Source organism: Gouania willdenowi, chromosome 10 (assembly GCF_900634775.1).
Source record: "Gouania willdenowi chromosome 10, fGouWil2.1, whole genome shotgun sequence".
NCBI classification, from domain to species: domain Eukaryota; kingdom Metazoa; phylum Chordata; class Actinopteri; order Blenniiformes; family Gobiesocidae; genus Gouania; species Gouania willdenowi.
In genome coordinates, this window is record NC_041053.1 from 22573652 (window position 1) to 22706874 (window position 133223).

At 38.5% G+C, this 133223-nt stretch overlaps 3 protein-coding genes across 6 annotated transcripts; 2 read left to right on the forward strand and 1 right to left on the reverse strand.

The window, feature by feature from the left end:
* The first annotated feature begins 11805 nt into the window (after nt 1–11805).
* Nucleotides 11806–26277, forward strand: synpo (synaptopodin). Of its 4 annotated transcripts, none has more exons than XM_028459755.1 (4): nt 11806–11865; nt 14908–16018; nt 20349–22408; nt 24439–26277. In XM_028459755.1, the coding sequence occupies exons 2-4, from the start codon at nt 15856–15858 to the stop codon at nt 25762–25764; spliced, it is 3549 nt and encodes a 1182-aa protein (XP_028315556.1). In that variant the 5' UTR covers nt 11806–11865; nt 14908–15855; the 3' UTR covers nt 25765–26277. The 4 variants fall into 4 exon arrangements, with proteins under 4 accessions (XP_028315556.1, XP_028315555.1, XP_028315558.1 ...); XM_028459754.1 differs by having other exon boundaries at nt 11816–11962; XM_028459757.1 differs by lacking the exons at nt 11806–11865; nt 14908–16018 and adding an exon at nt 17474–17703 and having other exon boundaries at nt 20265–22408.
* A 7608-nt stretch (nt 26278–33885) lies between these two features.
* Nucleotides 33886–56020, forward strand: tspan17 (tetraspanin 17). Its single transcript, XM_028460418.1, has 8 exons — nt 33886–34466; nt 45085–45135; nt 47717–47863; nt 48549–48719; nt 49176–49301; nt 49553–49600; nt 54339–54458; nt 55359–56020. Exons 1-8 carry the CDS (start codon nt 34380–34382, stop codon nt 55422–55424), a joined length of 816 nt encoding a protein of 271 aa, XP_028316219.1. The 5' UTR covers nt 33886–34379; the 3' UTR covers nt 55425–56020.
* Nucleotides 56021–86556: 30536 nt separating this feature from the next.
* mchr2b (melanin concentrating hormone receptor 2b) lies at nt 86557–93945 on the reverse strand. The gene is made up of 2 exons (XM_028460009.1): nt 93331–93945; nt 86557–88382 (listed from the first exon to the last, which is right to left on the reverse strand). Exons 1-2 carry the CDS (start codon nt 93732–93734, stop codon nt 87743–87745), a joined length of 1044 nt encoding a protein of 347 aa, XP_028315810.1. The 5' UTR covers nt 93735–93945; the 3' UTR covers nt 86557–87742.
* Between the last annotated feature and the right edge of the window lie 39278 nt (nt 93946–133223).

Here is a 133223-nt window from a genome sequence, read left to right on the forward strand (position 1 = left end):
TATCTACAGCCACAGCAGTTGTCAGCAATAGCTGAAAACAATCATCTAAACTAAAGTGTAATTCCAACCATCCATCCATTTTCTGCTGGTGCCCATCTCTGGCTCACTATGGGCGTTAGGCTGGGGTACACCCTGGACAGGGTGCCAGTCTATTGCAGGGCAACACAGACAGACAACCATTCAAACTCACATTCACTTTGGACTTTGACTTTAGAGACTCCAATCAACCTAACAGTCATGTTTTTGGATTGTGGGAGGACCCGGAGGAAACCCAATTTGTTACAATAAATCTAAATTACTCTATTATTAGTTAATTTCTAAATAAAAATAACCTATATTAATGATGCCATGACCTCGTAGGCCCTTTTTTCTTCACATAGTCTGCCTATATAGCAAGAAATGACTCTGGAGAATTATTTCCATTATTAAAGCCAATCAGAGAAGTAGATGGACACAGCTTTGTGGTTTTAGGCCCTAAAAGATGTTGCTCAGGTCTATAATGTACCATCATTCAACCTATTGACACAAGTTTAATATTTGCTTTGACACCATATATTCTGTCAATCACACCATTGTGTGAATTACCGTCTGTCTCTGCGCACACATGGGCGTGTCTTACTGCTACCACGGTAACAGCCATAATCAAGGCATTTTTTAAATTTCCCTCCTAGTAGCAGGTCAGCAGAAAGCAGGGGTTTAGTTAGTCTTTAAGTGGGCCACAGATTTTAGATGGGGAAAAAAAGAGCAAATTCAATTAATGTGCCCTGGTTTGCACTTCCACCTATAAATTATATCTATAAAGCAAGAATTTCTGTCTGTATGTGTGTTCCTCCTCAAATATCTCTGTGAATCAGGCTCAGATTGACCTGAGACTTTCAACATGGCTGCTGCTTGGTTCAAAGGTGTGCAACTTCGGATTTGTTTGGACTGTAATGATACCGTTATTATTTCATAAAATTGTCCTAGTGGACAATTTGGCCAGGTTAGAGGCAGCCTGTGGGTGCACCAGAGCCAATCACTCTGTGGGCAGTGGGGCAGAGGGCGGATAGTGTCCGGCCGGGGGCAACCTGTCCCAGGCGGAGGCACCGTGGCGGCCCGGGCCTGGGGCGCCGTTCGTCAGCAGGTGTGTGTGTGTGTGTGTGTTTGTGTTTACTTCAGAATTAAATTTGCATGAGGAATTGAGTGTTTACAAGGTCAGTTCAAAGATGATTTAACTTTTATTCTGAATTAAAGAGGAATTAAAGCTCCCATGTAACCATCCATGAAAAAGCTACTTAACCTCTCACTTTTCTATTGCAAGACTTACTTGCTACAGGCACTGCACTAGTAATACTTAAATCAGGGAAACTTAAATTCCCCTGATTTGAGGAATTTTGGAAAATTTCTTGGAATAATTTGAGAAAAATATGCCAGATTTTGGAGAAAGCAAGAATTCTTTCCACAATTTGAGATTAAAAATGACTTCTGTCATGTGATATCATAACTAGAAAACTGAGCTCTGCAAGTATTGTGAATTTAATTGAATTTGTGTATTTGGAGGGCCTGAGATATCTACAAACCTATTAGTTTGTTTTTACAAAATGTTAAATGTTTTTTTCAGTCATTTTTACCTTTGACCGGACCGAATTTGATGTTCTAAAGTGCCGGATTTGACCCCTGGGCCTTGAGTTTGACAGTGTGTCTAAAAGGGCATTTTTTTTTACCATTTAACACAATCAGTTGCGTGACAATCAATACTTCAACATATTGTCCGGTTGCAGGTAGATTCTTCATTTATCTGCATATCACAATAAAATAAGCTTTCTTCAATTTATAGCATTCCGGAGATTTTTACTTTCTTGTTATTTATTGCGGTTCTGTTCTGCGTGAGAGAGTGCTAACTGTGGAGAGGATCATCACATGGGGCTATTGTCACTGTTGGCAGATCAGCTCATCTTGTAATCACACTGAGTGAAATGGGTCGATGGTACTGGAAGGGCTGCAATAAAGAAAAATCTGCTGAGCTTTTTTCATATTGGGCTTAATTAATGCAAACCAGCTAAAAAAAAACCCAAACCACGCTAAGTCATCAAAGTATTAACATTGTAAACTGTGCATCCTCTGGCTTTTCTATTAATTATATTAAAAATATATTAAGACTTTATACAAAATTGCTCAGGGGTAATGCACATGTTTAATTCTAGCTTTGATGTTCTGACATCTTTACTGTTCTGCAGCACTCTTGTAGCTTTCATGAAGAACTTTTTAGCTGCACTTGGAAACAAACATATTTCTTTTCCATTATTACCATATTTTGATCAATGAGAAGCAACAAAGCAACACTAACAAATGCTGGCAAATGATCAAATTAGCATTTGTACTCTGGCTGTGTGTTTATTTTGGTGTGTGGTTTTAAAATAAAAGACTTTTCTTCACACAGAGGACTGTTATGCTCGACATATTATTCTGCTTTAGCACTATTCTGTGACTGTGGCACATAATGAGCCACTGCATCACATCTTTTTCTGTCTTCAGTTTGGCAGAAAAACGTTCCTCTACATTTAGATCTATGAGCGTCTGAGCTGCCTTCAGCATTCAGAGCCATCGCCAGACTCACCGGTGTGATTCTGGAAGTGATGATGTCATCGCTGGTTCATGTTCATTTCACAAGGGAGGTATAAAGCCAGCTATTTCCCTTTGTCAAACCACAAGCTCCTTTTCCTTTTGCCTGCAGACTAAACATGCTCTCTGCAAGAAAGTCACATATTTGCATTCATGCTCACCAGTTAACCCAACAGTCAAGCTTTAACAACACACTTGAATGTCTCACTGCACACACGTCAAATCAGCCAAGCAGACAAAAATGCGAACTGCATAGTATTTGAATGGACAGCATTTCCAATTTGCTTCTCATCTGCCAGTTTGTAGAGCGCTTCGTCTGCGGGCACTTTTACAATTCCTGAAGCCTAAACTCTATGTGACTCTGCAGCTGTGACTCTTGCTCTCATTATCATAAAATAACCCAAGGGCACGCAAAAGAAGCTCAAGGGAAAGCAGATCTGACTCTTTATTCAAATGTCCAAACTTTGGTTCAATTATGAAACATTTTCTTTCACACGATATTTTACCCCAAAATTGGCCTTTTTTCCTGTGGTAAAGGGAAAGGGAAAGAAGTCACACATATCATTAGAAAAAGTAATGAGAGCCTGTGGAAGCTTGTTGTGCTTGTTTATAACATTCTTGCTTCTGCTGTTAAGATTTCCTTCTCCTGTCTGGAGAAGTACAAATCAAGAGTGCTGCACATTGTGACTTTCACACAAAAGAAAACACAAAAACAGTATTCGACAGTTCGTCTGAACATTATTTCTTCCTCAGTCATTAAATGGGACAAAAGCTTTTGGGAAACTTGGGAACTTTGTGGAATGAAGCGTGGAAAGACCCTATGATTGTCCAGGTGGGTGGGTGTAACGGTCGTGGATGAGGGGTTTTCTTTAGGCATGGCTAAGTTTTCCATTACAAATTGTAGCAGGTGAAAAAACATTGTTTTCCTAAAATCTTACTGTAAATGGCCTGTTCCTGAAACCATGTGCTGAGCAGATTGGGTCAAAGTCGACTGATGTTCAAAGGCAACTTTAAGCACTTTGGCTTCAGGAATGACTTCTTCTTCCAAACAACAACAAATAACTTTACTTTGACTGGAAAATAAACTTGCAGATCACTAACAGTGTGCTGAGTGACGCTGCTTTCGTTGGTGAACCAACTTTGTTACGTTTCATGTGCTTTCCAAACCTTATCCTTTGTACTGTTGTACTTTAACTGATGCAGCAAATGTCACATCCAAACATTAAATACAAGAAAATTCTGATGAATGTGCTTGTAGACTGTTCCATGCAGTGACATAAAATGGACGTGTGATGATATATTGCAAAATCTGCATCTGGTACAGATTTGTGCTGAGAAGATTTAACCTCAAAATTTAACACACATAAACATTCAGATGAAAATGCAGCAGTGTAAGCCAATTTTAAACCAGGGGGATTAAAAAGAAAGCAAAATCTGCACCATGAGTGTACATTTTGGTTAAAAAATAGTTTGGTCTGAGTTTGTTTTGCAGGTCAGAGGTGTAAAGAGTACTGATATATCTTACTCAAGTAGAAGTACAAGTAAGTCATACATAAAATACTAAAGTACAAGTAAAAAGTACCTATATTAAATAGTACTCAAAGTAAAAGTTACTAATTACTTTCACTCCCCATGTTTATTTTTGGCAATAAATCTTGCCACGGTTCCCTTGCGTACAGTAAACATCTCATGTAAAAATTAAAAAGGAAAAGATGAAATCTTGCACAATTGAAACTTCATTTATTTTCCATAAAGGCATCTGTATAAAATAAATGGTTTGTTAAAATGTCAAAATCTTTTTAAAATAAAATAACACCAGTGAATTAAATGCAAAATAAAATACAATAAAATGCTGTAAGTATAGCTAAATTTATGAACTCTAAAACTGAGGAAAAAATGCATTTAATGCTGTTTTGGCGCAGTGCATTACGTGTAATCTGGTTGGTCAGCTATGATGTGATGCATTTCATTGTTGTCTGGTTATTTCATTTTTTTGTAGTTTCACAATATCTGTTGATCATTTTAAAACAAAATAAATAATTATTTACTCAGTAATGGTTGGGTGTAGAGTACTTGTAATCAGTTACTTTCACCTCTGCTGCAGGTATTGTTTGGTCTTTTTCTTTCAGTGAAAGGAATTCATCAATGCATTAAAAAAAAAAAGAAAGGCATTGACATTAAGACAGTCTGATCATTTTCATGCTCCCATCTTTTTGCAATTATTGTGGGGATAACCTCTTTTAGTTCAATTGGGGCAGTGCAACATTGCACCGTGCAAAGTTAATTGTCCGTTTGTTCAGTGTGGAGGGATATCTTTGAGATCATTTGAGCACAGATTGTGATGAACCGGGCTTGTTTTGCAACCAATAAATAAACGTGAGTGTTGGAATAATATCCATTTTCTGTAGCAATTGCTTTTGCCTTTAAGAACCAGGATTTTAACAAGCTCATCATTCAGAGTACAAGCTCACAGATGCTTCCTGCTGTCCTCATGGCTATTGAAAATGAGAAATGGCTCTGAACTGAGCTACCTAATGTATCACAAGCCAACACTTTCAAAGTAAAAAAAAAATTGCTGTATCAATATATCCTCTATTGGCTCAGGAATGGGGGTGAAAAGTTCTGCCCAGATCTTCAGGTTTAGATTAAGCCCAGTGAAAACAGTTATCTGTATTTCACACCACATCCCACCAAGGCTTAAATTCACAGTTGTACAAGTTTCTCTCCCAGTAATGGATTTCCCTTTTTCCTTAGTAAATTAATTGGTCATGGCTGCTCTCTTTTTCATAAAGTGCCAAAGACTGTGCACCTAGATCTGCTCTGAGTTTAGTTTGGAAACCAGTGAAACAGACAATGAAGGAGCAGTAGATGTAAGCACATGTTCCAAAGTGAAGGGCAACAATTGAAAATGTCGCCTCACTTCGTTTCACAAGAAGCTTTGGAATTACTTTTTAAGGGTAACCTTTTAAACCTGGAACCTCAGCACTGCTTCCAGTTTGACATCTGATAAAAGTTGCGTGCGAGCTTTACACCGTGTCAAAACTTTCCTCTGTGAAGGAAAGATGTGAGATCACTTTTTCCTCTGTGTTAAGACATTCTAGGTTCTATTTCTGCGACTTTTGTATGCCTTTTACCACCGCACAAACCATTATTGAATAAGGCAGTGGTGAGCACACCAATTAGAGAAAACCACAAAGTGAGTTCAGAGCGCCTTCAAGACTATTCGGGACACGCATTTTAATTAAAACCACACTGTCATTATATGGACATCTTCTTCTTGATTTGATTCACTTTTGCTGTGAATTACTCTTACTTTGATAGATCTGTCACAAATCCAATAAAGAATTTATCTGCAGCTTTTTGTATGTCAAGCAGTTTGTGGACAGCTCACAGGGGTCCTCATTAGAAATCTGTCGTGTCTCGTGTCTTTCTAATAACCATTTCTCCCACCTGCTGTGAAGCAGAGCAATCACAGTATGTGTGGCTCCCTTTAATACTTTTCTCTTTAATGGAAATGTTATTCATTTGCCAGAATCAGTGGGATCTACTGCAGCCCAGTGAAAGGCCATTAAACCTGTGGAGTGACGGTGATGAGCAAAACATACTGTAGGGCCTTACCGTGAATGTGAACCGCAGAGACACCAACTGCAGAATGACTCACTGATCTGGCAACGCTTCAGGCAGTGCGTGGCCACTGAAATGTCACTTCAGCTCTCTGCTCTGTAATCACATCTATCTCTGTGGATGAGCGTCAGGTTTTACCATGTGTTCGGACTGGAATATACCAAAATATGGATCACTTCTATTTGTTGTGGGGATTTATGGAGACAAAACCAGATCCAAGGATGAAAAGTGATCAGGGTTTCACTACAAATCTGATCTCTCATAGATATAAAGGTGTAAATAGCTCAGTTTCCTTTACAGATTTTCACAAAATGAAAGTGATATTTCTAAATGTCAACAATGTTGCTTTTTGAACATGTTTCCATTGAACATTGTTTTGGACAGGAGCCGTAACTCCCATAAAATCTCATCCCCCGAGACTTTGCTAAAGGATGACGGACGCTCAAAACCTTTGTTGTTTCACCTCAAATGTGGCAGTAATAATTTTAAGTATAATGTTAAGAAATGTCCCAGTCTCTTCTTCTGTCTACACACACAGCACCATGTTTTCTCAAAGAGAAGTGGTCATGTGACCGGGTACGTCACGTCATGTGACCAGATATGTCACGTTCTGTGATGTGTTTTAGTGGAAAATGTGTTTCCATAGCACATGGGACGGCGGTAGCTCAGTCCGTAGGGACATGGGTTGAGAACTAGAGGGTCGCTGGTTCAAGTCCTGGTGCTGACCAGAAAACTCAAGTTGTTCTGGTAACTAGAGAGGTGCCAGGGCACCTCTTGAGCACTGCCAAGGTGCCCTTGAGTAATGCTGCTCTGGTGTGCTCCATTCATTGTAAAAGCATCCCCACTTTGACAGCTCTCCATCAATGCAGTCCTGTTTGTGCATGTGTGCGAGAAGCATGTCCCTAAAAATAATGTGTAAAAAGTTTTTTACGATATTTAATGGAAACACAGCCAAAGATGTTGAAGTCACCATGTGCAAAGACCTACCTCCCCGCTGCTCTCTTGCCCTGCCTCCAAACTTTCCAAAGTCCCTCCCTCAGAGGAGCTACCAAGCTAACGTTAGTCCGACAGCAACATCACAGTAATATAACATGCGCTGTTAAAAGCATATTACTGCAGCGCTTCTCTCTATGTGCACACACCTCAGCAGCAGCAGCAACAACACAGTGTCACTTACAGCACCCACACAAAGGCTGCTGCGCACACATGAACAACACATGCACTACAGAGTTCTAGTGTAACAATTACAAATCAAACAATGTAAATTAAGCAGCAGTAATTACTTTTCTAGCAGAAAAGTCGCTAATTCCATCTTCTACTCCTCCAGACCATATACTGTAAAAAAGTCAGCGCTCCAGCCCCGGAAAAAGGGCGGGGACTGTGAACAACAGCTGTCAGACAGTCCATCAAACATATCCTGGCTCTGATTGGTTGTTTTTGCTTGGTCGCGGTGCATTCTGGCAATCTGCCAAAGGCAGCAGGGGGAACTCAATGAGCCTGTTTTTTCACACAAACTACTAGTTTCATGTGAAGCTGTCTTTACATAGTGACAGCTTTAGCAAATATGACAAAAAGTCACTTTTATAAGAGTTGCAGACTGCACCTTTAATGAGGTGTTAGTAAGTGCATAGCAACTATTGGAGCCAATCTATGCTAATGGAGCTTTAGGTCACTCTTACCAAAAGAGGTGACCATCGAAGCTGCAAATCTCGAAAAAAAAGGTTCTGGAATGACTATTTACTTCCCACTATCTAATGCTCATAATAACATCATTGGACATTACTGCTTTTCCAGATGTGTGTTAGAATATCTCAGGAAATCTTGTAACAGTAAGTTACTCCCAGGTGAGAGGTTAAGTCTTTCACCAGTGGCTGATTTTCACAGAGGAACCCATAACAAGACAAAGACATAACTGAGCCAACAAAGCCTTCTGTGTACTGAGAATGAATATAAGTCTGCAGAATGGAAAGACAGATTCAACCTAGTCTCTTAATTCAGACTAACAGTGAGACAGAGTTTCCCACAGCTTGAAGAAGGAGGTACGAAGGTAGGAATTTAATTGCTTCCAGACCTGAATCCAAAATGGAGGCAGTGGGGCTTAGAAATGGGAAAAGCACTAGCAGTATGCATGTACAGACCAGGAGATGTTAGATGGAGATGCATCAAATTATTCCAAGTCAACTTGCTATGTTTGACGTGCGAAATTAATTTTGGCAAAAGCGCGAGCATTGAGCATTTCCATCAGTCGGAGCGCCAACGCATCTCTGGTGAAAGAATGAATTGTTCAAATTTAGGTCAGATGATGACAGAACAGAAGCCTGGGATCAGCTTGGGACACTGGGGCCGGATGTCAGCAAAGTGTTGATGGCACCATTAATGGTAAATTCAGTCTGAGCTCACCACACCTTTAGAAAAACATGTGGTTCATTGGTAAAGCTTTTCAGCAACTTTAACTTACTTACCAACATTTTAACCTGAGTTTTCTCTTGGCATATTGCCTTGGATAAAGAATCCAAAAAGGGCAACAAATAGTCTGTGTTAGCCTTCTCATGTTTTGGGACAGTGAACCATTCTGTCCTTCTTTCCATCACATCCATGGTGAGATCAGGCTGCTAAGCACAAAAGCATTTGGGCAAAAATTGGCAGAAGAGGCGTAAATATCACCTCAACTATATCGGCAAGCTTGAACTTATTTAACACGAAAAGATGCCCAGCTTTTGTTGCTTGGATCTTAATGACTATAATTGAAATGAAATTATGTCGCAGCAACAGTGCACACATGTATCAAAGGTGGATTTGCAGGGGGAAAAAATACTTGAGCTACACAGTACACACCCATTTCCCTTATTTCTTTAACACTTGACTGCGTTACCATGATTAAGAAGTTACAGCGCTGGATGGCATTCCATTGAATTTGGTAATGTCCTGTTCAGATTATAACCTGCACTGCTTGTCAAATGTTTGTAGCCATTGTTGTGTGGTGCTGCACACCATGATGAAGAGAATCACAGATTCCAGGTTCACTCAGTACATTGAAACCCTGCTCTGTTCTTTGCGACCACTGATCAGATATCCAGCAGAACACACTTCTTCTCCTTCTTCCCCCATATTGATTGTTTTAAAAGCTGTTGCCATGTGAACTCTGATGTGTTTGATTATAGATAATAAGAGGAATTATAACATTAGAACATCACAAATCTAAACCAGGTGAGGTCGCACTAAGAAAATGGCAATCATCTGCAATTATTCTTGAGAGTCTCATTTTGGAGCAGCACTTTGCCAAGAGCATTTGAGATTAGATTTGTCTTTTGCATTAATGGCTTTGTTTTGAACTTTGCACCAACATAACCAACGGATCGTGTTTTTTTGCTCAGAATATGTATCAGTGCTTTATGGACTTTCCAAAGTATGTTCATTCTGCTGCATGTTCCCATTCTGCACATTAGCACAAACGATTCAAAATTATCATGAAATTGCACTTCAGAGTCCCTACCTAGCCTTTGGAAGTTAATCAGACTACAGAATGTCTGAGTTGGACTTGTACCATGGAGTATATTTACTTGGAATCGGGTGTATCAACCGTTGCCAAGCTTTAATCTGAGCATGCTTTCACTTAAAAATGCATCCAATTGGCAAGCCAGTGCTCTGACTTTGTAAAAAACAGACTTTTTCTAAAAATGTGGCTTACAGTAGTACACATCATCCAACCACAAGTGGACACACCCTGATGTTGCCAGGCTTTACTCATCTCAGCCTCAGACCATGCACTATGTTCTCTGAGGAGGTGTATGAGAAACACAGATGTCTGATTGACTGAAAATCAACAGTGGAACTGGTGCAACCCATGGGTGCATCATAACCTGCACAGTTTCTTTGAAGATACAGGACAGAGCTGACTGTGACTGGCTCATCCTACAATCACCGATGACGTCTTCCTCGCACACACACAGAGATCCAAATGTCTCTCTCTGTGCATATAGCAATGCCTTTGAACATCGTCGCGGCTGTATTCCATTACATCCTGAAGGATGTAGTGAAAGTTGGTATGACAAGCAGAGAAGCCAAGTGCATGATTTTAATCAGTTAAGGCCTCAGCCATGGTAAGCACGTTATAACTTCTGTGGATGAATCCAAACCAGATCACTTGGAAAATTCCTCGATGCTCCCTTTGCTGAGAATGGGTCTCTCATGAAGGAATGTGCGCTAGCATTTCCCCCAGCCTCTGGTCTCCCTCCCACACAAAGCTGCCCTACAGACACTAATGCCAGAGGAGTCAAGTCAGACAGGCCTCTGGAAAAGAGAGCAGAAAAAGGGGGAAAAAAGAGAGGGAGAGGATAGAGACAGACGCCGGCATGGGGTCCTACATGTATGCATGTCAGTAAAAGCTGGGTCAAACTAGAGAGCATGAAGAAATAAAGGAGGATGAAGGACAAAAACAGAAATAAGATGAATTGAGAGAGACAATAGGAAAAAAAGGGCAAATCAATCTTTCCTGGGGTGACAGATGTGAGAGGAAGAAGAGGAATAAAGTGATGGAAGACAAGAAGTAGTAGCGCCTTGAGGTGATGGATTGTCTGGGCTGTTTGACAAGATGATCCATCCAAAGAAGGGAGGTGGTGAAAAAAATGTTCAGGCTTGACAGATGACACACTCGCCAACATTTCTGAATTCATCGCAGATCCTGAATGGATTTTTTTTTTTTTTTGTTAGTTTAACATCTGATCTGAATAGATCTTCAAAGTAGGTGTCTGGTTTTCGGTAAACTTCACGTGACCTGCCTTCTTTTAGATCTGGTAGACCACAAACAAAACAACTGCTCTATTAAATAAAGTTAGCTTGTTCTTTGGCTGAAGGTGATTAAAACGGTGCTTCTGAAGCTTGACGGCTGTTTGTTCACACAGAGACTATAGCTTTATATTAAAACCTTAAAACTGCATTATCGTTGTTAATTCATCCAAGAAATTATTGGTCTAGTCATAAAATGTAATGAGCTATGACCAAGCATATGCTAGAATTAATTTATGGTGCTGTCGAATATTTTTTAATCCTTTTTTGGGCCAAAAGATTGTCATTATTGTAATCATGTTTAGAATATAATTTGCTTCAACAAAACAAAACAAAAAAAATAAAAAAAAGTAATTAATTGCTTCAAGTTTCATGAAACTCTAGAGTACTGCAGGATTTTTCAATCAAACATTTTTTCCTTCTTCTTAAATCCAACACATAGATCTTTAACTTTTTATTTTCATGCTTGCTTTTCTTCTTTTGTCTCATTTGTGGATGGCGGGAAAACGGGTCAGAGACAGAAAAAAGTAAGAAAGAGACAGACGAGAACACTGTGGGGCCCATTGGTCTCTCAACATCCCTGTGCTGAATATGAAAATATATTATAGCATAATGTGTTCAGTATGCAAGCTTGAAGAAAACCATATGAAAAAATCCCAGACAAAGAGTCCTCTGTGTTCCAACTGACCCCCACCCTCCACCATCCTTCGTCTGACTCGAGCGAGAGAGGAGAGAGAGAGGTTAAAAAAAAATTGGGGTGGGGGGAGTTGTGTGTGTGTGTGTGCCAGAGAAACTGAAAAAGGGACAGTACACACCCTCACTCTGCCTCACGCAGCCGGACCCACCGGAGTGCAGGTGAGCACCAACAATAACCGAACAGGAAGAAGCATTCAAAGCTATGGGAGTTTTATCTGTGGCTGCTGAACTGTGATCACGTTTATCTGTAAATGGGGTAAGGCTCTATCTTTGTTTGGAGAAAAAGAGAGAGAGAGCAAAAGAAGTTAAAGGAATGCAGTGCAGCAGAAGGGAAACTTTATCTTTAGATGAAAATGACAAACATCTGTGTGTGTTGCTGCTGATGTTTCCTGCTGGTCCAGATTGTAGAAAGTCTATCTTCCAACAGTCAGAGCTGAAGTTTGCTGCTATACAGCTTTATGGTCATTAATATTAAAACTACTTGTTTTGACTGTGTGGAACCTGCTGTGAAGTCAGGTTATATAGACTTGTAGTGTTCTCTGTAACATTAGAGAGTGTATCTAATTTAAGTCCTACCTTGTGACTGTTCATGTATAAGTAATTGTTTCCTGTTAACACAACAGGTGAGGCCCATTAGGTTCTCAGCAGGGGAGTGTTCAGCTGTTTCTTCAGCTAAGAACATTTTAGTAAATGATGCTCTTTTAAAGCTCCTTTATCTTGGGGTGAACACAATGCTGTTCTGTAAATAATTTATTAAGTATTCGTTAAAAAAGTGCTTGTAGGCTTTTTTTCTTTGATGTGTAACTGTTTTCAGATGATGACTCTGATTCTCCCTTTTGGCTCGAGATCACACGCAGCCTCCCTCAAGTATTTATCTTAGCTTCTTGAAGTTCTCCACCTGTGACTGTGCACACGGAGCAGACACTTCATTACAATGTTTTCACTACAGGATTTATGGCTGCACTTACTGGAACTTCTGAAAAAGAGCGAAGGCAAACAGAGCGAGACACTGTGTGTATCATCAGAGGCTGTGCTTTGCAACGTTTTGGATGTCACTCATCATCCTGCACAAGCTGAGGCATGTTAGGCAGCACGGTCTTATGAGGAGCTGCGAAACAGGAATGCCAATTGTCTAGAAGGCTACGAGGGAAAATGGACAAACCCTGCAAAAGACTCATTAGCGAAAAATCACCAAAAAAAATCCTCATATAGGACATATTTCAGCTCTGCTGGGGGTTAAATCCTAAATAGTTGCCATTGACTATTGTGCCTTATTATGAGCTCAGTAACTAATACACTTTCAGTAGGTGGAATGCACGCTCCCCTTACATCCACACATCCCACATACCTCCCTGCATGTGTGCCCAGGGCTACTGATGATGTACAGATGCCAGACCTGAGGTGAAAGTGCACACTAGATATAAATCATCAAATACATGCTTTGTACAAGATGGCTATTGATGCAAAATTTGTAATAAATGTGCAAGAAACAATGACCGCGAGGGATAAATAAGTGATTATGGTTTGAATGCATGCCAGAACGTTCTCTTTTTTTTTGGGGGGGGGGGGGGGGTCGTGTGCTTGTCATCACTATTAGAGGTATGCAGAGATTAAGCAAAGACTCATACACATATCACAAGATAATACACAGGACCTCCGTGATTACACATGGTGGCACGAAAAAGAAATACATAAGAGAGGGAGCTCAGATGAACAGGTGGAAACTGTAAAATACACTTTACTGTTATCAGAGGTGGTGGTATTAGTCGAGTCAAAGTGACACCAGAACTTTGGAGACTGGAAAATGAGAGAATTTGATCTATAAGTCTCAAAAACACAGAAGTAAACCTCAAAAACGTTTTAGATGTGCTAGATTGACTTGAAGTTTCAAAATTGCAATGATGTGATCTAATTAAAGCAATGAATAAAATATTGATCTGTAGAGATTATATTCTTTTAAAACACATGATGTCACATACTAAGTTGGAATCTCTGTTGCAGGCGAAATGACGATCACACATCTGCTTTCTGTCTGGCAGCTAATAAACACATGTACGTCAGATCAGTTAAAGCAATCAAGTCACATTAACATCCTGTTAACAAAGACTTCTTTGGAAAGATGTTCTGATTTGTTTTCTTTAAGCATGTTTGTGTTTCCTCAAATCTGAGATCAGAGTGAAAGATCTCGAAGGAAAAAAATCCAACTATTTTCTCCAAATTTACCACATTTGTCGTCACCTGGAGGAAGAATTGTTGTTGATGTTTGAATAAAAACATACATTTAAATCAGATCCAAACACAAATCCCACATCTGCTGTAATCAAAGAGGTATTGTCACCCTCTAGAAACAATATAGGTTCTTATCTTCTGTGACTGGACACGATCACAGCAGCTAAAGCTAAACTGTAAAGGCTTTTTGTTTCCTTACAGCAGCGCTTTGTCTGGGCTGATTGTTTTTTGTTGACCAATGAGCAGACCGTCCTGACTCAGCTGGTCTTTTGTCGATCGACATCACACAAAGTCTTGCAGAAGGGGGAGTGCTGCACACCTTTATACGCCAGTGCTTAGCCTCCGAGGAATTTTTGGAGAAGGAATTCAAAAAAATAATAATTATATGTGTGGTTCAAGGCCAAGACCTCCCATTCCTGAGGGCTACAGTAGTGAGTCGGAAAGAAAGACAAACACAGCAGTGGTGAGAGATGAGAGGCAAGTCTGATCAAGGTCAAGGTATACGCAGACATGGTTTATCATTACAGTCTCTTGTTAGCTTTGAAGTAGGAACATGAAACCATTGATCTATTCAATACTTTACAGAGCAGGTCTTTACAGTACAGAGACGTCAGAGTTCACCCTTTTCTCCACATTTTACATTTATATTTCCCTCCTTAGATGGTTAATTCGACTTGCTTTGGCTTTAAATAATTGAAACCTTTGACATACACGTGCTTGTTAGATGGAGTTAATGTTTATCTAATGTCTTACGCGAGCCAACAAATTTAGTAAACAAACTAATTTCCTGGGAAACTGCCAGTCCTGTTCCCTAGCAAACAATAACACATGTTTATATGAAGGGCCCTGATTGAGGAAATGTAGGCAGTTTAAAAATGTTTCCCATCAAAAGGAAAGCAAAAATGATTGCTTTTATAACTTAATTTATATGCTATCTTGTGTTTGACTTTCTGCATCTCTCCTTTATTACAGGTGCTCAAGGACCAAAAGTGACTGCAGAAACTTTTTGAATGAAGTGCTGCACCCCATCATACCCAAGTGTGATTCTCTATCTAAAAAACAACAGTATGGATGGTAAAATTAGAGAAAAACAAAATAACCTAAGCTAGAACTTCGTAGAACATCAGAGTCTTAGGACCATTCAGCTTTCAGAAGCCATATCTGGTCTTAATACGGGAGATGTAACCCAGTACTCCAAAGTAAAGCAACTCTAATCAAAGGCCTTTTGAACTTTGCATACAATCCAGATGGATAAATGACCTTTCCAGAGTGAAATGTTGTTCCTTTAACCGCAGGAAGCCACCAAATTTGAAGTTCCCCTTCACGTCACTGAAGAGTTATGATCTCTAAGATAAGGAGCAGATTTTTTCAAAGAAAAATAATCTGCAGGCAGGAGATTGGGTTGCAGACAAAAAGCATGATTTTGGAGCCCAAAATAGAAAACAGAGGAAAAAAAACATCTGGGAAAGGAAAGTGGGAGTATTAGTGCAATGTGAACAGCGTGTACTGGACAATCTTTTCTGCCAAAACCTTTATTTTTATTTTTTGCTTGGCTTTTATGGGAAATTATCCAAAGCATATCAGAGCTGTCCCTCATGGGAGGTCCCGTTAGTCAGAGAACAACACTTGAAGAGAGTAAAGTTGAAGAAAGTCAGATCTGTTTTCCAGCGGATTTCAGCTGACTACAGCACGGCATTTGGATAGGTTGCTGCTTAAAAGGTGAACCACGAATTGAAGAAGCACCATGAAAACTAAAGAGGTACTTCCCAGCTCATCTCAACAATTTTTCTGAAACTAAGCAGAAAGTAGAGAGCTGTTATCTCATCGCGGCAGAGATCAACCTGACCTGAACCATACATGGACACTCCTCACTCCTGAGGGCTTTCTTTACAGTGACAGAAACATCTCCTTTGAGTTGTGATGGAGAAAGGTCATACGTCTCTCAGGAGAGGGCTGAGCTGGAGTCCTGGAAGACAGAGAAAATATCTCCAGCCAGGACAAGACGCTCACACCCTTGAGACAGAAGAGATTGCATCATGGGAGAGGACGGGATTTGACAAAGAGCACACAAGCCGTAAAACAAGTAAGTGTTAGTTTGTCTGGCTCTATCGGCCATTATTACAAGAGTCTAGGAAATCATACAGAAAATGACTTTACATGCATTTTTAGTTTAGATTATGGTTTTGAACCCCAGTGTATCATTATAACAGAAAGGGACTGTAAGCAGAAGGAAAACAGTGCGTACTTGTCACTGCACCCTTAAAAAGCGAGACACTCTTTTTCACATCTGTTTCCATGCTGAAAAAATACTGCTGCGATGGAAAAACTTGCATGAATCATTGCTTAAAAACGTTCTAAAAATACAACAAAACCACTGAAAGTGACAGGCTAAGTTGTGGGACACGCTGTTTGAAAATATATTCAGGCTTTTACATCTGTTTTTACAGCTGTTCAAACCCACAGAGGATTGAAATAAAAGAGTTAAAAAACATAAAAAAATAAAAATAAATTGTGGTAAATGAAGGTCAATAATCGGGGTGATGGTAAATTTGTCAGATTGAAGCAAGCAAAAAGATATTAGTAAATATAGCAGAAAGGTCACTGTCATCAAATACCTGTTCCTACCTTCTTCACGATCCTGCCCTATCACTCATTAATCTGCAATTAGTTTCCTCTGATGGTCGCGCTTTCAACTTGAAAAACACACATGTTTAGATTAAATTTAAACACCTTCTGCTGGTATCTTTCATAAAAGTAATGATAGCCACAGCCAAGCTTTCACCTCTGAGTGTTTGTTTTTATTTTTATTCCTCCCATGAGATGCAATGAGAATCTCATTGGGTCTGGTAAGATCCCAGGACCTCTGTTAATCCCTGTTTTTCCATACCGCTCTGCACATCACCCACAGGGGTCGGTGCTGTCATCGCAACTCACAGCCATCACTCGGAGAAAGATAACATCCGACAGGGTAATCTGACCTTTGATATACAAATGCTGGGTTGCCCCCCCTGACCTAAATCCTGCTGCTGTGGGGGGAATTTTCCCTGTCTGCTTTTACCCACACAGAGACGAGAGCATGGGTTAAAAGGGCAAAAATGAAAGTTAGAAGTGAGGGGGACAGGTTTTGATTCAGAGGCATCACAATCCAGGACAGGAAATGTAGGTTCAAAGAGACTATAGACGTTTGGTTGAAGGGAATGTACATCGAATACAGGCATACTCTGATCAACGTAGGAGGTAATTTGCTCTTGGCTTAGCAAACTCATTGATCTTTTCCACATCAACATAACGGGGCTTCACTTTAAAGATTGCAACAAGGATTAGACACTTCACTTACCACCAGTGGGCATTAGAGAGAGATCAGCAGCTCAATACTTAGCATTGATTGGACACTTCTTAAGAACTCTTCAGATCAAGTGTAGACTGAACAGCTTCTGTGGTGTCAGACATACTGTTTTTCTCCAATGGCCGTGTGTTGAAACTACATAAAGCCTGTAAGGCTGGAGGTGGTGTAGGGTTGAAATAGTTAAAACAAAGCAGAGGGCTGGATGGCAGACAGCACAGCCTCCAGCTACAGACCTCCTCCCTTCTCTCTCTCTCTCTCTCTCTCTCACTATGTGTGCCTGGCCGGACAGAGCAGAAAAAGAAATCTGATCTGGTGTCTCACTCTAGAAAGGGGGGTGTGTGAAGCCGTCAGACACAGTTTAATTGAAAACTCTTGTGGAAGTACTTCTAAACCTTGGAGCTCTGAGTTTTGACATAAAAAAGGTAAGGGCACCACTAAGGATGTGAAGGAGCGCCAAGGCTTCTCTCGACTCTCCGGTTATTGAAGTGATGACTCAAGATTGGTGATATCAGCTAACAATGTTCCACTAGATGAGTTTTTAAGGCAAAGGACGTTCAACATGAACCTAAACTTCACTTGGTTTGTCAATTTCACCTGAGTTTTTTTGTCATCAGTTCACCGCATGAAGTAAAGATTATCAATCAGTGTTGCATATGAACCTAAATATTTTGTTTTTTCCCTATAGTTCGCTAAATCAAGATTCCTACCGGTTCAGTGAATTATATTCTCGGTAGGAAAAACAATAAATGTGACTTATTTTAACTCTGACAAAGCTATAATGATGATGCTCCGATGATAAGAATATTTCAAATATATTTAATAAATCCTTTATTATGTAAAAATGTGTTTAATAGCAACAAACCAAAAATAAGTTTAACTAGTTAACGTGGTTTTCTTCATTTAACCAGTTCGAATCCAAGATTTGGAATACAATGTATAGATGGAAGTTAATTGTTGTAAGTTATAAATCAGACTTCTAAAAATTGTGAACTAAATGGTTGTTAGGCCTGAGTAAACTTGAATAGACCTCATTATATATATCATGTTATTTTGTGTCGTTAAGCTACACTTTTGTCTGTTTTGTTGACGTAAGCAAACATTTTTGCACTTCTTAAGTTAAGACATTGGCACAGCCTGATCTTCACTCTCATTAGCAATTGATTTCTTTAAAGTTTATTAAATATAAAAAGCAAAAAATTAATAGAAAATGTGTTTCTTTCATAGCAGTCTGCAGTCTTTTTAGACTCTGTATGCAGCTGCCTCGCTTGGCCGAGACTCACATGGAAAGAAGACTTTGTCACTGTGGAATTTTCCAGAAGGAAATTAAAAATTTCAAGAAAATCAAGACTGCCAAGCTCCATTAAAAAAAAGTCTAACTTATTTACTTTACAGTTGTAAATTAAGTTGAAAATTACATGATGATAATGATGATGATGCAAAGTGTAACAAACATGACACATTTACTATTGCAACACATCACTTGTATCGTAGTCAATGATGGGTTTTGCACCTGTGTTATGTGATTACACAACTGACCTACAACATAGATGCTTTGTGTAAGTCATTTTATTTCCAAGGCTGGATGCTTCAATATTGTCCCATAGAATGGATTATGAACAGTAATGAGCTAATAAAACTCTTCTCATGGTTCTGTGATAATGTTCCCACTCATATTGATGACAGTGACAAAAGGCATTGACTGTACATAAGTGCCTGGTTGATAAGTTGGTTCAGTTTGCTATAAATGAGGTGATTTATGTTTGTGCCAATAGTGGATAGAGCTGCTTGTTTAAAGGAAGGTGTGATAATGCTTTTATCCTTGTTATGCTGTCACGTATATGTAACGCACTTGAAATATCTCTACTAGGTGACAGGTGGAGTGATTTAACTGAGTCAATACCGATGCATTTTCTTGCAGACTGAGCCTTCATCGCCAACAGAATGATCATCTTGTGATAGCAATGCAAGATGTATATTCTTAATGGACAGTTCGTTATAGACTGCAATTATATCATATTCCATTGGAAAATTGGCTGAGCTTGTGTAAAAGGATTTGAGTGCCCACACATAAGGAAGTTAATTCCTACAGGGGCAAACCTAAAGTCTGTAAAATTAATGAAAGATGTAAGATAATAAGTTTTTTTTTTTATTTGGGAGTTAATATGCAATTCTTGGAAAACGTGCATGCATCATGAGTTCTGAAGAACGCCGTACAAATGACTGACTTGCTTATAGTTGTTGTAATTGGCACATCATTTCATCAAATATTGTCTGGAATCTTCACTTTGCTTGATGAATGACGAAGCATGACTTTGCCAGCTGTCTGAAAATATATCCCTGGGGGATATTAGATATCTGCAATCAGTCAAAATAACGATAGTGGAATGAATAATCTATCAGATGAGTCATCGTAATGACATATTATTCTCCATTAGATTTTCCATCACGAAGCCCCAGAAAACAGATCTACACCATTAACGAAGCAGAAAACTCAAAGCCACATTTATGTCCTTGTTTGCTGCTTTTCAAAATCACCCCTAAACACTTTGTTACAAAGATATAATTTAATAAGTGTTGAAGCTTTAGCGTTGGACATAAAATCACAGGCAAACCATAGTTTTGCTGGAATGGCAGACAGGGAGTTTTCTCAGTGGCGATGGAATGCTTAAGGGAGGGACTGCTGCAGCTGGCAGAGGAAATAGCTGTCCAGCCTAAAGGAGGCTCCGAAAACAAACTTTCTTTTTTAAGACGAGTGAATTTTATCACATTTTCAGAAAACTGTAAACCAGGGAAACGGCATGAAACCATTTACTGATAGAATGGAACTGAAAACTTACTCACCAAATGTATTTCAAAGTTTGCATACACCTCCTCATCAATTCAATGGCTCAAGGTTTTTTTAATCAAATGCCAACAAAATCTTTTTTTTTTCATGTTTAATTCCACATACTAAAAGTTTTTGTTTGTGTTTTTCTTGACAAAGGTTCTAATTGTCTTGTCAGTTTACAAGAAGAACAAAGAACAGTGTCATCAAACAATCTAAATGAAGTTCTTTCTTGTTCCTCAGACCTGACCAGAAGTGCCAGTGTATCAGAGAAGGAGTTTAAGGAGGCCAGAATCAGGAGTCAAATCATTGCAGCACAGCTCACCATTCCTTCCAGCTCCAACTCAAGGGGTGTTCAGCTATTCAACAGACGCAAGCAAAGAGTGAATGCCTTCATGCTTGAAAGTTGCGGAGAGGAGACAGACGAAGCCAAAGTTGAGGTTTTGAAAAGGGAGCCTTTCTCTAACAAATCGACATGGGCAGAGAGGAGCACTGAGGAAAAGAACACTGAGCTGAACTTTAGAAACAGTGCGACGAAGCTGCACTTTTCACCAGCAACAAGTGAACATTCAATAGGAAATATAATGGAAGAAACTAGAAATGATGCCTTTAAAGAAGACAGTGTGAGAGACAGTGTTATTCAAGAGAGGCACTTCCTGCCTGTCAAAGAAGAGGAGGAGGAGGAGGAGGAGGCTGGAGATGAAGATGAGAAGTTGGAGCACAATGTGACGCATGAAATTCCGTCAGAAAGTAGTAACTCTAATCTGATGGTGAGGGAGCATGCTGGAAGCAATGCAGAGATAAATTGGAGTCACACTGGGTTTGTTCCGGCTGGAAATCAGCTTAATGACTGTCACAGTACCTCTGGACCTCAAATAGTCTCTTCACCAACATCCAAGCAGTCTCCTGCCACCACAAATCGAACTGCGAGGCCCTTTTTCTCACCACCTCCAGTATGCTCTCCTGAGGTGGTCAGTCCAGTCACAGAGATCCCCCCTCCTCCTTCTTACTCCACTCCTCCTCTCCCAGCTTTTACCATTCCACAACCTGTAACGTTCTCACCACCTCCACCTCCATCCTATCCAACACCTCCTCTTCCTGCCTTTAAGAGTCTGCCCCCAGAGACATGTTGCTCCTGTCCACCTCCTCTATCTCCATCCATGTCAACTTCCTCTGCTCCACCATCCCAGTTCTCTGTTTCCCACTATCCACCTATGCCTCAATATGGGCCCCCCACTGCCCCAAGGCCTTCAACTTTTGTTCCTCAACCAACAGCTGAGAAAAAGATGACAACATCAATCAAAACAGGAATTCTTGAGCAAAGTGCTGCAAAGAGAACAAATAAAAAGTCAATGTTCACATTCAAAGAGAAGCCAGTACTGGCACCAAATCCTGAGCTGCTGTCATTGGTACAAGGAGTTGATGAAAAGAAAAAACCTGGACAACGTTCTGTGCCGGAGCCATCATCTGAAGAAGAATTATTGGCTCTGGGTGCAGAGGCCTCCAACTTCCTCACCAAGGAGGAAGACATGCTTGAAGAAGCAAGAGCTCCAGAGTGGGCCTCCTGCCTTAAAAGCTCCAGGACACGGCCGCGCACAGAGCACCGGCCAGAGCACACCCTTACCAATGTGTCAGGAAAAGGGGCGGAGTTATTTGCCAAGCGCCAGTCCAGGATGGAAAAATATGTTATTGAAAAGCAGAATTCAGCACAACTCAGGTCACCTTCCCCTACTATGTCTTTGCCACCATCTTGGGTTTATCCATCAAACATGCCTGGTAGGGTAAAGGCCATTGCCAAAAACTCAGACATGAGTGCTCAGCTTTCACAAAACCTAAAGGCCCAACAAATTTCAAAACAAAATCCCAGACAAAAAGCTGCAGTGCCAGAGCCTGCCCCGGAACCTCCTCCATTAGAGAACGGCTGCTCTAAGATTGAGATGGATCTATCGAGGCACCGGCCTTACCAGCTGAACTCTTCCCTCTTCATCCTCAACCCAGTCAAGGATCCCCTCAGTACTTTACCCAAAGGAGCACCGCAGGCCCGGAACTTGCACCCCACCCAACCCTTAACCAGAAAAACTTCTTTACCCAACAACGCCACTTCTTTCTTCAAATGCATGTCTCCGCAAATGCCTGTTTGCCCCGCCGGAGTACCAGAGCATCCATTTGGTTCTGCCTCCAGTCATCCAAGGATCAGCTCTCCATTGTCCGCCTTCCCTCCAGAGCGAGTGTCCTCTCCACGGTCGGGAGCCCAGGCACCAAGGCCAACATTTTCTGCCAAGAAAGCTGGTATTGCACTGCAGGTGTGGAGACCTTTTCTGTACTAGTTTTAGCAATTGAGTTTACTTCAGAGAATGTATTATTTTGAAGATATTTAACACATGGTTAAAAAAGACTCAAGCAGGGCTAAAATCTACAGTTTGTGAGACTCTCTGTTCACACTGTGCCTTTTCCTCTTGTGCCTCTTACTTGCCTTATTTAACATTGGAAATCAAGTGGAAACTGTCCTTTTATTCACACACTGACAGATGCATGATGAAATCATTTGACTTGGAATTGAAATAGTTTATTTTAAGATTTAGTAAGTGATTGAATTGCACGTACTAAAGGATTTAAAAGGTATAATAATTTGTTTATGACATCCAGACAGGCTTTATTATGCTGTGAAATTAGATGCACAATTTTGAGTGATCAAAATAAGCACCATTTCCCAAAAGAAATGAAGCACGTAAGCCTATTTTTAGTGCATTACAAAAACAATGTGAAATAACCACGCACACTTTTCCTATTTTGCACCAGACTAGCTCTACTTCACCAAGCACTTTAACAGATTGCTTTGCATCTGCTTTATGATCTACCATTTGCAATTAAACGCTGTTCAGTAGTGTAAAAGTTGATGCATGAGAACGCTTTTTATGTCTTTATGACTTCAGGGCAGGTTAGTATTCTACTTTCCAGTGCGTTCTACCTAAATACATAGTGTCTGCTTTGAGGCATTGGTGTCTCCATCTGGCTGACTTTAACCAGTTTGTGCGCTGACATGCAGAAATTTTGTCATTTAAACATGACTCCCTGTTGTTTTAACCAACAACCCTGTCTGTTTCAATGTAACCTCTGAATTCATGACTACTTTCTGCTGTTATGTTTGTGTGACTGAATCAACTTTCTCCTATTAAAGCTTTATTCTATATCTGTTGACTTCTTTCTTCTTCTTTTTCATTTCCTGTCTACACTTTCTTCCTTCAAAAATGGTAAATTTGACCACAGCTAGCTTTAAGTTCTTAAAAACCACTTTGAACCACTTTTTTAAGAATATTCCATTTTTGCTCTTGATTGTCCCAGACAAAAATGACTTGATGTTATCCTGAGAAGAGGTAGGCAGTCCTTCATTAGCGTAGACATGAGATGGTATGTCAGTGCTGCTTCAGTCAAGAAACTTCATATCCCTGCAAAGGTTACGCACCACAGGAGAGCAGGATGACAGTAACCTGAGAGAGTTACTAAACACTGGGCTCTCTTTAGCAGGACTAGAACAGGTGATGACCTGGATCACTCTGTAGCTCAAAATGAACACATACCCTCAATCTTTTCAAAATGATTTCATTTATTGTCAAAATTTGACATTTTACCTTTATCTGTTTGTTGATCTGGCTGTTAGTGTATATAAGGCAATTTTACATGTTTATATGGTTTAAACTGTGTTAATTTCTCAAATATTTTCAGCATTGCTCAAAATTACAAAAGAAAAGGCAAAAATATTAACTATGATGCATTATTAGGCTTGTGTGCAGTGTGCACTGCTGCATTAAATAGATATGTAAAATAACCCCCACCCAACACACACATGCACGCACGCACAGTCAGACAAATAGATGTATTCAGCCTGAAAATTATATGGTTACACTTTTCAAAAATGATAAACAGATTTAAACAGAGTCAAATAATTCAATAATGCTGTAAAAATTCATTAATTAAAGTGAATTTGTTTTCACTCATGACTCAAGACTCGTCTTGAATTGTCTTGAGTTAAAAAAAAATACCAAAAACTTCAACCTTCAAGAAGTTTTATTTTAACGATTCATAGATAAAATGTCGACTTTGTTGCTTTTAATGTACATTGAACCAATGTTGTGTTGTTTAGTGTGACAAAAAAGTAGAGTACATTTGTATCTACTAGTAGGTTATAAGGCATGACCAACTCAAGCAAATGCTGAGGGGATGAAATCCAACCTTTGAGTTATTAAAAGGAAGATTAATTTAGTTGAGAGCTGAATGCTCATCATGTTGCACATTGACCTTTTCTGACTTTTTACACATTGTCATAATCCAACAGACACCCAAGGATTTCCTCACTAATGACACTGCCAGTGAGACATCCAGGATAACCAGAACTCCCAGCCTCACCAGACACATCAGCAGCAAAGAAGACTCGACCACTGCCTCCTGGACCTCCAGCCTTCAGAGAAACCGACCTTCAACCACAGCCTCTTGCTCCATACGCTCAGTCTCATCCCCTATTACCTCTGCCAATAGTACGAGTTGCCAATCTCCTGTAATCAATCAGAATATCAAGGTTTCCTCCCCTACCTCTACTCTGTCCTCCAGACCTTTCCAAACACCTACTTCCCCATCTCCATGTTCTCCAATTTGGGGTTCAAAATGTCAATCCCCATTGGTGGGCCCACCTCCCACCAGCTCCTCCACGCTACCTTTCAGGCCTTTTCAAACTCATGATGCGACTTCCCAAATTTCTTCTTCTTCGAGTAAAAGATGTCCATCCCCGATGTTAAACCGGAACACTAAGTCACCCACTGCTATCTCTTTCTCTACTTCTAGACCATTTCAAACAGCTTCCTCCCCATGTTCTCCTCTTCCTTGGGAATCAAGGTGTCTGTCACCGTCACTGAATCAGAATGTACACCCTAATGTTTCCCCCTTGCCTACATCCAGACGTCCCCAAACATTTGTAACTTCTTCAGCACGCTCGCCATCTCCATGGGGATCGAGATGCCAGTCTCCCGTTGCTAACCAAAACACCCAGTTTTCCAGTATGTCTGTTTTTACATCCAACGCCTCCCAAACATTACCCACTTCCCCTGTCTCTCCCACATGGAGCTCACGCTCACTGTCACCTTCAGTCTTTCAGACTACTTTGTCTTTTCCTGTCACTAAACCTCTGTACACATCATCTGTTACATCTCCTACACATACAACCAAAGACAGTCGCTGTATGTCTCCTGATGCTAATGGCCAAGATTCCAAAGCTAACCATCGGCTCCTGGCCAAAAACATCATCAATGCAGCAAAACGCAAGAACAGTCCCTCCCCTGGTGCACTTAGCAATCGCAGCCTCCCCATATCACCTCTGGGGAATTCTCAACCCGGCTTTGACAGTCAAAAACCACCCATCAGCCCTTACCATTCGCGAGCTCTTGGAGTCCAGTCCCCCACTTTTACAAGTCCCCCTCCCACTCCCAGTCAGAGAACTTGTTCCCCTGCGAGGCTCTACAACACTCGCTCTCTAACAGACTCCGATGCCTCGGTGGAGTCTGAGGACTCGGGCCTCCGCTCACCTGGCCTGCGCTCCTACAACACCTCTCCTCGCGGCTGGGGGGGAAGTTTTCGGGTGAAGAGAAGCACCATCTCTACTGACTTGTGAGGGTGATGCTAAATGTTACGCAGGTTTTCTAAAGTTGTCAAATCATTTTTAAAAATGTTGTCATCAAATCATTGAAACTCAAGCCACCTTTGAACTTTTAGGACTTTTTAAAATCTTGAACAAATTAAAGTAATTTTTATCTATTAGACAAACAAAAACAAGGTTGTATTTTTTTTTTTTTTACAAAACACTATTTTCTATACAAGTTATAAAAAAAGAGAACTTACATTCAAGAAAAGTAAGGCAAGGCAAGACAAGGCAAATTTATTTGTATAGCACATTTCATACACAAGGCAATTCAATGTGCTTTACTTGATTAAAAAGTGCAACAGAAAACAATAAACTTTGTATGAAATCAACAATAAGATAATTAAAAATCTTCCTTTCAGTCATAAGCAGTAGAGAAAAAAACTTGCATTTTAAAATGCTCACATTGGATGCTGACTTCAGATGGCAGTTTGTTCCACTTCTTTGCAGCATAACAACTAAAAGCAGCGTCACCATGTTTGCTGTGAATTCTGGGTTCCACTATCTGACCTGTGTCCATAGATCTGAGAGATCTGCTGGGTTCATACCTGACTAACATCTCACTGATATATTCTGGGCCAAACCCATTCACAGATTTATACACCAGCAGCAGAACTTTAAAGTCTATGCTGAGGCTGACTGGGAGCCAGTGTAAAGACTGGAATAATGTGCTCTGACCTCTTTGTTCTGGATAAGACCCGTTCTGAACCAACTGTAGCCGTTAATCATAGGCAGTTGCGATCCATATGGTTTCTGTATCAACATACCAACATTCTATCAGTACATAGCACCCTTTATTGGCCAGTTTAGGTCACGTGATAGGTCAGTCATTGGCCAGTTTAGGTCGCCTGACTGAGACTAAACCTTACCCTAAACCTAACCCTAACCATAAAAAATGTTACAATATTGGGTTATAATCTAACCCTAAGACGCTACGTACATATACTTCTGTAACTGTACCAATAGTACCGGGGGTTGTCCGTACGGCAACCGTACAAATAGACACTTTCTTAAACATATGAATGAAAATTTTCAGCTTCACAAAATTGTGTTTACAAAAAAACTAAGGGTGCTGTAATCAGGGTTCTTTACTGACCCGTGAAAGTTGTACTAGCCAATCCCAATTATAGATTACCAATTACATGATAAATTAGCAATTGGGCCTTTAAATTTGTCATGAGCACTGTTTATCAGTGATGTATTATTTTGAATTGACAACTTTCTTTAATGGCAGACAACTTGCGACTCTATTCTTGAACAACTTGAAACAGACTGTGCTTGGTTATTGACCAAAGTGTCACATGCATTCAACAATATATAGCTACCAAAGAAGGCAATCAAATTTAACGTAAAAAAAAAAAAAAAAAAAACTAAAAGGCCTGCTGAAATTGAATTCAACTTGAAAGGCTACATCAATTACAGCAAAAAGGGTTTAGACAAATGACCCTTTGAAGTCAGTCAGCCCTAACTTTTCTCTTCATTTAACACAAAAGTGACACAGTTATACCTCTGTATCTATAACCTAATCTCACTTTGGACAGAGCTATGGTTCACGTCTCTGAACAGTTGTAAAACAATGTGTCTTCTAGCCGCTATAACGCCAGTGATGCTGCGCTGTACCAGGCATCACTCTGCTGTTAGGCGAGTCCCGCTACAGTGCAGTCTACTCCAGTCAGAGATGGAGCATTTGCACCATGGCGTGCCACAGAAACTGCAAATCTATCATCTGTATAAGGCACAGTGAGCAATCACAATACTGGGGATGCTATTTTAACAGCTGTTGACATTTGGTACATCAACTGATGACTAAAATATAATCAGCTTTCATGAGAAAATCTGCTTTGATTTGTTTTACGGATATCTATCAGCATCCTTTCATACCTTGTAAAGTTGATAGTTTAAACTAGATTATTTTTTCATGATTTTGTCTGGTATAGATTGAAAGATTTTTTGGTAATAAAAAGGGCAAAAGAAAGACAAGTCATATGTAAATAGAACAAGAGTTCATACTTTGCTAAACATATATTAAGTGCATTGTAATACAGTATATACAGTAGTAGGATAAGACATTGCCAAAGTTTTGTGTACAGTAAAATATGTCGCCAACCGTTGCATGACAAATCATATGTTGAATATCATGGTGCAATAATTTAGTTTAGTTTAAGGTGTGTGTGTGTGTGTGTGTGTTTCCCTTTGTGCACAGAGTGTAGGGAAAAAGAGGGAACTTTGACAGTAATGAATAATGTTGAAGAGAAAATGAGCATTTACACACCAAAAATATGACAATGATTCAATAGTTACATTTGACTTTCTTTGTACTGTTGCTTTTTACTGATGACAATTTAATTTTTATTTACATTTGTCGCGTCTTCCATTAGAAAAACAAATTAAAAAGTCGTCTTTTGTACAAAGTGCTTGTTTGCTTGAGGTTTCAAGACAAATGAGTCTATAAGACAAGAGGCGTTGAGTTTTAGCGAGGCTATAAAAGCACTTCGTGTGTGTGTGTGTGTGTGTGCGTGTGCGTGTGCGTGTGCGTGTGTGTGTGTGAGAGAGAGAAGGAAACAGGATGATTTTACTCATTTCAACTGCACACTAAACTTGACTTAACGTTATATCTTCTGCTTCTTTTGTAATTTCCACTTCATTCCATGTCTGTAGCTTTGAATGACTTTGATATGGAATTGTTAAGCAGATTGTTACCCAACAAATATAATCCTCCTGCTAATGCACAGACAAGCTTTGAACAATGAGGCAGTTTAACATGATGGTGTAGCTTTATCCAAATTAAAATTCAAAACCTTATCATTTCATTTTCATGTGGCCTGCACCAATAATAACAGCTTTCTCTTTCATCCACTGTAGCATTAGCACATTTCTAAATATTTACCCTGTTTGTTTACTCAGTTGTTTTGAGTGACAGCGGCTCCTGCTGCTCAGTGACCCCGCTCAGTCAGGATTAAACTCATCACTGTCATGTATTGGTTTCATCCTGGGTCACCTTCGCATGTAGGATTGTAGACATCCACACACAAACACACACAAGACACTTTACCTTTTGTAATTCCATTGGTTTGCAAGCTGGATTTCTTGGCTCTTTAACTGCATCTTTGTATTGTTGCGTATTGGTTTTTGTATGTATATGTATATCTAAAATAAAATCAGAAACACACCGTATTAAATGTCTTTGTTTTTTGTTACGTTTTTAGGGAAGTAAATTTTATGCAAATACAGTACTTTCATTAACTTTCATTTAGTATATATACAAAATGAAAGTGTATATATATATATATATATATACTAAATGAAAGTACTGTATTTGCATAAAATTGACTTCACTATCAAAAGTACCAGTAATTAAAAATTCCCAACATAATTTTCCTTATCACAACTGCAGATAACAAAAACATGATGCACATCTGTTAAATGTTTATAATAATGTAGTGCAACTGAATAAGACTGTTGTGTTTCACATTTTTAAGCAAATTTTATGTTTCATTGTGCTGAATGTGTTGCTGTTGTAGCCGTGTCAAAAAAAAAAAAAAAATTCTGTCATTACTTCAGGACAGACAAAGTATATGTTCTGTTCCATTCATAAACAACATTGACATTTAGGTTTGTGTTTGTTAAACCACATCAATTCAACCAAATCATCATTATTCATAGGATCAACAAAGAGCTGTTCAAACAGGCTCAACATTACACAACAAAGGTAGGAAGTCTGAGTTTAATAACTCCGCTGCATTCATCAATGCAAACGCTTTATATTGCAAAGAAAACAAATCTTGCCGTCACCATCCGTTACTTGTAACATTTGAGCACCATGTGTTATATTTTTAACAAACACTAAAGAACTAATAAAATGCTATGTTTAGCGTGTTTTCTGTTTAGCTAACCAGACTTTATATTGCCAGCATTAAATTGCTGCTTTTGGTTTCAAAAACCTTTCACATGGGCCTAAAATACAGAGTTTAACAAGGGCATACATAGAAATATAGTGTAGTAAAAAGTATATTTGGCTTTCAGATGTAGTAGAGTTTAAAGTAAGAAGTATCCCCCCAAAATGATACTCAATTAAAGTAAAAATACTCAAAAAATAATAATTATTTTCTAGTGTGCACCACTGCGATTTTTTTTTCAGTATGGTGATTCCCAAAGTGTGGACTGAGAGGTGGGGAAAAAACACCTTAAGATTTTGATTAGATTTCAGTATTTAGTTTTCGATTTATTTTGTAATATTTTTGAAGGCACATTTAGAATAGAATCGGAATTATTGTCTTAATGCATTTGAGTTCAAAACTGATATGACTAAAAGACATAACTTCAATTAAACATTTCTTCAAATAGAAATTAAGAAATTTATTTAGATAACCATAATTAAACAATGCATAATATTCTTTACCCACAAAGCTGTGTTTTAAACATTTGTTTATTTCACATTTGTAAAAAAAATAAATAATTATGTAAGATAAGATCTAGTACAGCAAAAGGTAAACGTTTACTTGTTACCTCAATTCTTGTAACATGAGCTCCTTTATGTGATTCCCTTGCCGGGTAAACAAAAGTTTCAAGAAACATTTCTGAATGTCTCACCTTCATACCCTTTCACTAATGCAGATCTTTACTCAATTATTCACCGCAATGTTATCAGTAACTAAAAGCACCACATTGTTTGTTTAGTTTGTGCTTCATTCACTACTGAGAAGTTCTTTGAGATGTTTTTTAAGGCCAGATTTTTTTTAAAACAGCAGTGCTTTGCAGTACAAGGAGAAAACTTATACTACATACATGTGAAGTTCATACAGTGCCATCTGTAGGACTTGGGACAGTCGTTCAAACTAGGCAACCCTGATAAAATAATTCCAGCATGAGTGCTTCCTCAGAGAGAGTTATGGAACTATGCTGTTGGGCTACAGAATGATAAGTAATGGTAAGCTATACACTGACACTGGCCCAATGAATATGGACCGGCCAGCAGTAAATTCAGCCTTCCATCACGTTCAGAACTGTCCATTTCCTTGTTTCAGGGATTCAGCCTTCTCTGAGATTTTGATTCATTTTGCCATAATGTCCTAATTGCTTGATCGAAATGCATTTTAATTAAGCGTTAAACCCAATAAGGTCAAACCACAAGGACAAGGAAATTAAAACGATTTTCAAATTTTGCTTAATGCCATTGGGTTCTGAAAGCATCATTGTCAACAGTGAGCAAATAAAAAAATAGAAATAAAATAAAAAAGATTGGCCTCTGACAGGTGTCTGTGGAAGTCTGGTAGGAAATGAAGAGGACTATGTGAATAGAAAATTGTCATAAATGTAATAAAGCGAAACTGAGAGTGTGTCTGTTTATTGCCTGATAAATTATCACTGTACATCTTACGAATTCAGTTGACAATTTTCTGCCAGCTTTTGCAGCAGCAAGGATGTTGTTTCTGGCCTGGATTATGGATTTTAGTTCCTCATATTTTTAAGAATAACTGTCTGGTCATTAATGGTATTGTTGGCTGCTCTGCATGGTTCCCAATGTTTGCGATTAATAACCAGGGCATGTGAAAGAGACCATTATTCTGACTAAAATGGTTTTCCTTTTTAAAACGTTATACTTTCTTTGTAATGGTCTACTGGCCAGTACCAGTCCTTGACCCAGGTGTTGGGGACCACTGTGCTAACAAATGTAAACAGCATACAAAAATTGTAGTTTTCAATTGATGAGGGTGTATACATAAGAGAAATAGTCCAAGGGGTATTTATTACAAAATACGTTGGGAACCACTGTTTACAAAAAGACAACCACATTTGAAAAAAGAAAGAGGCCTAGATTTGATTCTTGTGCCGTCCAGACGAGCCTGGTTGTCCATGTCTCAGTGTAATTTTGTACAGTCACAAAATGACTCGATCTAAAAATACACAGACAGAAAAATACACAAAAGAATAAAAACAAATAAATGAAACTGTTCCAAAAACCAAAACAACAGAAATGCTAAAAATCAGTCCAAAATGACAAGGGCACAAAATGTCTCCAAAACCACACAAAATGACAGAAAAACACACAAAAGGACAGAAAAACACAAAAAAGGACAACAAAAATACACAAAACAAGAGTCCATAAAGGCTAAAACGACAACAAAAATGCACAAAATAATTCTGAAAACACACAAAATGACAGAAAATACACAGAGGACGACAAAATACACACAAAATAGACAAATAGACAAAAAATATACTAACAACACAACTAAAACACACAAAATGAGAGAGAAATATATACAAAATGACATTTACAACAAAAAACATGTAAAGTGACAAAAACACACGGAAACCCTTTGACCTTTTCTGCGTTAATGCTCGGATTAGTAATTTTTCTCAATGCTGACATGAGTGTTGATCATGTGGCCCTAGAAACACACAATCACACTTTTGTGGCCCTTATATGATAAAAGTTGACAAAAAATACTTTTTTTTTTTTCCATGTAATATTTTTTTTACCCTGCCTTGCCCACCTTATCCCACTCTGTCCATTTTTAGGCTGTTGAATGTTTTCTGTTGCACTTTGTGACGATGTAAAGCACATTGAGTTGCCTTGTGTATAGAAATGACCTATACTTGCCTTGCCTCACACATGCCATGCACCCCAACATCTGCAATACAACTGTTTCCTAATGGCTGGGAATCCACTCAGACCTAAAGAATAAGTGACTGTAACTTTTAGCACCTGTAGATCATTCTCAAGTGTCTTTACTATCCAGTCACAAGACATCATTGGACACATTTTTCATCTGTCAGACAGGGTTGGGGGTCAGTCATAATTGTAATTGCGTAATTGATCATTTATTACAACTATGGCGTAATTCTGGGGCCTGGGTACTGCGTATGTGCATACAGGACCAGCGGTGCTGGGGAACCTATTGTTTTTGTTCTGATTTTTATTATAGTTTTTCCTATTTTTATTTTTCCGTTGGTATAAGTGGTGCTGCAGGCTAAAGCGTGCAAGGGAAGGTGGTGCAATTTGGAGGGTTTGCCCAGACCCCTCAGCAAAAACCCCCATATGTCCGCCAGCAGGTGGCGCTATAGCAAAGGTCAAGGCGTTTTGGCCTATAACTCCCACACCGTATGTGGCACATTCAAAAACCTCATATCCACAGATTCCCTGAATAGCACTGAATCATCTGGAATGGAAATAAATGCTGACAACACCAAATCTGAGATCCTTTTGTTGTCATGTGACTGTGGGGGTATGAGCTATATTTGAATAATTTAGGCCACTAGGGGGCACTGCAAATATGGGCAATGTATGTCTCTTAAAAGGCAAGACCGATACACATATGTAGTTAACAATTGTTAAAATATGTTTCATTCGTTTCATATCAAGCTTTCCCATATTTTACCATTTAAAGAAGAATTAAGGGTATACGACACAAACAAGGCTCAGATGCCCATGCCAACAACATTAAAACCTAGACCCAGATAGCACACATACATCTCGCTGACGTTAGCATAAATATCTCCATATCCATAGTCAATGATTATGAAGCCTAACAAGGTAACCAATAGATAGTAAAGAATTTTGATAATAGATATTGATAAGACCCATTATCATAACAGATGCTAACAGAAAGCTAACACAAGAGGTCAACTTTTATTAGGTTATTTTTTTCAGACTCAGTAATTGTGATTAATTGTAAATCGGCCACACAAACACAAGTTTGTAAACACTTTATTTATTTATTCTCAAGATGGCGTCTGCCCGCTCTGCTGGAACTTTTGTTTGTAGCCACACTGATTGGTATTCTGTGCCAAAACATCACTGCGCTGATAGTGTACGACCGTCAGGCACTTATTGACCTAAATCGTTCACATGAGGTACGTCTGGGCTTCAACTCTGAGGATTTTATTTTATCTGAGGATAAAAAAATAATTGTATTTTAATTTAAAAAAATATTGGTGACTGTAATCGTAATTGAATGGTAATTTAACATGGGTACTGCAAAACGTAATTGTAACAGAAAAAAGTAATTGACCACAACCCTGCTGTCAGAAGAACTTATTTTATTATTATTATTTGGGACACAAGAGGGCGCTGTAGAGGTGAAGGGGGCGCTGTGTTTTCTCCTGTTTTGACAGCAGGGGCTTGTTTCACACACAGCACTAAACAAGGATGAAGACTCAGGGCGACGATACAGCAGCACAGACACAGATTAAGGTTGGGGGGCTATAGCTGAGGAGACCCCGGGTGTGTTTGCCGGAGTGCGCTGAGGAAAGCAGCAGCAGTCCGATTAAACATCATCGACACAAGTGCAGATGAACGCCTGTCCCTGTAACTGTTGTTATTAGCTACTCATGCTAAGTGTAGAAGTTGGAAGCTAGCTGGCCTAGCACTCTAATGGCTAACGGATTGAGCGAAAATTAGCTACATTTAGGTAGTAAGCCACTCAGTGCTGTCACCGCGTGTAAAGTTATGTTTGTTTGGCCGATGGAGCAGGCTGAGGTAGATTTCGGGGTTTTGAGAAGTGTAGCTTCGGCTAAACTTGTGAAGCTGCTTTTGCAGTAGTTTTTGTAGCTTCCTTTAGTTAGCCTCCGCTCTGCCTGGAAGAATGAGTAGAAAACAGTATCGTTACAAAGGAGCCGAGGTCAGCTGCTTCGTCAAATACTTCCTATTTGCCTTCAACATTTTATTTTGGGTAAGTTAACACTATTTTCCCTTTCTTTCTGTCTTGATGTTAACTAGAAAATGACGCGACGGTTCTGGTAACTTAAGTGAAAAAAAAGTTTGTCCAACGTGTTTATAAAATCGCAAATCATCCCATTGTTATTGCACAGTGGCTGAGGTATGGTGCTTGACTTGTTTTATGGTAACCCTTGTGCTATTTCTGTCATGTTTTGGTTGTTGTTGGTGGTGGTGTTGTGACAATTACACGTTTTCTTCCCAGCTCTGATTTAGGAGCGGCACATTTACGGCCAGCAACTCACATCCGGTCTGTCATTGTTGACTCTAAAATATATAATTTTATTCTTTAGATACTGGAATAAATTTAAAGAAGTTGGTTAATTGACTTAAATTGAATCAATTCGATTCATGGCATATTCCTATAATTATTTGTTGGCATGTTTGTATGTGCACATTATGTTTTAAACTATTGCTTTTTGATTTTAATTTTTAATTGTTTTAGTTGTAGTGTCGCTAGGGATGTCCCGATACAACTTTTTCCACTTTCGATATGATACCAATGTTGCAGCCTTGAGTGTTGGTCGATACCGATGGCAATCCGATACAATATCAGCACAAATCATACATACTTTTATAACAAATTTTGTAGTGTGTCATATTAGAGAACGTTTGATCAAGTAATGTTACTCAAACAGAGAACAGTAGTCAACAATTCAAGTTAACTTCAGTTATTTTTTACTGTCAATATATGGTGGGAACAAAAACAACAACAACTTAGAGCGCTTATATCAGAGATTTTAGATGCAGTTCGATAAAATCCGATATTCGTTTTCTGGCTGATATCGGACCGATATCAAATATCAATATCGGATCGGGACACCCCTAAGCGTAACATTGCTGATGCATTTTAAGGTTTAGAAGTAACCCACCAACTAGGGCGGGGTGATATGGACCAAAACTCATATCTTAATATTTTTTTCTCAAAATGGCAATATACAATATAAATTTGTATTATTTAATTTCAAATTAAGTCTGACCAGAAAGAGAATTCTGAGGTAAATTGGCTGATGCCAAATACCGCACAGGCTTATTTTTATGTGCCACTTTGAGTTTTTTCTCCTGTAGGGGACAGCACGTGTGAGTGAGAAATAATAGGTTAAAATAACTGGACTAAATGACTTTTAAAGAAAATAACCCTACAAAGCCTCTAATATGAAATATTATCTTTTGATAGAGCTGGAAATTAAAATACACTACGGGTACCTTTAATCAGCTTCTATAAAGTGCAGTATTTGTGGTTCTGCTGGACAGTTTATACTTTGCTGTAGAAGTAAACTCTGAAGATGATTTGATATTGCCCTTATATAAAGACAGTTGACATTTAGTCAATGTGAGACTTTTGTCATAAGCTATTGCTTTGTGGCTCGTGCTGTAGCTTGTTTTGAGTGTCATCATTCTTGTTTAGCTTGTTGCAAGTGATACTACAACAACTTCTTCACAACACTTCCCCCAACCATCTTTATCCCTCCTCAGTCCGAAAAGATTTTATGTGCCATCCCTGTCACTCTCTCTCCCCTCGTTTTCCTTACTCATCCATCTGCGTTGGCTCCGTGCGACTGGTGTGGAATAATGTCTACGGTTGAGGGAATGGCATGTCTGTTTGCTCTGGAGGGCCTTCCCACGCAGTTGGAGGCAAAAGGCCACACGGTCTGAATACCACCCAAACCTCCTCTTTTTAAGCACCCTTTCACTCCCTCCACAGCTATAGTGTTCAGCCTTTCTGGGACGTCATTGTTTCTCCTCTCTTACACACCCACAGAGGCACAAAGAGAGACAGTGAGGACAAAGGCTGAGATGGCGGCGAAGGGTTGACTTTGTGTTTCACCCAGCGTGTTCTTGTTCGTTCTGAATCATCAGATACGTTGGATCAGTGTGCTGCCTCTACCTTTCATTACCACTTCATTCTTTAACACAACCACTCAAAAATGGCATTACACTTGGGATAGTTTAACATACTAATATTTTGTCACATAAGTAAAGTTGGTAAAACAATATGTACAAGAAAGCTTACCCTTTTCATTTTGAAATTTTTTTTAATGAATAACCCTTCGATTTCACAGGTTAAAATGGATCTGTAATTCAATGTGGCGGAGCAGCCAAGTATCGGTATTGAGTCATGGAGCAGAGGTGTCATGACTCACCCTGTGCTCATACTGATGACACTAAATCTAGTCTAACTATCCTGTTCCCAAGCTTTGTGGAACAAGTTCTAGCTTGCCAGCTGTTCTAATAATCACAAGAAGATGTTCAGCTTTTGTCTCTGTGATGCAGATAGACATTTGACAGACTAGCTTGTGCTTTGCTGCAACAGAGAGATTGGGTTTGCTCTCTACAAATAACTCAATGTGTCTATTTTAGTAGTAACAGCAGCAGTATAGGAAGCCTATGAGCATATATTAGATATCTTTGATATCAAAGCTGTTTCCTATACTAGTGAGGTCTTACTAGAGATGGCTTTATGAGTCATACTAATGAACTAGTGTGGCTTTAAATGTTCACTAGTTAACTAATTATAGAACTTTTACATGTTTTACTAGTAGACTAGTCGGATCTAAAATATCACTAGTATCACTTGTTGCACAAAATGATAATGAAGAGGTGAAGATTGAGGCTTCCAATAGGCTCTGAAAATAAAAATAAAGAATAACATCAAATCACAACCCAGGATTTTATTATAATCCCACCCAGTTGGTTTAAATGATTTAAACAAGTTAACTAGTTGATATCTGTCTTCATCTTAGTAGTTAACTAGTAAGACATAAATTATTACTAGTTAACTAGTCAAACTCATAATGTCAACTAGTTATACTAGTGAATATTTTTTTTAGTGTTCTAGGTAATGAGTTAGAGAAACTGTCACCTAGTCACAGTAGTTGGAGTATTTCAAACCCTACTAGTTAACTAGTGAGGCTCAGAAATGTTTACTACTTAACTAGTAAATGGTAAAATGTCAACTAGTCACACTAGTGAGAACAGTTTTTACTGTACTAATTTACTAGTAAAGCCCCATACAGTTTACAAGTAAACAAGTAAGTGCCTCAATAACCACTAGTTAAACAAGCAGGAGTGTCTTTGACCTCAGTATTAAACTAGTGGAAGACATTGTGTGGCACTAGTAAACTAGTTGTGGACAAAACAGCGTACTGGTGGACATCTGCTTTCAACTAGGTAACTAGTTGTATGCTACAATTTGACAAGTTTAAATGCTGAGCAGTCAAAACACTTTACTAGTTAACGAGTTAAACACAGATTTGTTGACTACTGTACTAGTTGGGATGTCCTGATACAACTTTTTCACTTCCGATACAATACCAATATTGCAGCCTTCATGGCCGATATTGATCCAATACGATATCAGCACGAATCATACATACATTTTTTGTTACTTATTTTGTAGTGTGGAATGTTAGAAAAGGGTTGATCAAGTGATGTTACTCAAACAGAGAACAATAGTCAACTATTCAAGTTCAATTAAGTTATTTTTTACTGTCAGTATATGGTGGGAACAACTGAGGGCGGGAGCAAAAACAATAAAAACTTATCGGAGGGCTTACTGTATATCGGATATTTTAGATGGAGTTCGATAGAATTCTATATTTGTTTTCTGGCTGATATGGGAACGATATTCGATATCAATATCGGATTTGGACAACCCTAACTACTAGTTAACTTGTGACCGACAATTTCTTTAACTTGTTGACTAGTACTGCCAAAAAGACCCTGACGAGCACAACTAGCGGACATTTAGTTCTTACTTGTTAACTAGTTAACTGTGTTTGGCCTTACTAGTGAATTAGCAAGGTCACACAGGGTCTAACTTGTGAAGCTAGTGGACATTTTGACGATTTGTAATGAACTAGAACGCATTTAAAACCTCACTAGTTTACTAGTAAGGCCTTAAAGAGCCAAGCTTCTAGAGACATTTATGCTCTTAGGAATTTCTAAGCTTTTTCAACATAATTACTGTACTAGTATAGTCCAAATGTGTCGTGCAAGTGTAACTATTGGGCATTTGGTCCTTACTAGATAACTTGTTAAGGTCAACAGTAACAAGTGTTCCAATAAGTACTAGTACCACTAATGGACTGCATGCTAATGAAGCAGGCAGGACAAGGGTTTTGATTGGTCAATGTCTTACCTGTGTTTTTGCTTTAAAGGGCCAGCTCTGAATAGTACCTTGAGTTATACTATCACTAGGTTTTTTTCAGAAGTTTATGACCCATGTACATCCAATGTTTCATTTTTATTCATGTTACAGAAAAGTTTTGAGCTCTAGTCCAATAAACTTTGTTTTATTTGTTCTAAAAATCGCTAATGGTTATTAATCATTGCAATATTTGTGGGAAATGAAACAATAACATGTAAAATATACATGTGAAAATGTAAAATGTTTTTTTCTTTATTTTTTAACAATAGGATCAATTTATTTTAGTGTTATTTCAAATCACAACATGTTTTCATGTGAATTGGAAATACACCAACCTAGTCATAACGTGATTTATAAAAAGCAAATAAAAGTTGTATCAATCAATGTCATTTTTCAAGCAACGTATTATAATACAAGATATATGTTGTGTTTAAATTAAATTAGTTTTCAATTGTTGGCCTATTATGATGATTAGAAAATCAATATTCAACCATGCTCCTTTTTTAATAATATTGTTTCTAAAATATAATTAGAATTGTAATGAAAACTATTGTTATTGTAATTGTACAAACAACTATATTAATTGTTACAGACTTGAAATAAAATATTAAACTTTCATTGGAATCTAACTAACATTTTCTTACACCTGGACACAGCCTACAGCTGAAGCATTTTATTCTGTTTTTTAACAACATCCACAGTAAGACAGATTGTTTTCATAAGTACAGCTGCAGGGAGTTCTTTGTGCTTTTTATGCTTTTTACACGATCAAATATAACCCGAAGGTGGCGGCAGACATCATGCACTACCATCTGCTAGTATAGTACTAAGGCTGAACCTTAATCGCATCGATATTAAGGTTTTCACTACTGCGATAAAACGTAACCTCAGATGCTGGAGGTTTTTTCTTCCGCCTCCATCATTTGAGTGATATACATGTTCACCAATCGGAATTGCGGAGAACCGCCTTCCTGGGCAACTGGCCAATCAGAGATGGTTACAGGACACAAGCTCCTAGATGGGTGCATAACAATGCGCTACAGCAAGTCTTTTTTTTTTTTTTTTTTTCTCTTCGCTACAGCGAGTGTCTGAGTTTGCTAACAACTACACTAGGACCCTATAAAATCCACATTGATGGATTCACGGAATCCATCAATGTCCTCCCCATCTTGACCGCTTCAAACACCACCTAAATGCCTTCTAACCTGCCCAAAATTTATGCAAATCATCCCTGACTCCTAAATCAGAGCCAACCAGTGCCCGTTTAACTTTAATGTGTCTGTAAAGCTCTGTCCGTTTCTCGTGTAGCGCTGCATCGCCTTGTGAGAACAGCAGCAGCTTTAATCAGCTTTACCTGCTCAGAGCATTCAAACATCTCATCAAAGCTACAAAAGATCTGTGGATAAAGTTGTTTTGTTGTTGTGGACTAGACCAGCGATACCAGGGATTGTAGAGTCTGAAACATCGTAGATTACTCATAACTTCTAATACTATAAAATATTCTACCCGCTAGAGGTGAAAAACACTTTTTACACGTGATTTGTCTTGCACATTTATTTTTGTGTAATCATTACGGTCTGGAATGATGTCATCAGGATCATTTAAATTAGGTTCATTTTAAGTTGATCAAAACTTAATCAATAAACCTGATCAGATTCAGTACATCATTGATCGCTGAGGGGGAGTTGAGTGACAGTGCTGCTCTCTTACATCTTTATATGACATGAATAATTAAAAAGGAGCAGTCAGAATAATCCATTATTTTAAATTACATATTTAGTTTTGACACATTTTTGTTTAATTGAAGTTTTCTTTTTTAGTGGTATTTTGTTTTGTTTCCTCACAGTACAACACACAGTACTTGCCTTATATCTAAGCCCAGCTCACGTTCCCTATTAGTGGGTGAACAATCCAACGCTTGGTGAATTCTGCTTCACAATGATTGTATCTTACATTATTTTTGACATACATTTTTGTTTAATTATGGGTTTTTTATTTATTAGTATTTTGTTTCCTCACAGGAGTTAAAAACTAATATTTTCTGAAAAAAATTGATTAATATTCCCACAACAACTTAATTTAAAAAAAATGGATGTGGAAAACAGAATTTGGAATAAAAAAAATGCATATGCACTTAAATGTATGAAATATTTAAAAAAGAAAAATTCGTAAATCGAATCGAAATCGCAATATCTGTCAGAAAAATGGCCATTAGGTTTTTGTCAAAATCGTGCAGCCCTAGCTAGTAACTAGTAAGAGCCGAAATCGCCACTACTACTACTAGTAGGCATAAAAACGCCCACTAGTAGTACTAGTAGGTGTCAATAATGTTTACTAGTAGTACTAGTAGGTGTCAAAAATGTCAGTAGTACAAGTAGAAATTAGCAGCATATATATGCAAAGCACCATCTAGTGGGCATTTGCAAGTCGTATGATTTTTTAACCTTCACTTAACATAATAAATTCAGTATTAGAGCCAACTTAAAGATGAATAAATCTACAATTGATAAAAATTACGTTAATTGAGTTAACTATCTTTATTATTCTAACATATCTATGCTGTGGCAGTGGGCTGAAATCACGAGTTTGCGTAAGAATTGACATGTCATGTTTTTGCGTCACTTGCTAGACATTAGGTCACTTGTTTTACAGGAAAGATATTGTGTAAATGCATGACCATAAAGCTATTTCTGGTGAATTCCATCATACCGTGTCATATTCTCTGTCAGAGTTTGCGAAAGATTTGACCTTTCCTTCTATTTTCCCAACCATTTACAGGAAAAATTATGTTAAACTAAAAATGAATATACTGGAACATACATAGAAATGAAACACAATTTATTTTTCAAACATTATAAAGCTTTTTTAGATTAAACTTTAAGGTGAGGAGTTAGTTTTTTTTTTTTTTGTCACAACATTGGCTATGTAAATAGACTCATACTATTGCACTTGAAAAATAAACAGTGGCTCGTAAAGATACTATAAAGATCAGTCTTATGCATACAGTTTGTCCATGACTCTTGTTTTTGGTCATTTATGATTTGATTACTTGATACCGGTATGTTACTTCTCCAGTAGTAGTATTGCAAGGATGTGTTAATGCAAAAATACTTCTGAAGTAAGGTTGATTTAATGATTTATTCGTCAAGCTGGCCGTGCTTTCAATATCTTATCAGCGATGACAATTTTCACACATTCGATTTTTCAGGGAGTCATTAAACGTGCATTGGCACTCAAGTAACTCTTTTCTCTCTCTCTCTCTCTCTGTGTCTCTCTCTCTCCCTCTCTCTCTGTATCTCTCTCTCTCCCTTTCTCTGTATCTCTCTCTCTCTCTCTCCCTCTCTCTGTATCGCTCTCTCTCTCTCTCTCTCTGTGTCTCTCTGTGTCTGTGTGTTGGCCAGGAAGAGTTTTGATTTGTCTGCTGGTTGGTTGAGGTTAATAGGATCAGTTTAAGGAGCCGCGTTCTCAAGTGTTAATAATCTGCCTATTGGAGAGGAGACACTTGCTCTGTGACTAATATATCTTACCCCTGTGACTAATATATCTTACCGCTGAGCAGCACTTGGTAGTGAAAAACCAAATCAGGAAATTAACTTGTAGACCTCACCCCCATAAAACAAACTGTTTCTTTGTGCACCAAAATAGAATGATCAAAATGATCAGATGAGTTCAAGGCAGAAGTTCATGAAGTCAGAGTTTTGTGGTTATCAAATGAATGTCTTAGAAAAGCAGATTTCCGGCTGAGCTTTGGATGATGTAGTGTGATACATTGACCACTGGTGAGAACAGTTTGATTTCAGTGTACTCAGCCTGGCCTGGTTAGTTTGTATCAAAACATATTATCAACAAGTATAAAGTTTGATTGGCCAGTTGATGCTTTTACAAACACACAGAGTAATCACTTTTATGACTATTATACATCCACTTTTGGATTTTATGCTATAAATTAAGATTATTAGTGAAACATCTTGTTCTTTCTGGAAGTAGCACCCACATTTTACCTTTTATTTTTCACTGAGAAATAGGGATGTAACGATTAATCGTAAGGCAGTTAAAAATCGATTCATAGGTACCATGGTTCACATCGATGCTCTGAAAATTGAATCGCAGTACTTTTTTTAAACAGCAGAGGGCGCTATATATTAATCCTTCCAGAAGCGGACGTGACGGGCGGAATCTGCTACTATTTTCTTTCTGGCCGCCATTTACTGTTAAACATGCTCATAAATGATTCTCTACTCCTTTAGCACCGAAAGAATATCTGTAATATTACGTGAATATCTGTAAAAGTCAGGTTTTTCTATTAACTCTGTCTGCTAGCATAGCTTCTCTTCTTCACTGGTGGAATAACTGCATGCCAACCGACCACTGGGTTACCAGTGCCCTCTGCTGGTCTAAACAAATATCTGACGTAAATACAGTAAAATGATTTTTTGTTTTTTTTAAAGTCCAATTGTTAAGGCACAAAATACATTTTCAGTTGCACTTTTAAAAAGAAAAAGAACTATTACGCAGTTTTGAATTGTTTATTATAGAACCAGAATTTAATTATTATCAGAATTTGTATTATTCCTTTATTTATTTCATTCAAGTTTTATGTTTAGTTAAATTGCATCATTTTGAACAGTTTATCAAGGGATTCTTTTGACAATGAAAAATAAAAGGAAAATAGTATAGTATTTTCCCCAAAAAAATAAAGGCATATTTTTCAGTCATTTGTCAACATTCCCATTTTGTAAAATAAATCGTGAGAAAATCGTATCGTGAACCCAGTATTGTGAATCGAATCGTATCGGGAGTTGAGTGAATTGTTACATCCCTACTGAGAAATATATTTATATATGCAGAAATAGCAAAGGAAATGGAAAACCAAGCTGACAGTACCTGGGCTATATTTCCTAAAAGCCATTGAAATTCTGCCTTTGGGGGCCAAAAGAAGTGAGAGGAAAATAAATATTACATCAGTATTATGACAGACATACGTGGACTCATTGTGGTGATGTTCACAGTACCTTTTTTTGCGATGACAAAAAAAAACAAAACAGTTCGAACCTTCTCTTAACATGATGATGATATGTTTTTTTGTCCCACTATGTCAATCTGTTGTCTCTGTTAAGTCAGATGTGTTGGTTTTGAGCATGGCTAAGGTGTACAGCCTAATACTATTGTGTGTCGTCTTTTTCACCTACTGCTTGAGAGAATTCTCTTGAATTAGTAAGTCTGTAGGTGTCTTAGCTTTTCTCTTTCATTTGAACACATCATGCATTGATGCAGTAGGAAAAAAAATACAACAGTGTGCTTTGATTGTCTGAATAGAGCTGATTTGAAATTAATTTATTTAATACCAGAATTGACAATTTTTACTATAAACTTTCTTTTAACTTTAGAAGACTTTTCCAAAGCAGATGTGTAAAGTTCCATATTATCATATGAGGTCTTTCTTTGTTTGCCTTTGCCATGTCTGTAATCTACACAGATTTGTCTAAAGTCAGAGGTTAATGGCTGTAATAATACTGCTGTCTGTCTAATCTCTGTTCCACCTGCTGATCTTGACTCCCGTGCGTCTCCTCTCAGCTAAAACCAATACACCCTCTCTTTCCGCCACTTATGTCACTATCCACTGTTGTTGTATGTTAGCTGTCACATGGGAGCATTGGCTGTCTCTCTAAGGTAAATGACTTCCCAGCTACAATGATAAAGACTGAAACTGAAAAGTTTACTTTTAGTTTTCACATGTCATAGTTTTGTGTTTTTGTAATGTCTGAATGCTTCATGGTCCTGTATTAAGACTAGAGTCTAGTAATGCATTTGGTTGACATGTTGCAAGCTAAGATACTTTTACTTTCACTCAGATAAGATGCTAATACCATTAAGAAAGAGGTGATTATTTAACTCTTAAGTTGCTTAGTGCAGGGATTCACACCACACCTGTCTTCATTAAGTCTTCACTGAATTAAGTAATACTTCATTCATACTTTTTTGAGCTCATTCACAAAAATGTTGCAATTGATGGAAAACCTTTGTAAAATTGTGTTTTGTGTTAAGCCTCTAAAAATTATTTTTTTCTTTTATACAGATGATATATCCTCTGATATGATTAAAACATATATTTTAGTTTTATTGCTCAGCTGTTATTTACAGAGAAAAGATGGCTGTTCTGTAATGCTTTGCCGTGTTTATGGGTGTGACATTGCTCATTATCGGAAAATGATCAGAAATATGTAAACCTGAAGGCAATATTGTTTGTACAAGTTCCCTGTGAAGCCATGTCCTATTCAGTCTTGTGTTAAGCAATTTTTCTCTTACTTTGAAATGTGTCTACCTTAATGTTGTTTGATGCTCTGCAGCCACAACTATGGTGTTCTGTTATCCCTGTTGATTTTTCCTGCTCTCATCACAGCCTCTTCTGTGATTTGTTTTGCAGTTACTAGGAGCAGCATTCTTGGCCATAGGGCTGTGGGCGTGGGCGGAGAAGGTATGTCTAAACACACAGAAAAGCACACAGGCACAATTGTCTCAAAAGCAAAGCAAAAAGATTTTGGGTATTTTTTACAGAATAAGAGAGTCACTCGGAGTTTACTTAAAAGTAAAACTTTTTTAGAGAAATTTTTGCCACACTTAGTTTTATCATGTTCATTGTTCCTTGGATTGACAGAGCAATTTTATTTTACATGATATTGGTTATTATAAACACACCATTGGTCTATTTTGGGTTTGATGATCAAAAAGCATATTTTTTGGAAATAAACATATTTTCAAAATATAATCATACTGTGGTCATATACTCCTCGCCTTAAAGCGGATATCCGGAGTTTCTGAGAAATGTACTGTATGTTTATGTATCATTCTTTTGAAATGCGAAAAAATACCTAACTAGTCTTTTACTATGGTCTACTGCCAGTGGTCATTCATATACATTAATGTATATAAGTCCCGCCTTCGTCCTATACAAATGGAAACGATTGCTGAGTGCACCCAGCCAATAGGATTCGACTTCATGTTTTTGAGACATTGGGAGGAAGTGAGGCTGTTTAGGGCGGGACATCGAGACTTTTCTCAGAAACTCCGGATAGCAGCTTTAACTATTGATTTCTTAGAGTGCTCACTGCTTTCACACCTACTTAGACCCAAACTCGGTTCAAATGGATGGAGGTCAGCTGATAATGTTATCACCTTGCTTTGACTTGGTTTGCGTTCAGAGCGCAACTTCTGATCCACTCCAATAAGCCTTTGGTGCAGTTGCATGAGCAAACTGCTTGAAGGGGCAGTTACTTTAGTAGAGACTTCTCTCGGCAGAAGAACAGAAACCTGAAGAAGAGGACCTCATCTATGGGTCAAAGTTAGCACTTTAAAGTGAGCAGAAACTTCTGCCTCCTCCGTTTGTTCTTTAACAACTTTCAACAATGGAATAGCAACAAGTTGTTGTGCTTTTGGTGGTTTTGCGGACCTGTTTTACGCCGTCATTAGCTCACCTGACCACCCTCAACGCACTCTGCTAGACGTCCTGCAATTCCTGTTTTTAGTCCATGCCGAGCCCGCAATGGGTTCTTAGAACACCTAATTTCTCAAGACTTCGATTGGAACCACTCGGAGCTCTAGAATTTGCCTGTTTGATCCGCTCTAGACTTTGTTTGTGTGTTCACACCACCCAAACAAGTCGGACTATCGAAGCAAATTAATCCTAAAGCGTTTTAAACCGCTCTAGGGTCCATCGGTGTTACCGAATGATCCATCAAATTGTGATAGTCATTATTTGCATAGAAGCTGCTGACCATTATTTTATTTCCTTTGTGGATAAACTAAATAGGTCAGGTACTGACATTTACCTCCTATGGGCTGTGAATCACAGTAGTAGCCAATTTGTTCATTAATGAACAAGAAATTGTTTCAGTCAATTCAGTAAAGGCACCAACAATGTAGAGACGTGCTGATTAGTACAATGTGGTCTTGACCCTAAAAAAATAGGCCTGCCCTGAACCAATGGAAAGCATGAATAATCGAAAGAAATTCATCCAAATGATGGATGGCCAAATGTTGAATGGCAGTCGGTGGAAAGCCCTAATGGGCAGTTTGGATGACAGAAGATGGTAAAAATGATCTTCTCATCCAAATATTTGAATGGCGTTGTTTTCCTGCATTAGTGTAATGAAAACTCAGGGATGCAGCATTGTTGTCTATTCCTAATGTACAGAAATTAATTGAGGCATTATAAGATATTAGCTTATTTAGCTTTTGAACATGTGGATTTTTGCAGAACAACCAGGACTGATGTTTGTTTTCAAAACTGCTAAGGACTGAAGGAATAGATGGTGGTTTTGAGGCTTTGAGGAAAACATGTGGTCCACACACCTTTAGGTCAAGATGAGATGCACAGGAATGATGGACAGGGTTACAAACATCTGTAGCTTACTTCCTGTTTACAGGTGCATTCTTAGAACATGTGTAAGAAGAAGCCCTCCAAGCTTGGGTTCATCACAAACGACCCCGTGACCTCTGACGTCGCCAGCTCCAGTTTATTACTTACAAAAAGAAAGATTTTTTGTCATTATGCTAGATTAATATAGGGCCTATATACACAGTATGCTATAATGTTAACCTAGTATTACATAGTTTAAAAATACATTACTTTTTAATCATATTTCGTTCAGCTGTGTTATACATCTGAAAATGCCTGATGTCTGTGATGCATGTTCTGGTCTGACTCTTTGTCATTGATATCATAAAATCTTTTGAAGGTTAACTGTTTGTTTGGTGGAGTTCAAGGTCTGTGTAGGAGATGGTGATGATCATGTTTGGAAGTATCCATCTTCAGTACACACTGATCTTTGTATTTTGCAGAGTTAATGTGCAGAAACGGACACTTGCTGATGCACATTCACATCAAGTTTTCTTTTTTCTTTCTCAATTGTAATCCACCAGTATGCATCTACACACTTTTTCTGGGGTAAAAAAAAATGCACCTTAAAACTTTACTCCCTACAGCTGAGATCTGAATCATCAAAGTTCTTGCTCTGATGCAGCAATGTAACGTGTTATATGTTGATTTTTCCCCATAGGGCGTGTTGTCCAATCTGTCCGCCATCACAGATTTAGGGGGCTTTGATCCCGTGTGGCTCTTCATCGTCGTAGGAGGAGTCATGTTCGTCCTGGGCTTCGCAGGCTGCATTGGGGCACTCAGAGAAAACACTTTCCTGCTTAAATTTGTAAGCCGGCTTCACACTTACTAAGCATAGACACCCTTTCAACCACTTCACACCTGAACAGATATGCGGTTGACACAGACTTTCATTACAGCAGGTGTGATTTTGACTCACCCACACCAAATGCTACCAGTGATTACAGGATAGAAATATGTTGTCTAAGCTACGGCTAGTGAGGCGATCCATTGTCTCAGTACACTCTAAGCCTACTTTAAAAACTTCTGTCAAAAGGTCAAAGAACAGCTATGTATTCATTCTGACAACAATACTATTAGATAGCTGATAGGAAGAACCTTGTCTTTTTGCTGGCTGCAATTTTGAGTAGCTATTAGCTCTCGCTCATGTCCATTAGCAGCAGTAGGTCAGGCGTCAGGGTGATGAGCTAATGTGGCTTCTGTGCATTTATCATCACCGTGGTCTCGTCATACATTTCCAGTAAAGGGATGATATTATAGTACCTTGGAGACTGCATTTCTTTGTCGTCACACTCTTATATCAAATCAGCACATATTTAATGACCAAAGAACTGCATAGCAACATTAAATCTAAGCTGTCTTTTGGAGCCTGATACAACACATACAAAACAGTCACACATTGTCATAGGCACACCGAGATTCTCTGATTAATGTTGTAGAACTATTGTTTTGTTTCTCAATGCGTGTGTGCCTGTGTTTCATGTACTCTCCAGTTCTCCGTGTTCCTCGGTTTGATCTTTTTCCTGGAGCTGACAGCGGGGATCCTCGCCTTCGTCTTTAAGGATTGGATCAAAGACCAGCTCAATCTTTTCATCAACAATAATGTCAAGGCCTACCGTGACGACATCGACTTACAAAATCTCATTGACTTTGCCCAGGAATACGTGAGTTCACGCTAGGACACGTGTGTGTCTGTGTATGGCGCAAAACCCAAATATAAATGTAACAATTTGTGTAAAGTTGTCTTTTTAAATCCCCAAAGGCCTGCTATTTTTTTTTTTTAGAAAGGTGAGAAAGAGTGTGCTACAGCAGCACCAGACTAATGGCTTGATTAATGTGATGGTACTTCCTTCACATGCTTATCCAATTATATAAACGAGACAGTTAAGATAATTGGCCTGTGTGTAAACGTCGTGCTCTGTCATGACGCACTGGAAAGGCAATTAGACCCCGTGTTGTCTCGCTATCTTTAGTCACTGTCTGCCGTAGACATCTGGCGAACCACCCAGGCTGACCTGAGCTTGCTTTGGCAGGGCTGTTTCAAGCCCAGATCAGAGAGAGTAAATCGGTCTGTCAGCCAGGGCCTGATTAATCTGGCTCTTTTGTTGCTGCTCTCCCAGTGGTCATGCTGTGGTGCACACGGGCCCAACGACTGGAACATGAACATCTACTTCAACTGCACTGACACGAATCCCAGCAGGGAGCGCTGCGGAGTCCCGTTCTCTTGCTGTGTCAAAGACCCTGCAGTGAGTCACTAATTAGCAGTATGAATGGCTGTGCATAATCACGTTTCATAATCTGACTTGGAATCATGCAGCTTCAGGCTTGTGTCACCATTGTGTTTAGTATGCAGGCCAATTTCATTTGAAATATAGCTACAAAATGAATGTAAAAAAACAAAAAAAATTGTATCAGTTTTTTTAAAACAAAGTCAAGAAATATAAAGATTACAGTAAAATTTCTCTTACAAATTTAAAATCTTTTTTCTTTTCTTTAGGAGGATATCATCAACACTCAGTGTGGTTATGATGTTCGACGTAAAGAGGTCAGTGTCTTTGCTTCTTCAAAGGCTTTGGAGTTGTCAACTGTAGATTTGCGTTCATTCATTCTCTTTTCAGCACAGTAGCCACGGTTACATGATGTTTTTTAAATTCAGAATGAATTATTCTGAATTAAATAATTCAGAATTAGTGTTCTGCTTTGTGTTTACATGGAATTAGTCATTCGGAATTGAGGTTTACATGGAAAAGTGAATTTGCCTTTATTCAATTCCGCTTTAGGTCTAGGGGTTGGGAAGGGTTCTGATTGGACATGGGGCGAACATGATGTATTCACGCCTACCAGAAAAAAAACACAACTCAAAGCTTTTCTTTTCAGCAACAATATAAAATACCACAAAAGTACTATTTTCACTTTTATTTTGATTGCAGTTTTTAAGCAGCAGCTCGACAATAACATATGATTTTACTTTTGTCAACTGAGGAGGAGAAGGAGTAAAGGACGAGGGAGGCAGAAGATGTACTTTGGCCAATCAGAGCCAGTATTTACTCCAACTGCTGCTCTTTCTCCACTCTACAGGATTTTGAGTGGAAGAAAACTTTCAGACAAAATTTGTGAAGCTATGTGTCCTGGTGCAGGGGATTCATGTCCCCTGATGAAACCTGCTTCTTGTGCGCGTGTGTGCGTAATATGTCTGTGAATGTTTGCATGTTTATGCTTCTGTTCATCTACTGTTTTCATTGTATCCATACCTTCTAAGGCTCTTGTTAAATAAATAGTCTCGGCTCGAATCTAAAGCTGCGGCTCAGCTGGCCATGGCCCGCTGTAGTGACTGAAAGCACCAGGTCCCGCTCCAAAGGAAAGAAGCTTCCTTTTTCAAAAGGCGCTCCGAGACAAATCCTTCCTGTTTTTCCTGAGCTGCTTGTTGAGGTAGCGCGTCCCTGGAAGGACCGTCCGTTCACCGGGAAAACCCCTGTGTCGGGTGCCTCATCCCTCGACTGTGAGGCGATGGAGAGCCTTGAACTGCTTCCTATGCCGCCGGTGGAGCCCCTTGTTGCGGCTCACCTGCTCCCTCGACAGCCTGCTGTGTCCCCTTGGAGGCCCTTGTTGCCGTCCAGAGCGGAGCACACCAAGTCAGACCTGACATATGCGGCCGCTGCTCTCTCAGTCAGGGCGCTGAATGTCCTGTTTCTCCTCAGTGCCTACCAGGCTGAACTCTGTGAAGATTTCGCTCTGTCTCAGGACCCTGCGACGATCGTGGAAATATTTACGGTTGCTGAAAAGTGTTTGTTCAGGACATCTGTGCGGCAAGTTGGACCTCGGCCCTCATGTTTGTCCGCTTTTACATGCTGAACGTTTCCGCCCCGTGTGCGGCACGGGCGGTTTTACTGTCTTGATGCTGTCAGACTTCTGCCCTGGGGCTGGTACCGCTTGATAGGCATGTCTGCACTATGGCAGTTTCCAGATCCCATAGTGAACATTTCAATAAATAATATGAAATATAACAAAAGTGTTGCATTTATATTTTTGTTCAGTGTAAGTGGCTGGTTTATTCTGATCTTAATTCTGAATTGAATAAATCCTCCATCTTGCAAACCGCTGGTGACGACATAATCCAGTATGGCCGCCCAAAGCAAGCTTTAGATTCGAGCCAAGACTATTTATTTAATAAAACCTTAGAAGATATGGATACAATGAAAAGAGTAGATGGACAGAAGCATAAACATGCAAATATTCATGGACACTCACACACGCACAGGTACATCAGCAAATGAAGCAGGCTTCATCGGGGGACATGAACGTCGAACAAGGAGAAGATAAAGCAAAACTGCACATTTCAGGTTGGCCTTTTATTGTGGCCACCCTGAGGCACACCTGTGCAACAATCATGCTGTCTAATCAGCATCTTGATATGCCACACCTAAGAGGTGGGATGGATTATCTCTGCAAAGGAGAAGTGCTCACTGACACAGATTTAGACAGATTTGTGAACAATATTTGAGGTAACTAGGTATTTTGTGTATATAGAAAATGTTTTAGATCTTAATTTTAAAGAGCACTTAATTTTTTGATTTTTATTCTGAATTAAAGGGGAATTAAAGCTCTCATTTAAAGTTAGCCATTCTGCTTTGAATAATATAACGTTGACATTTTTATGTTTTTTTAGGAAAATAAAATAGTTTGTCAAAAAACTTGTTTTCACTGAGTAATTGATCTCAGAAACATCTGCCTGGCTGGAATATCACAGTAACTGAGCCGTCATATGGAACGTTGAGGGTTAAGACGCACTCAGACTACTCTGTATGCCACTTGCTTTAATAATAGATTGGTCTTCTAACGGGGATAATTAAGCTCCAGTTATAGCATAGAGAGCAGCCCTACTACACTCTGTAATTGGGTTCTGCCAGTGGGTTCTCCTCTCCTGTGTGTGGCTGTGGTGGTTGTTTTTAATTCCCAGTTCTGCAGTTAGTAAGGGGGCTGTTGCTAGGCGCACTGTGATACTGTGAACCACCTGTCACAGAGTTGCCATGAATTAATTTTGCTCTGTGATACGGGCTAGTGGCACGACGACTGACATTTCACTGAAACGACCAGAAATTTTTGTGCTTTGTTTATGGAGCATCAGGGTTAGAAAGAGAAAGAGCTTGTTGAGACACGTGTAAGACAGAACCACAAAAAAAAAGACAGAGGACTGAAATAGCTTCAGAGGAAGCTCACAGGCAGAACAACAGTTTCCTGCTATTATTATTGATTATCAAAGCATCCTTCTTGCTTCTTTATGGCTAAAACTAAGCTTTTCGGTTTTGCAGGAGAACAAAAGCTTTGCTTGGTTGACTTTTTTTAAGAGTACAAAGAGGACGTTGTAAAGAGGCATTCTTTGACCTTTTTGGGTGTCATTGCAGCTGTTAATTACACCATTTTGCTGTGTTTTCTCCAAAAGAATCCATTGATCATTGTTGAAATTGAAAGCACAAAAACTCAGCCGTCTGTCAGGAAGCAGATTTGCCTGTTTTTGCAGTCCAGACAGGATCCTCTGAGTAGCTGAAAACACACTCTCCTATAATATCCAGGCATTGATAACTGTGTGACACACAAGTATTTTTATGCATTGGCCACCAAAATGCAACATTTAGCGTGTCCAGCTTAAGTCATTGGATTTTAGTTTAGGGCAGCGGTTCCCAAACTATTCACAGTCCCATACCCCTGAAGACATGTACCCCCTACTCCTGCACACTCAAAATACATAATCATGTAATGTCATATACAATGTAGCCCTGCAGTGAAATTTGTTCCTGAATTTTACTTATCCCGTTGAAAATAATACATAATAGAAAATAATTACATTCTGTAAGCACTAGGGATGTAACGATTAATCGTAAGGCAGTTAAAAATCGATTCATAGGTATCACGGTTGATATCGATTTTCTGAAAATTGAATCGCAGTACTTTTTTAACCAGCAGAGGGTGCTATCCACAAGTGTAGGCGGTGGGCGGAGTCTGCTAATACTTTCTTTCTGGTTGCCTTCTACTCTTAAATATGTTAATAAATGATTCCTTACCCCTTTAGCACCGAAAGAATATCTGTAATATTACTTGAATATCTGTAAAAGTCACGTTTTTCTATTAGCTCTGTCTGCTAGCATAGCTTCTCTTCTTCACTGCAAGAATTTCTGCATGCCAATCGACCACTGTGTTACCAGCGCCCTCTGCTGGTCCAAACAAATATGACGTAAATCAGTGTAATCACTTTTTTTTTTTTTAAAGTCCAATTGTTAAGGCACAAAATACATTTTCACTTGCACTTTTAAAAAGAAAAAGAACTATTATGCAGTTTTGCATTGTTTATTATAGAACCAGAATTTAAATGAATAGGCTTCATTTTCATTTCTATTATTCCTTTATTTATTTCATTCAAGATTTATTTTTGGTTAAATTGCATTGTTTTGAATAGTTTATCAAGGGATTCTTTTGACAATTAAATATAAAAGGAAAATAATACAGTATTTTCTAGTTTTTTTTCCAAAAAATTTTTTTGTCTACAGTCCCATTTTGTAAAATAAATCGTGAGAGAATCGTATCGTGAACCCAGTATCGTGAATCGAATCGTATCGGGAGTTGAGTGAATCGTTACATCCCTAGTAAGCACACAAGAAAACATCTTCGTTCAGAATTATCACTTGTTAGATTTATTTATTTAATTAACCAAATTGCATTTTCAATGATAAACCAACTTCTCTTTTTTTGGGAAATGAATCTACCAAACATTTGTTGATTGAACATATATCAGTAATAACAGATTCACCACCCTGAAACTGTGAAATGCAACTTACTACAAATTTAGTTTAATTTTGTGGACTCCAGGAAGAGTAGCGATGGCTCTAGCCAAGCTAATGGAGATCCAAAAAAACAGATAAATGGATAATGAGAAGGGAGAGGTTGAAAGGATGCACAGAACTCTGCAATTTTTGGCTGATTTTTGAATTTTTGCTTTTTTGATGGGATTGTTTCGCTGTCTGAGCTCTGCATGTGTCATTTGTGGCAATGCAAGGAGACACCTGATTGCTGGTCAATTTATATTCTAGTTTGCAATGTTGTCGCGCTGCTTTTAATTTGTATTTACGTACCCATTATGACGCTTTGGGTAAATGATGCAAAAAGAGTAGGGATTTGTGGCCAAAGTATCAACATTTGGTGCAATAAAAATTGTTTCAATATTGATCCTTACTTTATTGGACTTTAAAGTTTTTTACTTTGCTCTTTGTGTTTTTTTTTAATATTTATAGAAGGAGCTGGAGTGGCAGAGGTTCATCTACACTAAGGGCTGTGTGGGTCAGTTTGAGAAGTGGCTTCAAGACAACTTGATCATTGTCGCTGGGATTTTTGTCGGAATTGCACTTTTACAGGTTTGTAGCATCACTGCTAACTAACGGTAAACCTGTGTATTGCATAGAAAGACGCCTCTATGCTGCAGTTTGATTTGCAGACACACTTTTATAAAACATTGTATGTGTGACAGAGTTGGGGTCAAATTACACTTTTCAGTCACTTACTTACTTTTTTCAAATACCCATGTTCAATTAAAATGTCATTACAATTACAGTGACCTCCATTTTTTCCAATTACAATTATTTTCTACCCTTAGAACATCAATTACAGTTACCGTCTCAATAACTAAAGTTCAATTACAATTAATCACAATTACTGAGCCTGAAATAAATAACCTAATAAAAGTTAACCTTCCTCTTGTGTTAGCTTTCTGTTAGCATCTCTTATGATAACTGGGCCTAAATATGATATTGAATACCCTAAAATCAAATATCTATCATCTAATTTGTTTTTTTTAATTTATTGGTTACTTTGTTAGGCTTCCTAATCAATGAAAATATAGGTTTTAATATTTTTGATGTGGTCGTCTGAGCTGTTTTTGTGTCGTATACCCCTCCATTTAAAAATGTTTTTAATGGTGAAATGTGGGAAAGCTTGATATGAAACATATTTTAATAATTAACTACATATGTGTAGAACTGTACATAGAACTGTAACATGGTTCCCCAGTTTTGCGTTAAATTATAATTGACAATTTTCATAGAACTTTCATTGGCAATTACAATTACAAAGTCAATCATCTGAACTCAATTACAATTTAATTATGATTACAACAGCAACAGATCTTTAAAAATTTAAATTACAATTATAATTACACCACACTTGTAATGAATTTTCAATTACGCAATTACAATTATAATTGACCACAACCCTGATATTTGATGTCCGGTTTGTTAACTTGTTCTCCTTTGTCCCAGATTTTCGGCATCTGCCTGGCTCAGAACCTGGTGAGTGATGTCAAAGCCGTCAAAGCCAGCTGGTGACGGGCTTGTAGTGGGACAGCCCCACCTCAAGGCCCTGCCAGGCCAACACAGCACACAAACAGTCCCGTCTAACCGTGGATTGAGAGCCATGAACTCTGTCTACTTTGCCACTGAGCTAAGGAGCACATACACACACGCACTTGGGTTTATGCATACAAAAAAGAAAAAGAACCCTCCCTGTTTATCCTTTACACTTGAGGGAGATGAAGAAAAAGTTTCCCAAGCAGTCAAAGCTTTTACCACTCAGCGAGGATCACAGATTTTCTGAGGAACGTCCTGCCTACTTGGAAGTTTTTTTTTTTTTTCTTTTCGATTCCCATTGATTTTTGTTCTTTGGACTGATATATTTATGGCACGCAGTCGCACAAGGAATCCTACTAGCGAGGAGAATGCAAGTCATGGTTAGAAATAAGACAAAACAATGAACAACTCGGTGGATTCTCATGGATTCCTCTGCGTGTCGTCTTTGTCCAATTGTGGGATTTTATTACCACTGAGGGAGAGGAACTCTGAAGTCTTATCTATATATTCAACTCAGACTCATTTGAGGAGATTTACTTTTTTAAATGTATAAAGTGCCATTATTTTGAGTGAAATATTTGTCCTCCTGGCCTTTGAATGGAGCTCTAGCCTCAGGACTTTGCTGAAAACGTATCTTTCTCCCACACCTTGTCTGTTGTAAATGATAGTGACATCACACAGAGATAGTTGGAGCGCCTTGACAGTCGCCCTGTAGTTAATGTATCATCCTCTGTTCTTTTGAGGATTTTCTACTATATATTACATTGTAGAGGGCTGGTGTGGTTAGGATTGGGTTTGGAAAACAGAATGTTTATTAGCAAGCATCCCTCAGGTTTACAGGGATGCTGGTTTGGGGCTTTTTTTACTTGACATGTTAATATACATTAGTCTTATACCTTGTTTCCTGCTTAAAAAACATCTGTGAAATTTGTTTCCTGTGGTTGATTGACTTCAGCAGGCACTAGTTTTACCTCAAACCAAGCAGTCATCTGAAAAAACATCTGTCGTTGAGGATTATGTTGGCGGTCGTAATCGAGACCAAATTCTGTCAGAGTAGTCGTGCGCTAACTGCCATGAGTTCTTCTGGCTACACTTGTACTTTTATGTGGAGCGCCAACATGTATCAGTAGCTTTTTCTTTAGAAAATATATAATCTAACTTAAAAAGCAAGGGAGGTCTGTGTGTGTGGATGTGTGTGTGGAGCAAATATCTCCCGGACCCGGTGCCAGTTCCACTTGAAACTCGGTCGACGGGTTCAAAATACCCCGAGTTTTTGTATCTGTTATTTTGGAGTAATTTGGTCATTTCAAAATGTTTATTTTAATTTTATTTCACTTCTGGACGGCCCCGAAATGAAACCTATTCAACTTTTGACCTCAGGGTGTGTGGGGGCACTAGCGAACCATCTATATCTATTTCACTGCACAGCTCCTCACACGAGCAAGAGTCACGTGTGCAGCCAGAGCTAATCGCTGCTCACACAGCCAAGCAGACACGGACTGTAAACTCATGAGTGAGAGAGAAGAAGATAGTTTTATACCGGAGAGGAACGTCTGAGCAGCCGTGCTTGCACTGATAAACTAGCAAAGCTCACTTATTGGGCCTGATGTTAGTCACTGATGTTCGTATGTGTGAGCCACTGCCGACTCCACTTCCTCCTGTGCCATGCTATCGTTAGCTTCTCAGACACGAGAGCTCTCTGAAAAGAGCATTTGAAACCATCAGCCACTGGTGAATCTTTTCCCATTGTTTAAACCATATACAGTAACTGTTGTTCAATAACGCGCTTTTTCACTAAAGTCGGTTTTGACCTCAACCTGTTCAATTCTCCATCTGGAAAACTGCGGATTCTCTGTGGTGTCGCGCATGGAAGCTAAGCTCTGACTATTCGGTTCAAAGGTAAAAAAAATTATTTTTGTTTTTAAAAAAAGACAGCCGAATTGTAGATAATACTTTAATTTACTTACTCGCCCATGTAGTTTGGAGCTTTATGTTTTGTTTTGCGCAGTTTTGTTACTTTTCTGATTGGCGCTACAATGTCTATGGAGTTTGGTCATCAGCGTCTCAAACATTCACGGGAACACACAAGGTATTTATTTATTTGATGCGCGTTCACGGAGTCGGATGTAGACACACACACGGCTGATGCGCGTGCACGGAGTAGATGGATGTAGACACATACACAGTATTTCTAATAAAAATATACTAAATGAGTAAAATAAAATAAAAACTAAACAATATTTATACACAAAATACACAAAATGATTCCAGAATCACTACAGTGGCAACAAAAACAATAGTTATACAAATAATGCACAAAAACACAACAGAAGGATAAAAAAATACACATGACTCCAAAAAACATACAATACAGAAAAATACACCAAATAAAAAAATAAAATAAAAGTGAGTAAAACAAAAACAACAAACACATTTATCATGCTCATATCCCATAGAATTAAACCAGGAAAATTGCACCCACATTTTGCACCCGCAAATATACCCCTTATGCTCCCACATAAATGCATACTTCCAATGGGCACTGTACTAGTAATAAAAAAGCCCAAATGTGAATCTGTTCTCCCTTAAGCTGTAATTGCAGTTCTATTTTCACAAAATATTATTAATACTGCTTTGCTTTGAATAGATGCTTATATTGTGTACAAAAAGCATCGTTTTGTCCAATATCCAGCTGAGAATAATTATTCTTCATTTTTTTATTTCAAAGTTTACATAATTTACTTCTGCCCCCCCCCCAGTTTTCAACGTCAAAATGGTCATGTTGAGTTGCATTCAATGCTTTTCACAAGTAGGGATTATTAAATATGTTCTTGGTTATAACAGTGACTAGAATGCATGATTCATAATGAGTTTTTGAGACGATGTCTTGATCACTTAATTAATGCACATTCCAGCGGCTAACTGACAAAAATGCAAGTTGAGAGGTTTATTTTTACATAATGCATAATTAACACATGTATCCATGTGTCATTCACTGTCTACACCTTGTGTGATTTCATGTTGCATCATGGTCTCGCCCACTCGCTTCCTGTCTGTTCTGTGTGTGCATCTGTTCAGAGATCATCAAGCGACAAGCTTTTGACATACGACGACAAAGGAAAAACAGAGTGCAACACTTTTATGAACTGTCAGGAATGCAAAAGCACAACATCACCTGTAAAGCTCACCAACATCTTCATGACTTCTCCCTGCTCAAACAAACCAGATTTCTTAAAGGAAACTGGTATTTCAGCACTTATGGTTTAACCAGTGAGTAAGTAAACATTATTTTGGATCGTATCTAAAAGGGAATAGATGGGTCAGATATTATGGAAAACTCGTGAATTTTCCTAAACTTTTCCTTTAATGTGTGTGGGCTTCATTTTAATGCAGCAGACTATCTGACCCCCTGTCTAGAAGATCAGGATGAAACCTCCTTTAATCTCTTGACTTGGATTGAAGCAGATAACGTGTGATTAATTCGCAAATGACAACGATTAACAAATCTTTGAAGTAATTTTCGCTTTTTTCCCCCCCTCCTTCAATTTTCCTTCATTGGTAATGTTTGCGCAGAGGATTCAAGCCCACCTTTCCCTCAAATTGGGGGCGGGGGGTGAAAATAATGAAAGACAAACGCCACTGTTTATGTATGCAAAGAGTGTTTTTACATGATAAAAAGGAGCGCTAAAGCCTTTTAAATGATAGTGAGCATTTGGCTGAAGGCAGAAGGAGGCAGTGTGGATCTGCTGCAGCTCTTCTCTTCATTCTCTGCAACCACCACTGAGCACCACTGGATGCCACCTTGTTAATGTGGATAATTTCACAATAATTCTCACCCCAGCCTGCGAGGACTGTTACAATGTGCAGACATCACAAAGGTGATTTATCAGAGTATATTTGCTTTTACAGCTTTGGGTGATTTATCTTTTTATTCTTTTTAATTTAAGGGGTAAGCAAAAGGAAGACAGTGACGCTAAATGTGCTTCGTACTTTATCCTAATAGCCTTGCATCAAGGAACGCCTTCTTTTTTCTTTTGTTTTTTTTTTCTTCCCCTGCTATGCCCTCGGGCACTTGAATCATTCCCGACGAGGAGGCCTTATAAATTCATGAATGTCCTCGTCTCCGTCACCTATTCCCCTCATTCAGTTTGAAATGACCTGTATGCACAACATATATGAAGTCTTGTGATATGAATGCGGTGCGTGTGCGTGCATGTGATCGTGTGCAAGATAATATGCAATCACTATTCTACATACAACCAGGTAAAGCCTTCAGATGCTGTGAATGTAAGTGATGATTTTTGCATGCATTCATACACAAATGATTTGTGGGAACATTTTACACCAACGCAAAGTGGGTCTTTCTATATATAAAAAAAAAAAAAAAAAAATCTACAATACAAACTTTTCGTAGTAGCTTTTCACACAGCTAACGGTTTCTGAAAAGCAGTTTTTTAGGTGAGATGCAATAAGAACACAGAAACATCGTACTTGTCCAGCCTGAGCCTTTCAATCATGGTCGAGGGCTGACGTTTCCATAGCAACGTGGCAAGTGGTAAATTTGATGGGGATTGAATTGACGAGTTTTAGAGGTTTCTGCGGGATATTGGACAAAGTAATGATCAGTTTTAGGCACACCAAAAACAATTTGTGGTCTTTGTCTGCCAGAGAAGCAGAATATGAATTGTTACTCTAAATGTTTAGGCCTGTGTGGATTATGTTCCGTCACTTGGTAAGAAATGTAAAGAGAATCTGTGGAACAAGGTCTGTTACACTGTATATTCTGTTAAAACAAGCTTTTGAATATTAAAGGATTATTGAAGAATGCATCATTTTCTCTTTTTTTTATTCTCTAACACTTTTAGTTTGGGTGAGTCGCTCCTCTTTCTTTCTTAGTTTGTCAGAAAGGCGACAAATCTTTCTCTGACGGCAACTGAGGAGCAGCGTCTCCACCGTCTGTAGATGCGGCCATCTTGGTTACCAAAAAAATAATTTTATACATACTGGTTTTTTCTATGTATGTATTTGTTTTTTACATATTCCATAATGGAAAGGTGCAGGAACAGGCTGCTGGAAGAATTCTGGTTCTGAGGAAAATATGTTGGCCTACACGTGCGTCTCAGATACTTACAACCTCCTCCTGACTACTGTAAAACTGACAAAAGAAAAATGAGGAAAAGCTACTTTAAAATTGTGAAATACAGCTGTACCAGTCATTTTATTTTCCATTTATTTGCTACAGGAGAATCAGCCACTGTGGAGTTCCAAACTTCTGAGCTGGAGAACAGTGTGTAGTACTTTATGAAATGGGTTTTCATATCTGGGCATCTGATGTAAAGCACACTTACTGCTAGAGCAGCAAAACGATGTGTTCTGACAGACCGAGAAGCCTGATTGGACACTCCAAACTATTGATCCGTCTGTGTTTGACAGTATCCAGAACGCTATATAGTATTTCTCTGAGGATTGTGCAGAGTGTAAAGTTTAGTGTAGGTGGGATTTTAGCGTTGCTTTTTCAGGAGTTCCAATAGTTCCAGTGACAGATCTTGGATGATATCGATTTTTATGCCACAATTTGGAGATGACCACGTGATTGTACCAGTGCACAAGATGTGGTTGAGTAATTTTTTTGTGGGAAAAATAAATGACGGACCTGCAGAACGTGTAACCTTTGAGGTGAATTAGAGGAGAGACTGTGAGCAGGCCGTCCACTGTCATAAACATAACAGTACATTACATTTATATGAGAAACGAGCACACGCATAAACACACTCCTCCTTTCCTCGAGAGCTAGTGCAGCTGCAAAGGTTGGGCCGATATATTAAACCATATGAATATGAACTGGATGTCACAAGTTATTATGGATGTGATGGCTAACTGGTGAATATTTTTGTCAACAATAGTGTGTTAATGTATATGCAGCATGTAAAAAAGCAATAAAAAGAAAACTCCCCTCACTTTTCTGAAAATATTTAATGATAACCTTTCATGGGACAGACGGTGTACAGCTGGTGTAACAGCATAAACTTAATGTCCTCTCAAAATAGCCATTAATCACTGGTCTTACTGGTTTCTGCTCACACTACTGTAATTAAGTTGCTTTTATGGGTCCTTGTAGTTTATTTTTTGATTTTTTTCAGTATATTTCTAAATCAGTCATTTTACTTGTACTCAAGTACATTTTAAAAGAAGTAAAGTAATTTGTTACATGTCTACACCCAACTACCACTGAGTAAATTATCATTTATTGTTTTAAAATGATCAACGTACATTGTGAAACTACAAAAAAAAAAAAATGAAATGATCAGACAACTATCAAATGCATCACATCATAGCCGACCAATCAGATTAAACGTATTGCACCGCGCCAAAACAGCATTGAGTTAATTATTTTCTCAGTTGTATTGTTTATAAATGTAGCTATTTTTTTATTTTGAATTGAATTCATTGATGATTTGGTCTCTTCCTTTATTTTTATTTTTTTTGTAGTTTATACATGAAATGTTTACTATATGCAAGGGAACCGTGGCAAGATTTATTCCCACAAATAAACTAGTTAAAGTACCTTAACTAGTAACTTTTACTTTGAACACCATTTCATTTAGCTACTTTTTACTTGTACTATAGTATTTTATATATACCTTCCTGTTAGCTATACAATTTAAACCTATAACACTACTTCTCCTTGAGTGCAGTATATTAGTAGTCTTTACACCTGTGGTGATATTCAGAAGACCACAAATATTTTGTAGATTTATACTAAGCAGAACGGTGTTAATTTTATTGACCAATAAACTCTGTTGAATATAAGTTTTCACCTGACTTAATAAAGACCAATACTATACTCCATTTTGAATTAAATTACAATTTTGTTGAAAGTGCTCAAAGACAAACTAATCAGAAGTGATGGTGTTCAGTAAGTTGGTAATTTTGCTGCAAATTATTGTGAAAGGGTTAAATGTGATGTTAAATCATCGAATTAGAAATAATCTGTTTAAAAATGAGGACATACCACTCATTTTAACAAGAAAGTAATTTTAGTGCATATGTATATGATTAGTGAGATTCAAATTATCCCGATGACTGTAATAAAAGATTAATATTGAAAATAATAGTCTTCTCAGTTGTGGTTTGCTTTCCTATGAAGTGTGAAACGAGGAGCTGATCAGATGATCAATAATGCTGTAGCTGTCATTAGTGTTTAAAAGTGCTTTAATCTAAACTATTAGGATAAATTAGCCAACAGGGGGCGACAAATAGCAACTGTGTGTTTGTGTGTGTGTTATTCATGTCTTGTCTTTGCTTTCTCTCTAAGTGATGGCTCTTTTTTATACCATTTATGTGTCTGAAATCTAAGGATGAACCTTTTTGACTCTCATTGTTATTCCTGCCAGTACACTAACTGTAGCAAAAGGCTTGTCTGTTCAATGAGTGATGCTCTGGTGTTTCATCAGCACAGGAAGTCCTGTTCACAGCAGCCACCAAAAAGCTCTCATATCATGTTTTACCATCGGAACATTTGACATCAATTAATTGTCACATGTACAGAGATGTCGCTGCTGGATTGTGGCTCCATTTCCTTTGAAAGTGAACTGAAAATTCAATCATCACCAGCACAGGATATATATCTAATCTGTTGACCACATCCACTCTGTGGTGATCTTAGTGTATAAAAGATCTGTTTACGTTTCTCCTTGTTTATGTAACTCATCAAATACAACAACTTTCCATTGTGCAGCATCCTCACCATTTTAAGTTCATTTAAACACTTTTTGGGAAACACTGTCATGGAGGATTGTTCGGAGCAGCTATTATGGAAAAAGATCCAAGAAAGAATCAGAATCTTAATCTCCTGGAGGAAATGGCTTTTGTTACAGCCACTTATATCACAATAAAAGAATAAACCTTAAACAAAGACGAAAGAAAGAATAAATGGTAAATAAGTGTGTAATTAAGTAAAAGACTGTTAAAAATAAGGGTTAGATACAGTACACACATTACAATGGTAATAAATAAAGTCAAGCAAGATAGATATTAACAAGAATAACAATAATACAACTATACAAATTTATATACAAATATGATACATATAATTACAATAATAATACAAATATATAAATATGATACAGATATTTACAACAATAATAATACAAATATGATACATATAATTCAACAATAACACAAATATATAAATATGATACAGAAATTTACAACAATAACACAAATATTATACAGATATTTACAACAATAATGATACAAATATTATATAAATATATTTACAACAATAATAATACAAATATATAAATATGATACAGATATTTACAACAATAATACAAATGTTATACAGATATTTACAACAATAATAATACAAATATGTTACATATAATTCAACAATAACAAATATATAAATATGATACAGATATTTACAACAATAATGATACAAATATTATATATTTACAACAATAATAATATAAATATATAAATATGATACAGATATTTACAACAATAATGATACAAATATTATATATATATATTTACAACAATAATAATACAAATATATAAATATGATACAGATATTTACAACAATAATGATACAAATATACAAATATTATATATATATTTACAACAATAATAATACAAATATATAAATATGATACAGATATTTACAACAATAATAATACAAATATGATACAGATATTTTCAACAATGATAATACAAATATATAAATATGATACAGATATTTACAACAATATTTATACAAATATATACAGCAATCAGGTTACAGTGATCCATTATACAGTTTGATTGCCACAGACAGGAATGATTTCCTGTGGCGTTCTGTGAAGCACCGTGCCCAAAGTCCTATATTTGTCTTCAAGCATCCCACAGTATGATGCTGCCACCACCATGTCTCCCAGTGGAGATGGAGTGTTCAGTGCTAGTTCTCCATCAAACATGGCATTTTGCATTTGATCAAAAAATGCTATTTCAGTCTCATCTAACCAGAGCCCCGCCTTCTTCCACGTGACAAAGAAAGTCCAAAATACTTCACCGTCACGTGATTCATGTAAGCTCCTGGAAGTTAGTGGTGGGCAATTCCAATCTATTGATTCCTAGTGACATAACTGGGATTTTTGGTAATTTGTCGTCATTAACTGCATTGATTGACAATTTTTATACAGTACACCATCATATGTATGAGTATATACAATATTTGTTTATGTAGTTTTTTTTTCCCTAACGTAAATTTGTATTAATGATTAGTGTGAACAGCTAAGTTACCTACTTTTTTTGATGTAGTTAAGACCAACATTAATTTGGTTAAAAAATGTGTTCATGTATTATGTACAGTATGTATTGCTTTGAATTTTCTTTTAATTGTGAGTCATTTTGTCTGTTTATGTGGTATTTCCTTATTTTTTATGGTTATTTTCTGTGTATTTTGTGTTTCCTTATTTTTCATGTATTTTTGTGAGTTTTTGGAGTCATTTTCTGTCCTTTTGTTGTTATTTTATGAATTCCTTTGAGTCAAGTTGTCCGTGTATTTAAGGGAGCCTAATAATTGATGTCATCATTTAGATTGTATCATATTCCGACACCCTGAACTGAAATGCACCTTTCTTTTGTGACTGTTCTCAATTTTGTGTTTTTTTAAATATCTGTATTCCTCACTATAGAAGCTAGCTTATATGCATTTTGATGTAGTTAAGGCCAACGTTAATTTGGTTAAATGTATTGTATACAGTGTGTATTGCTTAGAGTTTTCTTTAAAAAGGGGGTACTTAAAAAACACCACATGTTAATGGGTGGTAATATGCTGATAATAATAATAATAATGTCCAATATGATTATTTAAACATCTTAAAGTTCAAAAGTGCATCACAAACTGTCTCATCTGCTGTAGCGTCAATGCACTACAATAGTAAACTGATCACAATGTGAGGCTCCATGAGCCGCCATTGCTGTAAAAAAAACAAACCATTGAAGTGAACGAAGTTGTTGCAACTCTCTCTCTATACGGCTCTGGTAGAAACCTCCGATAAATGCTCTCCTTGTCCGGCTGTCAGTTTAGGTCACATGTGGCAAACTCTTGGACCGGGGGCAGAATCCGGCTCTTTGGAGCATCCAGAGAAAAAATTATTCATTGCGTAAAGGAAATTTGCAGAGGCACACAGTTTTATATCGCACGATTGCAGTCATTTTCAATGTTAAACAGTTGAAAAACTCTAAATTCTCACAAAATCCTTTACTTTTCCACAAATTATGATGTATTTCCCTTAATTAAATATAAATTGGTCTCAAACTTTCTAAAAAATAAAGTGAAGATCCTGTTGGGACTGATATATATCACTTTTTGCTTAGCTATGGTCGGTTTCTTACATATTTTGTATTTTATGTGTACGTAGAAGAGCAAACTATGGCACAATGATGTTTTCCCACATAAAATCTGTGGCCCACTTGAGCTCAAACTGCTCCGTTTTTGTCCTGGTTGTCCCGTACGCTTTCCCTTTTCAGATGAAGGATTGTGCGAAGCTTATGTTCGTCATCACACTGTTTGTTTACAGAACATTCATAGAACAATTTAATTATACTGAGTTTAGATTGCACCCAGGTGGACTGGATTTTATACAGGCTTTATGTACTTCAGGGAGTCACACTTTTAAACATGATGCATCATTTCTCTTTCACTTCACAGTTGTGTAGCTTGTGCTATTGTTGTGTCATATGTCCCAATAAAACGCATACTCTTCATATTTGCAATGTGACAAAATGAGGAAAAGGTCAAGTGGTAGGAATACTTTTGCTGTAAAGTGCTGTAAATTATGACCCCCTGTAATTTTGACTTCACGTAATCATCCCATTACTTAGGACCCTTTGAAACACCACATTTAACACATAAATAAGGACAAAGGTGCACATTTAAAGCACATACAACATCCAGAAGATCTTCAAACAGAAGAACCAAAAGCTGAAAGAAAATTGCGCTTAGCCTGACCGAAAAACAAATGATCTCATTTGACTCCCCAAGCCAGCCGTTCAAGGACGGCGTATCTGACTATTCTCCAGGATGTTTGTGTTGACTGACGCCCCGCCCCCCTCCTCCTCCTCCTCCTCTTCCCCACCACCACCTGGAACTTTGTTTCTGAATCAGTTCTACCAAAGATCCTTTCACGTCATCTGTGACGGGCCAAACTGTACAGAATGAAGCGAACGGATCATGTTTCGACGCATTCTTTGCTATGTCTTCGAGTTTTATTGTAATGTGTAAGGTGTAACACTGTAACACTGCCCTCTCTTTTTATATCCTCCCTATAATAAAGTGTTTCTTATCTTTCCTTAGGGAGGGCTGGTGATGGTCACAATTATGCAATAAAATAAATTAATTTATTTAATTGCAATAACAAAACATGCATTGCTCTCTTAAAAAGATTGCACTTCTTGTAGTGTTTACCTTTGACAGCATGTGCAGACAAAGAATAATAATTGTATTATTATTATTATTATTATATTATTATTAATAATATAATAATAGTAATAATAATAATAATAATCTAAAAAGGTATATTTAACGTGAAACACACACCCTTTACGATCGTACATGTTTTCCATTTATTCCTTGTTTGTTCCTATGGGTTGTGGTAGGCTGTTGTTGCCTTTAACTAGCTCAACATTTCTGACTTAAGCAGACACCAAAATATATTAGGAAATCCTACAAAAGATTGATTATAGAAAGAGTTATTGACAACATAACCATTAAATAATTGGGAGTTGGGATCAATCTATGTGGATTCTACAAATAATGAATCTCTGCCTCGGGACAAATCTCTAGGTCTCGTTTGAAAGGATGTAAACAGATGTCATTGAGGTCATTCACTGAAAGTGTTAAAGGCCCCCATTCAACATCAGGTGACCTCACATATGTGGTAGGGTAACTTGGATAAACAGACATCACATGGCAGCACTCATGTCTTTATTTCCTCATGAGCTGAGGTAAAAGCACTCTTTAAGAAGAGCGGGGAGTGGGAGTTACAGCATTTACTACCAACATAAATCTCTGAAGTAAAATGGGAATGTGACACATCTTTAAAGTCTGCTATTAGATTATGTAAACAGTTTCTGATTTGTTGTCAAATTCTGTTTGTGTAAGCAGAGGAAGAGTTTTAACTCAACATGATTTTCAGCTTCATGTACGACAACAAAAAAAAAAAAAACATTTTCATGCAAACAGGCTCACTACAAACAACAAATCATTAGTCTTTGTGTTGCTTGTTTTGGTTTTGGTGGTTGCTGAAAAATGGTGGCACTGCATATAAAGCTGGAGTGAAAAGAGGACTGGGATTATTACATGAGTACAAACGTATACAATGGCTGTGCTATAAGGCATGGAATAACAAACCGTTTGCATGTGCTTATATGTGCTAGACAAGCTTTGAAGAGGCTCGACGGGAACACAATGGTCATGCATGCAAGTGTAATATAATTTTAATGTGCACTAATCCTATCTAGAGCTAATCAAAGGGTTTGCTATGTATGCTGTGATGAAAGGACAGGCTTCATGTTTTTCAAGAAATCTAATTAGTGATGTTCAGACGTGCTGTAAGTTGGGTTTCCTCTGCAGTCATTTCTGCAGCCTGCGCTGCACAGCTTAGATTCAGTCAGCAAGCTTTAGGAAAGATAGTTTTACAATAATTGTCCCTTAATTAACATTAGTAAAGGCATTATTAAACACTTTTAACAGTTTTATAATGTTATAATAGTCATTATCATGTATTAACGAACACTAGTACAGTGCCCGTCGTAGGTATGTATTCATATTGATATTAACAGGAGTTCCACAGTGTGGATGGGAAATAAGTGAGATATATATCTATATATTTTCTTTTGGTAGCCATAACATCACCAAAATTCAATCAGCTGTTCCTTGACCCATTATCAACATTTCCTGAAAATTTCATCAAAATCCGTTTGTAACTTTTCAAGTTATTGTGTACAGACAGCGTCTTCCTGCATTAGCTTAGCATTAGCATAGAACAGCACTGATGATAAAGTCACTGTTGATGATATCATCAGTTTTAACATTCTTGGAACACCAATGACATCACTGTTGATGACATCATCAGTTAGAACATTCTGATTTGAACTCTGATGACATCACTGTTGATGACATAATCAATGTTCTAAAGCAATGTTTGGCAGGGGTTCCACAGTGTGGATTGGTCATTTCAAATTGGTTTTAAATTGGTTTTGGAAAGACCAAATTACTCCAAAATTACGGATGCGCACACTCAGGATATTTGGAAGCCGCTGACAAAGTTTCGGGTTGATCAGATACCGCGTTGGGGAGAAATTTGCTCCACAAACACACAACACACACGCACACAGACGTTCCTTGCTTTTATAGATAGATACGAGTTAATGCATTATTAATAAGTTAATTAATAATTAGTAATTCAAGCATTACTAAGCATTACTAAATGTTATATAGTGTAATTTGTTACTTATTACTATAATAGTAAAATGTAATGTATCATTTACTTGCAGTGTGTATGTCAATGTCATTAAGTAAGGTATTAGGTAACAGTAGTAACCTGACATAAACTTTAATAAATGTATGAGTTCATCAGAAGCATTACTTAATCATAGTTAATTACTGCTATATAAAGATAGCTAATTATATTATGTAACATGTGTTAATGTTCATGTTTGAATTAAATTGTTCAATAATGTTAAATAATGACTTAAATAAGGTTAATTAAGGGACCCTTACTGTAAAGTGTTACCGATAGTTGTAATGAAAAGCCAAACTATTCACATAATGCCACCTACAGGATTGAATAATGCAGAAGCAATAAATTGGTGTAATTATGTTCTAATATGGCTGCAATTCAAAAATATACTGTTTCTTCTTCTATTGCTGGTTTTGCTGGAGCTGTTCCCAGCTGACCATTGATAAAAGGTCAGGATACCAGTCGATAGCATCAGTGTTTATTTTGACAGTAAATTTTGAATTTCTTTTTGTCATTGACTTTTGACTGAAACACAATGTAGTTTTAGTCAAAATGTAGTCATCAGGACTATATATTTCATCAAGATTAGTCAACAGGTTTATGCATTTTTTAAAGCTTCAATTCCCATCTATCAACCTGATATGAGAAGGTGTTAATGTTTGTCAATACACATAGACAGATTCGTATTGATCAGTGTGTAAGACCATGTGTTCACAAGTAAAAAATTACGATTTAACGCTTTCATCCAAAGCGACTTCCAAGATGAGCAGTTCGGGTTAAGGGTCTTGCTCAACATCCCACAGTGATGGACCAGGTTGGATTCGATTTGACAAACCTCCAATTACAAGCCCGCTTCCTTTAACCATTACGCCACCTACTGCTCTGCCTCAGTTCTGACTGGATTTCGTCCAATTTCGGATTTTGCGATTAAACAAACTAAAAATATAAATATAGTTTTGTATAGTTTTGGTTGCCACGTATTAGTCATAGTCTAGTCATTGTCACTTAAACAAATGTAGTTGATGAAAACAATGACGAAAATTCTTAGTTGACAAATGAAAACTGTACAATAAGAACAATACCTCACCCCTTTAACCTATAGTCACCAGTCTGTAAGGCAGCCAAACAAGTCACATATGGATGATGAAGTAACAAGAAAAAAAGTAAGTATTTAACATAAAACTATTGTTGCAAAGAGAAAACCAGGCCACGGTCACACCTAAACTTCTCTTAAAGCAAAGACAATGAAATAAACACAGTGAGAGTGAAAGGCTTGTTTCTGGTGCCGATCAATAATGACAACATCACAGTTCTATTATTCTGACTGACTCTCTAGCTGCAAATGTTTTGAGCTGCAAACAACACAACACAACACAACACACAACCTTTATTGCACTGTGTTGCAAAAAAATCCATTATCCCTTTGTATTATTTGAGATTGGATTTAGAAACCAGCTGAAAAGTATTTTACTGCTTTTATGTCATTTCTGCTATTTAATGGAGACGATCCAAGGATGTGGATGAAAATGTCAGATACAACCACAGAGAGTTTATTAAAACAATCTAGAGACCACAGCTCTTCAATAGACCTACCCTCCAATCTGACCTTATCCTGCCATTGCAGTGTGATGCCAGATTTAGGCTTAATAACAAGAAATTGGCTTAAAATAAGGAGGCACACGCCACATCATTTCCTTAAGTTCTTGTTCTTGTTGCTATCACACTTCCAATGCACAAACACATTTTGCACAAAGGTCCAGACCCATGCTAGATAGCCTCAGCTGTACAAACAGGCCAATAGTTCTAAAGGTGACACTAATTAAAGCAAACTTACTTTTCAGGATTTTGAATATTGAATCAACAATACGTTGTTCAAATTTGCAACTTTCATCAAATTGTAGTCCAAATACTATGACTTAGTGAATGGTGATGAGTCCATTTGTGCATCTATATGTGACATTTCCAATCAACAGTTTGCTCAGTGAGCTTGAAGATCTTCCATCGTGAAATAGTTGTGGATTTATTATGTGATTGACTTATTTATTTGTTGACTTGCCAAAAATTGTGAATATCACCATTTTTCATCTTCCCACACTCTGCTTGTTGCTCAGAATTGTCTAAAATTTGCCTGGCCCTTGAGTTGCCATGGACTGGCGCCCTGTTCTGGGTGCGTCCCTGCTTAACACCTGAAGGAAGCTGGAGAGGCACCAGCAGACCCCAGCGACCCTAAAAAGGAGCAAGCGGGTCGGAAAATGGATAGATGGATGTCTGGCCCCGACCATTGCCACGCAGCAACTATATTTATGGAGTTCAATTTTGAATTGTTTAAAATTAAATCCAGTGTGTTTATTGTTTCACTGACTACTACATTAAAAAGACGTCTTTAATGACATATCAGTGTCAGTTTCTCCAAAAATATGTAACATAAATTCAGAGTTGTTGAACTCAATAGTGTAACATCATGGTGATGGGCCCTGGGGCATGTATTATTTTGTTCAGAATAAGTTGTCATGGTGATTAACCCTGGAAATGAGTTAACCAACGTTGTAGTACAGGACACATAACAGCTTTAGTCTTTGTTTCTACACAAGCTGATGTCATTCTTGACTCACAGACTTTGTGAACTTGGCCGTTCTCTCCTCTCACATGAACATATCTCTGTTTTTACACGTCTCATTCAGTTCAATGAGTCTGCTTAAGGCAGCATTTTTTATTTATGTGTTTAAAAAAAGGGTGCGAGGGGTTTGAAAAAGAGTTAGACGTAGCACACAAAGCTCTAAGTTGGCAGCAGAATTTTAAATTGATGTTTTATATTTAAGGCAGAAGATATATGAAGGAATTATTAATATTCAACCTGTCAATTGTGAGCTGTTATTTTGCTCCCACGCACTAAACTGAACTATTTTATGTTTTACTTCGCTAGTAGAAAAGAAAAACGTTGGAAATGGGTTCATGGAGCAATTTATAAGTTTTGTTTTAGTCGATCCAAGTCGAGTAGTGCAACAATGGGCGCAAAAACAATCCTTTGTTAAAATAATTTGTTGTTTCTCTCTCACAAGTCAATCAACTGTAAGTTTTGGTCTGAGACTTTATATCAGTTATATTGGCTCTGCGGCTATACAGTCGTTTTCTGTAACACCAAAACCATGATTTTCTTTTTAGATTATAACTTCACATTATAATTGACCTTTTTCTTTACATTCTTGTTTGTACTGTGGTGTAAAACACTGCATTTTTGCTATTTTTTGTCACATAGACCCTATAATGGACCCAGAATCTGTGCTGACTGAAAAACACCAGAGGAAACTCTCAGCGAGAAAATGCTGTGCAACTGAATGCAGAAGAACCTTTTTCACCACCATAATGGCCTGTAAAAAAAAAAAGAAAATCATTTTACAGATCTTATTTTAATACGGCTAATGGCTGCCATAAGGATTTTCTAATGTGTTGTCGTCATGAAGTCTGAGAAGAAAAATGCTTTCCTACTCAAACAACTCATCAATATGCCTCTCACAAAGTCTCCAATTTAGTCTTTGAGTTACTTAAAAAAAAAGGCAGCAGACAGACCTATACCCAGGATAAAAGAAATCCCTGATTCCATAGATAAATCTGATACCAACGACATTTCTGCTATTTATTACAAATTTTAAATTCTATTAAGGTGGATTTATTGTGATGCAGACATGCTATATGATTAAACTTGGGGCATGCATGTATGTGTATTAATTTAATCCATATCACAACATTCACAGTGTGGGTGAATCCTCTGTTATCACTCATTTCATCACATTATCATCACATTATTCACAGGCTCCTGATCCAGCCACATCTGCATTTTATCTCAAGTTTCTATTTTATGCATCACTCCATATGATGTAGTAATCGCTGTCATTACAGTAGATTCAAATAGGGCTGGGTATCACCAGGTACCTTGAGATACGATATATCGCAATATTTTAGCCCACAATAACGATATTGTCACGATACAGAGATCCTGCGATAATCGATATATCGCGGGAAAATTCATCCACGATACATCACGATATCTGTGTCACTGAAGAAATTCAGAATGTATTGACTGCACTGAATCCATTTCTCAGGAATTACAAAACATTGTCAATCAATTTCACATGAATGACAGCCAAGTAAAACAAAGTGTATACTGTGGCTCTTCTTTACACACACTGAAGACAACTAGTCACATGTCCTTTTGTTATGTTTAAGTCTTTAAAGCTGAGTTTCTGAGAAACGTCTCGATGTCCCGCCCCCTAAACAGCCTCACTTCCTCCCACTGCCTCTCCCAATCTACCAGAAGCCACGCCTCTACTTTTCTGCACGCGCATTGCGGAACATAAGAAGGATGCATCGTGTCGCATTGATATAGGTCTATGGGTCAGGTAAGAGCCAAAATCATATTTACCTGTTTGCTGTTGTGACGCTCAGCCTTGTTTTCGTACACAATTCCGCATTCACTTTGATTGACAGACTCAAAAACATGAAGTCAAAGCCTATTGGCTGAGCGCATTTGTTTCCATTTGTATAGGGGTCTATAGGACGAAGGAGGGGCTTATATACATTAATGTATATGAAAGACTAGTATTTTTTCGCATTCCAAAAGAATCATACATAAACAGATTTCTCAGAAACTCCAGATATCAGCTTTAAGGGAAGACTGATACAAAACAATGCTTTACCAAAAATATTCTTAAGGATGTTTGTGCAAATTAACTTAAATCAATAAAAACAAAATGAATGCAACAATAAAAATATAAATCTTAACAACCTCCAGTATTGACCACCACCTGAACATTAATACATTTTCCACCCCTGATGAACTGGCTACGCATTACAAACACTACTCTCCATTGCACTCTCAACTCCCTGGCTCCATTAAAATCCATGTCTGTTACATTCTCCACTCCTGCCCCCTGGTTCACACACAATCTCCAGCTCATGAAAGCCAGAGGTCGCCGACTTGAGCGCCCCCATAAAAAAAACAACCTCACCATTCACAAAGACATGTACAATAACCACATCCTCCAGTACAAAGACTCCATTGCTCAAGCTAAATCTGAATATTATTTCAGTTTAATCAGTTCAAATAAAGGTAAGTAAGTAAGTTAGTTTTATTTATAAAGCGCTTTTTGCAGATAAAATCACAAAGTGCTGTACAGAGTTGTGATAAAAGTACAAGTGCAACACAATAGAATAATAAAACAAGAGTGCATAAACATCATAAGAACAGCAACATTAAAGGATAAATAAAAAATAAAATCCAGTTAACTAAAAGCTTTTCTGTAAAGTGTAGTCTTCAGCAGTTTTTTAAAAGTGACCACACAGTTGAGCTCCATGGGAGACTGGTGCAGGTTATTCCAGAGTCTGGGAGCTACAGCCTGGAACACCAGGTCTCCTCTGGTTTTAAATTTAGTTTTTGGGGTCTTTAGGAGACTCCAAGTCTCTGTTTTCTCTCCTCAATAAACTCACCTGCCCCCCTGACTCACTGCCACCTGAATTCTACTCCACTACTTCCTGTGAAACCACCTTAACTGGTTTAAATCCTATCTCTCCGGCTGCACCCAGTTCATCCACCTCAAATCCTTTAAGTCAAACCCCTCCCCCGTCACTACAGCTGTGCCCCAGGGCTCAGTCCTGGGACCTTTTCTCTTCATTATTTACCACCTCCCCAGATGACACCCAGCTCTACCTTACCAGTAAACTATCTTCTACTCCCCCATGAGGTTCTCCTCATTAGAACAAAAACAACGCTCTCCAAATCCAATAGTTTCTCTATCCAAATCGACAACTCCTTGGTCCCGCCCTCCCCACAGGTTAATAGTCTGGGTGTCATCCTCGACAGAACTCTATCATACAAATCCCACATCAATAACATCACCCAGTCTGCATATTTCAACCTCCGTAACATTAATCGCCTCCACCCCTCCCTCACCCCTCACACTGCTGCTAACCTTGTCCACAGTCTCGTCACTTCCCGGCTTGATTACTGCAATTCCCTTCACTTTGGTCTCCCCAGTAAATCTCTCCGTAAACTCCAGTTAGTCCAGAACTCACCAAAACCCCCTCTATCTCACACATCACTAGTGTTCTCCACCAGCTCCACTGGCTGCCCATTCAACTCCATTTCAAGATCCTTCTGTTAACTTTTAAGGCCATTCACCACACTGACTGATCTCATCCACGTTCACACTCCATCTCGCTCATTCAGATCCTCTTCCTCCATTCATCTGTCCACTCCACCAGCCCACCTTACCACCATGGGTAGCAGAGCTTTCAGCCACTCTGCTCCCCGGCTCTGGAACCCACTACCTCTGGATCTCAGGAACATGGACTCATTCTCACAATTCAAAGCCAGACTCAAAACACACTTATTTAAAACAGCATTTCCCACCTGACCCCCCTGCTCTGTCTCTGTGTTTTTATCTTCACTTTTACCGTTGTTTTTATACTGTTTTAGCTTAAATTGTATTGTGGTTTTATACTCTACTGTTGTGGTTTTATTATGTACTGTTAAGTGACCTTGTGTGACTTGAAATTTCAGTGATAGTATTATCAACTTCTCTGTAAACATGGACACAAATCAGTGCTGCTTCACAAGCAGATTTAACTTGTTTTATGAAAACTGGAAAATTTCACTGCATATGAAAAATAAACATTTCAGGCAGTGCATTACCCTGGCATCGATGGTCTCGTCCACAACAATGCGTAACTTTTCCCAGGGATCTTCTGCAGCTCTGATGAGATGTTGTTTTGACACTCTGAGAAGGTGAAGCTTCTCAAAGCGCCTCAGCGCTACATGAGAAACGGACGGCGTTTCACAGGCACAGCAAAGTTAAGCAGCCACTAGTCGGCTCTGCATTTAGTTTTTTGGTAGTTAAGACGGGGTTTCAAGTGGTTTAGGCAGTGTTTACTGCAGCAAAGATGAGAGAACGAGGGCGGTGCACCTAATGAGCGGTCTCCGGAAACATTTCTCTATAAAGCAAAAGTTCCTTGTCTCACGGTGATGCATTTCATGCCGATTCCGTCCATTTGATTCTGTAGACAATTCGGTTAATGTGTATTTTATAGGGACCTATACTTCACTTGTGTAATAAGGAGAAAAAAAAACAACTGATATTTGGTGCCAGTGAATTGATAACGTACCGCTAAACAAAACCTTGCGCTATTATCATTGTATCGATATTCTGACACACCCTTAGATTCAAACATGAGCTTAGCTTTGAGAGTGCATGCAGACAGATGTAGATGAAGTATCCATACGCCTCATTTAAGTAAGTAGCGTCAAACTATTTTTCCTTCAGGAACCACATACTAAATACTTCAAAGTAAATGTTCTCCTTTAAATTCTTAACTCATGAAAAATATTCACAAAGAATGCTGAGATGAGCTGCAGTCCTTGATTTTGAAGAGTTTGACAAAAGTAAAAGTAAAGGCAATTATTGAAAAAAAAGTTACTGATCATTTTGTAAATATAATGATGGCCAGAGCTCCATGAGACCTCAGACACAACATTTTAATAAAAAATCAATGAAAAAAAAATCTCACTACCAATGTTTATTAGTTGCATTCATTAGTTCAATGTTTTATTTGTTTGTTTTGGTGCTGATTTCATTTTGAGTTGCAGGTGAGGGCTCCACTTGTGTCCACTTGCTCTGATTGACCAGCAGGCTATAAAGCCGGGCTTCTGGAGTGGAAAGGAGCTTCAAAAGAAGCACGTGCATCAAAAGAACTGCTTGTTTTAAAAGAACTGACTGTAAATTGAAAATGTTGTATCAACACCTACTTCCTCCCCCTTCATCCCCTGTGTTTTGGACTGAGGTGTAACACATATTTAAACCAGAACACTCGGAGAGAGAAGACCAGACAAGTACAACACGAGTACCAGGCGGGACATACACACAATGCACTACCCTACCCTTCCCTACCACTACTACATTACCCATAAGCCACTGCGCTTAGAGGTGCAGGCTCAGGCACAGCTCCTATTTATATATTTTTTGGTATTTTCTCATTTTTGGCAAGCCATAACATTACCAAAATGTAATCATCTGTTCCTTGTCTCATTGTCAACATTTTCTGAAAATTTCATTTAAATCCGATCATAACGTTTCAAGTTATCTTGCTAACAGACAAACCGACAAATGAGTGCAGACTTTCAAAAACGGCAAATCAGCAAATTCAACCTGCTGCCAAATCAACATTCTGGATCGGATCCGTACGAAACACGACATTTTGATAGAGGTTACAACCCGCCATCAATCCACCAAATTTGAATGAAATCAAAACTTATTAAAATTTTATAGGGATTTTTAAAGAAGTAAATGGGCTTTCCAATGTTAATTAAAACAATATATCATCCTGCAAAATCTTGAACAAATTGATGAAGATCTGACGGAGATCAGTGTTTCATTTGTCTCCATGGAGACAATGATAGAATCAAACAGTGATGATGTCAGAATTCCAAAATGTGAATGGGAAAATTAATGGGATATGTATATTTCTATATATTTTCTTTTGGTAGCCAGAACATCACCAAAATTTAATCACATGTTCCTTGTCCCATTTTTCAATTTTCCCAAAAATTTCATCAAAATCCATTCATTACTTTTCAAGTTATTGTGTACACAAAGACACACGAACAAACATGATGACCAACATACGTCTGAAAACCGTTTTTGACCATTTTCGAAAGTAATAAACACAGAGTAAAACATAACCTTCCGCTCTGCACTTCGGAGGTTAAAAAGAGTTGGTATAACTTTCAAGCATTAGAGCCAGTACTTGTACTGGTACTCCAAACCTGTATCACGTTGCTCTCCATGCGGCGTTCTCCAAAGGTCAGCTGTAGACATATTGTTTTCAACCACTGTGCCATTACACTTAGTTGTTCCTGTAGAAATGTGTGATCGGGTGTGAAACAATTGTGTGTCCAATTGTGCTCGCTTCAGAGATTTGATGTTACAATTGTTTCCATCGAAGTTACTATCAGCCCCTTGAACAGGACTGTAATACAGTGTTTTTCTTTTCTTGGTTGGTTGGTTTGCCCTAAATAATCTCACTTTCTCTTCTACTTTCCTTCCTACAGAGAAGAATCCTGCTTCTAGTGTCATTTCAGAATGTCTAGACACAACATTACCACAATATTGATGAAGTTATTACTGCAATTTATATCACAGCACCTGTTGTTGGGTTGGATATGAAATTTTCGAAGTACAGAGATTTGATTGAGTTCGACAAAAACCAAAAAACAAAGGTGTTTTGGTCATTGTCTGTTAGGTTGTTGTTGTGTGTTTCCACACACTCTGAAGTAGAAGGTTTTCAGGAAATCAATGAAAGCTCATCAGTCAGAGTCAGGAGCTAAATATAATTACACTCATGTTAAAGCTTTCTGCAACCAATATGCATGTTGGGGGTTTTTTTCTACTTTGCAAACTACATATGTAATAGATAAATGACCCTGTGACCCTGGGAAAAAAGAGCAAATAGGTCAGAAAATGAAAACAAAGAAAATTGGTTTGCATTATTGAATGATCATTACTTTCTGTTGTATATTTGAACTTTAAGCAAAAGTATATTTCAATATATGAATGGGGCCCATTACCCCGTACGTGTCACGGGGGTGCTAGTGAGACCCCGGGGGCCCACACCCCCATTTCCAGTAATTTCCAAATTTTTGGGAACATAGTCGTGTGATATATTGTTTCTATGGTAATTCAACGTAGATTATGATTATGCCTCGCACAATTCCATCAGGGGCCCAGGGGCCTACCCGATCCGAGGTACTCCAATTGGTAAGTAGTTACAGTCACATGGTTCCATCTCCACACTGATCTTATCATAGCTCTCACCACGCATGCACACACATACACACACACACACACACACATACACACGCACACACACACACACACACACACACACACACACACACACACACACACACACACACACGCACACACACACACACACACATCCCAGTCCCTCCTGCTTCAAAAGCTCCAGCATCATCCCAGTCCCAAAGAAACCTGCCATCACAGGACTCATTGACTATCGACCCATTGCCCTGACGTCCGTAGTCATGAAGTCCTTTGAGAGGCTGGTACTGAGCCACCTGAAGGACATCACAGGACCCCTGCTGGACCCCCTGCAGTTTGCCTATCAGGCAAACAGGTCTGTCGAGGATGCAGTCAACATGGGACTGAACTGCATCCTGCATCACCTCGACTCCCCAGGGACCTACGCTAGGATCCTGTTTGTGGATTTCAGCTCTGCGTTCAACACCATCATCCCGGACATCCTTCAGCAGAAACTCACCCAGCTCACAGTGCTGGCCTCCACCTGTCAGTGGATCACCAACTTCCTGACTGACAGGAAGCAGCAAGTAAGGCTGGGAAGCATCACATCCAGCACCCGGTCACTCAGCACTGGCGCCCCTCAGGGATGTGTTCTCTCCCCACTGCTATTCTCCCTCTACACCAATGACTGCACCTCAGGGGACCCCTCTGTGAAACTCCTGAAGTTTGCAGACGACACCACCGTCATCGGTCTCATCCGGGACGGGGACGAGTCTGCCTTCAGACGGGAGGTGGAACAGCTGGCCCTCTGGAGCAGTCAGAACCATCTGGAACTGAACCCGTTCAAGACTGTGGAGATGACAGTGGACTTCAGGAGAAATCCCCCCCCACTCACCCCCCTTACCATTCTGAATAGCAAAGTGGCTACCATGGACTCCTTCAGGTTCCTGTGATCCACAATCTCACAGGACCTGAAGTGGACCTCCCACATAGACATAACCAGGAAAAAGGCACAGCAGAGGATGTAATTCCTGCGTCAGCTGAGGAAGTTCAACCTGCCCCAGGAGCTGCTGATCATGTTCTACACCTCCATCATTCAGTCTGTGCTATGCACCTCCATCACTGTCTGGTTTGGATCTACAACCAAACTAGACAGACTACAACGGATAATCAGGACTGCAGAAAAGATCATTGGTGTTGATCTGCCCTCCATCCAAGACTTATACCTGTCCAGGGTCAGGAAATGGGCAGGTAGCATCACTGCAGATCCCTCACACCCTGCACACAATCTGTTGAAACTCCTCCCCTCCGGCAGATGCTACAGATCACTGTACGCCAAAACTACCCGCCATAAAAACAGTTTCTTCCCCCAGGCCTGTTTCTGTTTCTGTGAAATAACCCTGGAACTAAACATAACAACCCTGGATCAACCTGTCTCTGAGAATGTTCATGGACATAATATTTTAATTTAAATGTTCACCTGCACTACTCATCAATGCACTACTGCACTATTATCTTATTATTATTATATTTTATTATTATTTTTATTTTTTATTTTTATACTATTATTATTATTATTATTATTATCTTGTTATTTTATTTAGTTTTGCACATTCTAGTCTAACTACTGTTTATATTTATTATTATTTTTTCTAGTTGATTGTAATTATTTAATGTTTACACTATTAGAGAGAGCACAGTTCACCAAATCAAATTCCTCGTGTGTATAACATACATTACTTGGCAATAAAGTTGATTCTGATTCTGATTCTGAAAAGTTGATTCTGATTATGCTCTTTTCTTTCTTTCTTTCTTTTTTCTTTACTAAGTTTTTTACCTTTAAGTTGTAAATAAATGTAACCTTAGTTTAGTGAGCGTAGCGCTCTTTTAGTTTTATTGTGTAAGTAGGTTTTAACTTGTGTGATTAATAAATCACTCCTTGTCTAAACCTCATACACTCTGGAGATGTTCTTTAGGTGGTAGGAGGATGTTTTTGTAATAGATTTGATCAGACTGCTGAATATCAGATCTGAGTCAATCAGAACATCAAGGTTTCGGACTTGGTCTTTAGCTTTTAAAGATCGAGACTCAAGGTACTCACTGATAGCAGTCCTCTTACTGTGTGGTAACCCAACGACTGCGGCCATAACAAATTTGCCTGCCTGATCCGCTCTAGACTTTCTTTCTGTGTTCACACCGGTCCAAATGAGCAAACAAACCCTAGAGCGTTTTAGCCACTCTTTGGTGCAATCTTGAAGTGAGACAAAAATAACTGAGGAAAGCACCAAAAACACAGGGAGTGGGCCCAAGCCATTATCAACCAGTGAAGTTGGACTTACAACTTGCTACAACACCCGGACCACACCCAGCAACACAACATCTGATGTAACAAATGACAGCATACTGTATATCACAAGGAGTTACAATACAGGATGCATTTTGGAGGTTCCTATTAGATATTGAAGCTGATAGGAACTCGTAACTCTTCACACGTCTGCCGGGACTTTTATAGGTTTCTCCACTTTAGATAAAAAATCCCTCTTTTAGTTCTGAGGCTTTGTATGCTCAAAGTTAACACAGATAGTTGCTCTGTAGAGATTGGATCACAGGAGTACTGTTATACCCTCAGGCATTCAGACCTCTCCATTTATTACTCAATGACACAGCAATAACTACTAAAAAAATATCTAAATGTGTTCCATTAAAGTCATTGTGACTGGAAACCATGTTGAGTTTATCAGCTGCTCTGTTTGATTCGTATCAAACCACAAATTAGCTGCTTGACCAAGGTTTGCAAAACAAGCTTATAAAAAGAAATTCTACTCTGGAAACTTGAAGGGCATCAACACAGAAAATCCACAGGAACAACAACATCAAAAAGCTCTCAGAGTCACAGAGAAAGCCTTTATCTCTTCACAGATCATTTCCAATGCTGCCATGACTTCTCTTTTCGATCCAAAGTGGTGATACATTTTGAAAAGATATGTTGACCTTTACAGCTGAAAAGGAAAACTACTAAAATGTTTGCTGTGCCATCTAATGATTATGTCAACAAGTAAAAAGTTTCTAAACTCTAACGAAACTAGTGCAGGTTCGGGTCATTCCTCACAAACCAAAAGTTTTCTATATGAAGTGCCAGTAGAAATCTGTCCAAGCTGAATTCATGGCTACCAAATATTAAACACACTCATATATATATATATCATGTTTGGTACTCTGTAGTTTGATTTTGTGTCCTCATTTTCATGAAACTGAATGGAGATGAGTAATACGGGTCAAATTTTTTTTTTTTTTTTTTTTTTTTTTAAAAAAAAAGAGCATTTAAAAAACAAAATGAAAACTTAATCTATGATTTATTTTGCACAATAAAGTCTTAGAGCAACATACAGCTCAACAGGCAACACAATAAAACATATACTGCATGTTTCCAATAGGACACCTTGCATTTCTCACCAGGGGGACAAACTAGCATGGGCGGACTAACAGTGTTTAAGAATTACAGCTTGGAAATGAGCTTGTGTTTGCAGCCTAACAAACTAAATGTCATACATCCACCACGAACACAGATTGAATGGTGAGTATAATAATTAACAATTTGAATTACATATTCAGAATGGTGATTAAAGCGCGTGACTTGAGCACAGAAATGTTTTTTTTCTTATCAGTTTATAAACTAGGATTCTCAGAATACAGATGAAAAACAAACCTTTATTAATGATCGAGGCGCCTGCTTCAAAAAATTGTGATGAAAGGGTTTGTTTTTAAATAGAATAAAAGGTAATGGAGTCTAATTCAAATGTGCTTTAGCCCACATGGATCAAACCCCTTTAACGAAATAAAAATTTATTTGTGAAAAAAATATAAAAATAAAATAAATCAAACCACACCTATTTTGTTATTCTGTAGAGATAGCATCTAGTCCATTCGTTTTGTTCCCCAGCCTTCCTGTGTTGTAGATATGATCCCTCGCTGCACAATGAGCATTATTATGCTTTGCAACTATTTAAAGGGAAAAAGCTGTAAGTGTTGCTGGAGTGGCATTTTATCACCAATCACAAGACCTTTAGCTCACTAGCCTATGAGTAATAAAAAAAAGTTCAACATCATCACAAGACTGGACTCTGTAATGAAGTGTGAAAAACTCAAAGATAGACTCTCAGAGCTTTGTAGAGCCAGAGCACAACAGTGGCATAGATGGAAAGAAAGAGCTGGAAATGTGATTAGTGAGCGACTGAATACAGTTTTGGGTTGAATAGGCACAGTCCACATTAAAGAAGGTAAACTTTCAACACACTTTTTTCTTTCCTTTTTACCTTCAGATGACAACAAATCGTTTTCCACCACAGACAGTATATAAGATAACATAAGTCTTTATTGTCAATGCATAATCATATAAAGTATACAACATACAACAACATACAGGCTCTGAGATAAATATTGCAACCCAGTAGGTTAATGGTATCTTGTGTATCACCCAAACAGCTCCCAGACATGTTTTCAACTAGTGAATGTGTCCTTGTGTCATCTGTTAAAATGATGCACGCAGCAGCTTTCGTAACTGGAAAGTACCAGTACAATTGTCTAAATCTTGATCTTTTGTGGTTTAGATTGAATCATTTTGCTATTATCTCCTGACTTTACTTAAAGGTCCAGTATTATGCTATTTTTCACCCATCTCCAATTGTTCTGAGAACCCCAACTACATAGTATTTGAGGTTTATTTTCCCAAACTCACCTGTTTTCTATAGTCCTCTGAAAACTTACTTTCAGAGCGCTCCTAAAAACAAGCTGTTTTTGGGGCCATCATGCATGCATGAGTAGGCGTGTCTGTAGACTCCCATTGACCATTTTGCTCCAGATATTGTGAACTTCAGCTCCAGAGGGCCCATTTCGGACACAAGTTCTATTTTGCTTGGTGAAATCCAGCCACTGGGTTCTGAGAGGCTCTGATGAGGGTAGTAATAATATATTTGTCCATTGTTCAATGCAGCATAATACAGCGCAACTATTGTGACAATGCCCTGTTTTCGCCATGTTTGTTTTACCTTTGAGGTAGTTTAAGAGGGAGGAGCTCACATTGTTACGTAGGGTAGGAGGGGCGAGGAGCCCGTTTAAAGCTGACTTTTTACAAAATGTCGAATAGCAAGGGAGGGAGGAAACATTACTTTTTTTGGCCCTCTGAATGATCCTAAAAGAATGTACAGTATATCACTGTAGCAAAACCATTATAAGGTGAATTTTCCATAATACTGCTCCTTTAAAAAAAAGGCTCTTTTTTATTTTGGCCATTTCCATGGTTTCTGTCATACCTTCTGTTTGGAAGAAAAACAACCTTTTATGTAAAATGAATACCTCTTTTGTCTCTGTGAACAGACTGAAAACACACACAAATGTTACAAGGTTCGATTATATTATTTTGTGGCCACTGTAAAAACAATCAATACATCTCTTTCAGCCTCATAAAGCTTATGGTGAACTTTGTCATGTCGTCCTTTTATAAAGTATAATCAATTTTTTTTTTTTTTTGTCAACCTGTGAATAGCTCCCACACTTGAGTCCTTTGCTGAGATGCTCTTTAGCTTTACCCATAACACAGATCAATACAAGGCGCTCCATGCATCTCTGTAATATTTCGATAAAAGCATATTACAAAACCAAGATATTGATCTTTTTTGTTGACATATGCAGTTTTCTTTACAATAGTTGGTAACTACGCCAACATACTCCAACTATGATTATCGTGGCAGATGATGTTCCAGCTGACAAACAATAGACATTTCAAGTTTGTGTACGAACTAGTTCACTGTGTGCTTGACTGCTTGTCTAAATACACTCTGGGATATAAAAAATAAGGAAGTTTGAAGTATGTGGATTGATTGATGCTGAGCTAAAGGTTTTCAGGACAGACTTGAGACTAAATCAGTGTCTTTAAGCTTTTCTGACCAGGATTTGACTTCATGGTTTCCACTAAAGATGTAGGTCACAGATACAGCACCTACCTCTAACTTAACCCCTTTTGAGCATCCATTTCTCTACAGAGGAGCTCTTTGTTTTAAGGCTTCTCCTGGCCCATGCATCAAATGTTTTAAAATGATCCTATTTCATGTGTTATGCTATACCTTGAGGTAAATATCAAACACAATACATTACAGATTCTTTGAGGTCACATTCCTGCGCGACTTTGTTAACTTTAATAACATTCTAATTGAATAGAACCAACTCAAAATGTACTGCAGCTCTCCTCATTCTCGTAACATGACACCATAAACTTCAGCATTTTCCAACACATCAGTTTAGATTATTAGGGGATTTGTTAATATAAGTGACATAATTGCATGGTATGAGAATGCTGGGATCTAAACAAGCTTACCAAATCTAACCAGAGCAGAAAATCTGTGAGATGTCCGTCATCGATGATTTGATAAGGATGAGTTGCCTGTGATACAGCGATGAGGAAGAACTAAAGGGGTTTTCCTTCCCAAGGCCTGTGTGTAAACCATGTGTAATTTGATTAGTGATGTTGAGTGGCGATCTACTGAATTGTGTTGAGTCTCAGGTCTGATATTTTCCTGAGGTGACATTTTCGTTGCATTTAATCATGAAAACTAGACAACACACAGATTGTGAGTTTTACAGTTTGAATAAATGACTGAAAAACCTCTGTGAAATGATTGAGAGAGACTAAGTCGGTGGTGATGTAATGACTATGGTTACGGAAGCATGCTGGAAATTGGAGGGTCTCCGGTTCGAATCCAACCTGGGCCTTTGCTGTTGGAAGTTGAGCAAGTCCTTCAAACCCAACCGCTTGTGCTGCTTCTGCTAAATGAAATTGTAATTGTGAGTTGAGTGTATACATGGACCTACAGGAAGTGAAAATACTCCTGGAGTATGAAGTGTGTCTGTTGACTTTTCAATGAAGACGATCAAAAATTTGACTACCATGTTTATTTGTGGATTGGTTCATTTACCTCAGTGAATAGACCTGTCAGCGTAAATGCAATTATTCACAAAGGGATTTGCTCAATGTAAATAATGTAGTTTTTTTTTTTTCCTCCTGGCAATCTTTTATTATCAGATGGTCTGGATGAATAAGTCATCAGCTGATCCAACAAGTTTCATTTTGTAATTGCTTCCTGGGTGTTAAACATTGTTATCCTTGTGATGTCTTAGGTCTGTCTTGCACCAGTGTTAAAACAGATTTTTAACTTTGAGGCTTGAGCCTGAAAGGTCACACACACTTAGTAAATCTAGTCTTTTCTCATGATATGGCCTTTTCTACAACATCCCTTGACATTTTCCAATGGTCAACCTGGACTCATAAAACAATCTACTGGAAATGTCAATGAATTAAAAAAGTACAGGCATGTACTTTCATTCCCAGACTGTACCTGTCCAAATGTCTGTCTTTGAGGAAAACTTAAAATGTTCCGTATGAAGACCTCGCATCTTGCATCACAGCATTAATTGATGCCATTACAGTATGAGTTTGTGGGTGCTTGTGACAGTGCAAAGTGCATCGAGAATGAAAAGGTTGCCATTTACCATTTATTATATCACAAATGAACCAGAAAGCTGGAAATCATTACAACAGCTTTTATGGTTGTGAGCATACAAAACAACAGCAATGATGTAAATATAATCACTGTGTCACATAGAGAAACATTTAAAGTACACAAATATACAGTAAAATGCAGAGTCTAACACACTTTGTAAACCACAAAGATTGGTTTAAAGATTTCATCGTTGCAATTACAAATAACGGAAACAATATCAGAACTCAAAGTTTGTGCCCCAGTCACATGATCGGTGCTGAAGATCGTATAATCCAGCCATGAACAAAGTACTCGAATAAGAACATGACAAAATGTGATACATTTACAAGGTGAACATTTGTGAAAGTACAACATATTGAGGGGGACACTATGTATATCAAATATAGTGCTTCAGTGTGCACGTGGTTTAAATATTACGTTTAAATACAGCACATGTCCATCAACAATCACACAGACAATTTTAAACAACTTCTAACATTTTTTTTCTACACCTCAACACAACATTGGGATTGTGTTTAGTTGACAGTAAGTGTTCTGTTCATGGATAACATACACATTGCATATGTATTTACTGCCCCCCCCCCCAGCTAGATCTTCTTTAAAAAAAGATCTAGCTTTTTGCATTTTTACACTTTTTTGACTCTTTTGCTTCATGTGGTTCGGAGTAAACCAAAGTTTCATCAGTTTTTCTAAAACCAAAGTAAAAAAATTCTGATGAGAAACAAACTAATTAATAATCCGATCCTAACCCCATCAATGTATTCAACTTTTCTGGGTAATATGCCGCTACCTTTTTTAAAATTTAAAACAGTGGACCTGACCTCTTTGTGGATCTTTTATTCTGCAGCACCATCTATTTAGTAAAAATATGACTTGCAAATCACTTCGATATGTGAATCGTTTTGTGTGAAAGTGAAATTCACAAGACAGCAGTTATAACGAGTTATTTTCTATAAAAGTGTTGCTACCTCAGCAGTAGACTGGGTTGAAATCGTCATTGGATTGAAAACAAGCAATGCAGAAATAATTTGTCTTAACGCTCATCAGGAGCTTTCAGAGATTCAGCCAATACTCTGAGTCATTACCAAGAACAAACTTGACTAATGTATTCACCCAATTGTGCCAGAATGTCTCAAAACAACAGGGAGCCAACTAGTTAATGGCAGTTACCAACGAAACAGCTTGCAGTCCACGATGCTGCTTAGCCCCAAACTACATATTGAGCCTAACCTGTAACTTCATCATCAAAAACAATGAATCATGTCCCTCCACAAGCCACAACTTCCATTTAAGATGCACATTTGTATGTGTTTAGTGTGTAGTCTTCATACAAGACATGCATGAAGGCACATCTTTCATTACTGTTAAAAGAAAGTTATTGTATACTTCTTGTATGCTTGTGTGTATACAAACCCTCTCCCATCTGACTAATTGGCTGTGCAGCGATTAGTCGGCTCATTGGTCACACTGGAGCCTTCCGCTTTGACCACAGTGAGTTTGGACGAGTGATGTAAGCTGTGATGCGCATTCCTCCGACAAAGACGTTCACGGTAATTCTGAGCAAAAATCAGCAACATGAGCGGATTGATGCAGCTGTGGGAGTAGCTGAGGCAGATGCTGATGTTATAAGCGTAGATGAAGGCGATAGTTGGCGTGTTGTTGCTCAGGTTTATCATCTGAATCACATGGTAGGGCAACCAGCAGATAAGGAACACAGCAATCACCATCATGACCATCTTGGTGGCTCTTTTGGCCCAGACGGACTGCTTGCGTTTGACCCGACGAATGGACCTGAAGACGTGGTAAAGGGTCAGGGAGTAGAAGGTACTGATGATGATGAGGGGGATGATGAAGCCCAGGATGGACTGATAGAGGGTGTACCAGTACATGTCTTCTGGTCCATCCAGATACATCATGCACACCTCCATTTGCTGCCTGCGCACCACCTTGGCGTACAGCATGACTGGCACAGTGAGAAGAAAGCTGCCCAGCCACACCAGCAGATTAATAATGATGGTCCACTGCACAGTCCTTCTGTCTGAGCTGGGATGGACAATAGCCATATACCTAGAAGAAGAAAAAAACTATATTAGAGCTTGGCTATGGTGAGCGCAGGGCTAGGCCACGGGGTCAGCTACCTTCAACAAGAGCCATTTCACCCAAGTTCATATTGCACTTTTGATCAGGATTCTACGAGCAGTTGACCTTTTTTACTTTTTAAGATTGCCTTCTTTCGAAATTGAATGAGGTTGCTTAGCTGTGAAAAACAAAAGACCAACTTCTGATTCCATCATCAAGAGGAGCCAAAGAGTTACATGTGGCTTGAGAGCCATACATAACTGGCTCCTGGACTAGGCGATACGTTTCCTCATATGTGATATAGAACAAGACAGTACTGTTTAGATCAGTGGTTCCCAAACGTTGTGCAACACTGCTCCGTGTGTGCGCATGATTCTCCGCGACGCACCTCAACAGGTGAGCACAATCGCACTGATGAGAAAGTCACTTTATAAACGGCCGTTGGCTGTGCGCAACAGAGCAGAGAACAGCAGAAACGTGCACTGCACAATACAAACGGGAAAAGGACTGAAACTGGTGAGCTCATAATGACTGGGCTGTTCAAATGTGATTTCATCATTATCATCATCATAATTTATTTGCTCAATTAATTTGCTGAGTTAATGAAGTTGTTTATATGAGCATATAGCATATAGTTTCAAATTTCCTTAAAACCTTGTTCATGTAATTAAGAGCGAAAATAAGTTAGTATTTAAAATATAGCAAATTTCTCTTTAATAAGATTCAAAGTAAAAAATATTTAATTTATGTATGAAAATACTATGATATAAAAGTTTTTTCTGTTGAAAAATTGTTAAGTTGAAATTGTAATATCTATAACTGATATAAACATAAGAAAAATTATTTCAGGTTATAAAAGTAGACCTAGTTTTCTGTTTGGTTAATGCCTAATTTTACAGATTACTAAGTTACCTGCATTGATTTAATAAAAAATTAAATGTACTGATCTGAAATTGTGTTTATTTCTAATTACCTTGTTTGATGAAAAAATATGAACTTATTTTTTTTGTGTTTTGTGTTTAAAGTTTTTTACTTTTCTTGTCACTTAAATAAAAGTAAGAACGATTGAAATCCTGAGTCTGGTTGAGTCCTTCCTTTTTCAAGTGTGGGAAGCCATGACGTTATAAAGACACTTGACACATGCATCATTATTATTGCAATATACAAATAATTATATTTTAAATTACTACTCTGTATGCACTCATTTCATAATACAAAGGCAAACTGTAAGACAATTCTTAAAACCAAAAAGACAATATTTCACTGTTCCTGCAGTTGAGCAGGTGGAAATTAAAAGAGTGATAAAGACTGTAAGACAACAATAAAACAGAGAAACAGGGAGAGGGAGAATGGGGCGTTTTCTTGCACGGTCGCCCGTGGCTCAGGTGATATTGTACATGATATAAGTGATAACGCGTTTTAGAAGCTATTGTGCCCAGTACATGTGGCTTCAGATTTTTACTTTACTTTACATTTGGTGTGCCTTGGGCACAAAGATTTTGGGAACCACTGGTTTAGATCAATAGCTTCATTTTAAGGCTTATTTTGCAGTAAAATGTCAGTTTTAGTAGTTTCTACTTTCAATATTTCTTTCCTAACTGTTTGCTTCTAACATAAACTCCTCAGTGCAGCTCTGCTTCTGTCCTTCGGAGCATAAATTGCACCTTCATCCACAACAATCGGTGTGTCTGTCTACGTCTGTTGTTGATGAGAATGAAGGTAACAAGAAGGAGGACCTGGTTTGGATTTCAGCGATCTGATGTGCGGCAGGAAAAGCTCTCTGCAAAGAATGTTTTTAAGATGGGCTCAAACACAGCTTATCTCTTCAATCATCTACAGCAGTGGCTTGTACAAGTACTTCATGAAGCTTCCGTGCATGAGGCTTCTGTGTGATGACACACAGTGACGTGCAGTCAGGGTAGGCAAGGTAGGCAGTGCCTACCCAAGGGTGAATTGATATTTTGATTATTTGTTTTAATTATAATAAATTATAATATAATTATAAATTAGTGCTATGCTAAATGCTGTACGTACGTTCACAATACATTAGTGAATTGATAATACATGACCACTGCTGCTATGTTCTCTAGCTAGTGGGCGGGATAACACTACAGTCAGGATGACAGCGCTAGAGACGATAGAGAATTTTTTTTTTTGAGGAAAAACAACGGCTTTTAAAAGATGGGAGACCAACACCTGAGCTACCAGACCTTCAGAAAAAGTAAAGTCAGAACATTGTTTGTATTTTCTACAGTGAATGGTACAAAAGGAAGGATTGGCTTTGTGGATGAGCCTCACTGAGGCTGTTCTGAGTTGTTGTTGTTGTTGTTGTTGTCATTTTCTCCGTGTTTCTGTGTTTCCAACACAAACAACGGATGCGTTGCCGTGTCATGAGATATATCTTGTTGGGAGAGTATGGAGGCTATATTAAATAATTGTTTATGTTTCTTTAATGGTGTTTTACGACGTTGATTTTGGTAGATGGCTAAATACTTGTTCATGTGGATCTTGTTGGGTTTTTTCTTTCTTATTATGAATTTTACATTTTGATAAGCGCATTGAGATGACTTTGTTGTAAATTGCGCTATACAAATAGAGTTGAGTTGAATTGAATTGAATTAACACTTGTCAGCAGAAACATATGAACTTTTCATTGGTGTTGACATTGGTGGTCTTGATTTGGAACGCCCTGCCTACCCTACGCTAGTGCTCACGGCATATCACTAAATGACACATAACTAAAGCAGTAATACCACATGTTGAAGTGACTTTGACCCAGAATCGTCTTTCTGGTAAAATTTTATTGAGAAAAATATTGGTATTTACTCAATCTATACCATAAAATTATTTTGCATTCATATCGCCAAGCTCGAGGTGAAAGTCACAAATACTAACAATAAATGTGCTGCTGCTTGATTTAAAAGCATTGATTATGATTTATATACCTCTTAAAAATCGAATCAGCTAACAGCAGAGTATGACCACACACTGTTAGGATCTCCATAGTGACAAATGCAGTGGCGATGGGGGACTTTGCAGACAAATTGAAGTACATTTCAATCTAGCTTGCACATTCATCTATAGGTAGATAGTCAGTGGGGCGTGAATAGCAACTTGTTCTGAGGCAGAAGATCTTACATTCACTCCATATAACAAAGAACACAGACACTATATTTTTTACATCATAACTACATGTAAAGGAGACAAACAGAAACGTATGGGACTTTACGTGACTGTTCACTGAGTTTAAAGTAGGGATTTTTGATATAAGCTTTTTCCTGATATTCTGTATATATAGTCCAACACTAAATTTTTGATTTCCAATATTAACCGACACCAATATAAACCAATATAAACATTGACCCCACCCCTCCGCACTCGCGCAATCAACTAAGGTTCTTTGCACGGGTGGCATCGATAAAAGGTGATCTGGGGCGACCTGGGGGGCCCGGTCGGTGCGCCTGGGGCCCGACGGGGCAACTTGCAGCATCCCCTTGGTGCCCAAGCAGCTGGAGATGTGGTCGTCATCACAATAGGACTGTTCAGGATTTATTTCAGCAGGTTTCTGGTCCTGCTTCTGTTTTCATGCAGTGTGGATGTTTTAGCTCGTAAAAAGCTGCTCACGTTTGTTTTGTTTCGTGGTGTTACGGTCCAAATAGTATCCAGATAAACTGGTGACTGACTCTCAACTGTGAGGCTGGTGTGAGGAACAATAGATGTTAGAACTTCTACTATTTGACACTTTTGCAAAGAAAGTTACAGCTTTTTTGAGGGCAGTAAAAATGTTTTTTTTGCTCGTTATAAATACTGCTAAAAGCACCCGTCAACACAGACAGAAGTTGACCACAAGAAACGAGGAGCACCAGTAGATTCATTACACCACCTCTGGTTCCATAAATCATGAGCATGTCTTACGTAACATTCAATTTTTGGTTTTGATTTATTTATGTATGTATGTCTTTTTATGTCTGGACCGTGAGCAAAAGTCCGCCCAGTCACCAGATGATCTGGATACTATTTGGACCGTAACACTGTTGGGTAAAGTTGGCAGATATTCACAGATTTGGACTTCCAGCATTGGTTTTAATAACCAAAGAACAAAGGGATTATTTACCCATCACTCAAGTGTAACAGTTTTCTCTTTTTACGTCATTTCCTCCAGTAGAGTTTAGCTCACCTTAGCGATGGCTGCTGATGGTCACAAACGTGCATTATAATAAATGTGTTAATGTATTTATTTTTGCAAGAAAAAAAACCTACACATCCTCATAAAAAGACTGCACTACATGTAGAGTTAACCTATAATGACAAATGCAGACAAAGAAAGGAAAATAAATAAATAATAATTGTCCTACCCCTGATTTAGGTGACCAAGAATACGATGAATACACGTTGATGAATTTGACGTTATCTCACATATCTCTGACACTGTGGTAGGGACTTCCAACAGTGTCCCTACCACAGTGTCCAACATGGCCCAGGCCATATGTTGGGCACCTCTGATCTGGAAAGCTATCGAAGCCTGTTAGATTCTGGTTGGAACATCGTGTCTTTCAAAGGCTGTTTCACAGATGATTACCTCATTTTTAATGGACTGTGAAGTGATGACCTCCACTCAGATGTGTTTGGAATGCTTTGTAGATCAAGTAATGGAGACAATCAGCTGGTGGATTATGCTTACTCTTCCCTCTGGATATGTTGCAGATGGACAATTTGGTCATTTTCACTGATTCAAAAAAGTCAAACACTTGATTTATAAAGTTAAGTTGGTATTTTGGATCTTCTTCACCCTGTGCGTAAAAAGGGATGACGCACTCGTTTGTCACAGTTACTGTAACAGATGGATGTTTCCCATACATTTACAACTTATTGACATAAAACAAAAACAAAAACAATTTCAGCCACACGGGTATAAATAAATGATCCAAACACGTACCTGTCGATGCAAAGCACAGTCACGATCCCCACCGTGGTAAACTGATTACTGACGTCCACAACCACCACCGCTTTACACCAAAAGTTTCCAAACACCCACTGTCTGTCTCTGACCAACTGGTGGATGTTGAAGGGCATCACCAGCAGGAACAGCATGTCAGCCAGAGCCAAGTTGAGCACGTAGATGTCCGAAACCATCTTTTTCTTGCACGCGGCCACTGCGTAAATCACCAGTCCGTTGGCGATGACTCCCACCGAGCACAGGATGCCGTAGATCGAAGGCAGGACGTGCATGAAGGTGGCGATGTCGATGTGGCTGTACTGAGACGGAGTTGATGCGGAACATGACTGGTTGGTGAAGTTAAATGTTTGGTTGCTTTGACAAAGCGCGTCTGTGGCATTCATGGTGGGATCAGAGCGCGCGCGCCGGTCCGTGTGCGTCAAACTTCAGACAGGAACTGTCTCCAAATGTATCACCATGTCACACTGAGGGCAACAGGGGCAGATTTACATGTATTCCTCTGTGGTTTGAGCCCGTGGATGATGATGATGATGATGATGATGATGAAAGCTGGCTACACGCACAATGATGTCCTCCAGGACGCTCCAAGTCTGATCCATGGATCAAACTGCGTGATCTCTATCCGCGCGCATCTGCTCAAGCCACCGCTGGATACTAGATCCCTCCCTTCAAACACCATTTGCTGTGAGGTATGAGGGTGTCAATGAATGGCCAACAGTCAATTCATGATTGTTACATGACCTTTTAACAAGATTTGGGGTTGAATTCATCAAATGCTGATATTTGTTGCGAGAAATCATCGATTGTAACAATGTTGTCATTATTTGGGATTTTTCTGTTGCATGAATCTCAATCTGTTGCTCTCTCGCTATACGTTCCAAGCAAGTGTATGTAGGTAGATTTGTGTCTTTATTAATCAATCAACAAAGAAAAAATCACTTCAATAATATAAAAAAAAATCAAAAATTTAGATTTTCAATCAAATAAAAAAAAGTGTTGAAATGCAAAAGTTGGTTACGTCTTTATAATTGGAAAGGTATTTTTTTTTTAGTTATTTATTGAATTCTCTTTTTTTGTATTTGAGCCATGCTATGGGTAGTACATTTGTGTCTTTATTATTCAATCAAAAAATAAATTATTTCAATCAAAGAAAAGAAAATCAATTAAAAATATTTTTAATCAAAGAAAAAAAGTGTCCATTTTTTTTTATGTTTTGCATTTGAACACTTTTTCTTTGATTGATGTAAAACACTTTTGATTGAAAAGCTTTTTTTTATTGAAGTGATTTTTTATTTATTGAAATGTGTTTTTTAGATTTAATGATAAAGACACAAATCTACCGCCATACAAGTGTGCCTGAAAAAAACTGTTAATAATACTTTGTTATATATATATATATATGGAAAGGGCAAAGCATAATTTAATATATTTAATAATTTAATAAACTCAAATTGTCTATTTGTACCTCATGTATGTGCTGATAATATTTTAACTTTTTAGATATTTTCCTGTATTGGTGGAGACTGTTAAATCAATGACGCAGATGTTGGCCATGGTTACATGATGTTTTTTTTAATTCAGAATTATTTATTCCGAATTACATCATTCAGAATTAAAGTGTTTACATGGAAAACTGGTTTACAATAGTCCCTCGCTATAACGTGGTTCACCTTTCGCAGGCTTTGTGTTTCATGGATTTTTTTACAGTACAATTTTGATATTGGATATTGGTACTCTGATATCTAGTCTGAGACTGTATAAAGTGTGTGGTGAAGGGTTTTACAGCCTTAAAACATGTATAATGATTGTAAAAAAATAAAGCTGACTACTTCGCGGATTTTGCCTATTGAGGGTTATTCTTAGAACGTAACCCTTATCATAAATGAGGGACTACTGTATTTGGCTTTAGATAATTCCACTTCAGGTCTTGGGGTTGGGAAGGCTGGTAAGATTTTGGTTTTTTGATCCTAAAGAAAAGTTACTGTGTGGTGCAGAGTTCATAGTTTGCGTGCCTAAATCAATCTATAGCCTATTTCATGTTAAACTTTATTTTTCTTCTTCACTCAGAAGGCTCAAGGTGCTAAAGAGCACTGGTTTATTCCCACTTGGGCTATTTTTGGCAGTACATTATATTATTCCTTGTGGTCTTGCAAATAGAGTGTGAGTGTCGGTGAGAATTGCGAGCTCAAGTGGCTTGTTTAGAAGTCTTTTGACTAAAACGTATTACTTGATGTGTAGAGGACAAGTTATTATGGAATTTTTTTTAGGCCATTTCTCTTTTCACTTTTTAAATTTGAACACAACTTGTTTATAGGTTTGTTGTTATTCCTCAGTTTGTCTTTGGGTATTAGCAGTTTCAAAGTTATGAATAAAAAAAGGTTAACTTTAATCCTTTGTACTCAAATATGCTCTGCATGTGTGCACCTTGTGCATGAACTGAATCAAAGTAAGTTCATCTTCATTCAATACTCGTTCATTGCAAAAAAAAAAACACAAAAAAAAACCATCATATGTACTTCTCAGGGTTGCAGGGACTTGAGTGTCTTTCAGTCTCCTCAGTGCACAAGCCTTTCTTCTCACTTTGGCCGTTTTGAACACACTCTCCCCCAGGGTAATTAAAAGGAATGCAAAGAGTATTGTTTACTTCAGATGATAGTAGAATGTCATGTTTAATTATATCATGTTTTAATCAGTAATCAAGAAGAGGAACAAAGAACTACTGTATGTTGCAAGTTTTTAAGTTATGCACAAGTAAACAATAAAGATTTTGAAAGCACAGAAGGGCCTCTCTGAACACTATTGAGAGAGATTATTTCAAAGACATGGACTGTAATGTTTAAAAGCTACATCTCAATGAATCTAAGCACTAACTTTTGGACTTCAGCTTTACAAGCCCTTTTTTTTTTTTTTAGCAGGAGGCGGGATCTTCCTGTAAAGCCGCAAACTAACCAGGTTGTAATCTGTCTTGTGTGACCTGCACATGCCACAAAATGTTAATGCAAGCTATGTGACAAGAGAGGGAAGAGCGAGGCACTGAGAGAGAGAAGTTTTCTAAGAGCACTTGACAATACTGTGTTTTGGACAAAAGGCCAAGGCCATATGATATATGATCACAAGAACGGTTAAGCAAAAATCCCAGAACCACACGGGGGGACCTAGTGAATGACCTGCAGAGAGCTGGGACCAAAGTAACAAAGGCTACCATCAGTAACACACTACGCCACCAGGGACTTAAATCCTGCAGTGCCAGACGTGTTCCCTGCTTAAGCCAGTACATGTCCGGGCCCGACTGAAATTTGCTAGAGAGCATTTAGATGATCCAGAAGAAGACTGGGCAAATGTCCAATGGTCAGATGAAGCCAAAATAGAACTTTTTGGTAAAAACTCAACTTGTCGTGTTTTGAGGAGAAAGAATGCGAAGTTGCATCGAAAGAACACCATACCTACTGTAAAGCATGGGGTGGTAACATCAGCTTTGGGGCTGTTTCTCTGCAAAGGGATCAGGACGACTGATCTGTGTAAAGGAAAGAATGAATGGGGCCATGTATTGTGAGATTTTGTGTGAAAACCTCCTTCCATCAGCAAGGGCATTGAATATGAAACATGGCTGGGTCTTTCAGCACGACAATGATCCTAAACACACCGCCCGGGCAATGAAGGAGTAGCTTCGTAAGAAGAATTTCAAGGTCCTGGAGTGGCCTAGCCAGTCTCCAGATCTCAACCCCATAGAAAATCTTTGGAGGGAGTTGAAGTCAGTGTTGCCCAGCAACAGCCCCAAAACATCACTGCTCTAAAGGAGATCTGCGTGGAGGAATGGGCCAAAATACCAGCAACAGTGTGTGAAAATGTTTGACCTGTCATTGCCAACAAAAGGTACATTACAAAGTATTGAGATTAACTTTTGTTATTGACCAAATACTTATTTTCCACCATAATTAGCCAATAAATTCATTAAAAATCCTTCAATGTGATTTTCTGGATTTTTTTTCTCATTTTGTCTCTCATAGTAGAGGTATACCTATGATGAAAATTACAGGCCTCTCTCATCTTTTTAAGTGGGAGAACTTGCACAACTGGTGGTTGACTAAATACCCTTTGGCCCCACTGTACATTCCAATATATTTGGCTTGGTGACAGGATTTTTGAAATACTGCAGTAAATAAATCAGAAACATCCAAAGCATCAAAATCACAGTTTCATGGCGATATTTTTGTAACCCATTTTCCACAGTTCACAGATTCTTTCCAGCTGGTTTCAGTCTAATAGCTTCCATAAATAAATACAAGTACATCTAAAAAAATTAGAATATCATGAAAAAGTGAAATATTTGTCACTCATTTCAGAAAGTCAAACGCATATATGATATAGGCTCATGACACACACAGTGAAATATTAGCCTTTATTTGTTGACATTTTGATGATTATGGCTTACAGATAATGAAAACCTCAAATTCAGTGTCTTGGAAAATTATAATATTACATAAGATCAATGAAAAAAGGATGTTTTAAACAAAAATGTAAAGCTTTGAAAAGTATGTTCATTTCTATGCACTCAATACCTGGTTTGGCCTCTTTTTGCATGAATTACTGCATCAATGCAGTGTGGCATGGAGGCGATCAACCTGTGGCACTGTTGGAGGTGTGATATGTAATGTTGAGATGGCACTGTCTCTTCTGGAACTGAACAAAACACTGAAGTCCAAACTTTGCTTTGTTTTCTTTTACTCATTTCCCTTACCTCCACCATTTACTCTCTGAGTCTTAGTAGCCCCGCCCCTCTCCTGTCACACAGACGGAGCCACACACGTGACTGAAAAACTAAAAAACAAATCAGCTCCCATTCAGAAGCTCGCTCCTATTGATCACTTCTAACAATCCCCAAATCTTACGTGTGCAAATGTTGTTACGTTTGATTTAGTGTGCATTCGTTAGTTTGGTCGAGCATGTGCATCTGCGCACCCCTAAACTACATTCCTGTTCATGGTCACTGCACACTGAAGCCCAAACTAATGGAAGCCAGGATGCATCATGTGAAGGTCATCACTCACTGTCGCAACAGCTAACATATAGAGACAGAACATCACAGTCAACATGCATTTGCTCTTCCAGTTTTAAGATAATCCCCAGATGTTTCTGATACAATTATGCTTTAGAATAGCACACTATCTCAAACCCTGTACAGAAAAACTAAAATATCTGACCTTTTAAACTGTGACACTCTACCGTTAATGCTGATACACTATTGCTTTTTTAAAATATATATTTGAGGTTGCCATAACTCATGTTTTAGTCTATAAGCTACTGCATAAATAAAGATAATAAAGCTCAGAGAGCAAAATACAAACTTAAATTAAAGGCATTGTGGCCAATGTTATTTTGGATTCAAATTCCGGGTAGATCATCTTAACTATTGGTCCTCCTAATTGTCAATTATTGTGATGATATGTTTACATAAGGCAGTCATACGTCATTTGAAAATTGATTTATACTTACCGGTGGCGAGTCTGACATAGTGAGAAAAGTGCAAATCTTCTTTTGGAAGGTAAACCTGTATGAGCGATGCCGACTCCAACTTGTAAACAGATCTATGCACGAGGAAAACTGGGCTCGTGCACGCTCTCTCGCACACGTAGGCGTTCCCTCTTGAGCAGGTAGAGTTTTGCGCATGTGCAGAAGGTGTTTCTTTTCTAAACTTCGGGAAAATCGTCCTCTAAAAGCACTGTGCTGATCAGCTGTCTCCAGTGTTCACAGACATTTTTAACACCTCACTGGAGACATGCACCGTACCAGCCTGTTTTAAAGCCTCCACCATCGTTCCTGTCCCTAAAAAGCTGAGGATCACAGGACTTAATGACTACAGACCCATCGCTCTGACATCTGTGGTCATGAAGTCCTTTGAACGCCTCATGCTCTCCCACATCAAGGACATCACCGACCCCCACCTGGACCCCCTGCAGTTTGCCTATAGATCCAACAGGTCCGTAGACGATGCTGTAAACCTGGCTCTCCACTTCATCCTCCAGCACCTGGACTCCCCAGGCTCCTACGCCAGGATCCTGTTTGTGGACTTCAGCTCTGCTTTTAATACAATAATCCCAGCTCTCCTTCAGGACAAGCTTTCCCAGCTGAACGTGCCAGACTCCACCTGCAGGTGGATCACAGACTTCCTGTCTGACAGGAAGCAGCACGTGAAGCTGGGAAAAACCATCTCTGCTCCCCGGACCATCAGCACTGGATCTCCTCAGGGCTGTGTTCTTTCTCCTCTGCTCTTCTCCCTGTACACCAACAGCTGCACCTCCTCTCACCAGTCGGTCAAACTCCTGAAGTTTGCAGACGACACGACCATCATCGGTCTCATCGCTGATGGAGATGAGTCTGACTACAGGTGGGAGACAGACCGGCTGGTGTCCTGGTGCAGCCAGAACAACCTGGAGCTCAATGCTTTAAAGACAGTGGAGATGATAGCAGACTTCAGGAAGAACCCAGCCCCCCTCACCCCCCTCACCCTGGGAGACTCTACAGTGAGCTCTGTGGAGTACTTCTGCTTCCTGGGGACCATCATCACTCAGGACCTCAAGTGGGAGCTGAACATCAGCTCCCTTATCAAAAAAGCTCAGCAGAGGATGTACTTTCTGCGGCAGCTGAAGAAGTTCAGTCTGCCAACAAAGATGATGGTGAACTTCTACAGCTCCATCATCCAGTCCATCCTCTGCTCCTCCATCACCATTTGGTACGCTGCAGCTACGGCCAAGGACAAGGCCAGACTGCAGCGTATCATCCACTCTGCAGAGAAGGTCATCGGCTGCAATCTGCCCTCCCTCCAGGACCTGTACGCCTCCAGGATTTTGAGGCGTGCAGGAAAGATTGTGGCCGACCCCTCCCACCCCGGTCATAAACTGTTTCAATCTCTCCCTTCTGGTAGGAGGTTTCGGTCCATCAGGACCAGAACCTCCAGACACAAAAACAGCTTCTTTCCCTCTGCCACCATCCACATGAACACACCCCAAGTCACCCACTGACCCCCCCCCCCCCCACCCGATCACCACCTCCACCAGCTTGATATCTGCCGCACTGTATATATATATTTATATTTATCCTATTTATCCTTTATTCTCTATCTATCCTTTATTTATCCCTCATCCTTTATATTTATCATTATTATTATTATTATTGTTGCTGGGTTGTTCTTTGTTGTTTAGTTTTTATTTCTTTTTGTTGTTTGTTTTGTGAACCAACCACCAAGTCAAATTCCTTGTACTGTCCTTAAAACTGTACATGGCAAATAAAACATTTCTGATTCTGATTCTGATTCTGATTCTCTATATCTTTGGAGTTAAAATCATTGGTGGTGAGGGAAAGATTATTAGTAACATTTGTTGAAGAACAGCATTGCTGTCTATGGAGCGGCCCTGCAGCATGTTACTCTCAATTTTTCAGAAATACGTTTTCAGCAAATGGAGGCCTTCATTAATCAAATGAACATACGGCAGAAAACCGTGCGTACAACCATTTCCACGTAAGCTTCGGCATTTATCAATTTTTACATGAGCGGTACGCGGTACAAATGTGTGGATTTGCGGAGCAGCATGGCAAAATCTCACTGAGTCTGAAAATAATTATCAAACAAACCTGAGTTGTCATTTAAGCATAAGCAGACACATAAGAACAGACCAAAACAGATTATTAAATCTATTGAAACAAACAAAATTATTTTTTACTCATAGCACTTTTTGTTTGTTTGGTCTTTATTTGAAGGGACAATGCATAGAGACATTAAGCTCATAAAAGACAGAGATGTTCTACACCAGATTAATAGCAAAAGAGCAAGTTTCCATCTGTAGTCCCTGGTTACATGTATAAAACATACAATAACATGCAATCTATTACAATCGTGAAATGTACAAGAACAATCAATTAAGAACACTCAGAATATGCACTCTCACTGACCCACGTACACACCTGTACATTACATTCACACCTCTCATTTACAGCAACACACCTGGATAAATACATCTTCTCATTCAACAACTGTCATGATTTGTCGAAAGTGTCTATTTGTACGGTTGCCGTACGAACAACTCCCGTTGCTCTTGGTACGTTTACGAAAGTACAAGTACGTAGCGTCTTAGGGTTTAGGTTAGGGTTAGGTTATAACCCTATATCGCAAACATTTTTAGAGTTACGGTTAGGTTTACGGTCAGGTTTAGTCTTACTCACGTGAACTAAACTGGCCAATAAGGGGCACTGCGTACGGCTAGAATGTCGGTATATTGATATGGCAACCGTACGGATAGCCACTGCCTTATTTGTAAACACTAACCATAAGATCAATACAGAAAGTACCTTTCATAAAATACACATTATTCTGTTTTTGTTCTCAGGATCCTCTCACAGAATAATTTCTAACCTCGTTGGCTAACCCTGTTACTGAGCAGTAGCGAGAAATGCATGATTATTTTGATGTGTTCAGTTTTGCACAACATTGTGCTGGTAAATGGAATAACGTCTGATGTGCCAGCGCAGCATGAGGAGCAAAGTGCAAGAAACGTGGGCAGCACAGCCTCTACTGGGAACTGTATGGAAGAGACAGGACATCATTAATCATTATTTAAATTTAACGTATACTTTATAGATGGATGGATTTCCATCCATCCATCCATTTTCTAGCCAGCTTGTTACTGTTTTCAGGGTTGCAGGGTTATGCTGATTTCCATTTTGGAAAAATTTCTCTTCTTGCCAGTGTTTGTTTTCTCTGTGTTTGACCTCAGTGGGCGAAGCTTCCGAACCAGGAATATTTAAGGGCATAACATGTTAAAGATGACAAAATTCAGCCAACTCATTTATTAACACCTGTTAATTTTTACGCTGGGATTAATCAGATACGAATGTTTCATATATCACACGTGTGTCCTGTTGTACGACCAAGTCGGCCCTGCCCAGCAACATTGATAAATATGGACAAAAGTGTCTTAGCTTTCCCTCTAAGTAAATAGGGATTTGTTTTATTTAATTTAATTTTTTCTGCTAAAACTCTCCAAATCCTAGAAGATTCTGCTTCGTTCCCTTGACAACCACGATTTGAGTTTGAACGTCTTTCTTCCTTTATACTCTCTGGCTGACCTGCTCAGCTCCTGTAAGAGACTAACAGCACCTGAATGAGGAAGAAGATTGGGGCAAAAAGTCAGAGCGGAACCAAGCAAAAAGTATTCATGACGAAATGACCAGTTGCTCTTGAGTGGAAGTTTGATTCATGGTGTATCACAGCACATTTCTTCCTTGGCAGTGGTTATAAAACAGAGCAAGAGATTGCTTATGAAGGAAAAAAAATAGGTCTAGCTCGACACAAAAAAACCATCAGAACAGATGTTTTAATGTTGACAAGAAGTTATGCAATTCAATCTTGAACCTCAAAGGCACACATTCTAATTATTTAATTATTATATTATATTATTATAATTAGTCTTATTCGTCTATCCCAGACTTAGACTTTTTTTAAAAAATGCAATCATGCAATCACTTAAAGTAAACAAGAACAGAAAGCTGAATCTGGCATTTAATGTGTGTTGTTACCTTGGAAACCACAAGTCAATAATGACCTTCCCCTAATAGAACACAATGTTATTAAAGTCCATGTAAAGCGGAAATCAATTTGTGTTATGAGTTTGTCACACCACAGATATCATTGACCACGAAGCCAAATTTGCACTTCTCTCTGCTCTGAAAGGCTGTCATTTAGAGGCGCTGGAACCACGCCCATGCGCGGGAAGGGAACGGCCTCCATGTACTGTAATGGAAGCTAGTGCTTTGTTGTCACTTTTACACTCGTTCAAACGTGTAATCATCATTTAGTGGCTGTTTGATTCTCACGAGTCAGGGTTTGGCCAGGTTAGACCCGGTTACACTCATCGATTTCCAGGGCATTGTCCACTCAGCCGTCCTCCAGCAGAGCGTCGCTCGCCTCCTCTCCGCTGTTGCTGAACGATGAGTACATGCAGATCTCCCACTTGCCTCCGCGGAACGACCAGTACATGATCTGCCTTTGGACGGTCTCCGGGATCCGCTCGAAGCCCTCCGGCCACTTCTCCGCGACTCTCCGTGCCGCGATGTCCAGCATCAACTTCGAGCTGTGAGTGCTATGATTTCTGACCCGCCCATTAAATCCTCAACACAGAAATTTGAAACACAGTTTGTGAATCCTAGCACCACAATTAAATTCTAAATGATTGAATGGCTTTTTTTTTTTTTTTTAAGGAATACATTTATGACCTATTTAATGTGTTTAGAAGAAAATGGCTGAATATGCTTTACACTGACTTTAATATTTCAGTCTGTCTTATTACAGCGAAACCTCCTTGTGAAAAAAGTCCAATCATTCTAAAGATCAACTTGAAGTAAGTTGATCATAGTTGTTTTTTTTTTTTTGCTCAGTCACCCAGTTTTGGTTAGGGCTTTTGAAAGACCATTCCATCCTCTCATTGATTTGACCTGCAAGTTTATTTAAAATGGAAACACAATAAGATGTTACTTATAATCCCAAACATCCATCTCGTAGTTAAATAAGCTGCCACCTTCAACACATTTTTACCCAACAAAAGAAGTGCAATGATCATGTTGTGCATATGTGTAAACTATAAATGTAAAAGCACTGACCTACAGTTTGTGACCTGTAGGTTGTTGAAAAGAAATACAACAAAACCTCTTTTTAAAGCAGTGTTATTTCAATAGACAGTTATGCTTCAGGCAAGGAAGCTTGCAACATAAAAGCTCCCATAAAATGAAGCCTTGTAAAATTTTAAAATAATAAATGACTTGTCTCGTTTCATGCAGTTGCCTGACACTAGATGTTCGGTAATTTATCTACCAGATCCCTTAATTTATAGTGTTCAGTTGTATTTGCACTGTTTTGAACCAAGCTAGTTAAGCCAAGCTGTCTGTTGTTATCACAACTGACCCTGAGTTAGGGAGGAAATATAAGGCTACTGAAAAGGAACAGTGTCCTCCCCTGTCTGGTTTGTGTTTAATAACATCACATGCCTGAGATGGCATGTGATTTTTGAGAAGGATAAAATAAAAATCTTCCCAAAAGATTTTGCCTTTTACTAATGTTTTTAATATTTATTAGTTTTTTTAAACTAATTTGGTTAAATGAAAATAAGGCAATGCAAAACAGAGAAAAAGTGACTTGCCTAGGTTGAGGTGATATGCTAATACACTGATTGAAACCATTAACTAAGTGTTTCTCCGTAGATAGAATCATTACTATTGTGCAGGTTTTTAAAGCTGATAGAAAGTTGCTGTGGAACTTGTGGAACTGTACTATTGTTTACTGTATTGTCTTAGGTACATTTTTAAAAATGCACCAATAAAGTTTATTTTCCCACTGACATAAGTTGTACCCAACAAACAGCAATGTTACACATAAAATATCCTCCCATGCTCAGCCAAGATGAGTTCTAAACTAGCTTGGAATTATGGAGTTGATGAGTTGGTCTCTCAATGCAGACCAAATTTTTTTGACAAAAACATCGGGCAGTGGTGAGCCCACCTGTCCGAGCGGTACATGTGCGGCTGGACATGCGCTCGACCCTTGGCACTAGTGGCGAGTTGTGTGCCTGTCAATTCTTTCCGTGGAAGACGTCTACATGATTGGAATTATGGGAGCAGGCATGCTGCTGATTGGAGCTGGCAACTTTCTGACCTATCTCTAAGTTTCTGAAGGATGGAGTAGGGCTCTCAGCACTCATACTAATGTGATGAATAATCTCAAAAGCAAGCAGGAGGCTGCTTTGGAAAGTTTACACAAAATTTAATCCATCTTGGAGAAGTTGAATGCTCGGCTTGCTAGTTAAAAGGCCGCCTTATTGGATTACTGCTGGGAGACCGGGACTCAAGGCTATCAAAGTTGAACGAGCCTGAACAGAAAACAAATCACTTATCATCTTTGGCTCCCAAAGCCAGCCGTCAAGGCTGTCTCATCCATCACCAGGATGTTGTGCAGAAAGATGCTCCGTCCAAGCATGGACTCTCCATCTGGCATAACGGGTAATGTCTGGTGGGCCTTGACCCGAAGTGGGCCAATCCGGTGCGCTACATTTTTTTTGATGATTATTTTGACATGACCCATCAGACGGCATATGGGGCGGTGAAAGTTTCTTCATTCCCTCTGATTGTGCCATTCATCATTGGCTAGAAGTGTGTGGCCAGCGGCCATCAACATATTATTGGTCCATTTTTTGTCATTGTCAATCAATCGTTGGCTCAGACAGCCCTGACAGTGCTGTCAATCACTACATGAGCCAGGCGGGGGCGGGATCTCATGGGAGCGACGGGCAAACTGTCTGCTAACTTTACCTAGTAGTCAGGCCAAAAAGATAAAGTCACTAAAGTCACCACCCAGCAGTGCTGCTGACAACGCTGCCAGCACTGCTGGGCCAAAATAGTCAACAGTGGCAAAAAGAGGAAAAAGTTGATATTTAATGGCAAAATGTAATAAACATTAGTGAAAAAGGGCAAAAGTGTGGAACAAAAAGAGGGAAAGTATAGGAAAAAAAGGGAAAAAAAAGGAAACTGTATATTTATTGGAAAGGAAAGGTACTTATTGGGCAAAAGGTAGCTTATTTAAAGGAAATGGCAAAAAAAAAAAAAGGTTAAAGAAAGGACAAAAATTGGATGATATTTATTGGCAGAAGAGCTCAAATCCAAGCAGTCAGAAAAAACTGTCTGGACTGTTTAGATGATGATAGCTCTTAGAATTAACATTAAAAATGTTTTGGGATGTTTTTATTATTATTATTATTATTATTATTATTATTATTATTATTATTATTATTATTATTATTATTAATAATAATAATAATAATAATAATAAATTAAAACAGAAAAGAGTAAGAAAAAGTTAGAAAACAGTTTGAATTAATACAATAGCATTATTATTAAAGATTATGAGAGACACTTCTTCCCTTATTAATATTTGGGAACATTTTAGGCTGAAGTGTACAAATGCTCAACTTAGTAAATTATAACAAGACTCATTGTATTCAGTCCAACTCAATACATGCATAATAATATGAGTCCATAGAGTTTTGTTTACAACCTTGTCTTTGGAGGTCGTCACCATGGTGTGTGTGTGAGAGAGATAAAATTAAATATATCTATATATTATCTTTTTACATAGATAAATGGTCTTACCGTGGGCACTATTGTGAATTTGAATAAAAAGTATATTTCCTTAAACACTGTATAAACATCTCTAGCAGTGTTCCTTTGACATCCACTTTCCATTCAAGACAGGAATTGTGACACTGTGGTCAGCTCTCCCAAGATAAGCATCTTTATAGTATTGAAACAGCAAATAAAATATTACAATATGCAGGTATATCTTCTTGTATGTTGTGTGCTTTCGCATATTGTATGGTGGTGAAAAATTCTAGGGCCATTTTTTGGTCCCAGTCCTGCCCTGGCGGCCGTCCCCCTCCTCTTCTCCCCTACCGCCACCTGTAACATTGTTTCTGAACCAGATCCACTCAAGGTAGTCACACGTCATCTGATTGTATCAGAACGGAGCAAAGGGATTATATTTCAACTCCTTTGTTGGCTCTCTGTCCGCCCTCCCTCCCCGCAAGCTATAGAGGAGGCGGGTGAAGCACCCACAAAAGGCTACAAGGGAACTCAGTTTATGTCCTGCCTTTTTCCCCCTCTCCCCCTCTTTCTTCCTGTTTTTCTCACTTTCATCTAAATATGATGGGGCCGCAAATGGCCGCCTCGTGTATTGACGTGTGTTCTTCGCTCCAAGTGCCAAGTTAAATTCCTCGTGCTGTTTCTTAAACTTTAAAATACAAGTCATGCTGCTTAAAAACACATTGATCATTTTAACAATTGAATTATTATAGCCACCCCCGTGATACTCCCTGTGGTTCGGTCTAATGGTTCGGATAGAAAGCGCCTCGGCCATTGAGACTGCAGCCGCATCGCAAAATATTTGATACGTATCGTATTTAAGACAACATATGAAAGTGACCTGGGTCGGATTTTAAAAAAAATGGAATTGTGCCCTTCAGATTGTCTTTAACAGATCAGATACAGGTCACAAATGGACTCCACATTGTCTGCAGAAGCTCCTCTTCCATAAACACTACTTCCTTGATGACTTTCCATGACGTAATCCCTTTGAGGTGCCACTGTAACAGCTCCCCTGACCAGGTCAGGGTTCGTCTGACGTGATCATACATCAGGAAGAAAAAGTCAATTTTTTTTTATTAGTGTTTGTTAATTTACACCCTTGGGGCACTAGACTGGCAACTTTCACACAAGCGCCCCTCGTGGCCACAAGTGCCACAGCACTGTTGCAAAAATCAACAGTCAGTCAGTCAGGCCGGTCTCCCTTCGTCTTTTGATTGTGTATGCAGACAGTAGTTGACCTGTAACTTTGGGATAAGGATTGGCTGTAAGGGCTAGGTGGCAAAGTGGGACTGGGCTGAAATGTTCTCCGGGCATTCTCCAGGTCACATGACCGGGTCAAACTTACCTAGGCGGTATTTCAAGAGGGAAGTCCCGCACGGAACATTGATACTGTCAGGCGCTGTATGTTGGCCTGAGGAATCATTTAAAATAACTATGGGTCAACTCTGTAGGTCAAAAAGTCCACGGTGTGCCTTTAAATCACCACACCTGAACTAATCAAAACTGATGAGCAGTTGTCCCCACTGATTATTTTTGCCTGATAACTCACATACCACACACAGTAAGTTCAAATTGAAAGTTTTTACTCTTTCATGAGGGGGAATTTCAGGCATTTTGATATTGAAATGTGTCGCAAAAGCGCTATGGAAACACTTGTCCCACAAATACACGTCACACGTGTAAACAGAAGAAGAGAATGGGAAATTTCTTAGCAATACTGTGCACTTTAAAATGATTACTGCCACATTAGACGTGAAACAACAAAGTAATACGGAGAGTTATAAGGAGGTTTGGAGCGTACGTCAAAAGTCTCGCGGGATGAGATTTTATGGGATTTGCGAGGCTCCTGCCCAAAACTACGTTCAATGGAAACACGTCAAAGCTGTAATGGAAACCCAGCGACTGATACCCAACACAAGTACTGTACCTCATAATTTAAGTGCATTAATGATGACTATCTAAGGGGTTTTACTTTGTTGGGGCCATATTGGTTTTTATCACCCAATTAATCTTTGAATAGCTTTGAACTTTTATTTAAAATAAGTTGATGACTTCAGTACAAGATTAATTAGTTGACCCATGTGGGTATTCCACACTGTTGAATTATTGTCAACCTAATGTGATGTCGAGCTGATAAAGCAAAAAGGGCTAATGTTTTCTGGTTCAAATATTGGTATGCTTAAAAGGCTCTTCCTACAACAGTTTGCTATTTTGATGCTTTACAAAGAAGGAATATTTATTTATTTATTTTTAAAGTGACTTTATGAAAGAATTGAAACTAAAATGCGAAGGAAAAAGTTTAAACTTTAATATACTTATCACTTCCTGAGTAGGTGAAAAACCTGCTCTGATATACTGTATATTATGTGGACAACAAGATGTATGTTGTTTTTGGAAGCTGACACTAAAAACACATTAGCGTTAATGTAATATTTTGATGCATAAGTTGCATACTTGTAACAGTGTGGGATGCAACGACTGTAAGTGTTGGGCAATGTTTGCCTTGAAGTGTCTTGAGACTTTAACACGCATGTTGTTGAACTGTGGGGGAAAGCCAGGGAAAACATGGAAGTATGCAAAGAAAAACACACTTGTCAAACATTTCAGGGCGACCATAGGAATTTAACCTAGTTACGCTGAAGTTTGAACCACTACACCACAGCCTTGTAAAAGAAAAGTTTCAGTGCAAGCTTCAAGGGATTCATAAAAAAAATGTGTTGAATGTAGTGAAGTGCAAAAACTAGAATGTGTTTGTATATCTACATGTGAGATAAAAACCTGCAAAATTAAATAAAAAATGAATAAAACAAATGCAAAAATTTTAAATTTTGATTTTTCAAAAAACAACATTTAAATGCTTATTACACTATTTAATTAAGAAAAAATGCAGTAAATCAGCAACAGCTTGGTTTGCTCACGTTTACAAATGCTGGAAAAAATGTATGTATGATCATTTATTTTTGAAAAGTTAAAGTTCAAAGCGTTTTCTTTTTTTTTTTTTTATATAGAGGCTTTGCAAAATCTTTAAAAGTAATAGTTCTAGTGAGATTCAGCTTGTCTTCTTTTTAAATAGAATACTAAGTTGACGTTTTGTTTATTCAGACAAAGTTTTTCAAGAATTTTTTCATCTCCATCTCTCACAAAGACTGGCAGTTAACAGTCGAAACATGTCAGTAGATTAAAAAACATATCAACTTAACATATCATCTTTAAAAGTTTCACGGAAGCTTCGATTCCAAACTATTGTAAAACAAAACACTCAAATTCTAACAGGTAATCGGCCAATTTAGAGACTTTAAATAACGTTAATTGAAAAACACAGTTTCCAATCCTAAGACATGTGACACACACACACACAAGGAGAAGCCCAGTTTTATTTAACCACTTAATTCACGTGTTTCCCCTGGCTAATCGTGTTAGTATGGAGTTTGTTTACTCCTCACATGTGCAAACTGTACACTGTTAATACCTGTGTAACATGATTTTTTTTTTTTTTTTTACATTTTTGGTTTTCATCTCGTGAAAGAAGGTCAATAAAAGCTGGTAAATATGAATATGTATGTAAACAGTTTTCGAAGGCTTTTTTCTTCTTGTCATCGTACAGAGAGAACATTGTGTGTTCCCACAATATCGTAATGTACTATTCATTCAGATTGAGGCAGTCAATCAGATTATGTCTTCTTTCAAGCAAAACAGCATTGACTGCATTAAATCGTATGAGGTCAAATTCCCTCTCGTCACTTCTCTCTTCAGCACATGCCCACTTTGGGTCATTTTACTCCGTGTTTTGTGCTGTGACAGGCGGTTCTCTCAAGGGTTTCTGCTCGGCTTGTTGTGTTGTGTGCTATAGCTGCAAGATGACAAGCTTGTGGAGAATCTTTAGATAATCATATGATCTCCTTCTGCAGCATCTGCAGGGCATCAGTGATGCAAAATCACATCGACAGCAAAAGCCATTTTCTTTTATAAACTATAACCACACATGCAACAATTCAGTGCTGTCAAAACACAGAAGAGGCCTATCTTTGAGCATTAGCGTTTTAAGTTTGTACTAACTTCTGACAAACTGAACATTGTTTTAATAGATTTAATTTCTAATTGTGTTTTACAAGATCGTAACTTGATCATAAGAAGATGGGGGGAAAAAAAGTCATCTGATCACATTTTTTATTATATTACAAGTTGCATTTAGCTTTTAAGTGAAAATTAGACAAAGGGCCATAGTCTTTAGCTCATTGGCCCTGGCGACCTTTTCTACGGTATATTCACGAGCACTAAAGCAGGGAATGATTTTTGATAAATAATGGTGATTTGTTTGGTTGTCTTTGACAAATTCTCAGAAGTCTGATTTTCAGAATCAGAATCATCTTTATTCGCCAAGTGTATGTTGTACATACTGTGCTCTCTCCAATAGTGAAAACATTCAATAATAAACAATCAACTAGAAAAGATGATAAGTATAAACATAAGTATAAATATAAACAGTAGTTAGACGAGAATGTGCAAACTCAATAAAATAACAAGATAATAATAATAATAATAATAATAATAATAATAATAATAATAATAGTATATAAAAAAATAAATAAATAAAATAAATAAATAAATAAAAAATAAAAATAAAAAAAATAAGATAAAAAGAAGGAAAATAATAGAAAAGAAAGATAATAATAAAATATAATAATAATAAAAGGAAAATAGTGCAGTAGAGCATTTTTCTGCATTTGTGAAAAACATCCAGACATTTTCCACTTTTTTCCAGTTGCTAAAACACAGTTTTGCTCAACACAATTCACAAAACCACACACCCAAACAGCAAAATACCTCATACATCCTGCAAAATAAAGCACTGCAACCAAAACTACATATAGCATTATCAAAATCAAAGTTTTGCAACAAATGGCGTGAACTTCATTCATATAACCATATTTTTGTCTAACCAACTACACACGATTGGGCGTAATGGGCTTTGCTTAGCCATAATACTAAAATAGTTTAAATTGTTGAAAATTCTTCAGATTTTTCACATGCACAGAAATAGTTGGTGCAAAAAACATTTTGTGCCCCCATTTACACACACACACACACACACACACACACACACACACACACACACACACACACACACACACACACACACACACACACACACACACACACACACACACAGCAAGAGAAGCTTCCTTCTTATTATAAGATTTGCTTTTACACAGCCATCTTAATCCGTCTTTACTGTTTTTCTTTACAAAATGCATCTCAAGACCAAACTTTTTCACAAATCTGTTTTTTGCTCAAAAATCACAAATTTAATTTGAAAGAGAACTGGTCAACTATAGGATTGTATGTAATAGATTAGGTATATGTATTTAACAAATATGACATTACAAGTGCATTGCTATAGGTTTGAATCCCACTTTAAAACAAGCAGAAGCTGTACTCACTCATTAAAAGCTCATCTTATGGCTTTGTATACAGCTTTTTGTCTTGGCGTCAGGAGGCAAACTAAAGTCATACTCGTATACATTCGAATGAGTCGGGCCGAATAACCCTGCAACAGGTCCACTGGTGCCGGGCACAGCCGAGTCTGTCAACTCTGACCTCTATGGCTGAGTCTCTCCTTCTAACCGCTCGGAGAAGCGGGACGTGGCGGTAGTGTAGATGATGTCGCCGGTGTGCTTTAGTGAAGCTAACTGGCAAACTACCGCGAGCCTCCGGCGGGATGCTAAATGTTGCCTGGGTTTGAGAAAATAACTTTTCTAACTAGGTCATTTTAGCTTTACTCTCATCCTATTCCTTTCTTTCCTAGCTCTTTTTTTCTGTGTTTGATAACTGTTTGATGAGGTTCAGAAATGGTGAGTATGGTGGGAGGTATTGCATGAGAAATAGTGGGTCGTCGACAAACCAGTTTTAGACTGGAGCTACACAATGAAAGTGCACATAGTCCCACAATAAAACGTGGTGGTTTCTTTGATGGTCTGAATCATTCATACCCTCTGTTGGTATGAGAGGTTGTGTTGTATGGTCCAATATTGGAATGATGGTGGAGGACACCATGCGTATTGTATGCCAGCTAACAATGGGCTATATTCTCCCATGTGTGTAGGTCAGAAAAGCCATGCAATGGCGCGGTTTCTGGCCCTGCCCTTAAAGCTGCAGTATGTAGAATTGCGAATGGGTCTATTCTCTCGATCTTGTATAAGCTTCTCTTAGGTTTACACGCAATGTATCCCATCTGTTCTCACTCTCCCTCTGACACCAGAATATGGGGCTCCCAAACTCGTTTGTGCCTTTAGACTGTTTCCTCTCCATGCTGGTCTTCCTTTTTCCTCTTGCTTTGCCATGTAACCGCTGTGCCTAATGCCGCAATGGAAACTTCTGCAGGAACGTTTGTCATTTCACTTTCCATACTCACTAATCATGAACGCGCATAGACTTTTGACGAGCAGCTCGAGCAGCCAATAGTAATGCCCAAAAAAGCTTATGCAGTAGTGTGTTTGTAGAAAGATCTCTGATTGGCTGACATTCAGCGTCACACTCCTGTATTTCTAAAGCTCATTTACAGGGCCAGGAGAAGGAGACGAGATTCACTGTCCATTCAGAACACTTTGAATTACAATATGCTCAAGTTTGATAATGGATTTTTGATCAAATAACGCCAAAAATAACTTACATACTGCAGCTTTAAGTTTGTCACTGTGCACATTCATCCCTGTTTCGCACTGTGGGTGGAGAGGCCCTGAAATGTGGGTGTTCCCAGTCAAATCTGGCCTTAAATGCATTCTCTCATCTGCTTAAGTTTTTCATCTCCTACGCTTTTCTGAACCTGACAGGGGTTTTAGGCATTTTGCAAATTGTACTACATTTCATAATATTTTATCCCTCCTTTTCCTGAGAGGACGGTGGGTGCAGCGGCTCAGAGGTGTAAATGGATAAATGGACTTGATTTATATAGCGCTTTATCACCACACTGAAGCAGTCTCAAAGCGCTTTACATATCAGCTCATTCACCCAATCACTCACATTCACACACCAGTGGGACAGGACTGCCACGCAAGGCGCTAGTCGACAAATTGGAGCAACTTAGGGTTCAGTGTCTTGCCCAAGGACACTTCGACACATAATCAGGTACTGGGATCGAACCCCCAACCTCTGGATCAGAAGACGACCCACTACCACCTGAGCCACGGTCGCCCACGGTGTAGCTGTGTGCACCCGAGTAAAACAAGCTGTTCTTATGCAGAGGTTGATGAAATGCTCATTGGAGAATGGATAGGTTACCTGAAACGGTTCAGGCACGTACTTAGAAATGATGCTCTGCTTCATGTTACATCAGCTCAGAAGCAGGACGTGCTGAGGGATGGCAGGCGCTTGTCAAAATACACCTTGCATTATTCACTCAAACCTGCAGTGCATCACACACTCATGCAGGCTTTATACCTCACATGTACCGCATTGATGACAGATGATGACAAAAACTAATAAAAAAAAATATAGGCCTTTAACAATGCAGTCAGTTGTACAAGAAACTTGTACAGAGAGTGTACGACATCAGTCATTCATAAAGTAAACATATGTTTCCCAACTGATCCACTATCACATTAGTTGTTTTGGTTACATACCTGTACTCCAGTCTAAATGTGTGGCTGACAGAGGCGACAGTTTAATGGCTCAAGTTGGGCTGAACATGAGGTGTTTTCTTCTTTGGCCATGATCTCCTACCAGTTCTACCACTACCTCTCACTCTTCCTCCCCCTCTCATTCTAACCCTTCCTCTTCCTCTCTCTGCAGCATCTTCCATTGTTTTTTTTTGTTTTTTTTAAAAAAAGGTGCTCGTTCGTGGTCTTTTTATAGTGCTTTCCTCCTGATTGAAGTGTCAACACTTAACCATTGAGGTGTTTGGCCAGGTGGCACATACACATTTGGCAATTAGCTTAGGTGGTGTCATTTTGAACGGCGTAGTTTCGAGATGGCAAACTTGTGACTTTATGTCAGATGATGGTGTATTGTGCAGAGAACCATGTTCAGTACGTTTAAAAAGTGCCATTTTGAATTGCAAAATGTGTGTTAAGCAGAAAATCTGTGAAGTGTTTGGGAGACTGGATAAGAGCTTTTGCTCTGTGTGTGTGTCAGGTTAAATAATGTCAGTGTGCTCGCAATTGAAAAAAAAAAAAAAAACTACTGCTGGAATAGATGTTACAAAGATAATGGCCACATTTACATGAGAGCTTTAATTCCTCTTTAACCTGACCTTGTAAACAGTTAATTCCTAATGCAAATTTAATTCTGAATTAAACTTAAATCCGAATTAAGTGGCTGGTTTATTCCGATTTTAATTCCGAATTAGATAATTCCTCGTTCTTGTAAACACTTAACTTGGTTAAAGCCGCTTTAAGTTCATTTGGATCATTTTGCACTTGCGCGACTTGCGGCGATGACGCGCTGGTGACGACATAATCCAAGATGGCGGTGGCCCGGACTCCAGCTGAGACTCAAGAGCCTTAAAAGACGTGGATATAATGAAAAGAGTGAATGGCATAAACATGCAGACTTTCACACGGACACACACGGACTGATTAAACACACGGACTTCGGAACAGGCAGGCACTAGGACCCTGAGACAGAGTAAATGTGTCCCCGTACTGCATGTCCAGGCTGTTATATCACCAAGTTTATCATTTTACCAGTTGTTAGAGTTACTATCTTTACCAGGGAGCAATTATTTAACCCTTGTTTTCCGGAGTTTTACTGGGCTTTATATACTGGTGATTAGTTCCCATCTCTTTTCTGCTCTGCGGTCCAAACTCAAACCATGTGTTACTGTCGAGCTGCTGCTTCAAAACTACAATCAAAATAAAAGTGAAAACAGTTCTCATGTGTGGTGTTCTGTGTTATAACCGACAATAAAAAGTTTGTTGTGTGTTTCTGCCAATAGACGTGATACGTCACGTTCTCGCCCTGTCCAATCAGAGCCTTCCCAACCCCCAAACCTAAAGCAGAATTATCTAAAGCCAAATAAACCGGATTTCCATGTAAACCTCAATTCTGGAATTACTATTTCCATGTAAACACAAAGCAGAACACTTTGGCCATTGTAGTCCTATGTTGTCACTGTCACCACCTGGAGCTTTGTGTGGGGTTAAACTCGTGGTTCGTGTTCACAGATTTTTGTCTTACTTTGAGGTGTAATAGGGCTCTCATTTTGGGATTTGAGTCGTGACTTTTATTTATTTCATGTGTTGCTTTTCTCCAGGCTTAGTTTCTCAGTAATTGTTTGTGTCAGGTGTTTGTCAGGCCTTGGTAGATTTGTCCTCGCTCGGTCATTAGTTGGTTTCGTTGGTTGTTACTCTGTTGGCTTTGTAACAGGACACATTTTTCTTTTCGTTTAAGTTCGGCTTATGTGTCCTGTTTGTTCTCTAGTTCTATTAGGTTTATCGTTTGTGTGCGTGCGTGCCAGCTGTTCTACTTGCCCATTTACCGTCTGTACGTACGGTATTTAGGAAGCACTTGTCAGATTTGGGCAGTCTGTGTTACTCACTCTTCTTGCTGGTAAACAGCATTTTGTTATTGTTTTTTTGCTCAAAAGACTCTGCTAGGACTCAGTTAATTAAATATTCTCAAATAATTCACCTGACTTGCCTGTTGAGTTCATCATTTGATTCTACACTTGTCTTTTTGTTTCACACAATATAACATTATTGGCCTATTGATTCTGATTCTTGTATATACCTGCTTTATGTTTGTACATTTCTATTACTATTATTTTATTATTATTTATTAATCCTTATTTAATTAACAGTCTTAATTATTAATTATTATTATTGTTTAGTGTGCATTATTTTCATTTGTAATGTTTCTTGAGCGTCTGTGACATACTGTAAGTAATTTCCCCCTGGAATAAATATAGTACTTCTGACGTAAAAGCAACATATTTGAGAAGAACTTTTTCTATGCTATTTAAATGGGCTTTTGTGTAAGTAATGTTTTCCATGCAGTGTGCCATTATTCACAAACTGACATATGTTTCTTGTTTGTCCACGACAAACCTTACAGACTGTGTAATTTGTGACTCTTATCAAGTGATTTATGTTTTATATTTGTTTTCGCAAATCTCTGTTGACTTAGTGGTTTTATCCACTTGAAGCTGTTCGTTTTCCATCTCCTTGCGGCTCTTTCAGCCGCAACCCTGCAATCAGAATGGTGTTAAAAATATTTACTTAATAACAATTGTGCTTTATTGTAGACTGTTGTCTGACAACAGTGTGTTGGAAGTATTGAGTCAAATTGACCCACACTGCCTGAAAAGCAGCGGAAACAAAATAATAATAGTGAGCCAATGACACCCAAATCTATCAAGACTGAAAAAAGCTCCTCAGGGGGGACCTTTAACCTCCCCCTCCCCTGAAAACAAACCATTTGAGATGAACAATTTATTGATCCTTTAATTAAGACTAAATGTAACAGTAAAATTATATATATATTTTTAATATAAGTGAAGAAAAGTAATGAGCAGAGTTTATAACAAACATTTGAAAAAAATAAAATAAAAAATAAAAGAAAGAAAAAATTCAAGACAAAATGTTTAGATTCAGGAATAAAATCATACTAAAATGAAAGCAAGTTTAAATATTGTAGGAAATTACAGATAAGATATAGGTCCAAAATGTTTAAGTTTGACTAATAAGTAAAAACATTTTAAAATGTACTTAAATATTTGGAAATGACTTACTAGTTACTAGTACTACTAATGCTGCATTCACACCGGATGCGTCACGAAATGTCCGTACGTCCAGATTACATACGAAGTCAATGGATAAACGAGTCCCAGAGGCAAAATCTTTCCTGTGCAGCGGTGCGGTCCGTTCCGCACGTCAAGAGCGTTGGCCGTGCAAGCGTGCCTACAATTTTTCATCACATTCGCACATTTGCAAGAGTTGAAAATATTGAACTCCTGCGACTGTTTTTCATGATGAGTCTTTGTTGACGATGATGTCAGGCCATCAACAAGGACACCGGTCTGTTCAACCATGGAGTAGAAGCTGTGTGTGACCACCTGGAGCTGTATGACACGGTCTTTATAACCGGGACCGGACTAGGAGGAGAATCAGCGAGGAGGGGGTAGTAGCAGGTAAAAGTTCTCTCTGTAGTTTTCATCTTTGAAAGTCGACACTGAGCTGGGATAGCATTAGCCGCTAATCACACCGGCTTTTTTCACTGCTGGTTTTTATGTTTAGGTTCGCTTGAGATGGATGTGTCGCTGGTGGGCGGGGCTTTGCTTCAAATGTGCATATGGAGTGAATGGGGACATTTCGCTGCGAAACCTGTGGAACGTTTTGTGCGGCAGACGCGTCCCGTGCCGCAGAACACGCATTCGGTGTGAACGCAGCATAAGGGTTAAAACCAAAACAAATAATTATTTTTAAGGCTTGATTAAAAAGGTTGGAGATGTTTTTGTTTTTTGATGTTTTTATGTCCCTACTCGTATGTGCAATCATTTCAGCTCATCCTCTTCCCTTCATGCAAGGCCATTATTTCCTTCAAATATCTAAAAGCAAACAAATCAATCTTATTCATTTGTATCATAAATGGATTGTATGAAAAGATTTAGATGGTGAGAAAGAAAGTTATTCAGTCACTTAAAGTTTACTTTTGGAAAGTCTTACCTACAGATTTAAATACATGTAAAAAATATCTTAATAATATTAACAATTAACAAGTTTCCATAATCAGAGTTGCAATGTTTTCTACTAAAATTGTTGTTTAATTCAACAGCTTGCCACATTAAGTTAAAAATCATGGAAATGACCGACGCATGACCAACCAGTTTTATGTTCAAATGAGCTTAAAATCTCTGTGATGGCCACTGAGTGTTCAAGAAATATTCAGTAAGCCAAAATAAATGCTGTTTGCATTCTCATGCCGTGATGAGTCAATCAGAACATGGTCTGCACAGAACAGATTTATCTGATCTTCACTTTACATAATGGAGGCGATGGACGCATCAGCACATCCAAGGAACTTCAGGGTTTATTTGCATATTTCCTGAAAACCACTGTGCACTAAGTTGTTTACAAATTTTAATATGACTAGATGTCTCCATGGTTTTTAGTTCCAGTCGCCAATACAACTTTAAAGTCATAAATATGGCTGAATGTTATTAAATGTAAATTTTGGCAAATATTGTAAAACAACCTGAAGGATGCCTCAAGGCCTTGCGTCATGCTGCAGACGTAACACCCGGTTTTTTTGTTTTTTTTTGTTTTTAACTCTGACACACAGAACAACCAAACACAATCTGGAAAATGGAACATTGTGAATATTCTAATCACATTTCTTTGTGGAAAAAAGTTGTTTGCGCCGTATAGTGATTTTGTAGTTGGGAGATGCTGAAGTTGGCCTACACCCCAGTTTATTAAATCCCCTGACTGAACCTAGACTAAACAAGCAATGACAAAATGCAAGCAAAAGCAGCCTTGCTAAATCTAAATCCACAGTGCGCTCCGGTTGAACGACTGTGACGTCACGAGACAGCGCAGTTCTCACAATATTCATATAATCGCGCAACAACACAGTTAAATGTATGTGTTATAAACACAACAATAAACAGATAAACAGGTCAGTGTTCCTAACAAAGGAGAACAAGAAGGTTGAACTCTCTGGATTTGTCATAGCCACATTTTTTTTTAGCAACAGCCAACAGAGAAGCGATAAAACTGCACCAGTAAAACATGAACTAAATCAAAGTTGCTGCAGTTTACAGTGTAGTTACAGTATGAGAGGAAACAATATAGTGAATGTGAATTTGTTTTTATACACTATGACGTTTTGGTGATGTATTTACTTGAAATATAATCTGAAGTGTTGATATTTTATTGCGGAATACATGCTTAATTTCCTGTTTAGCTTCATTTGCTCTGGGCTGATTGATACGTCGTGCTCCGGAGCGGACCCGGAGGAAATTAATACATAGACTAAAGTGGAAACCTATCAGCTGCGGTGACGCAGCAGTGACGTAACACAGCGGAGCCGCATCCAGTGGAAATTGGGGGTAATGCATGACATACTTCTCTACACAAGGTATACAGAAGTGAAAATTTAGGAAAAAAGTAAATTCAAAAAAATATAATGAAATGTAATTAAGTACAAGTGAAAATCCTGATTTAGAAATATACTCCAAAAAGTACAAGTACCCATAAAAGCAACTCAATTACAGTAACATGAGTACTTGTAAATGCATTACTTTCACCTCTGCATACAGGCAAATATAAATTAAAGTCACACTGTTTTTAAATAGGGTTTGTCTATGGTGATGTTATTTTCTCTATAGATAGAAGTCTCACATGGACTTCACTCTGTTTTTGCATTTGTTCCTTGTCAAGAGCAAATTGCTTTATTCGCCATCAACAGACATTTGAAAAGCACCTTCTTGAAGTACGTTTTTCACTGGTCGGGTAATTATAATAGATTTCATCAAGTAGAAAACCACAGTCTGTGTTTCCATAGAGCAATACTGAACTGAACAACTCTTTTAATTTTCAGACATTTGTCACATTTTTAGTTTTGCCCTTTTGAGGAGCTCATGGTTAAGCTGTTTCATTGTTAGGTATTTGGTTCCACTGCTTGCTCTCTCACAATGATTGTTTTGTTTATATGTGAGCAAATACGTCAATGCTGTTTCTCCTGAGGTGATCCATTGTAGGATTGTGAAAACGCATCAGGACGTTTCCAAAGTAAGCAGCTATTTTAAACGTGAACTGTGAAGGGAGGAATGAAAATCATCTATATCTCTGAAAGCCTGATGGGATGTTATGAATTAATACTATTCATCTACATGAGGAGAGTTATCTGTGGAGCTCAGTGTAGTGTATCAGTATGCCATACACATACTGATCAAGTCTCTGCTTTACCTACCATCCACATACCCCATCCCTCTTTCTCTGTTGATGTATACTTTATTGCTTTATATTTATGAGTAATATAGATGCTCCTGTGCAGGCGTTGCAATCAACCAGAGGGCATACTGACTTTTTTCTATAAAGTTTGATTGGTTTCTAAGGGCTGATGGTGAAAAAGCAGGTGACCTTGCTGACCTTTTTTTCTTCTTCGTTTAAAGACATCCATCCATCCATTTTCATACCCACTTATGCCCGTTTAACAGGGTCGCGGGGGTCTGCCGGTGCCAATCTCCGGCTCTCATAGGGCGCTGGGCGGGGGTACACCCTGGACAGGGCGCCAGTCCATCACAGGGCAACACAGACACAGACAACCATTCACTCTCTCATTCACTCCTATGGGCAATTTATAGACTCCAATCAACCTTACAGTCATGTTTTTGGATTGTGGGAGGAAGCCGGAGTACCCGGAGGAAACCCACGCAGCACGGGGAGAACATGCAAACTCCACACAGAAAGGACCCAAGTCCACCCCAGGGCTTGAACCCAGGACCTTCTTGCTGTGGGGCGGACATGCATATTAACAGCTATGTGTACACCACATCAAGTTTATATATTTTGTTCATACAAGAATATATAGTTTCCTCATGTTGATTCTCTGTGAGACCTTTAAAGCCTTAAATTAATTTCAGAGGTGAGGTTTCTTGGATTATTTCTTTCTGGTTAAAAATGAAGCTGACAGACGTTTCTCTCCCCATTCTTCCATATTTATTATACACATGTTAATACAATAGGAAGTTTGCTCTATAGAGGTAGGTGGTTGGCTCTTAAAATAGTCGTTTTGGGTGTGCTGGTGCAATATGTCTAGCCATGGAACGGCTCCTGCAGAGTATGATGTGAAGACCTCTCGTCCATAGCTGTTAGCTGTGGTCCTGAAGCAGTCACCTGTGGCCAAATACCTGCACAGTGAACGCATAGAAAAGCTCAGATCATTGATAATCAGATATGTATAATGTGGGTGTGTGTACGTGTGCATAAAAGGTGGAGAGATTAGAGAGAGAACAGGCCTTATCTCCCAGAATGTGTTGCCAGATGACAATAATTAACAGTAGTAAATAACTAATGAATAATTAATATATGAGTTAAAAACAATAAATATTAATGAAACAAGCCTCATCTTCCAGAATAGGTCTCCAGAGGACAAAAAATAACAATAGTAAATAATTTATTATAATGATTAACTTTTTTTTTAATTGTAATATATTTATGATAAAGACAATAATAAAGCAGGCCTTATCTCCCAGAATAAATATCTCCAGAAAACAATAATTTTAATAATTCTGCTTTTAAATTCCCTTGGGATTAATATAGTATCTATCTTCATTGTGTATTTGAGAGATGTGTCTGATGAATCATGGCCTCTTCAGTTGCTTATGAAACTTACCGGAGACAGACAGACAGTCGTTCGGCTGCAGAGATGGCGCTCCGGTAGTTGGTATGCTGCCAGGACATCCGTGGGCTAATCCCACCCAGCAGGTCGTCGAATCGGGCGCTGGTCATCCACAGGTACTGCTGGAAACAGTCATCATCCAGGCGTAGCTCCTGAAGCAGGCAGTGAAGCTCACCCAGTTGGATGTGGCGCTGGTTAACCTGGTGAAGCCAGGAAAGCCGACGTTTCTTCTCCTTCCGAGGTTAGGAGCAGTGAATTGACGGGGGTCCTCCATAGTTGATGGTGGAAACAAACAGAGCCTGGTTGTCGCCTTTTGGGAGTCTGGTGGGCGGAGCTTCGCTTCAGACCCAAATATGAAGCAAATAGGGAAACATTTTTTGATCCCGTGAATCCTGCGGAAGGTTTCGCGCGACAGACGCGAACGGTCCCGCAGAAACCGCGTTTGGTGTAAACGCAGCATAAGTGTAAATAAAAGCCTGAAGACTTAAAGGTGCAGTCTGCAACTCTTATAAAACTGACTTTTTGTCATATTTGCTAAAGCTGTCACTATGTAAGGACAGATTTACATGAAACCAGAATGCACCGCGACCGAGCAAAAAGAACCAATCAGAGCCAGAATTGTGTTTGATGGATTGTCTGACAGCTGTTGCTCACAGGCCCCGCCCCTTCCTGAAGCTAGAACGCCGTCTTTTTTTACAGTGTATGTTCTGGAGGAGTAGAAGATGGAATTGGTGACTTTTCTGCTTGAAAGGTAATTACTGCTGCTTGATTTACAATATGTTTGATTTGTAATTGTTCCACTAGAAATCTGTAGTGCATGTGTTGTTAAAGCGTGCAGCAGCCTCCATGTGGGTTGCTGTAAGTGACACTATGTTGTTGCTGTTGTTGCTGCTGCTGCTGAGGTGTGTGCACATTGAGAGAGAGAGAAGCGTTGCAGTAATATGCTTTTAACAGAGCACGTTATATTACTGTGATGTTGCTGTCGGACTAATGTTAGCTTAGGGACTTTGGAAGGTTTGGAGGCAGGGCAAGAAAGCAGCGGGGAGGGAGGGGGAGAGAGGGATCTGAGAGTTGCGGACTGCACCTTTAAGATCCCCATTGTGAATGGGTGGATGGACTGATGGCTCTCTTTTCACCTGTGGTCAGCAGGAATGTGTCCCAACGTTTCATTACCTCCTCGTTTAAAGCCAGTGTTTAAGAGAGATAGATGTCTCCTCCTTTGTCTTAGAACCTTGGTGCAAAGAAACTTTTAAACACCATTAAAAATGAGAGCAACTATAGCACAGACAAAAAAGTAACAGTTGTTCATAAAACAAGAAAAAATGGGAACATTTATCATCCACCCACTCATTCTGTTCCCCCTGGTGGAAAAACCAGAGTTAATCAGACAGTTATCGCAAACAAATAAATAACCCAACACTGCCTTTAAGGAATTGTTGAAGTTGCCAGTTTAGTTGTGCAAAATACTGCACTCATTGGAATCTCAAATTTAACAATTGTACTATAAAAACAAAGAAACGTGCTAATATACATAACATCACAACATATTCTTCAATTAAAGGAAAAAATAAAATCTTCTTATGGGTACATTGGAGAGTCCAGTAACACTTAGCTTGAAGTTTTATACATAAAAGCTGACATTATGCTGTAACTATTATTTCATGACACCTGTCATTAGCACGAATAAGGTGTCATGAAGGCTGTCATTAAGTGTCCTTCATTAACCTAACATTAACCCTTCATTACCCTAACTCCTAACCCTGACCCGGAACCTTAACCTTAACCCTACCTAACCGTAACGGTACCAAACACCACCAGATTGATCACCTAACCCAAAAAATGCCAACATAGCTCCAAAGGTGTCATAATTTAGCAAACAACACTTATTGACAGCCTTCATGACACCTTATTCATGCTAAACAAATTGGTATTGTAACTACCTACGTATGGCATGCGAGAGACTTTGCGGCATAAGGACAAGGTCTACCAAACTCATCTCTCTTCCTCCTATTTACATTTGTTGCAATTTGTGAACTGTGAAGCTATTTTTATTATTTAAAGTGCAGTACAGTGTGCCATTAAGGAAGCACTCATGAAATGGAAACAGGAGAAACAAGATGTGATTGCGGTGTTGCAAGAAGCAGGTGATCCACCATAGACCAGATTCTGAAAAACATAAAGTGTTGACAACACTGGTAATTTCATTTATGATGGATATGTGTTATTATAGATTATTCAGAGTTCAGATTTATCAGGGCAGTACTTTTTGTTCAATACTCTTTAATTTAACACACATGAAGGATCCATCCCTTTTTTCCAAAGCAAGCTATCAAAAAAATAGCAACCAATTTCGTTCCATAAAAAGCAACCCATGGGACAGATGCAGAGGATGGTAATAAATGAATAAAACTGTCATTTGTCAAAAATGCACAGTGAAACTTTGTTCAACTTTCTTAGTACAAAACTATTTTTAAAGGCACACATCCAAACAATTAGAAGACAAGACAAAGGTTAAAAGTGCCAGCTATTAAAAAGGGTCTGTGCCAAATAAAGAGATTGTAGGAAGATGAGATGAGTTATTATTAATGGGTTATAGAACTAAGAATATTAATTATGATAATTAATATTACTTCAAATTTGCGGGGTGCCACTCCTTTTAACAGGAGAAATATGTCTAAGTTTTTAGACTAAACTCATCAATGTGAAACCAGGGAAAAGTGAATTCTACCAGACATCTACACCATCATCACAGCTTTAATGAATCAGAAGAATCAAATATTATGTTTAACCTTTTATTCAAAAGTCAACAATTAACACAGTCAAAATATCAATTGAAATGGGATAATTAAATCATGATAAAATGCATTTCTAGGCTAATAAAAGTGAGGATTATATGTAATAAAGTGAAATCACTAATCTAAGAGGATGCTAATCTACTAAATATTGAATAAAAATGCAGGATACATATTCAATAATAAAATCATAAAATCAAAGAATAAAATAAAGAGAGCTCATAACAAAGAGAGGAGGACGGACAAGGGGGAGACGAACAAACATGAATGAGATGTACTGTGTGTGTAGCATGTTGTTAATGCGTGTAAGTTTGTAGTTATGGAAATATGTATGTGATCTATTGTAGATGAAAGTTGCTGATGAGAGTTCATTCTTGTACCTTGAAGATGTCAGGGTTGGACCTGGAGGTGCTGTTTGAGCAATGCAGCAGGACGTGCCACCGTTGGTTCTGTTTCGGTTCAACAGAGTGTAGCCCCTTCAGCCGATCCGGGCGGTTAGGCCTTCGCAGCTGGCTTAGAGAATGGCTCTTGGCTAACCCCAATGGGTCGCAGGCCGGGCTTCCTTTCGGCGGTTACGCACGTCACTAGAGGCTGTATTTGTCCGAGTCAAGCAGCTGTTGATTACAAAATCTAACTGTTTCAACTACAAATAAAATGAAATAAATGAAAAGACTGGAAACATGAGGGAACACGTGTGAGCATGAACGCCCGCGTCCAAACTGAAGTTAGGAACGGCGTTCTTCCTTTTAAAAGCTTATCTTTGGGGTTTGCCTCCTGAAGAGGGAACTTCGTTGATTGGTTTAAAGTTGCCAGCGTCTCAGCTGGGTGCCTTTGGGTGTGTCTTAAGTGTGTGTGTGAGTGTGAGACAGAGACAGACGACAAGGGATGATTCTAAACATAAAAGAATGCCTAATAATTAAATCCACATATTTCAAAACATCTTTTCAACATCATATCCTGAAATATCATGTATTACGAAAGAGTTTGATACCAAACACGACTAGGAAATAGCCTCGAATCACTTTAGGAACTAATTAATGCATTTTGCTTGTAATTATTCATAAACATAAATGTCAAAAATCATGTTATGCCTCCTCTTAACTATATGATCGCAGTAAATACCTCAAACTAACTTTTGTGATGTTTTCTGGTATTTTTAAGCACTTTTAAATGATAAACATTTTAAAATAGCATTCTGTTGGTTATTGCATTACATGAAACAAGTGTGATCGAACAGACAATATTTGCAATTTCAATTTCTGTAGAAATCATTCCAAAAATGTTTTCGTTTGTAACTTTCAAACATAATACAATTTCTTTGTTCTCCTTTCTTCCCGTGGAGATCTCTCAGCTAGGTGCCTTGACAGTGTTCTCCTGTGACGTCTCACCACAGGGGGTCAGAGGGCATTGGGACCGTTCTTTGAACTTATAGCATCCCACAGTATCTGTTTGATAAGGGGGAGAAGAGGGATGTTCTTCTTTTGATCATAAATGTCGCAGGGAGGTAATATAGGGGAAAACTGTCCTTGGGATTCTCTGGTCCTTTTGTTTGGCCGGAAGGGGAGTCGTAAAAGAAGGGTTCGTACTACGTACTTCAAATAGCTGGTTCAGTCTTAGCGGCTCCGGTATTGAGTTCACAGACCACATAGTGGGGTTAGTCCTGCATCTCAGAGTTACGGGGGCAGTTGTGTTTACACAGTTCGTGATAACACAAAAACAGGCTCCTTGGTTAATTCTTGCTAGCAAAGGGGGAGGCTTTACGCTTGATGTGGTTTGTTTCCTACAAGATCAACTCAATAAGCAACAGTTAGTACAAAAACCACACTGGGTATTATGATGGAAGAGGAGTAATGGCAGTCACAGTTCTGTTTCTGAGTCTGTTAGTTTTGGTCTTGATGGTCCTGAATCTCCTGCCAAATGGTAACAGGTCAGACATAGAGGGGCCAGCGTGTATGATGTTTTTGAAGATACTGTTGGCTTTCTTTTGGAGTTTGTGAATAGTCTCCAGTTCAGAGAGCTCCAACCTGATGATGCCATGAGCCACTGTCACCACACAACGGACCCTGGGACACTCTGTAGCCATGCAGCTGGCATATGACGATACCACGCTGTGTCGATATTGAGAAATAATTTTGCCGGCACGCATTGGTATCCTCAGAAAGAGAAATCTCTGTTAGCTAGTTGTGAGTTTTTGTTTGTCCATGTCAACTGTGATATGTAATTACAACTCTTTCCTGGTCACTTATAGTCAGACTGCCCTAAGCAGATACCATCATACACTGATAGCACTCACCAAGGTCTCTGCCTGAGGAGGCTCCACTGTGTTATGACTAACACTATCAGCAACAAAGATAACACTGAGAGCACTGAAATGGGTTAACCTTAGAATCCTAGACCGCTCTGTTTCCCACAGATGTGGACATAATAAACCCTGTTTCCGCAATCAGAATCAGAATCAGAAATGTTTTAATGGCCATGTACAGTTTTAAGGACTCTGACCAGCAACCCTAAAGCTTGATTCTGTCTCATTTATCAAAACCGCCATAACAAAGGTTCAACGGTGTGACTTTAGATTTTCCTCCTCCTCCACTCTCTCTATGGTCTATATGTATGTATGTGGAGGGGGAGCGTGCAGTTCGATCTTAATCGTCGACCATAATCTTCGTTGTTAATCATCTTGTTGGTTGTGGAGTTGTAGAGGACCAGGTCGTTTTCCGTGCAGCACCAGGTTAGATGATCCACCTCATGCCTGTAAGCCGTCTCATTTATACCAGAAATCAGTCCCACTGTGGTTGTGTTATCCACACATTTAATGATCTATTTGAGGAGTGGATGGGGGTACACTCATGTGTGAACATTGTAAAGATTATAGGACTCAGCGCACAGCCCTGGGGGGTATCAGCCCTGAGAGTGAGGGTGGAGGAGAGGTTTTTCCCCCACTCTGACTTACTGTGGTCGATCCGCTAGGAAGTCCATGACCATGACCTACGCACACAGGGAGAAACTGACACCATAGCTGTGTAGTTTGAAGACCAGTTGATTCAGGGATGTGTGTGTTCAGACCCGTTGCCAGACCTCGGCCTTTAGGGGGACATGTAAAAACAAAGGGTGGGCACACTTATTATTAGTCTACTTTTTTTTTGAGCATCACTAAAAGAATTCCATCCTCAATTAAATGGGCTCAGATATATACAGAGGGACACTGATATTATATTTGGCACCAAGTTGGCGTACAGGTTTACAGGTTTTTAAACTATTGGCTTTTAAAAAAAAAAAAACAAATCGATATACTACGATGAATGTTGCAGTTTATTCAGGATACCCGTGGAATGATGCCAGTCCATCACAGTGCTACACACACACACACACACACACACACACACTTTGAGTAGAGGCGGCGGCTGTGGCGTCCTCACTCCAGTTCCTCCCGTGTCAGTAAAGCGGGAGATGGCGTTTCTCTGCATTGAACCTCCTCATCAACATTTCCTTCCACTCAGAGATAAACTAAAATGAGCTCATTTTCCAAAACAAACTGAATCATCTGGGCCTTGTGTCTGGGAAGCATACTTCACGCAATTGCTCCAAGAACACGTTTTTGAGTGTTGAAAACAAGTTTTCACAGGTGGCTGTCGATGCCTCTAAGGTTAGAGCAAGGTAATAGGCTGTTAAAACAGTCGGCATTGCCTGAAGTGATCAGTTAAATGTGCTGAGGACATTGGCGATTGTCCATTTACCGTCTTTGTGGGGAACTGGGGTGTTATTCATCTTCCTCATCAGGCATTCACGCGTCACATTAAATTCAATTTCAACCACGTCGTTTCCAGCCAATCTGAGTAGAGGGGTTGGCGTTGATGGATCCAGGAAATGATCCTCAGCATCTGGATTCAGAGCAGTAGGTGCTGCAATGAGCTCGGTGCTGTGCTCTCCAAAACCATATCATCATACTGTGTTAAGTGCAGAACTATAGCGCATAAACATCATCCTCACATACTGTAAGTGTTTGGTATCTCTAGATGTATCTGGGTGAAATGGAAGGTTGTTGTGATGGTGTCCTCTGGAGTGCTTAGCCCTGTATGTAAATAACAGACTTCATGTTTGAGACAGGAGTTTGCATGTTCTTCCCGTGCTGCGTGGGTTTCCTCCGGGTACTCCGGCTTCCTCCCACAATCCAAAAACATGACTGTAAGGTTGATTGGAGTCTCTAAATTGCCCATAGGAGTGAATGAGAGAGTGAGAGTTGTCTGTGTCTCTGTTGCCCTGTGATGGACTGGCGCCCTGTCCAGGGTGTACCCCCGCCAAGCGCCCTATGAGAGCCGGAGATTGGCACCGGCAGACCCCCGCGACCCTGTTAAACGGGAATAAGCGGGTAAGAAAATGGATGGATGTTTGAGACACAGGCCTGTCAAAGCATCTCATAGCAACCAATGTCACTGCTACATGGCAGTAGTCATTTAAGCATTTCACAGGGGATTTTTTTTTTTTTTTTTGGGGGGGGTATACTAGGACTATTGTGGGGGTTTAGAAGCATGTTGGGACAATAGCTTGTTGTATTGTAATGTTCAATGGATGTGGAAAAGGATCACTGCAGACACATAAATCAGAGTCGTATTCACCAAAAAAAAATCCCAAAAAAAGCGACGCCCAAACTTGGAGATGATCACATTAGTACTTGTTATTATTCCAATGGTGTCGTACTGCTTTCAGTGATTTGCAATCAATCTCAAGTTCTACTTTAGTTAATGAGTCTGATCCCTGATTCCTCTGAAACATTTATTTAGATACGTAACCAAATTATGCCTCTCCTCTTTCTCTTATCAACAGAAAAAAGTTTGATCAACTTTGATGGACATGTTTTTTTTCCACATAGTGTCAGCTTGGATTCCACCTTACCATTTTCAAAAGCAATAGTTTCAATATTTATTTTACAAGGAGACAACCTGTGGTAAATGTCTTATTTATGCATTCCTACAAAAACCCAATCTGGCCTGACTTTGGGAAACAAAAACACCCACACAAACTAAACTCAGTGAATAGCTGCTCAATGGACATTCACTATTGTGGAGGAGATAATTCCTTTCTAGTTTGACAGCATTTAATGATGTAAATGACTTTTACTGACAAAGTAACCTACAGCACAAAGAGGAGAGAAAACACAATGCACACATTATGACCACCAGTGGAAAGTTAAGCATCATTAACTTTCAAGGCCTTTCCAACAAATGAAAAAAGTGGAAATTATTTATTTATTCATATTGTCACGGCAAATTTGCGGTTGACCTCATTTGGAGACATGATTTATTGGTCTGGTTGAATGATGGAGTCCAGGCGAGGCATTGATGATTTTATAAAAAAGGTTTATTATAAAACTAAATAAAAAGGGGTAAAAAAGAAGCTTCCATCCTGAAAGAATGAAAGGCAAAAGGCTCGTGGCAGAGCAAAAAGGCAAGACCCACTCTAACTAACAGTTTCACAGCTTAAGCTTTTATACAGATAACAGAAAAAGTTCTATCCTGTGGTGAGGAGAAGGAGGGAGTCAGATGCCCAACAGTGGAAACATTTGAGGATGATGAAGACGTGTATATTATGAGGAAGATTGGGCACCACTCTTATCTATCCTTGATAGTGTGTGTTCGTGTGTATGGCCTTCAGCAGAGACTCTGTGTTGCACTGAGTACAATACGATCTGTACCGTTTAATCTAACATGATTCAGCTGTTCAAAAGTGCAAAGAGTAATGCAGTCATCATGTATTAAAACATGACAAATTGTACATATGAACACACATTTGACGATATTATGATGAATATAAAAATTGCCATAACAATATTCTACTTGCTTTAACCTGAATAGGAATCTAGGTATGGTTTTTGCAGCGTTTACACAATCATATTCGCACACTACATGTTTGTTGCTTTAGAAAATTCTATGAAAATATCAGATTTTTCAAACTGTATGAGGAAAACCCAGTGTAAGTTAAATTCTTGTACATTCCCTCTAATGTTGTCCGTAGGGAGGGATAGTTATAGTCACAAATGAACAATTAAATAAATGTATTTGTTATATTGTCATAATAAAACATGCATAGCTGTTGTAAAAACATTGCACTGCATGTACTGTTGACCTTAGCAGACAAGATGAAAATAAACAAAAAAAATAAATACGTTTGTTTATTTGTTCATTTATCGGCCCCGTAAACCTGACATGTCTTGACTTGGGAGCATTATGTCAAATCCACTGTGGATGTCTAATAAGTCATATAAAAATAAATATTAGGTCACTGTCTAGATATGGGAAAATATAATTGATGATCTCTTTCCAATGGTTTTACACATTGTGTAGAAGTAAAACACTGACTTCCTGCTTTAAATAAGGTTCATTTACAGACCTAACTCCTTTTGTGGCTGACATTTAATTTCGAATGGTCCTTCACTCAGCAATAAATTCAAAGACCCACCACTTTTTGTGTATAGACGGGGCATCTCCGTAATAGGATAGTCAGGGCTAGTAAATAAAATGCTTCAAATCAGACACTCTCGGCTACTTTGAGAAATGGCAATTATCCACGCGGCAATGCAATAATACTCACAAATCTTTTGACTTAAAACATCCAAAATCTGGAAAAAGGTAAACGGTGAGGGGTAACACATGTAACACAAAAAATGTGATGTACATACTCAAATGCCCCAGTGACATTGTGTATTAAAGCACAACTATACATAGTGTGAAGCAGAGAATGAACATAAAAACTCCATCAGATCCTAACTATACAGTGGAAATGCTCTTTCTCTTCCTTTTGTTTCCTGGGAATTGACCTGTACAGTTGTAAAGAGGAGACATTGACAAAATATTGTGTCAAAATGACCTATTTTGGATTCATACATTAGACACCCAAAGGCCTTGAATTTAGATTTTGACATGAGTGCTTTATTACAATATGAATTGTTGTAGATCTGACATGGTTCTATCTAAAAAAGTTTTAGGCACTGCATTTTATGACCGTCTGCCTGATGTGTATAGTGTCCTCATCCTTTACTGATGTGTACATTTTTCTATTTTCATACTGTTTATTATGAGTTTTCTCTATGGTTTAGCTGTTTTTGTGCATCCATTCTGGAGGACAGGGCTGGCTTTAGGTCATTCGGTGCCCGAGGCAAGAGTGAACTTTGACCCCACCCCACCCCCCACTCCCACCCCCTCCTTCCATGAATGAATACAAATAGGAATGTTTTTATTTTATTTATTTATTTTTTTCCAAGTCTATACACAGTGTGTACACATTATTATTTATTTTAAATATCAAGACAAAACAATGTAATTCTGACTGCGACACAACAAACCATTGAAAAAAAATACAACCTATTTTAAAATTTAGAATAATGCACTATAATACTATATAACACCTACAAGTAAAGTGCAAATGTCTCGAGGGAACAATAACAAAAATGGTGCAAAATCCAAAAACAGTGCAAAACAGTGCAATCAAAAGTTAAAATAAGATATAAAAGTTTCAGAGCAAGGACATTTCTACTTTCCTGTTTGGTTTTACTGTCAGTGACAAAAATCTGAAAACCAAAGAACACAATGTGCAAACAACACAATAGAATTACATAGAATTGAACAAGAATTAAAATAAAATAAGTTATATAAATATATGCAGAAGATTAGCTGGTATAGTTACAGATTTTTATTATTAATATTCAAAGAGGAAATATGTACAGTGATTGTAAAGGGTGTGTTTCACGCTTATTATAGCTTTTTATTTATTTATTTTTATTTTTTTAAATGTGGTGAGGGGTTGCATTTTGGCGCCCCTCCAGCAGATGGCGCCCTATGCAGCCGCCTGTGTTGCCTGTCGAGAAGGCCGGCCCTCGCTATAATGCTTTATCACCTTACTTTTTTTTATTCATTGCTCTTAGTGTGCACTTAGGACTACAAACTCTTCCTTCTCCTGTATCTAAACTAGATTTCCCATGTGATCAAGAGTGATGTAGGAAGATTGCCTTTATCAGACATGCCTGTTCAATATGTCCATGCTGTATGTTACCCTGACGAAGCTTCTCTGGCCAAAAGCTATGGGTTATTCAATTTTACTTGCATTTTTTGTCTTTCTTATTGCACAGTTTATTCAAGCTCTGGCACTTTTGCAGATTCAGGTTGTGAGTGCAGTGATTCTACTCCTGATTTCTATATACATATGTAAAAAAAACAATAATAATAAAAAAAACAATCCATCCATCCATTTTCTGATCCACTTGCTCTTTTTTCAGGTTTGTGGAGAAACGACAGTAATAGTAGCATTCATTCATACCACAGTGAGAGACACTTTTATATTTTGTTAATTTATCTAGTGATTTTTCCAAACAAAATGCAAGTTTTGCTAAAATAGCTTGTTTTTTTTTTATAGGCATGATGAACACATTTAAATGTATATTATGTATGCTCAGTACCTACGCTGTAAACCTGAACCTCTAAAAGTATTTAGAAAAAATGTGTGTAAATGGTTGTATTCTTAGTATATTCTCCCCCTCTATTGGCACTGCAGTGTAAGCTCCTTTTTGCTGCA

What these genes read in the sequence shown, in the direction of transcription:
- synpo (XM_028459755.1), top strand. Translation starts at nt 15,856, where the DNA reads ATGGAGAAAGGTCATACGTCTCTCAGGAGAGGGCTGAGCTGGAGTCCT. An exon ending in GCACACAAGCCGTAAAACAA is followed by an intron (nt 16,019 to 20,348) that starts GTAAGTGTTAGT and finishes CTTGTTCCTCAG; the next exon opens with ACCTGACCAGAAGTGCCAGT. An exon ending in AAGCTGGTATTGCACTGCAG is followed by an intron (nt 22,409 to 24,438) that starts GTGTGGAGACCT and finishes ATAATCCAACAG; the next exon opens with ACACCCAAGGATTTCCTCAC.
- tspan17 (XM_028460418.1), top strand. Translation starts at nt 34,380, where the DNA reads ATGAGTAGAAAACAGTATCGTTACAAAGGAGCCGAGGTCAGCTGCTTC. An exon ending in TGTGGGCGTGGGCGGAGAAG is followed by an intron (nt 45,136 to 47,716) that starts GTATGTCTAAAC and finishes TTTTCCCCATAG; the next exon opens with GGCGTGTTGTCCAATCTGTC. An exon ending in ACACTTTCCTGCTTAAATTT is followed by an intron (nt 47,864 to 48,548) that starts GTAAGCCGGCTT and finishes TGTACTCTCCAG; the next exon opens with TTCTCCGTGTTCCTCGGTTT.
- mchr2b (XM_028460009.1), bottom strand. Translation starts at nt 93,734, where the DNA reads ATGAATGCCACAGACGCGCTTTGTCAAAGCAACCAAACATTTAACTTC. An exon ending in ACTGTGCTTTGCATCGACAG is followed by an intron (nt 88,383 to 93,330) that starts GTACGTGTTTGG and finishes TTCTTCTTCTAG; the next exon opens with GTATATGGCTATTGTCCATC.